General features: G+C 41.6%; 11 protein-coding genes across 13 annotated transcripts; 10 read left to right on the top strand and 1 right to left on the bottom strand.

Moving 5' to 3' along the window:
* Window positions 1-3,916: 3,916 nt before the first annotated feature.
* mylk5 (myosin, light chain kinase 5) lies at window positions 3,917-18,854 on the top strand. The gene is made up of 15 exons (XM_062984864.1): window positions 3,917-4,181; window positions 5,541-5,717; window positions 6,168-6,203; window positions 6,874-7,001; window positions 7,363-7,516; window positions 7,847-8,158; window positions 8,569-8,668; window positions 10,064-10,267; window positions 11,244-11,461; window positions 16,396-16,519; window positions 17,157-17,309; window positions 17,560-17,689; window positions 17,774-17,861; window positions 17,969-18,091; window positions 18,390-18,854. Exons 1-15 carry the CDS (start codon window positions 4,028-4,030, stop codon window positions 18,641-18,643), a joined length of 2,355 nt encoding a protein of 784 aa, XP_062840934.1. The 5' UTR covers window positions 3,917-4,027; the 3' UTR covers window positions 18,644-18,854.
* Window positions 18,855-19,757: 903 nt separating this feature from the next.
* strada (STE20 related adaptor alpha) lies at window positions 19,758-33,017 on the top strand. Of its 3 annotated transcripts, XM_063018516.1 has the most exons (13): window positions 19,758-19,828; window positions 21,258-21,319; window positions 22,029-22,086; window positions 24,666-24,694; window positions 27,577-27,679; window positions 27,867-27,988; window positions 28,357-28,465; window positions 28,549-28,672; window positions 30,103-30,274; window positions 30,425-30,529; window positions 30,632-30,867; window positions 31,819-31,861; window positions 31,994-33,017. In XM_063018516.1, the coding sequence occupies exons 2-13, from the start codon at window positions 21,266-21,268 to the stop codon at window positions 32,147-32,149; spliced, it is 1,311 nt and encodes a 436-aa protein (XP_062874586.1). In that variant the 5' UTR covers window positions 19,758-19,828; window positions 21,258-21,265; the 3' UTR covers window positions 32,150-33,017. The 3 variants fall into 3 exon arrangements, with proteins under 3 accessions (XP_062874586.1, XP_062874584.1, XP_062874585.1); XM_063018514.1 differs by lacking the exon at window positions 24,666-24,694; XM_063018515.1 differs by lacking the exons at window positions 19,758-19,828; window positions 24,666-24,694 and adding an exon at window positions 20,062-20,151.
* Window positions 33,018-33,276: 259 nt separating this feature from the next.
* On the bottom strand, window positions 33,277-38,009 carry rnf113a (ring finger protein 113A). The gene is made up of 10 exons (XM_063018831.1): window positions 37,899-38,009; window positions 37,209-37,288; window positions 35,878-35,976; window positions 35,627-35,734; window positions 35,245-35,354; window positions 35,026-35,132; window positions 34,848-34,937; window positions 34,321-34,414; window positions 34,003-34,109; window positions 33,277-33,439 (listed from the first exon to the last, which is right to left on the bottom strand). Exons 1-10 carry the CDS (start codon window positions 38,002-38,004, stop codon window positions 33,372-33,374), a joined length of 969 nt encoding a protein of 322 aa, XP_062874901.1. The 5' UTR covers window positions 38,005-38,009; the 3' UTR covers window positions 33,277-33,371.
* Window positions 38,010-39,454: 1,445 nt separating this feature from the next.
* snrnp70 (small nuclear ribonucleoprotein 70 (U1)) lies at window positions 39,455-49,438 on the top strand. The gene is made up of 10 exons (XM_063018501.1): window positions 39,455-39,599; window positions 40,628-40,781; window positions 41,011-41,073; window positions 41,177-41,231; window positions 41,327-41,391; window positions 41,487-41,549; window positions 42,665-42,746; window positions 46,494-46,595; window positions 46,699-46,804; window positions 47,931-49,438. Exons 2-10 carry the CDS (start codon window positions 40,635-40,637, stop codon window positions 48,763-48,765), a joined length of 1,518 nt encoding a protein of 505 aa, XP_062874571.1. The 5' UTR covers window positions 39,455-39,599; window positions 40,628-40,634; the 3' UTR covers window positions 48,766-49,438.
* Window positions 49,439-51,319: 1,881 nt separating this feature from the next.
* Window positions 51,320-54,822, top strand: lin7b (lin-7 homolog B (C. elegans)). Its single transcript, XM_062984734.1, has 6 exons — window positions 51,320-51,615; window positions 52,386-52,504; window positions 52,583-52,654; window positions 52,813-53,022; window positions 53,126-53,289; window positions 54,318-54,822. Exons 1-6 carry the CDS (start codon window positions 51,549-51,551, stop codon window positions 54,337-54,339), a joined length of 654 nt encoding a protein of 217 aa, XP_062840804.1. The 5' UTR covers window positions 51,320-51,548; the 3' UTR covers window positions 54,340-54,822.
* A 2,276-nt stretch (window positions 54,823-57,098) lies between these two features.
* On the top strand, window positions 57,099-67,808 carry ddx42 (DEAD (Asp-Glu-Ala-Asp) box helicase 42). The gene is made up of 18 exons (XM_063018918.1): window positions 57,099-57,158; window positions 58,342-58,584; window positions 58,797-58,962; window positions 59,675-59,730; window positions 59,980-60,016; window positions 60,686-60,838; window positions 61,583-61,687; window positions 61,798-61,917; window positions 62,056-62,232; window positions 62,365-62,493; window positions 62,580-62,679; window positions 62,782-62,829; window positions 62,928-63,025; window positions 63,899-64,175; window positions 64,634-64,860; window positions 64,987-65,097; window positions 65,793-65,882; window positions 66,609-67,808. The coding sequence occupies exons 2-18, from the start codon at window positions 58,370-58,372 to the stop codon at window positions 67,260-67,262; spliced, it is 2,763 nt and encodes a 920-aa protein (XP_062874988.1). The 5' UTR covers window positions 57,099-57,158; window positions 58,342-58,369; the 3' UTR covers window positions 67,263-67,808.
* A 2,098-nt stretch (window positions 67,809-69,906) lies between these two features.
* On the top strand, window positions 69,907-71,804 carry LOC134300292 (zona pellucida sperm-binding protein 3-like). The gene is made up of 8 exons (XM_062985012.1): window positions 69,907-70,515; window positions 70,601-70,725; window positions 70,802-70,905; window positions 70,977-71,154; window positions 71,222-71,339; window positions 71,408-71,493; window positions 71,561-71,649; window positions 71,749-71,804. Exons 1-8 carry the CDS (start codon window positions 69,907-69,909, stop codon window positions 71,802-71,804), a joined length of 1,365 nt encoding a protein of 454 aa, XP_062841082.1.
* Window positions 71,805-76,086: 4,282 nt separating this feature from the next.
* LOC134300291 (zona pellucida sperm-binding protein 3-like) lies at window positions 76,087-77,955 on the top strand. Its single transcript, XM_062985011.1, has 8 exons — window positions 76,087-76,650; window positions 76,741-76,865; window positions 76,942-77,045; window positions 77,117-77,294; window positions 77,362-77,479; window positions 77,550-77,635; window positions 77,703-77,791; window positions 77,891-77,955. Exons 1-8 carry the CDS (start codon window positions 76,087-76,089, stop codon window positions 77,944-77,946), a joined length of 1,320 nt encoding a protein of 439 aa, XP_062841081.1. The 3' UTR covers window positions 77,947-77,955.
* A 2,210-nt stretch (window positions 77,956-80,165) lies between these two features.
* On the top strand, window positions 80,166-81,802 carry LOC134300290 (zona pellucida sperm-binding protein 3-like). Its single transcript, XM_062985010.1, has 8 exons — window positions 80,166-80,501; window positions 80,595-80,719; window positions 80,798-80,901; window positions 80,973-81,150; window positions 81,218-81,335; window positions 81,406-81,491; window positions 81,559-81,647; window positions 81,747-81,802. Exons 1-8 carry the CDS (start codon window positions 80,166-80,168, stop codon window positions 81,800-81,802), a joined length of 1,092 nt encoding a protein of 363 aa, XP_062841080.1.
* A 3,001-nt stretch (window positions 81,803-84,803) lies between these two features.
* On the top strand, window positions 84,804-103,967 carry limd2 (LIM domain containing 2). Its single transcript, XM_062984815.1, has 4 exons — window positions 84,804-84,963; window positions 100,951-100,995; window positions 101,302-101,438; window positions 103,199-103,967. Exons 1-4 carry the CDS (start codon window positions 84,961-84,963, stop codon window positions 103,356-103,358), a joined length of 345 nt encoding a protein of 114 aa, XP_062840885.1. The 5' UTR covers window positions 84,804-84,960; the 3' UTR covers window positions 103,359-103,967.
* A 6,304-nt stretch (window positions 103,968-110,271) lies between these two features.
* map3k3 (mitogen-activated protein kinase kinase kinase 3) lies at window positions 110,272-138,991 on the top strand. The gene is made up of 17 exons (XM_063018675.1): window positions 110,272-111,314; window positions 114,928-115,016; window positions 118,537-118,661; window positions 118,818-118,858; window positions 119,846-119,945; window positions 122,977-123,090; window positions 123,181-123,301; window positions 125,741-125,874; window positions 126,098-126,171; window positions 127,234-127,301; window positions 128,107-128,202; window positions 128,368-128,529; window positions 129,686-129,834; window positions 131,731-131,862; window positions 132,003-132,132; window positions 132,859-133,036; window positions 134,409-138,991. Exons 2-17 carry the CDS (start codon window positions 115,013-115,015, stop codon window positions 134,635-134,637), a joined length of 1,857 nt encoding a protein of 618 aa, XP_062874745.1. The 5' UTR covers window positions 110,272-111,314; window positions 114,928-115,012; the 3' UTR covers window positions 134,638-138,991.
* Window positions 138,992-141,147: the final 2,156 nt, after the last annotated feature.

Raw genomic sequence — 141,147 nt, 5'->3', positions numbered from 1 at the left:
CCTCCGGGAGCTCCGGTTTCCTCCCACAGTCCAAAAACTTGCAGGCAGGTTAATTGGAGACACTGAATTGCCCTATAAGTGAATGTGTGTGTGTGTCTGCCCTGCAATGGACTGGCGCCCCGTCCAGGGTGTTACTGTGTGCCTTGCGCCCATTGAAAAGCTGGGATAGGCTCCAGCCAAACCCCCCCCCCCCCCCCCCCCCCCCCGCGACCCTAATTGGATAAGCGGTTAAGAAAGTGAGTGTAGAGTACCGTCCAATGGAAAACAAGGAATTAGAATCATTCCAAACTATTTACTGTAGTCCTGTTCTGTCATAATTGTAACTAAGTGTGTAAAACATGACGTTAAAATCCAAACAAATAAATAAATAAATAAATAGAATAGTTATGAAATGAAAAGATTGACACCACTAGGGGGAGCAAGACTACCACACACTTAGTTTTAGGTACTGAATGAAACGACACTACTACTAATAGTCATTTTAATACCAATGATAAAATTATTATTAGTTATAGTGTTCTTTTTATTTTAACTATTACTCTAAAGCAGCTTTAACACTCAGTGCTTAAGGCATCAGTGTAAGTGATACAGAAGTATAAGCAGAAAAAAAGCTAAGTGCGTTCTACATAACTAAAGAAGCAGAAAACGGTTAAATATTTAATCACTTGTGACTATGTTTTTGGGATCATAGCAAACCCCAAACTACGTAATGACAACTGCTGATATGAGGTCACAGGCTACACAATATATCAGCCACCTACAAAGAGCATCAACTCACGCATACTGAAATCAAAACATGAAAACTCCATATGTCACTGCCAAATTATATAAGTCGAAACATAAGCTCAGATGTGCATAACGATGTCTATTTCATGTCAGGTTATGTTAAATGTTGGGCTGATGGTTGTTACACATGTTAAATGCAGGTAGTATAAAGACCAGAATGACTTGGAGAAGGGCCTGATTGTTATGGCCAGATGACTGGGTTAAAATATTTCTAAAATAATAAGGGGCGCTTACAGGCAGCGGTCTGAGGAGGTGTCAGAAAATGAATGGTCAAGAATCATGAACGCCAGAAGACACAAAGGCTATGGCATCTAGTACAGACCAACAGAAGTGGGACCCAAATTGCAGATTATTGTAATACAGAACACAGTGCATCAAACCCTTTTGTGTTTGGGGCTTTGTACTTACAGGCCAGTCAACGTGCCCATGATATCTCGTGTCCATCATCGAAATCACCTACAATAGGCACGCAGGCGTCTGAACTGGATACTGGAGTTAAACCTCTTTTAAATCATTACTGTTGTGCTCTTCAATATCAATAAAAATGAACTTGTTTTCTTTGCATTAGCTCAGGGGTGTCAAACCCTGCATTATGGTGGTCCTCAACGTATCCTGCTGTGATTGCAGACTTCCTTTTAAGTCGTGGACCATTTGTTGTTTTTCTAGGAGGCTAAATTCTGTGTTTGGTGTCAAAATGCCAAATTTATACTGTTTATTTATAATGTATATCTACATTTATATTGTACTCATTTACCACAGACACGGCCTCATAACACAAGAAACGAACCGGTTTTTCTTCTTAAAGCACAAACTTGTTTTCACTTTCACATCGTTCATTACATTTCCTCCTTGTGCATTTTGGGATGTTTTGTAAATACTTGTTGGAAAACCGCCTCAGTTAAACGCTGATGTGGAAACACTGCCATCTATATACATATATATAAACTTTCTGTCTTTTTTTTCTGTCAGGCTTTCTATTTTTGCTAGATCTGACCTTTGTTTTGTGTATCTCTGAGCTATTCTTTAGGGGTTGTAGTAAGAACAGAGATTACTGTGGTGCAGTTCATTGGTTAATGTTTTCGGTGTTTCTGTTTTAGGTTTTTTTGCAACTAATTTTGAGGAATGCTGTTGTGAAATCCTGTGTGGGACATTTTTCCAGGAACATTTTTCAAACCAGTTGCACAGATACACGTTTAAGGTGTTTGTTAAAGCTTTGTGGCTTTTTTATTCAGGTAACGTTTGTCCCTAAAACATTATTAAGTCCATTTACTTTCCCATGATTGTGAAATGTTTTTAAATACATATTTTAAGTAACACTGTCCTAGTTTACTCTCATGAACACATGAACCTTGTATTTATAGGTACAAATGTGAAGTGAAACTGTTTACTGGAAGCGTATTATATACTAAACACAGAGGGTTGAACACTTGCTTTCCCCTGACTATATTCATAATCATTTAATATCTGTATAGTCATCAGGTTAACATTTACCTGATCTTGATTTCTCTTCTTCTTTGTTTTGTCACAAGCATTTCTGACCAGTAAATTCTTTCAGTTTTGTAATAAGCAGTTCAGGTTTAACAGCAGATATGCTACAGAGTGAGTAAAGAGCTGTCATCACTCTGTGTTGATAATAATGCATCTGAACTTTGCTCTGTTTTGTTTCTTTTCAAGTGCAAACCCGTTGTGTTTGGAAGATTATTTGGAAGCCCAAGTTTACATATCTGGGGACACTTATTTATTTCAGATTTTAAAAAAAGATGACTCAAGTAAACACAAGATTTATTAGGACTTATTTAATCGCTTGCACCACACAGACACCGGAATTTCCCAATATAGCCTCTCACGGCCAGTTGTGTCTGATGACAGTTTTGGAATCGGGTTTGTACAGTTCAGCCAAACAAAATAATGTAGAAATTGTTTGTAATTACCGAGTTAAGCTATTTTTGCCATGCCTTTTCTATACGTATAAGGCTGGTTTTAAAGACAAAACCACTTTGCATTAAATATACACATTATTTCCAAATGTTTTGAACTAGATTTGCACTTTCCGAATGTTGCACAATACAGTTCTGATAAACAATACAGTAAGAAGATTGTCTGTACATGTTTATCTATTGCATTGGAACTTTATCTGAGCGAACGATCAGTAAGTACATGGCTGTGGATGCAGTAACAGATGTGGGACATGGTGTAGACTCTCTGGCCTGTCTGAACCTGCTTTGACTGTCCCGGGGTCTGAGAAGAGGAGGAACACAATCAACAAGGAGGTTTTACATTATAATTCCTGCTCCGCTGTTACATTCGACTTGACACCTCAAAACAACACAGATGAAGATGCAACTTATACGCGTAGGATGGGGCGGGATGGTGGGTAGCACTGTCACAAGGTCCTGGGTTTGATTCCTAGGTGAAGTTTTCTAGGTGTAGGACAGTGGTAGCTTGGTTGTCATTGTTGGGCCCCTGAGCAAGACTCTTAACCCTTAATTGTTTGAATTGCATTTAGTGCTAATTGTAAGTCGCTTTGGATAAAAGTGTAATGTAAATGAAGGGGTCCAGATCCCGTCTGTGTGGGGTTTGCATGTTCTCCCTGTGTCTGTGTGGGGGTTTTTTTTAATCACAGTCCAAAACATGTAAGTGAGGTGAATTGAAAGTACAGAATTGTTTAACATTGAACTGATGAATCTTGCATAACCGGTAACTACCTGTCCTGTCATGAATGTAAACAAAGTGTGTAAACCATGACCTTAAATTACTGATAAATAAATGTGAGACATTTAGTGTATGCTAATCCTGTGTATTGTTTAAATCAGTCTGTATGTTTTTGCTGCCTTTGGAAACCCAGAACATATTTCTGTGTCCATGCTGTTGTGTAAACAAGGTCTCTTGACAACAGATTTAATTATACAGTTAAGAGCTGTTTGGACAGTAAAGTGACGTAACGCAACCAAAGTTCACCTGATAATCTGGTAACCCAGCAAAAGAATGAGGAAAAGTCAATAAATCTGGACGTCAAAGTCCCTGATTGTGAAAGATCCCCCGAGGCTGTGAAGAGAGGGAGGAGAAAGTGCAGCAGGGAGGGAGTTTCAGGGCAAAGCGAGAGCTCAGTAAGTGAAATTGTAAGACTTTATTAGAGAGAGGATCAAGGAGAGGAAAGGAAGAAAGTTTGATAAGCGGTCGGAGGAAATGTGTGCCGTGTTTGTTTAGGTCCAGGCCAGCCAGTATCTTTATATTTAAGGCTATGAGTGTAAGAGAGGCACAGAAGCGCTATGTGTCCACCCTCAGGATCCAGCTGTCAGCACCCACATCTGGAGAAGGCAAAGGACAGAGGTGCGAGAACTCGAACCGTATCATCGTTACCTCAAAGAAGAGCCAAGAGAGAGAATTCAGCTCGGGTAAGGGTGTAACCATGCACCACTTTTATATCTATTCCACACAGGACCAGTACCATCAGATCTGTGTGTGGTACATCAGATCAAATGTAGCTTCAGCTGTCACTGTTAAAGAAGGAATCATGTTTAGGCATAATAGATGTAATAGTATGTGTTTTGTCTTGTTAACAAAGCAGTATGTCTTATGTGCATGAACAAATATCATGGTTTTTATTATTACATCTGGGTTTGGACTACTACTGAGCTTTGGGGATACAGGGTTCGAATCTCAGCCGTGCTATTGGCCTGTTGGTCATCTGCATGGACATGATTGCCTGAGGAGGGTTGCGGCAGGAACGGCATCCGGCGTATAAACTGGTATGCGGACAGATCCTCTGTGGCGACCCCTACATACGGGATTGGCTGAATTTAGAAAAATACATTTGGATTAGATGAAAGTACTCAAACACCACTAATTAAAACTGTTTCCAGTTTAAAATAGTAAACTTTTTGTTTTAGCAAAGATTTTTAACCACACCAGGAACCCTGGGTACCTCTGATGGACTATTCTTATCAATAGGATTCAAGTCTATTGTTTTGTTTAGAAGGAGAAGCCATTGTACAACAGTGCTCAATATTTGAACCCACAACCTTGGGTTCTTGTTGGTAACCCATAGCTCTATCAACTGAGCTACCACCATCCCGTCTTGTATTTTTCTAATATGTTTATATACATGTAATGACTCAGTATAGTGTGCAGAGAAGCAGCTCCATTTTGTGATGCTCCCACCTCCATAGTTCACTCTGGTTATGGTGTTTTTGCGATCATATGCACAGCTTTTCTTTCTCCAGATGAAACATTAAATTATCTTTAGAAAGCGTTTTGTTTTGTAAATGTTAGATGCTATTGTGTGCTTTTCTGGCAGATTAGTTTTGTGTGGGATGTAGAAATGCTTCTTGTTCTCGGTGGGCCTGTTTTTTCCAGCTGTGTTTAGTTGACTTTTTAAGTTCTTTATTATATCTTATCTTCCTCAACTTTCTTAGCATCACTATGATATCTTGTGGGACTACTTACAATGTCAGTGATTGTTCTACTCACATTTAACCAGCTGTACTGAGGGGTGAAGTTAAGTATGATGTGATGTTTAAATGTGTTCGATTCACCACTTAACTCAGACCTGTACTTGCCCTTCAGCTCAGACTCTGTACTGAATATTTAGTAAACGTCTTTTTTTTTTACCCTCAGCCAGGCCAGTGCCCTCATGTAGTTATCTTTATACAACAGATGGAAGCACAGCCATTGTTGTCAATAAATAAATTCCTCACACTCATGACCCCTTTCTGTCTGTCCTATCTCTTCTTTTGCGTATTTCCTGCTTTCAGACTCAAGCAGGAACACACAGAACCACAGAACACACTCGTCCTACTCATCTCAGCCTCGTTCCCCTTTGCTGAAAGACGGGTGCCTGAAGTCGCCTCTGGGAGACGACAGTGTGTTCAGAGGATTGCAGTCACCACAGACAGGAAGTCCTCAGACACAGAGTCCAAAATACACGACAGGTAAATGTGGGGTAACCATATTCTCTTAAAAAAAAACATACAGAATAGCGTGCAGACCAGAAAGGCCGAATCCTGGACACCCTAGTGAACGTGAAGTCACTACAGCCTTTCATAAAAAAATATATGATATACTCATGTATAGGTAATCAGTCTAAACATGTTAGGTGACCTTTCTAACCTGGTCATGCTGGATTCCTACTAGCCGAGCATGATTAGTTAGTTGTGTGCTGAAGTCCTTCATTCCACAGCACCCACACAACCTGTTGTTTGTTATGCATTCCTCTACCTGGGCTTTTCATGTAAGGGAAATGTGTGTCTCTAGTAAAGGCTTATCACTCCAACACACACACACACACACACACACACAAACACACACAGAAAGAGCGAGTGTAGCCACTCCTTGTTCATGTATGTGTTTCAACATCTGTGTTTCTTCCCCACTGATCCCAGAATTACCAGTGAAAAGGAGAAGTAGTTCAAGTACAGGTAAGCTCATTTATATACCTGTTTTTATTCTCTCTAATCATAATTCTTTTATTTTTTCTTATTTATACACTTAAAACTACAGTTCAAAGCTTTACACATGCACTCAAGAATCTTGCTACTGTGTTTTGTCTGTGACTGAATGATTGACATGAAAATATTTGACCTTCTTTATACGATTACACACAGTTAAAGGCAGGTTAAACTTTTACCCGGTTTTATTCACTGCACAGTTAAACACGTTATGACTTATTTTCTCTTCTCTAATCGCACTTTTTCATCTTTCTTGTTCATAAAACATTATGTGCGAACACATAAAGGGCTTTTTGATCCCCCCCAGGTAATTGTAATTGTTTCAAACTCTAAAAATATGTTCTAGACGAAGGGATCCATAATCATTTAGTATTGTGAAATTCTGTTATAAAACCTTGCTTATCAAATCTTTAATAAGCCTCTGGTATAATAAGTCTCCTGCCCTCTTCCATCTGACATGAACATTCATTTACTTTTTATTAACACACAATTCATTTTGACTTTGCATCTAAACAAACACTCTTATGGTCAAAAAATTCATGAGCCTTTGAACAGCTAATTACAAAACCATGTTCATTCATACAGAGTTCGAATCCTCCTGCTGCTTGAGGTTGAGGTCTATGTTGTTTCGTTTCTGCAGGTCCGTCTCTACAGATTGTCCCCTCCTGTGATCAGGTGGAAGTGTCTGTGGGTGAGACAGCACGTTTAAGCTGTGTGTTTAAAGGCAGTCCGCCCATCGTTTCTTGTTGGACCCGCAACAAAAGAGAGGTACGGACACACACTCCTACAGAAAAAATGTCATCCTTTCAATTTAAGACACTTAAAACACTGACTTTTAATGACATTGACATGTTGGACTGAGCACCCACATTTTAGTAGTATTTATTTACAAACCCTATTTCTGGAAATTAACTTTTATCAAACTGACAAATGAAAAGTAAAGATTTTCATTTTGGTTTATCTGAAAGCTCGGGCCGAGAGATGTGGACTGTGTTAGGAGGCATCGGTTTTCCGAAGTGCTCCCAGGCCTATATTTGTGGCTATATTTATCACAGTAGCTTGCAGGTTTTGTAAAAAGGTCATGCACATTCAACAGTGGTTCATTCGACAACTATGACTCTCTCTGTAGGTGGTTGAAGACGGCAGGCACAGTGTAGAGAGCGACAGTGAAAGCAGCTCGCTGGTCATCTCTGAGACTCAACCTGAAGATGCTGGACGATACACACTAGTCGTACGAGATCGAAAAAGCTCTGCCCAGTATACCCTCGCACTGTCGATCATCGGTAAGCTCCGTCCCTACACCCCTTCACCCCTGTATAGTGACACAGACACAGAAATACATACAATATTTGCCTCATCAATAATTCAAGGTCTCAAAAGTTGACATACATTTAAATTACATGCTTTTAAATTGTTCTTTTGCTTTGATTGAACAATGAGAACACATACCTTAATTTTACAAAAAGCCTTTTATTTATTAGATGTCAATTATGTGTTTTCTAAAAATCTTCTTAGATTAACTCCTAATTCGTTGTGTCTATTGCTTTTGGAATTGGTTGTCCAACAAGCTTCTGGTCAGGCGTAATGACATTTATGATTTGTTTGTGTTACAGAGAGACCCCAGCCTCCTGCCTTGTGTCCAACAGCGGTCGTGCTTTCATCACAGTCCCTGATCCTCTCCTGGTCAGGACCATGTTATGACGGGGGCTCGGTGGTCACCGGGTACGTGGTGGAGTTTCAGCCTGTGTGTCCGGCGGAATCCGGAGACTGGGGTGAACTAGCCGGCAGTGAGAGCACATCACTCACGGTGAGCTCTGGACTCCAGACCGACGGACAGTACCGCTTCAGAGTCAGAGCCGTTAACGCTGTGGGACTCAGTGACCCCAGTCCAGAAACTTCCGTGATCAGCATGGACCACGGTCCAGGTGAGGAACACGGCAAACTGATTTACACCTTAGTGCGTATCATTAAACAAAACATATTACACAGAGGAGAACTGAGTGTGAATGTCGACATATTTTGTGAAACATAATATTTATTTAAGGAACAAGGAAATTCAATTACTGTATAGTTCTTTTTTTAAAGTAATTCCCCTCTTTGTTAAGTTCTAGGTCAGAGCAACAGGCCAACTTTTCATGATCTATTAAAAGAAGGTTACATTACCTCAAAGCGGTCTTCATATTTATGCAAACTAAGTAACTTCAGTAGTCAACAGTCCTCCAGTTATAGCCTTTATTTCATGCAAATGCTTCTCAAAAGTGGAACAAAATAATCGTTCGCTAATACTCTGTAATAGTTCTGTATTCTGCGCTGATGTGTTTATTCTGTTTTACAGAAATGCAGCACGAAGAGAAGTTAAATCAATACGTGACCATTACTATAGACGATGTACACAAAGTCACTGACCACTACAATGTACTGGAGAAACTGGGAGTGTAAGTGAACTTCATCACTCATAAATCAAGCTCTAATGTGTGAGACTCTGTGCTCCTGCTGGGTCTTGCTCTTAAAGCACATCAGACATAGAAACATGATCTTAAACTGACTGGAGCGTGTGTGTGCAGGACGGTACACGCTCGGTTTTCCCTACAACCCTAAAAAGATATTCTGAGGAAAGGAGCCCTGCAGGAACTGCTGATAGAACAGGCTGCACATTTTTAAAAGCACGTTAAGTCAGTCTTTAAGATGAGGAGGTTTGTTATCGGCTTCAGTGAGCCATGAACACTGAGGGAAACAAACAAATCTACTTTGTAGGGGTGGGTGACGGGGGGGGGGGGTTCCTGCCATTCTAAAACATTCCTGCCATTTAAATAACTCACAGATCCTAACATTACACAAAGCTAGTGAGTGGAATATGTTATTTATAATTTAAATAATTCCCCAAGTATATACGAGGGATCTTCAAAAAGTTTCTGCACTTTTATATTTTGGTTATAAACAGTGAGGGGTGGGAGGAGTAATCGGTCGTGTCTGAGAGACTGAGACGCTTATAGTCTGGATTTAGCTCCATCTGATTTCCACCTTTTTGGAAACTCAAAGAAGCTTTAAGGGGAAGAAGAATTTCATGTGGTGATGATGTGAAAGCAGCGCTGCACCAGTGGCTACAAGCTCAACCAAAAACATTTTGACTGTAGAAAAGTGATGTAAAAGTGTTTTTAAAATTCTTAATAAATAGAGTTTAAGAAGTGAGAAACTTTTTGAAGAACCCTCTTATTTTTATATATATTGGTTCACTGCATGTAACCAGATTTGTTTTCATTATTTAATATACATACAGTGCATGTATCCACTTTGAATTTATGAAAATTATGTCTTTTAAATTTGTACTTCTTAATACAATAAAAGTATGGATTTACAAGCACACACAAAGATGTTTAGAATTTGACCAACACAGATTTAATCATTCGATTTTTGCAGCATTGAGCTTCAGTCTGGACCCATTTTCTCAGCAAACTGTCTTATTACTAGCACTCCTGTCGACCACATGTTTAGTGTTTCTACAGAATACCCTGTCTTCTGTGTGTCCTTTATTTTAAATGATGATGGTCAATTTGTTTAGTTTTATCTGACCACTAGTTTCATTTCTGTATAGGCTTGTATGTACAGTAAACGTTAGCAGTAAAGTTTTGTGTGTGCTGCAGTTCAGTGTTTATCTGTGTACCTGTTGTTTCTGCTGTTTTTAGGTTGCCTTGTAACCCTTTCTTACAAAAAAAAGCTCATGTTTAGGTTCAGGTGTGCACATATTCTTGGCTTCACCTGTAGGCTTTTAATCAGCAGATTTAAATTTAAAGTAATAAACTAATCATTATAATCCTTTTTTTTACTCTCAGAGGGAAGTTTGGTCAGGTGTTTCGGCTGACCCATAAGGAAACGGGCCACGTGTGCGCCGGAAAGTTTTACAAGGGGCGACGGGCGAGAGAGAGAGAGGCGGCCAAGAAAGAGATCGAGCTGATGAACTCTCTCCATCATCCCAAACTGGTGCAGTGCCTGGCAGCGTACGATAACAAGCCTGAGATTGTGATGGTCATGGAGTTGTGAGTATCTGAGTTCTGTAATGTTGTTGTTTTATGTTTGGTGTTGTTACAGTTTTTCATTTTGAAATTATTACTGTATTTTTTTTTGGTTTGGATGCTGTGCTCTAGTTTATAATTCACTTATTGATTGGGCTTTCAGAGGGTTTGATGCTGTCACAGAAAAACACATCGTTTATCTTCAGTAGGCATTACATCTACCTAGTATATATGTATATACTGTATATCCACCCTCCTTTTCTCCTAATCTAGTCATTTCCAATTCCCTGTTGTAGTTCTTCTTGAAGCTTGTACCACCGTTTTTGCTGCAGAGAGCTGCAGACATTTCCCTGTTGACACGTGTAGTCACCAGTTGCTTCTTTTCACCAACCAGCAGTGGGTTTCCACACAGAGCCGCATTGTGTCACGCTATACTGTGAATCCCTCACTACTGGTTTTGGCACCTCAGTCCCGGAGATCATACATCACAGCGACAGTAAACACACCCTGTTCAATGTTCAATTCATCAGCGACAAACGTCTGCAGTTTTAAGCATGTGTATTTGACCGCTGCACCTGGGCTCCTCCACATTTTATCTTTTAAGGTGCGAGATTAGCGTTTGCTTAAGTGTTCATTTGAGGGAAGCAAAAAAATTGTTGGAGAGGTTTATCACACTTGCTGCTTTGCTGGCTGGAAGAAGGTACCTGCACAGAGACGGGGAATAATGGAGATCAGTGTGTGTATGCGATACGGATCTCTGTGTGAACCCTCCTGGTTGGCTGCTACATACAATGGTTGGCTACTACACATGTCAGAGGGGCTGTGTTTTAGGTAGAGCCCTCTTTGGTCAGGGTAGAGTTCTGCAGCAGTGAAGGAGATACAATTCAATTGATGCATCAAAGTTTGTAGTTTTCTAGTACTGTATCAAAGTAAAAAAGACAACAACATTATCAGATTGTGCAGCTGAACAAACTGTGTATTCCTATCTGTGCATGTGTAGCATTGCAGGTGGGGAGCTTTTCGAGCGCATCGTGGATGATAATTTTGTGCACACGGAGCTGGCGTGTGTTGATTACATGCGTCAGATCCTGCAGGGTGTTCAGTACATGCACCAGCAGAACATCGTCCATCTGGATCTGAAACCTGAGAACATCGTGTGTGAGAACAGAACCGGCTTCAGGATTAAAATCATCGACTTTGGGCTCGCCAGGAAACTGGGTGAGTGTGGACATGGGTCAGTAAATCAGATTTAATGTGGTTTTTGTAGATGAAGCATATACTTGATCTACAGCTGGGTGCAAAAACGTTTATATTCTAACAGTAAAATAAAAAAGACCACTCTACTCTATCTGCATTCTTCCGTTGCCATGCGTGTTCCGTTGCTTGTGACAACATTAAAACCCGTTTAGAAAGCTAGAGAGACGACACGGCACACGCATGACCACTTTGGAACTCCCTCCGTTTATTATATAACTCCCCCCCAGTCAACATAACATTACAAAGGTTCCTACCCCATAACTAAGCTGATACTACATCCCCCTTTCTAGGTAACTTGTCTGGGGGTACTGTACCAAGTTAACAATTTAACAACATTGAACAATAGTGCAAACCATTTTCTGTTTCTACTATTTCCATGTTTTATTTATTTATTTTTTTAAGAAGGGTGGGGTGGACTACCCATCCCTTCTGCCGAGTGAGGGGATTATTCTGCCCCATTGCCCACTCAGCTCTCAGTCCTTCAACTATGTACTGACAAAGTCCTTAAAGTGACCTGGGGCCCTTCTATTTCTAATGGGGTATCGGCGCTCAGGTGTCTTGCTCCTCTGCTGATGTTGAACTTGAGCCTCTGGTGAAAGAAAGGTTCTGTCTGTGTCAGACACAGTGTTTTCTTCTGTCGGTGTATCAGGTAAGTTGGTTGCATTTTCAGGAGCCACCGGGGTTGGCGAGAGATGGAACCTGTTTCTCCGGAAGGTACCCCGTGGTGTCTCCACCATGTAAGACCTGGGTGTATCTGCAGCAGACACCACTGTGCCTCGTTCATCAGTGTCCTTTACCCACACATGTTTTCCCGGGTGCAGGTGTGTCATGTCATGTGTTTTGTGTCTACGGTCGTAGTTTTGTTTTTGCTTTTGCCTGTATATGTTCTCTGTCTCTTTTAGCTTACCCCAGTCCACACATCTTGGCTTGAGTTGTGATGGGGCAACAGGAACAGACGTTCTTATCCTTCTTCCCATGAGAAGCTCAGTGGGGCTGTATCCATTGGCCAGTGGAGAAGCACGGTAGGCCATAAGGGCAAGGTAGGGGTCGGTTGACTTTTTTAGAAGATTCTTGACTGTCCTCACCGCCCTCTCTGCCTCCCCATTGCTCTGTGGAAAATGAGGACTGGACGTCACATGGTCGAAGCCCCAATTCTGTGCAAAGCGTCTGAAGCTATCAGATGAAAACTGTGGTCCATTGTCCGATCTCACCACATCTGGAATTCCATGACGAGCAAAGATTGATTTAAAATGCTGGATCGTTGCTTCTGAAGTAGTGGATGACAACTTAGCGACTTCAAAGAACCTGGAAAAATAGTCAACAATGATAAGGTAGCGTTGGTTACCATACTGGAAGAGATCAGCTCCGACGGTGGACCATGGTCTAGCTGGAAACAATGTTGGCATCATTGGTTCTTTTAAGTTTATTCTTTCACGTGCACATGTGTCACAGTTCTGAATCATCTGTTGTAATTCTTTGCTAAGGCCTAGCCACCACACCGACTGTTTAGCCCTCTCTCGGCATTTTGTGATGCCCAGATGTCCCTCGTGCAACTTGTTTAACACATCCGCTTGGAGTGATGCTGGAATGACAATTCTTTCTCCTTTAAGCAGTACTCCGTTTTGCACAGTGATTTCACCTGAGAATGGCAGATAGGGATGAATCACCTCTTCAACAGAGAATTTATCTGGCCAACCGTCTACACAGTGTTTCTTGAGCTGGCGAAGTATAAAGTCTCTGTCTTGGTGTGTTTGGATTTCTTTGAGTCTGGGCTCCGTAACTGGCAGACTTGCCATGACAGTATCGACGTAAAGGTTTATTTCTTCCTCTTGTAGTCCGTCCACTGTGTTACTTACAGGAGCCCTAGAAAGCACGTCTGCTGTTGCAATATTCTTACCGGGCACATGGGAAATTGAATATGAAAACCTCATCAGTCTCATTTTAAGACGTTGTATTCGCGGTGGGAGCATGTCTAGCGTTTTTGAACCCAGCAGGGGGACCAGGGGTTTATGGTCTGTCTCTATGTGGAAGTTTTTCCCAATGAGAAACTCTGCAAACTTTTCGCAGGCCCATGTGGAAGCCAGTGCCTCCTTTTCAATTTGAGCGTACCTCTGCTCAGTGCTGGTGAGGGATCGGGAAGCATATGCTACTGGTTTCCACTGTTGATCTGATTGCTTTTGGAGGAGGACGGCGCCTAACCCATATGATGAAGCGTCGGCGGAAACCAGCGTCTCAGCATTTGGATCATATAGTGCCAGTCCCGGTGGTGTTGTAAGCTCTCTTTTAATTTTCTCAAAGGCCTCATGCTGTTGGGACCCCCACGCCCACATGTTTGACTTCTTCAACAGATCTCTAAGTGGACGTGTTTTCTCAGCTAAATGGGGTATAAATTTCCCCAGATGATTTATCATCCCCAGGACTCCTCTCACCTCGCTAATGTTGTGGGGTTCTCTCATGGCCTTCACAGCTTTCACCTTTTCCGGGTCTGCACTCACTCCTGATGCTTCAATAATCTGTCCCAAAAATTTGATTTTGCTCTTAGAAAACTCACATTTCTCGTTGAGTGTAACCCCGGCCTCCTGGAGTCGTGACAGTGCTGCACGTAGCCTCTCATCATGCTGCTGTTGGGTAGCTCCCCAGATGAGTACGTCATCCATCTGACACAAAACGCCCTCCAGACCCTCAAGGATTTGTGACATGCGCTTTTGGAAGTGCTCTGGAGCAGAAGAAATTCCAAAGCATAAGCGGTTATAACAATACCTCCCAAACGGCGTTATGAAGGTCGTGAGAAGTGAGGATTCTTTAGATAGAGGAATCTGCCAAAACCCAGAATTCGCATCTAACTTTGAAAACACTCTGGCACCTGCCAGTTGTCCCAGTGTGTGCTCTACAGACGGAAGTTGATGTCTTTCCCTCATGACTGATTTGTTCAGTTCCGTGAGGTCAGTGCATATTCTCACCTTTCCTGTTTGTTTAGGCACTACTACCATGGGTGCACACCACTCCGTTGGCTGTTCCACTTTTGAGATGACTCCTTGCTGCTCCATTCGGTTTAATTCTTCTTTAACCTTTGGTAGGAGAGGGAGAGAAATGCGTCTGGGAGTGGAGAGAGAGAAGGGTTCAGCGTCTGTTTTTAGAACAATGTTATATTCGCCCTGCATTCTCCCTAGACCATTGAATAACTTAGGGAATTCAGCCCTTACTGCTTCGTCTGTATCTAGGCTGACAGCATCCAGCCTGGCTACCAACTGCAGTGCTACAGCAGCTGAACGGCCTAACAATGGTGTGGCCAGCTCCTTCACAACATAAACTTCCTGTGAGGTGCTCTTTTGTCCTTTCTTTAGTGTGGCTGTGAATATACCTTTTACCGTTAGTTGCCTTCCTCTCGGACCCTTTAAAACCTTCGAAGCTCTTTTCAGTTTACTGAGCTGGTCCTGACTGCACATCCTCTCCGGAACTGCGGTTACGTCTGCACCTGTGTCTATTTTACACACAACATTACTATGATCCATTTTTATTTCTGTCATCCAAGGGCCTTCATCTGCCTTTGCAGTAAGTGAGCCAAGGAATACCTCTTCATCTTCTACGCCTTCAGTCAGTATTGCAACATTCCCGTCATTAAGCCTTTTAGTTCGGCATACTCTGGCATAATGTCCCTTTTTTCTGCAATGGTTACACACTACGTCCTTAGCTGGGCATTGCTGCAGACTGTGACCTCTCAAATCTCCACACCTTTTGCACTGTGTGTGTTTGATGGTCTTTGTTCGTGCTGTATTGCTAACTGATAGGGATGACTGTGGCTTAGCTCGTGTGCTTTTGTGGTTCCATCGCTGCTGCGAATGCACGCTGTCAAGCTGTGTGTTTGATGCATCAGCCTTAAAATGGCTTTTTAGCATTTCTTGTTGTTTCTTTATTTGCTCGCTCTGTCGTGCTCTGGTGACTGCTTTGACAAGTGTTAATTCGGGATCCATTTGTAATTGTTCTGACAGTTTAGTGTCTCTTAGTCCAACTACTAATCTGTCTCTCACCATTTCATCATGCAGTGCTCCATATCCACAATACTCGGCAAGACAATGAAGTGCGGTAATAAAACAGTCAACTGACTCACCCAACTCTTGCTGCCTCTGATTGAATTTTGCTCTCTCAAAGATGACATTTCTCCGTGTTATAAAATGTGCATCAAACTTGGTTGTGACTGTGCTGAATTCACTCGCTTCAGCAGGACTCAAATGCAGAGAAATCAAAATGTCCTCCGCTTCTTCCCCCATCGCGTAGATCAGCGCATTCACTTGGTTTTCATCAGCTTGTGTTTCCAAGCCTGACGCTATCCGAAACCTCTCAAAGCGCTTTATCCACTTCGGCCAGTCTTCAGCCTTGAAAGTGAATTTCTCCGGCGGTGGGACCTGAAACAGGCTCATATTTCACTGCTGCGGCGTTAGCTTGCTTTAGCGGTTTATGCTGCCCTCCGGCACTTTTTTTTTTTCTTAGACAAAAAAGATCAGGTTCGTATTCCTAATCCCACTTCTGACACCATGTTCCGTTGCTTGTGACAACATTAAAACCCGTTTAGAAAGCTAGAGAGACGACACGGCACACGCATGACCACTTTGGAACTCCCTCCGTTTATTATATAACTCCCCCCCAGTCAACATAACATTACAAAGGTTCCTACCCCATAACTAAGCTGATACTACAATGCGGGCGACTTGACCGTACAGTAGGAGTCACTGTTGCATCAGCCGATTGTGACTGCTGAGTTTTTGTGTGGCTAACCAAGACTTAAACTTGATCCTGGTGTCTCTACAGTGCACCTCCCAGTGGCTAGACCTGAGCCTGAGACTGATGAGCAGAGACTGATGTGTGTGTGTGTGTGTGTGTGTGTGTGTGTTCCTCAGACCCCTCCACTTCTTTGAAGGTGATGCAGGGCACCCCTGAGTTTGTAGCTCCGGAGGTCATCAACTTTGAACCCGTGTGTCTGGCCGCAGATATGTGGAGCATCGGAGTCATCTGCTATATACTGTGAGTCACAGCGTTCAGACTGACATCAGACGTTCTTGTCCAGCATCGGTTTCTGGGGTGGGAGGTTACCTCTGTAGTGAAGCCCTTGGTTTTGGAATAGGATTTCCAACAAGCTAACAGTCAGGTGTGCACATACTTTTGGCCATATTAGGTACAATCATCTTAAAAACAAAATTATATTTGGAAAATTATATTATTAAAGTATATTGACCTTATATTAAACATATAGCATATATAATTATATCTTTATAATATACATTATAGTTTATCAATTATATTTATAAATGTTTGAATTGAACGATTAACCTTGCTGTGTAATCGTGGCTGTGGCTGCCATCTAGTGGTCACTGATGTAGTTGTATTTTTATAAGAACGGTTTTCGTACGCATGTATGATGAGGCGCTTGGGTGCAGTGGTCCATTGATTCGGGTTCGAATCTCAGTGGTGCTACACAGACTGGCTAGGTCTGAGGGGGTAAAACCTTACCATCTAGACCTAACCCTTGTTCTTGACAGATGACTGAAATCTGTCGCTTTGCAACAAATTTACATTGATTAAGTATTTTCCCAAATCAGTTTGTTTTGTGTGTGTGTGTGTGTGTGTGTGTGTGTGTGTGTGTGTGTGTGTGTGTGTGCAGGTTGAGTGGTGAATCTCCGTTTCAGGGGGACAGTGACCCAGAGACTTTGGCTCTTGTAACAGCAGCTCAGTGGGAGTTTGATGAGGAGAGTTTTGATGACATTACAGACCAGGCCAAAGACTTCATCACCTCTCTACTACAGAAAAATGTCAGGTTAGACTGAACTAGAGAAGCGTTCACACACACTCCAAACTTGCTTTCAAACTGTTAGAGAGGTCATGTGATGAACTAGCTGAAAGTTGTTTGCTTTCTGTAATGTACAATGAAATAAAAAGCACCTGCACCAGTAGTGGATGATTTACGGAGGGCATTAAGTGTGTAATACCATCCGTTGGACTGGCAGCTTCAAAATGATGTTGCATTCAGACGGCCGTATGTATCCACGTTTCCTTTCTGTGTGCAGGCACCGGATGTCCTGTGAAGAAGCTCTGGCTCATTCCTGGATGGTACCGTTTGAATGTACAGATTCTTGTAATACCAAGAATCTCTCTAAAGACAAGATGAAGAAGTTTCTTGCCAAGCAGAAGTGGAAGGTACGTATATGGGTATTGATCCATTTTCCAAAAAGATTCAATCAAAAAGATTTAATTAACTGAATGTGCTGTGTTTGTGTGCAGAAAACAGGTAAAGCCGTGCTGGCGTTGAAAAGGATGGCTATGCTGTCGAAATCAGATGGATCTTCATCTCTGACCAGTCCTGTAGATGGTAAAATAGACCCACACACACTCATACCTTAAAAGTATTCCTCTGTAGTGTTTCTCTGAGTATATTTGTCTGTATGATGCAGTATTTTGTCCTGTCCTTGTTTGCAGACACACCGGATGTTCTAAACATTCTGGAGAAGAAGATGCAATCCAAGCCTGAATTAATTATTGCTCCGTCCAGCCTGTCTGTATATGAGGATGCAACAGCACAGCTCTGCTGCCAAGTCACCGGTTAGACATTCATGGTTACCATCATTACATGTGCAGATGAGCCAACATTCCATCAGACAGTCAGTTGTGTCTGTTGAGCCCCTGAGCAGTTTAGTAGCACCTCAGCATAATAGACTAATTCTCCCAAAATTGTGTTTTTATTGATTACAGGGGCCAAGCTATGTTAATATACAGTATATCAACAAATATGTGTGGGACGTGTGGTCCTTAAAATAAATGCCAATGGCATTTAATGGCATACCAAATGGCATACCATTCCTGACTGAAATCTGTGTGTGTGTGTGTGTGTGTGTGTCAGGTTACCCAGACCCTGACGTGATGTGGCTGAGGGATGGAGAGGTGCTGCATGAAAATGAGGGCAGTGTACAGGTGGATTATGAGGACGATGGGACGTGCATCCTCACACTGGGCAGCGTTTCTCTTCAGGACAGTGGCACGTACACCTGCAGGGCCACCAACGCCCATGGGGAAGCGAACTGCTCCGCCAGACTTACTGTAGTGAGACGGGACAAAGACTATACGTACAAAAGAAATACGTACAAACACAAATAAAGCAAAAATGTTTAATTATTAATATTAAGAAAAAACACTGGTCCGCTTTATCACATGAAAGTTAGACTGTGAACATTAACAATGCGCTAGATATAATATGACTAGAATTGATACTGTGATTAATCATGATGCAATTTGTTTTTCTGTACATATCACTTCTATTCAGCTGATTAAAAGTAAATGTTTTTTTAATAAATTGAAATAGTTTGTCTTGGTTTGTCTTGAGTATCATCAATTGAAGGGTTGAGAGTTCAAATTCCAGCTCTGCCATGCAGCAACTGTTGGGCTCTTGAGCAAGGCCCTTAACCCTGTCTGATCCATGTGCGTTGTACAATGGCTGACCCTGCGCTCTGACCCCAGTATATATGACAAATAAAGGCATTCTATTCTATAATTAGTCAACGGTCACCCAAAGTTAAATGGAGTTTCTTGTGAGTATTCTAAAAATGTACTGGGTCAAAAATGTACATACTGCAACTTTCTCTGTGCCCATATAAAACGGATAGTGTGACTGACTTATTAAAAATGACACTATACAATAGTTTCTAAATAGTTTCTAGACAATAATGGGGGGGGGGGGGGGGGGGGGGGGGGGGGGGGATGTCTGCAATGAATTAGAAGCCGTTTGGGACGGGATTAATACTATCCACAGTTTGGAACCTCAAGGTTGGACACAGCATCCACTTTCAGATTTATTCCAGTCATAAGGTAAGTAAAAATGCAGACTTAAAGGGAACAGTTGTTGTGCACTTTAGGGTTAAAACTCCGGAGATTTACTCTTAACATTAAACTTATAAAATTACAACTTTAAAACGTTTTAAATAATGTCACTTCAGAGGTTTGGGTGTAGTAAGGGGCAGGTGTAGCCTAGTGGTTAAGGTACTGGAATTCAAAACCAACGACTGCCAAGTCGCCACTGTTTGGCCCTTGAGCAAGGCCCTTAACGCTCAGTTGCTTAGACAATATACTGACACAGTTCTGTAAGTCGCTTTGGATAAAAAAAAAAGCATCTGCTAAATGCTGACAATGTAAACGTAATAACTAGCTTTGTAGAAAAGTATTTACTTTGCGCATGCGTGTCAGTGTAAGCATGGATTTGTTGCGCATGCGTAGTCAACCGGACCACGCCGCGCTGTAACTGACAGGAGTTAAGCCATTTCAATCACACACTTTCAGGAACTACAGGTAAATAAACCTGATCTTTTTTAATCTTCTTTACATTTTAGTCGTTTAATTTAGATAATAGTAATCTTACGTTATTAATACTGGCCGGTGGCTTTTAGCTTTTATTGTTTTGGTAGAGGCTTCTCATCATTGCTAATGCTAATGCTCGTGCAGCGAACAATTAACGGCTTTTAAATAATAATAACAACAACAATAATAATAATAACGTACAGAACGTACAGGAATAATTCATGTTCATTGTTTAATTTGATACATTTAGCTCGGTAGGAAATTGGGAAATGACAGCCAACAATTTAGCTCGTCTCCAAATCTAAACTGAGCTGGTAAACCGCTTAGACCTCAAATTTTCAGGACTATTTATTTATTTATATGATATATTTTTATTATTATCATTGCCATTTATTACAAATATCACAAGGTCAAATTAAAAGCAGATAACTTCTGAAACAATATGCGTCAATCTGAAACAAATGACAGTCTTAATCTAGACCTAAACATTATAGCTATAGCAAAATACTACTATTAATTATTTGCTGTTTTGTTCTGTTCTACAAAAACAAACTTCTTATAAACTTCAGACATGAAATTTAGTGATGAAGCAAGTGTACAGTCATTAAAAAAAAAGTAGTGGAGCTGACAACACAACAGAAACTCTGTTAATTTCTTTACTTATGACTTGTTATGCATTTTGATGCTTTTAGATCTTTGGCATTTAGAATATGCTGTTTATCTGAAATTCTTGATCGGCACGGTGGCTCAGTGGGTAGCACTGTCGCCTCACAGCAATAAGGTCCTGTGTGGAGTTTGCATGTTCTCCCCGTGTCTGCCTGGGTTTCCTCCGGGAGCTCCGGTTTCCTCCCACAGTCCAAAAACATGCAGTCAGGTTAATTGGAGACACTGAATTGCCCTATAGGTGAATGTGTGTGTGTGTGTCTGCCCTGCGATGGACTGGCGCCCCATCTAGTGTGTTACTGTGTGCCTTGCACTGCGCCCATTGAAAAGCTGGGATAGGCTCCAGCACCCCCATCCCCTTCCCGGGGCCCTAATTGGATAAGTGGTTAAGACAGTGAGTGAGTGAGAGTGAGCTTTGCTGAGGGGCCCAACAGTGGTAACCTGGTGGTGGTGGAGGGTCTTAAACCAACAACCTTCCGATAAGGTACTAGTGACTGAATACAATTGAGGGGTAAAAGCTTTGCTAAAGGGCCCAGCAGTGGTAACTTGGTGGTGGGGAGACTCAAACCAACAACCTTCCGATTACCAGTTCAGTACCTTAACCTTTGTTCTATCACTGCCTCTCTTGTAGTTCTAAATAAGTACACCACCACCAATACTTTCATCTCCAGAGTCACTCTGTGTTAAGACTAATCTAACAGGCTTGTACTCTGTGATAAGCAAATTACTATTTCTACCTTTGACTTTTGTCCTGCAGGGATTTGGATGTGTTTCGGATGGTGTAGACGCTCCTCATCTTCAGGTTCCATGTCTTTTTTGGTAAGTTTTCTGAACGTTGCTAAGCTCTGTAGTTAGAACGGAGGGGCTTGTTGATATTAATATCATGATATAGTTATGATATTGAAACTCTGATTCTCTGGGTGGCTATTTTTATTATCACTGTCATAGATAACTACTTAACAAACGTTTGAACAAGCCTAGAGTAAGTCTCAGATCAAATGCTTCCTTAAAAAAGACAAACTGTCTTGACACCTTCAACCAGTACATTAGAGGGATAGAGTAACCGTTGAGCTATTAAAGACAATTTGCCATAAGGAATGAGTCAAAATTAAACTACAATGCTTACAAAAAGTGAATACTTTCTTACTAGAATTATACTACATGTCCAAAGGTATGTGGACACCTAACCATGAGCTTGTTGGACATTCCAGTCCAAAACTATGGGAGAGAGTTTAGAGTGGCTCCTTATATAAGCGTTGATGTTGGAGGTTCTACGCATGCATAACGTTAGCGAACAGCAACTAATAAGGATTTTCAGCTGTATTACAACCATTCTTATAATGTTATGGGATGGTGGTAGCCTAGTGGTTAGGGCTTTGGGCTGACCTCAGCTTCCAAACAAGCTGGCATATGTGAGATAAGAATTTCATTGTACTGTATAGGTGTCTATGTGTACATATGACAAATAAACACATTTAGCCTTGTAATAATACTGTTTATTAACTGTACTTGTGTCTCTCTGTTACAGCGCTGGGTGTCGGAGAAGCTGAGTGTGGAGAGCCTGAGGGATTTGGACTTATTTGGAGGTGAGTACAGTAGTCGTATTGTGTGCTGCTGCTGTGCTTGCGTCATGGTCGCATAATCGATCCTCAGCCAGCTTTTAGCCTCTCTGAATGTGAAGGAGAGTTTGCTATAGTGAGCATTTTAATGTAGATCTGTGTGTACAACTACATAATATTTAATCATATAGAAGGAACAAACACTGTAGCGTAACGGCTAAAATGAAATGTTTAGTTTTCATGCATTTGCAGTGCGCTGCTGCTGAGCAAAAGTGGAGTCTAATAAGTGGAGACTATTTGACGCTCCTGTGTGGCATGTTTGTACCGTAGCCAGCTGTCGTGTCTGTTGCATTGCTTTTCTTTATAGGAAACGGCTGCTCAGATAGGCAAAGAACACGAGCATTTGTTAAGGACAGAGCTTAGCCAGTGAATGTTGAGATGATGGCATTTTTCCATACCAAGATCATACGTATGAAGTTTCTCGTCCTTCAGATGTTTGTCATAAAAACAAAGACTATAATGGCAGAGCCGCTTTTACAAATTTGTGCCTCTGTTACTTCTATAATATCATACTATTCCCGTACACACTGTTTTAATGATTTATATGTTGGAACAGTAAGCTTTGGTTAGTTTGCAAATACAGTGTTAATAGCAACTGTGAATAGATTATAATAATAATATTTATTTACATTTTTGGCATTTAGCAGATACTTTTATCCAAAACGCCTTACAGTACATATTGGTATATATTGAGAGTTAAGGGCCTTGCTCAAGGGCCCAACAGTGGCAACCTGGCAGTGGTGTGGCTTGATCCAGCAACCTTTCGATTACTAGTCCAGTACCTTAACCACTAGGCTACAACTGCCCTGTGAATAAATTTCGATCTTCTATTTTATGCCCACTTTGACTGGATGGCCAAATTTTTGTGTTGCATCTTTGCCCTGATCTTTGCCCTGCTACAGTTTGATCATGCAGATTAGTAGACAGTTCCGTGAACTCCATGGTTTGGTGTTTTGAAGACAGACTTGTATAGTTTGACCTCCAGTGAAGCCCTTTTACAAGATAGGCAGTTCATTTATTTGTAATTTATTTTGTTAGTTTACATTAGGAGTGTCACACTTATATTGGTGAGCCACACACATACAGAGACGATTCTTACATCTTTTAACCAAAAATCAACTTCTTGAAGGGCTGTAAATAGCAGATGAGGTAAATTAGGGGTTTTAAGTAGGTAAAATGTTCAACTCTACAGTCCTGTGGTACTTTAGGACAGGAAAGTGTGGTTCGTTAATCTCATCAGCACTAAGGCGCTTTAAGATTTCATTTTGTTGTGGCGTTTATTATTTCTGGCTTGTTGCATGTTGCTTTATGTGTCTGATTTGTTTGCGCTTGGCTGCTGCCTGTTTTTATCATCATGTGCTGTTGCTTAAACGCGGTTCAGTGTTAAATCCCTTCCAAAATGTTTAGCTGCATCTGTAGCATGGATACTCAGTGCTATCAGACGGCCGGGCATCTACACAGACATGATCGGCTATGTCTAAGGGGTGGGCCAAAGCCAGAGTTGGATTGGCACCCTCATAATTTCCTCTTTAGTATATGGGGACTGCATGACGATGAACCTTATTTTAAGCTTATTGATTAAGCCCATTAATTGTAATCTTGTCTTCATACTCTTGGTTGTGTAATTAACTCCATAACAAACCGATTTGTAAGGTAGGTAGGTTTATGTTCTTGTAACAACAGTATCAAACAATCTATATTGAGGATGTCATACTCTGTTCCTGAGGGCCCATATGGATCAAAAAATTCTACATACAATAAAAAACAGACAAAAGTATTGGGACACCCTTTCTAATGACTTATTTCAAGTGTTTCAGGCACAACAATTGCCAACAGGTGTAATGAATCAATTAAATAAAGGAGATTATATACTTCCAACTTCGCAGCATTAGTTTAGGGAAGACCCTTCTCTGTTCCAGCATGAGCAAAGTCTATGAAGACATGGAAAAGCTTGATTTAAAGAAACTCCAGTGGCTTGCACAGAGCCCTGGACTCAACTCAACAACATTCCTACAGACAGGGCTGTTTTGATCACACAGAGGTCACTCTGCTTTAATACAGTCTGTTTTTGAAATGAGATGTTCAACAAGCTCATGATCAGGTGTCCAAATACTTTTGGCCACATAGTGTATGAGGGATTGCGGATTGAGTAGCTGAATCAGGTTGAATGCTAATCTAATGTGATACTTTGGCTTCCCAGGACTGGAGTCTGACACCCTCGATTTATATTATGCCTCAATATTGCTTTCAAATGATGTTCTGATATGCAGACGGTGCGACTCTTATTTAAATGCAGATTTGTTCCTTACATTTTGTTATTGTTTTCAGTTTTTGCAAACAGTATACTTGCTATTAACAGGTTGTTTTTGTCATCAAGGTCAAAATGTAGCCACCTGACCTTTTACTCGCTGATCACTGAGCGCTTGTGTGAATGACGCTCCATCGAGGCATAATATCAGATCACATGACATTCTCAGACCCTCATTAAAACCAAGTTGTTTGTGTATCTGTGTGTTTTGCGTCGTTTGCTTGATCTTTTTATCCAGAGCCAGCTCAGGCAAGCCCACTCAGAAGAGTAAGTGCCACCTCTGTGTTACAGCTCCTGCAGTTAATCCGCTTGTGGATGTGTGTGCGTGTGTGTGCGCGCGCTAACGGTTAAGTCTAAGAGCATTGTGTGTGTGAACGATCAGGTGAATAAGACGTTTTAATGGATGTTGTTGCTTTGGCGAGTTTGTGGACATGTTTCTACCCCCCGGCACTGTGCTTAAGTGCATGCACTCATTGTACTGCTGACCGGCATCGCGTATCATCGCTCATTTCTTATATACATTCACACATGCGCACGGTTTTTGTAATGGGTTCCCAATGGGTCGTACAATGGCTCGCCAGTATGAGGATTTATAATACTAACTTTGGAGAAAATATGTGGTTGTCATTGCTGATTACTGAGGGTGTTTTAGCTACACACACTGCTCGCAGTTGTGGACAATCAAGCATATAAAATAATAATAACAATAATTTTAATTTAATCATACCCAAGAACGCTTGCACAGTAATGTGCAGTAATGAGGAACGTTTTAGTTGACCTGTGAGGAGGAAGATGGATGAGAAGTGATTGTGAAAGGAAGTTCCAACGTTTGGGGGCTGAGGAACTAAAAGACACAATTCTAAAACGGGAAACCGCTCGAAAGCCAGTGCCAGAGGATATTAGGGCACGAGTATTAAATTAAATTAAATGTTTTCAGCTTTGTAGCAGCTGTTTAGATGTCCATCGTGTGTCCATGTATTTTTGGCTGTATGTAACGGTGTGTGTAACATTCTAGTTGTCATGTTAATGCATTCTGACACTGGTGCAGTGTTTTACGTATTATGTATCGTGCTTTCCCCTCTGATCTCTAATTAACAAGGCTTTTCTGCCGGAAGAACTTCTGCTTACTGGATGTTTTTCTTGTAGCTATGCTATTCTGTGGAAACTCTAGATTATAGGTGGTATAAGGCATACACAGCCTAGTTCATAAGGCCCCAACATCCACACCATGGTCAGTCACCTGGAATATGTAGAGGGGTTGTTTTTGTTTTTGTGCTTGATGAGGGGACATTTAGATTGATATTTTCTGCATTTAGCAGACATAATGACTAAATAATTGAGGGTTGAGGGCCAGGCTCAGGGGCCCAAAAGTGGCAAGTTGGCTGCAGTGCAGTGGGGCTTGCACCGGCAACCTTCTGATTACTAGTCAAGTACCTTAACTGCTGAGCTACCACTGCCCACTGAAATACTACTGACATGATGACAGTGTATGTGCAGGGTTGTTGTTAGTTAATGGTGCTTTCTGTTTGTTTATTAGGATTTTAACGTCATGTTCTACACACTTTGGTTACATTCATGACAGGAACGGTAGTTACTCATTACACAAGGTTCATTAGTTCACACAAGGTTATATCGAACACAGTCATGGACAATTTAGTGTCTCCAATTTACCTCACTTGCACGTCTTTTTACTGTGGGAGGAAACCGGACCCCCTGGAGTAAACCAACGCAGACACGGGGAGAACATGCAAAGTCCACACAGAAAGGACCAAGACCGCCCCACCTGGGGATCGAACCCAGGACCTTCTTGCTGTGAGGAGACAGTGCTACCCACTTAGTCACCGTGCCGCCCTGGTGCTTTCTGACACAAGCACATGTGATCTCACATTGTGTGTCAAAAGTCATACAGTGTGGTAAATGATGATCTTATAACATCTAAGAAATCACACCGTGTAAACACACCGTGCGTTGTTTGTGTTGCCTGTGTCGCGGTACAAATCATGAATAAAATGTGGATGGCTTGAAAACAAGTTTGGAACACGCTGGCTTATACGATGCAAACCCGTAAGACCTTGTTCTCTCCATGCTCATGTAGGTAAGTCTGACCTTGCAAGACTAAGTGTGTGATCCCGTATCGCTGCTGGGAGGCTCTTTGCTCTTTGATTGCTCGAGCATGGCTTGCGATGGCTTTAATGTGTTACGGTTCATGGTAACACATTGCAGAATACCGTTCTCGAGCCCGGCCGTCCAGAGCTTCCGTAACCCTGTAAAGCATTAACTGAAGGTATTCTGGACGACTTTTCCGCATTGCTGATTTAAAATGTGCTTGTAGTCGCTGCACTGTGAAAATCTCGTGTTGCAGTTTGTTTAATTTGGGTTTTTATGTTCGTTGGATGGATTTAATGCTTTAAAAGTGACATGTTTTTTTTTACTAGTTTAATATTTAAGGATTTATGCTTTTGTAAAGTTATGTATCACTAGCAGCTAAATATTAAGTATGCATTGATGGGTAATACATCAAAAATGTATGAACTGTTGGCAATTTTGTGGTCAAATAGAGGCCATGAGGGCATTCAGGTGGCACAGCGGTCTTACATGCTAGCCCCCCACCACCAATGAAACACAGCTGACTATATAGAATAGACAATAATCTTTATTGTTGTTATGCTCAGGCACACTGACATTTCGTGTTGCGTATCTTCTATAGAAGTCCTTACCTCTTTTCCACTGCAGCATCTGCTTCTACTATTTGGTCAAGGCTTTGGCACAAGAGGCGGAGGAATACAGAGTGAATAGTGTGGTACCCCATACTGTAGAGGTGTAAACCGGCAAAGGTCGCCAAGAGTGCACAAGGAAATAGCATACAGCCAAATTAAAACAATGTTAGAAATGTTAAATGCAATTTTAAAGGGCTCTTTATAACATGACGTGTTTAGTAGCTTTATTATGCACATAGTGACGTAGAACAGGTGTTTCCATTACAGGTTTCTATTAATGACTGTAGGATTTGAGCATTTATAGTAAAGATGTGCTTTAAGCACTTGATTAAAGTCTGACTTGCTCAGTCTGTTAAAGACACGACTGGAGAGGGAGGGGGAAATGTTTTAGCAATTATTTCTTTAATATAAACGTTATGTCTTTTGTTCCAGGCCCATGAGGACAGTCGTGAGTCTCTGAGCTACCTGCAACCCCAGGGCACCATGGGAACCTTCCTACCAGACAGCAACGCCTACGAGCTCCTCACCATCATCGGTCAGACAGCTACCGTACCTACTAATAATTCATTCAATCAGTTCATGAATTCACTTCTATTCTTTATCTGTCCAGTTTCTGTGAGCGTAGGCTGTTTAAAAACTATCTTTGCTTGTGAAGCAGGAGTGCGTGTTATTTTTCGGCCATTCACAAGCCTTTTAAACTCTGTGTGCGTGGATGGGTGTAGGTCAGGGTCTGGAAAACCTGATGACTGTCAATCTGGGCCGGTACAAACCCACCGGTGAACATGTAGCCATCCGACGGATCGACATGGAAGCCTGCACCAACGACATGGTCAACTACCTTCAGGTCTGTAACAGTTCTGGTCATTTATTGAGCTCTGTGTTTTTGAATCCAACGTAATAAATTTAGATTCACCCTCATATTGACTTTTCCAGTCTGTATATCCTAACTAATTCTGACATTTTGAATCGTTAGTCACAATCATTCAGCTTTCGTTTGGTTTCATTATTATTACTGCTGCTTTTTAACATCAGCTTGTTTAGGCATCAAGTGTGCAGTTTACATTAACATTTGGCCTCTGATATATCTGTCATTGTTCTAAATATATATTTTTGTTGGTGTGTTGGAACTACATAAATACAGAGGTGTATTAGGGGTGAGAGTTTGGGAACGCGCTAGAAAACTTTGTAACGCTTGTGATTTCTCTCTGTCAGGGAGAACTGCATGTGTCTAAACTGTTCCATCACCCCAGCATCCTCCCGTACAGGAGTATTTTCATTTCAAAGAACGAGTTATGGGTGATCACGCCCTTCATGGCCTATGGTAAGCAAACACACACTCGGATTTTAAACTGCTGAATAAGCCGTTATCATTTACGTCTAAGTGTGACTGTTTGTGTTCTTCAGGATCAGCACGGGATTTGATCAGCACGCACTTTGCTGACGGTTTGAGTGAGCTGACTATCGCGTACATCCTGCTTGGAGTTCTGAGGGCACTGGAGTATATTCATCACATGGGTTATGTTCATCGGTGAGGAACACACACACACACAATTGTAAAAAAAACATAATCTGATGTGTAAGAAGTTTCTATTAAATATGTCACTTTGTAGCCCGCCCATTTATTTACTGTTATTGGGTTTTGAATAAATATAGCAGGTCACTTCTTTGTCTCCAAAAATTGAGCCAGTTTGACTTGTACCCCTTGAAAAGTCAATGAACCAGTGATTTCTACAAACCCTCACATATACTGTAGATGAGAGAGAATGTAGAAGTAGTGACACTGAGTGCCCGGCACCAAACAAACAATCCATTTACAATCAATCCACCCACCTGCCCACCCATCCATTTCATCCACCCATTTACTTCATCCACCCACCCATCCATCTACCCATCCAACCATCCATCCACCCATCCAACCATCCATCCACCCATCCATTTCATCCACCCATTTACTTCATCCACCCACCCATCCATCTACCCATCCAACCATCCATCCACCCACCCATCCATCTACCCATCCATCTACCCATCCATCTACCCATCCAACCATCCATCCACCCATCCATTTTATCCACCCATTTACTTCATCCACCCATCCACCCACCCATCCATCTACCCATCCAACCATCCACCCACCCATCCATCTACCCATCCAACCATCCACCCACCCATCCATCTACCCATCCAACCATCCATCCATCCACCCATCCATTTCATCCACCCATTTACTTCATCCACCCACCCATCCATCTACCCATCCATCTACCCATCCAACCATCCACCCACCCATCCATCTACCCATCCAACCATCCATCCACCCATCCATTTCATCCACCCATTTACTTCATCCACCCATCCATCCACCCACCCATCCATCTACCCACCCATCCATCTACCCATCCATCTACCCATCCAACCATCCACCCACCCACCCACCCACCCATCCATCTACCCATCCAACCACCCATCCATCTACCCATCCAACCATCCATCCTCCCATCCATTTCATCCATCCATTTCATCCACCCATTTACTTCATCCACCCATCCACCCACCCATCCATCTACCCATCCAACCATCCACCCACCCATCCATCTACCCATCCATCTACCCATCCATCTACCCATCCAACCATCCACCCACCCACCCACCCATCCATCTACCCATCAAACCACCCATCCATCTACCCATCCAACCATCCATCCTCCCATCCATTTCATCCATCCATTTCATCCACCCATTTACTTCATCCACCCATCCACCCACCCATCCATCTACCCATCCAACCATCCACCCACCCATCCATCTACCCATCCACCCATCCATCCATCCACCCACCCATCCATCCATCCATCCATCCACCCACCCATCCATCTACAAATTGGTCCAGTGCATCTTACAGTCAGATGTATTTACTGATTCATTACGTTTTTTTGTCTCTATGTGCCCGACGTGTAGGAGTGTAAAGGCGAGCCACGTTCTGATCGCGTCGGACGGTCAGGTGTACCTCTCTGGTCTGAGGAGCATCTTCAGTATGATCCGACACGGTCAGAGAGCACGAGTGGTGCACGATTTTCCTCAGTACAGTGTTAAAGTGCTGCCGTGGCTCAGCCCTGAGGTGCTACAACAGGTAAACAAAGCATATACAACACCTAAACTCCATTATTACTTTAATAATCAACACTTACTGAATCAGCATTCATAAGATTGAAGTCAGAGTCTTATCTCTGAGTAATTTCTTTATATGTTATCTGTGTGTGTGTGTGTGTGTGTTTAATAGAATCTTCAGGGCTATGACTTCCGCTCGGACATCTACAGCCTTGGAATTACTGCGTGTGAGCTGGCGAATGGTCACGTCCCATTTAAAGACATGCCCGCCACACAGGTAAGCATGATGCACACTTCTCCAAGAGCTTTGTCTCTTCTTTTTCCACTTCAATAGTGTGCACACAGACTCCCAAACCCGTCTGTCTCATCTTCGTATCAGATGCTGCTGGAGAAGCTCAACGGTACAGTTCCATGTCTGTTGGACAGCACCACCATCCCGGCGGAAGAGCTCACTCTAAAGCCCTCGCGCTCGGGGGCAGACTCCGGGATCTGCGAGGGCCTCGGCGCCGGAGGGGCACGGCACGCCAACGGAGAGCCGAACCCCTACAGCAGGACGTTCAGCCCTCACTTTCACAACTTCGTGGAGCTCTGCCTGCAGAGGGATCCAGAGAAACGGTGAACACCACATTCTGAGTTCTGGTTTGTTCTAGATGATCCTTGGTGCTTTTATAATTTTGCACAGAGGTTGTAGTGGGAGTATTGTAGCAGCTGCTCTGACAGAACCAAAGTCTTTGTAAATGTCTGTTTCTCAAAACTTTCATTGTTTATACATAATTACTGCATCCACAGGATTAGCTAGGAGTCCTGTTTTTAGCTGCTTTAGACTTGGACATCTTGGAAATTTTGACTGACAGACTGCTAACCTAACTGCCGTAGGATTTCTAGAATGCCTCATAGCGCAGATTACCCAGTAAATGTGAGATACAAGGAAAACGGGCTCGTTTCACAGTCCGTGATGCAATTTACACAGCTGTGAAATCCACCGATCTCTTCTTTTCACTATCCAGAGACCGATTTCTACAGCGAGTGTTAAAACGTACATCTAAACACACGGTCTTGTCAGTGTTCCTTACTTATTCTTGTGCCTTAACCAGACAGAAGTTGGATTTGCACAGACACAGCAAATCATGCATGCTGAGACTTAAACCCATCTCTCTATCAGTTGTGGGATATGATATTAGCCAGCTGTGCCATCCGAATGCCCAGAAATCAAATTATTGATAGACTTTTATTAACTATGAGCAGTCTAAAGGAGGGTTTTCAAACCCTGAGCCAAAAAAATGGGTCGCAGAGAAAATAATAATAATGAAATAAACTTTGAGAACACTTGTGGAGGCTTTATGTTACATGCTGTAAACTACAGTGGGACCAGATTGTATAGAGCATAGAGAGTAAGACGCATTGTTTGAAAAACGCTGATCTAAAAAGCTCAGCCGATAAACCTGTGTGAGAGGGAATGCTTAAGGAAACGAGCCTGGAGGAAATTCAGGTCAGAAGTTGTTTCAGGTTCTGTTTTCTTACAGGAAATGACTTGATTATAAAATTAAAACTTTGTCCCCCCTACAGACCTTCAGCCAGCGCTCTGATTGGTCACTCCTTCTTCAAGCAGGTGAGTTAATCTGGTTATTGCTATCATAATGCATAAAAAGCTGGAGGCATAGTTTATATTATTGTTTGTTTATACATCATACCTGATCCTTTTATCTAAAATACATGTGACGTTTTACTCTTATCTGTTCAGATAAAGCGGCGTCCATGCGAGGCTCTGCCCGACCTGCTCCGTCCCGTCTCGCCACTCAGCAGCTTCGAGTGCGTCCAGCCTCACGATTCGCCCTCGGCCCTGGCCAGTCTGGAGTCCGGCCTCAGCCACCTCGACGTGGACGACTGGGATTTCTGACCCAGGATAAAGGACTGCTGAGAGCTGGTGTGTTTTATGGAAGTGAAATCAGGGTGACTTGTTCATGATGAGGTTTGCTTTGAAGGGTTAGACGTGTATAGAGTGCATGCGTTTGCCAGTAAGTAGGATTACAAAGAAAACGGGGTGCAGGGTTTGAGAGGAATCGTTGGGTCAAAAATAAAGCGTACACGACTTGGGCCGGTCAAAGCATGTTTAGTAAGGTTCGGCTCTGTTTTTCCACCTGATCTACAAGGCTTGTGTTAAAACGAGCGTTTAAATTCTCATTTCTGTCGTGGTGTTTGTATTTTTACAGAACTGTGTGTATATAGCAGGTATGTATGTAAAAGAAACTGGTTCAGGGCTGGACTGCGGCCTCCACGGCCCTGCCCGACAGAGGAAGTGTAGGAATCAGAAAGCACACTAGCCTTCAGGATGTCAGGTGCTTACTTCTGTGCACGGTTACTGAGTTGTTACGTGGTTTGTAAACTATAAACTTGAACGATACACTTTAACATGAATGTCTGTTAGCATCGTACTGCACGCTTCACTCCTGAGTTCTTGTTTACGCGGAATCGGGCCGTCAAGCTCAGGAACAGTTACTGTTTAACTGTTCAGGAACTGTTACTGTTGCATCAAACTAGTCATTAAAGTTACTGGTACATCCGGTTTCCATCCACAAGAGCTGCTAGCTGAGATACATGACAACATCCGGGCTATATATCTCAGTTACAGTGATTATTTGCATCATGAATGTTATTGCAGTGTTTCTCAGTTTGCTTCTGTTTGGTGGAGATGAAGCCGTGATGTATTTCAGTGTGGAGTTTTTCAGATGTTACACAATAAGAATAAACGTTTTTTAAATTAATAACCTTTTCCTGCTTGTTTTTTTTATATATTATTTCTGTTTTACCTCTTTATTTAAATCCAAGTTTGGCAACCTGGTGATTTTTACCAGTAAAGACAAATAAATATAAACATTTGCAGCTCTTTCAAAAAGGAAATCTGCAAATATGTACCAGAGGAACCTTGATTTAACGGACCAAAGGGGGGAGCACTGGTCTGTAAAATGCGATTGTCCGAACTAGCGAGGTGTTTTTCCAGAGGAAGAGCAAGCACACCTACCGAAGTTTTTAAAAAATGACATTTATTGGCAGTTTATTTATTTTACAATAGTGGGAAAAAATGATCAGAATGATAAGAAACAAAAACGGGGGGAAAGAATTTAGTCATCCTCCTCTGAAGGTGGTTGGTCTTCAGCAGCCTGGCGTTTCTGAATCTTCACCATGAGCTCTGGAGAAAGGAAAAGAAAGTCAAAGTTATTCTACTATTAATATAGGTTACCTTGTATGTAGATTCTAAGGGTATGCAATAGATGGGGCCCTTAACACTTTAACACATAAATCATTGTTATAAATAGAATCTTAATATTTAAGACAAAAAGCAAACACCTAGAGAGCTTCTGTATTCATGTTCTCATGTTCCTTTTTACATGAGATGGTTTGGTATGCACCTCAAACCAGGCACGAACTGTATTCAGAGGCAATGAACTGCGAGTGAGGAGTGGAGCGTCTCGTTTCAAAGTAAAGAGAAATGAAAAATCCGGTTAGCAAAACTAGAGAAAAGTGAAACTACGGAGGGAAAAACCTTTTGCACTTATCACAGAAAATGAGTCTTGTTTTATGCATGTCTGTTTTGCGCTATATTTCCAGGATTGACTCGCCCTGTGGTGGTGGGGCTCAATATTTCTTTACCTTAATGGAACCCAAAAACAACTTATGCCCGAATAAAGCCAGACTTCGATTTGTCAGGAGACCATTTCTTTATTGAAATGCCATGAAGCACAGTGCTGATACCTTTAGCCGGGTTGAAGACTCCGTTGGTTTGCTGATTGCACACATAGCAGCGCTTGGACTTGCGGTAGTGCTGCAAAGCACAGGACTCACAGAAATAATGTCTGCACCTAAAACACAGAGCAGAGGTCATCAAAACAGCCATAAAAGTGAGTACGCCAGGTTAAAATTTGCTATTATTAACATGAGCTGCAAGTTACTACCATCAACCCAACAGTTAATATCTCCCTGACCATCACATGCACAATTTGGAGGAGGAGGGGGGTTGTGGTGTCCCACCGTATTGATTCATTAGCATATAATAATAGGATTAACTCTTACTTTGTAATAATTGGGTTCTTGAATGAATCCCTGCAGATGAAGCATTTGAAAGGCAGATCTTCATCATCGCTGCTCACCTCGTAGTTTTCCTCGTCTGTGTAGCACAAAAAAAGGGTTGAAACTGTGACCTGATAATCTTTAAAACAGCTAATGGTGTGTTTTACAGTTAAAAATGTAAGAACCAGTAAAATACCAGTAAAAAATAAACAGGTTTCAGTTTCATGACTCAGTTTCATGGCCTTTTGACACTAACATTAACAATTTTGGCATTTAGCAGACACCTTTACATTACAGTTACAATTGAGCAGCAACCTGGCAGAGGTGGGGCTTGAATCAGTGACCTTCTGATTACTAGTCCAGTACCACAACCATTAGGCTATGACTTTTAAAATAATCTGCTAGACACAAGCATGATTTTTTTCATAATATAATTTCGAAGTCTCTTGGACATCTTCTACAATAAAGAGTTTGGAACCCATTAAGAAAAGTCTTTACACCACAAGGGGAGAAAAAACCAAGCCGCTCACCGTTGGCACCGTATCGTCCCTCCTCCAGCTCCCTCTCGATCTGCCAGCCGTGCTTATAGTCCGAGCGGTCGTGTAAAAACTTGCAGCTGTCTGAGGGAAAACAAAGCGAGATTTCAGTGATCGTTCACTTAATCACAGTGATCAGAGAACGGGCGTCTATCAGCGTCCTCCCACTCACCTCCAAATCCACAGAAGCCGGTCTCTTTGTAATCTTTGCAGATGTCAGGCTGATAGTCCCAGCGCACTGTAGCTCTGAGGTGCTCAGGCGCTCTGATCGGCCCTTTCCTAACAAGCACCACATGAGAAACAACTCAACAACGGAAGAAAGAGGAGGAGATAAACAGTAAAACAAATAATTACAATGCTACAACAATAGACCACTAACAAATCCACCTACCTGACCATGCCTGATGATGCGTTACCCATGGTGGTATCCTTGGGCTTGATGAACTTTTGGTAATTGTTGATGCCTCTGTAGATTTTATCATCTTCTTTACCTGTTAGTTCCTAGAAATGGGTAAGAAGAGTAAAGCAGAGTAAATGTACAGCCCATATCATCTGTAACATGAACCACACTGATTTTAGAGCATGATTTACTTAGTAATTACTCATTACTTTTAAACTTACGGTACTAATTACTATTAAACTTTTATACAGTTGTAGTTTGGCACCCCTGGCCCAATGACATTTTAAAGAAGCCGGCTTTACTGTGGTCACCACAACTCTTAACCACCAGAGTAGGATAATTCTGCAGAGCCTTCAGTGCCCTCCTCACTCACCTCCTGAATTTTTTGGCTGCGCTCGAAGATGGCCTGAGCATCTTTGTCTTTTTCAGTATCCAAGCAGTACACCGAAGTGGCCCCCATGTCATCCGGTCCCTCTGGTTTCTGTCACACACACACACACACAGCAGAAAGTCCAAAACAATGCCTATGCTTAATCACAGACCAGACATCCAGCAGATATGGAGAGAACTACAACTGGAACACATCTAGTATTTACTAATAAGCCATTTTTAATCACTTCTCACCGCTGAGCGTTTAGACTTATAAGCCACCGTAATCTTCTTCGCCTCGTCATCTCCCTCGCTTTCACTTGATGAAACCACTTCCCTCTCCACCTTCTTCGTCTAAAATTGAGATCAAAATGTTGAATAAACATAATAACATGATATGACATGTAAACAGTACATTTGTCTACATTTTAAATCACTGGTTGCAATGCAGTAACACACTCTGGAATCCAGACACAGCCAATCATGTCTGTATGCAGACGCACGACCGGCCGACAACACCGTTGGAAAATTAAACCCTGGATCCCAGTAGTGGGCTACCGTAATTTACTGCTGCGCAACCCAAGCCCCTTACAGTGCACATATCTACTTTCAATTTACACACACTCTTTGATATGTGTTTATAAGCATAAACAAAGATAGGAAACATCAAATGTAGACATATATATACAGTACAGGCCAAAAGTTTGGACACACCTTCTCATTCCTGTGGTTTTTCTTATTTTTTTTAAATGTTCTACATTGTAGATTAATACTAAAGACATCCAAACTATGAAGGAACACATATGGAATTATGTAGTAAACAAAAAAGTGTTAAACAAACCAGAATATGTTTTATATTTTAGATTATTCAAAGTAGCCATCTTTTGCTTTAATGACAGATTTGCACACTCTTTGAAATTTTCTCAACCAGCTTTATTAGGTATCCACCTGGAATGGTTTTCAATGAATGTTTGCGCCTTGTCTAGAGTGAATTTTTGGAATTTGTTGCTTTTTTAATGTGTTTGAGACCATCAGTTGGGTTGTGCAGAGATAGAGTTGGTAAAATATAAAACATATTCTGGTTTGTTTAACACTTTTTGGTTCACTACATAATTCTTCATAGTTTGGATGTCTTCAGTATTAATCTACAATGTAGAAAATAAAAATAATCAAGAAAAAACATTGAAGAGAAGGTGTGTCCAAACTTTTGACTGGTGTGTCCAAACTTTTGGCCTGTACTGTATATGTACCAATTACATGCAATACATACACTAATAGTTTACTTTTTGGAGCGTTGTGGTTCAATTTTGATCCACATAAACAATCAGTCGATGTCTGGAGATTAGGCTTTGCTCCATTTACATTTATAATTTCTTGATGATGTAAAATGTCCCAGTACTGTCTGTAGAAAAGCAGTGTCACATGATGCCCTCACCACCACACTTCACTGTGGGTGTGACATTTCTGGATTTTTCTACTGTTTGCCTGATCAAAGTACAGAAATCTTATTACAGTGAGATCTAACGTGAGATACTGTGTACACTTTATTTCCGGCAAAGCGATTTCTGTGGTAGTAAAGCACTGACCCTCTGGATCATGGGATTGGGAGCGCTTGGTTTCTTCTCTCTTTTGACCACCGCATGTTTCTCCTCATCACTGCTTCTGTCTAAATAAATTCAACACGTTACTCAGACAGAATCTTCTTCTATACTTGAATATAGATTAATATCAAATTCATTATATTTAGTTCAATTATTCACAGCTTTATTGTCATACTGGCTGCAGTGGGTCTGGGACCAAACAGAAAAGCTGGACACAGGGCACAAACACATCCTGAACAGACAGACTGAACAGTACCCTATCCGTTTCACATAGCATTATACACACACTTATACTGTTTACATGTTTGTTTTTGTGGTTGGGGAGGTTTTTCTTTCTTAAATGTTCATTCAGTTACAATTGGTGGCGGTTGTACGGATTCCTGTTAACATTATAATACAGTGTTCCATACATGGTATATATTAGGCTATTGTATATTAGGTTATCTTTTTATAATATGCAAATAACCTAGTTAAGACCATACTTAGCAGATAAATGTTATCAATTTAGATGCTGTATGTGTTAGATTGAAGTGTACATGCAAAAAAGGTGTGATAAATTAGTAAAGGAAACAGTAATACTGTGCGGAACACTGTTACACCCATATTTTAGTGATTGTAATGAACTTAACACATTCCAGATTTAGTGCTAGTAAGGAACTGATTGTATAAATGTACCTTTATCGCTGTCACTGCATTTTCTTTTCCGAGCAGAGAATTTTTTATTAGATTTCTTAAAGAGAAATGTGCAGTTCGCTGCTTTGCTGTCTTCAGACTCCGCCATGATCACTGCTGGGAAAACAAAGCAGATGCGTGGAAGCACCGCCGGTATTTATCTCCCCCTGGTGTCCTGGAGCAGACTGACCACCTAATAGTGCACACACACACCTTGTTTCTACACTCACTGTCCATTTGATCAGCTCCACTTACCATATAGAAGCACTTTGTAGTTCTACAATTACTGACTGTAGTCCATCTGTTTCTCTGCATGCTTTGTTAGCCCCCTTTCACCCTGTTCTTTAATGGTCAGGACCCCCACAGGACCACCACAGAGCAGGTATTATTTAGGTGGTGGATCATTCTCAGCACTGCAGTGACACTGACATGGTGGTGGTGTGTTAGTGTGTGTTGTGCTGGTATGAGTGGATCAGACACAGCAGCGCTGCTGGAGTTTTTAAATATCGTGTCCACTCACTGTCCACTCTATTAGACACGCCTACCTAGTTGGTCCATTTACATTTACATTTACATTTTCAGCATTTAGCAGACGCTCTTATCCAGAGCGACTTACAGAAGTGCTTCTATAGTGAACATTTCATTTCTCAAGTTTAGGAAAACAACAGTCAAAGAACACAAATCTGCTAAAACCTGTTAGAACCAAAGTGCTTTTTTTTTTTTTTTTTTTTTTTTTTTTTTTTTTTTTTTGGAAATGAATAAGAATGGAACAAAATGTTAGTAAATAAGTACAAGTCAGCCTAAGTGTTTAGTAAAAAGGTGAGTTTTTAATCGTTTTTTAAAGACAGCAAGAGACTCAGATGTTCGGACAGACAGAGGAAGTTCATTCCACCACTTCGGCGCTAGAACAGAGAACAGCCTTGATGCTTGTCTTCCTTGTAGATGTAAAGTCAGAGACGATTGCTCATCTATTGCTGCTGTTTGAGACGGTCATCTTCTAGACCTTCATCAGTGGTCACAGGACGCTGCCCACGGGGCCTGTTGGCTGTATATTTTTGGTTGGTGGACTATTCTCAGTCCAGCAGTGACAGTGAGGTGTTTAAAAACTCCAGCAGCGCTGCTGTGTCTGATCCACTCATACCAGCACAACACACACTAACACACCACCACCATGTCAGTGTTACTGCAGTGCTGAGAATGATCGAACACCTAAATAATACCTGCTCTGTGGGGGTCCTGTGGGGGTCCTGACCATGAACAAGAACTGCATGAAAGGGGGCAAACAAAGCATGTAGAGAAACAGATGAACTACAGTCAGTAATTGTAGAACTACAAAGTGCTTCTATATGGTAAGTGGAGCTGATAAAATGGACAGTGAGTGTAGAAACAAGGAGGTGGTTTTAATGTTATGGCTGATCATTACAGCGCTAGTTCTACAGTCGCCATGATAATCACACCCCTGCCGCAAACTGTAACGTACTGTTGAAACAGTGTCGTAAAGGGACACAACCGCCAGTTGTGCAGTTGACGGCCTGGCGCCATTTTAAGACGCTCGGCTGGAGGTTCGGATCAGAGACGCTGCGGAGCTCCGCGTTTATACTTCTCTTATTCTGCGCTTTGAATGTGTTTTATTACTGCTGGAGGCTCTTTGAGAGAACGTTTACTGAATTTGGAGATTTCGTTTGGATTTAATGCGAAGCTGAGGTAAATTGAACTTACCAGAGAAAGCTCAGGAGATTGTGTTAGCATTAGCTTAGCATAAGCGGCCAGCGGAGTGCTAGTGTGTTGCCAGTTCGCCGTTTCGTCGAGAGTTGACTTTCTAGTTGTTTACATTCACTATATTAAATACTTTTATTTAACAGCACAAATACTGTAAAGTGTTTATGTGAAATAAGTCTAAATGTTTTGGTTTATTCGGGATCGGTTTACTGCCAGTAAACACATGCTAACGAGATAGCACATTGTCACGGTGTTCCGCACACCGATCTCCACTGCAGGCGGTTTTAATGATCGAATTTTTTTATTTGTTTGTTTTTTAAGGCAAGTTTTTTTTTACTATAATGATTTAAATGCCCCTAATACGCCTGTACGGAAACATGTGATGTGATTTTTTACTTTGTTTACCAGCATTTTGTTCTATAATGTAAAATAACGTCTATTTCTGGCTGTTTGGGGGAAAACATAAAGTTCTCGATGTTTTTAGATTAGATTAGATAGACAGATAAATATATAGATACTTTATTGAGCCCAAAGGAAATTAAAGTAATGATTAGATTAGATTCAACTTAATGTTCATTGTGCAGAGTACAGGTACAGGTCAATGAAATGCAGCAGCATCTAACCAGAAGTGCAAAATAGAGATTATTTACATATAATACAGTTAAAGTGCAGAAGCGACCAGATAAGTGAAATGAGGAGACACAAGTTAAAGAATATTAAACAGATATCACTGATTGTACAGTGTATAGACTAGTATATAATTACAGTAAGTAAGTAAATGTTATTTATAAAGCACTCTTAAAACAACTTGCGTTGAACAAAGTGCTGTGAATAAAAGTGGCTAAACGAGTGAGTAATGAATTAGAATGGAATATATGAGTATAGTAGATATATTCAATATATTATAGTTTGTGCTGGTGTAAATAGTAGCTTATAGGTGTATAATGCACGTTGTTAAAGAACAGGTTAAAATGTAATTGTTTATTAATAAGATGCTTTCTGTTTTTCTTTAGGTGAGAGATGACTCAGTTCCTGCCCCCCAACCTGCTGGCATTGTTTGCCCCGCGGGACCCGATTCTTTTTTTGCCACAGCTTGAGAAACTTCCCCATGAAAAGCATCACAACCAGCCGTACTCCGGCATCGCTCCTTTTATAAAGCACTTTGAGGTACGGCATCCGATCTCAGTATTTCAGTCACTGGATTTACATTGTTCTGTTTCTGTTGTGCTGCTTCTGGTTCTAAGCTTGAATACATTGCCCTTGCTTGTTGAAATAATTATTTACATTGTTTGGTTTTATTATTATTATAATTATTTAGTAGAATGTTGTGGTCATCTTACTAATTATAACAATTAATTTCATGACTTTTTTTACCTTCTCCTCTACAACTGTGCAGGATCCTCGAGATGCTCCACCACCTACGAGAGCTGAAACCAGGGATGAGCGGCTGGAAAGAAAGGTAACACATACCGGGAGTTTTTGGCTGGAGAAGTTAGTCGATTTGACTAACTGAACTCAGTAATTAGGTCTGTGTGATTAACAACCGTATTGTAATTTGTTAGAGGCGAGAGAAGATGGAAAGAAGGCAGACTCTGATGGAAACTGAACTCAAATTATGTACGTATGCAGGTCATTTCAATCGAAACAGTTGTAACTCGATACATTTGTCATGTTTTGCCGTTCTGACTCGATTTCTTTCTTTCATTTTGCAGGGGATCCTCACAACGACCCCAACGCTCAAGGAGACGCCTTTAAGACCCTGTTTGTGGCTCGTGTTGTAAGTGTCCTCTTTAGTCACGCTCATCTGTATTTTCTAGATCATGTCCTGACAGTATGGTGTTTATGCGTTTGCTTTGTTTTTATATTGTGCAGAATTATGATACAACAGAGTCCAAGCTGCGCAGAGAATTTGAGGTTTACGGCCCCATCAAACGAGTAAGTTATCCACGTGTGATCTTGTACATGTTAAAGGTTTAAATGTAGATAAAACAGCTGACATCTGGATTTTACTGAGTGTTCATCTGTGATGCCACAACTCCTGGCGTTTGGCAGGATAACGGTGCCTTAGCTGACAACAGGAACCAAAGGGTTAATCAGTCAAAGCGATACTTTTGGCACAAACTTTTTAGCCTTCAGTCGTTCATAGTTTAGTTAACAAAGAGGAGAAACTCATGGCAGCTCTTAGCTGGGTTTGGCCAATATGACTATAATGTTGGAGCAACTTATTGTTTCCATCAGTGTTGAATTCCTTAATGATTGTTAATAGTTTCTTTACCCAAAGAAGTGATTTAAATGTATTAGAATTAAACGACTCTGAACTTTTCGGTACTTTTTCTCCATCTCGAAAGACCAATGGTGATGGTCAGAGGTGTATTAAAAACGTTTCTCAGCCGCTCAGGTGGCGCAGCGGTAAAAACACACGCTGGAACCAGAGCTGGGATCTCGAACACATCGTATCGAATCTCGGCTCTGCCTGCCGGCTGGGCTGAGCGGCCACATGAACAACGATTGGCCTGTTGTTCAGATATGGGCGTGATATTAAGCCGGATAGGGACTCTCTCATAACTAATGCTGATTGATGGCGCCTGCACAGAGACGGGAAAAGAGGGCTGTCGGGGTGTGTCTCTCCGTACACAGTGCTAAGCTGCACTTCACTCGTCAAAGTGTAGGTGTGATGATGCATACGGCTGCTGCCCACGTGTCGGAGGGGGCGTGGGTTAGCTTCGTTCTCCTCAATCGGAGCAGGGATCGGCATTGGTGGAGAGGAAGCGTGACGCGATCGGGCAATTGGACGCCCTAAAAAGGGAGAAAATGTTACAATAAAACCTGCATAACTACGTCTCTAGGCTTTGTTGTAAGCTTGGAGTGTACCGATACCGGTGTTAAAAGGGGGTTTAAGGGGGATGTACCATGTTCATGTAAAATAAATAGCTTTCATAAATGATGGTCAACAATATTAATTGCAAATGTTAACTGAAGTGCTTGGGAGTGCATTTGGTTTGAGTGTTTATGACCATAAGATCTCATTTATATAAATTTTTTCTTCTTAGATCTATATCGTGTACAACAAGAGGACTGCAAAGCCACGTGGATACGCATTCATCGAGTACGAACATGAGCGAGACATGCACTGTAAGTAAATGTGGTGATATATATATTTTCCAAAGCCTAAACAGTCTGATTTTTTTGGCAAACTTTAACTGTGTGGCCATTAAAGGCTTGTGTGTGTGTCTGTGACTGTCAGTGCGTCCTCATGTCCTCCTGTGTAGAGTTTCGTTTCCTACCATTGTTGTCGCATCAGGTGTGAGTGTGTATCTGTATTATCTGTAGGAAGGGGTGGGATTTGGGCGGAGGGTCTATGACTGCACCACACAAACGTTCTTCTGACTCGCCGCCGTACGGCATCTTTAATGTTTAGGCAGTGAGACACACAGGAGTGAGTGTGTGTGTGTGTTCCAGCTGGAGCCGCGATGGTAAGCTAAAGGCCGAGCCTTCCGTAACACCAAGGTGACTCCAAACCTGTACACATGTCTGTCAAAGTGACGGTTTAACGTGTCGAGGCTTTTCTGCCCTAGCTCAGGCTCAGTGAAGTGTTGCACCGCAGGTCCATGCAGTGTATTAATTGTGTGTTGTTCTCGTTGCTACTGCAGCCGACTATCTGTGATGGCTATTGGCCAGAGCTGGCTTGCAGATCTTGATGATGGGTTTTGATACATCTACACCCTACTACCACAGCTCAGTATATGGTTGGTATGATGGGTTTGTATGATGGGTAAGATTTCTTTACACCCTCATCTAACCTCCGGGCCTGAAACGAGGCACGGGTTCAGTGGACCAAACTGTCCGGTAGATGTTTTTTAGGCCCCGTTTGAGGGCGTGGCTGCAGCATAGCTGCTGTTGGTCACTGGACGTTCCTCGTGTCAGGCTTTGGGAGCGGGTGCCTGAGGTCAACCTGTTCTGTTAAATCCCCCGTTTGTTAGAGTTAAAGCCGAGGTTGTACTCTGCAAAATTTAGATAAGGGGCGTACATGGACCGTCTAGTGTTGAGAGAGCTGAGAAATTCATAGGACATTTTGTTAGGGTAGATTTCAATAACGACATACCCAACTAAAGCTAAATATTACAGAGTATAGCCGTTTGACCGTCATAGATGACTTTAATGGCACAGGTTAATCACAGGCAATCCATTAGCAGCAATCCATCTTAGATCTAGGGAGAAAGAACCAAGTTCTATACATCTAAAAATAATCTATGAGTAAATATAACTACACTTGATAGACATTAGCGCATGTGAAAGGCCAGTTTATGCCCCCTAATTTGGACTTTAGAGGCATTGCAACACATTCCGTTACTTTAACTGAATGCCCCAGTTTAGTGTCCTCGTTTTGCACCTTATTTCCAAGTCTTCAGCATGTATTATGACAGGATTGGGGGGGAGGGGACCTTAGATTAACCTAAAATTTGGTAGAACGATCGACTTGATTAATTTCTAATAAATATATGGGGTTTCTGGTAAGGCCCCCCTTTTTTCCTAAAGAGGATCTGTTCTAGTATTTGGTCAGGCAGAAGAGGGTTGCTGGTAAGGCCCTCTAGGCTAAGTGAGTAAAGAGGGTTGCTGGTAAGGCCCTCCAAGAAAGATGGGTAAGGCTGTGGAGTTTGAGGCTCATGTTTAGGCCCTTGGCACACCAGATTTTTATCATCCCCTGTAAAATAGTTGCTGTTTATTTTAATGGACCCTGCAGTAGTACATATTTTTGTATTGCCCACTTAATGTGGGGGAAAATTACCTAGACCTTAATTCAGATTAGTTATTTATTCACTTTGGTGACCAAAGTTGGCTGAGTTTGTTGTATATGGAATGGATTAATGTGATTTCATCCATCCAGGCTAGCAAAATGATTGTCAATAGGCTTTGTTAAATGGATTGGACGCTGTAAATATTATATAATCGTATATCTGCTTATCTTTAGTTGGTCCAGGTTAGCTTTGCTTACCGATACTGACTTGAAACTAACGGCCAACAAGCCCCTCTGTTAAACTGTACACACAGAATAAAATTCATTTTAATTCATTAAATTGTTTAGACTCTGGTAACTAGAATCATTTAAGTCCTAAACCACAATGCTGGATTTCCACCTACGTTTTCGGCCTCTGCGTATCCTGGCCTGCTTTACAAAACACGAATGGCAAATGTCTGGTGTGACCGGGGCAAGCTCTGGTTGACTGTGCTGAGGGATGTTGGTAAGGCCCTCAGGTTGAGAAGGTTTTGGTAAGGGTAGAGGGATGCTGGTAAGGCCCTCTCTTTGAGAAGTTGTTCAGTTTTGAGAGAATTCGAGGGTTGCTGGTAAGGCCCTCTTTGATAAGAGTCTCTGGCTCAGTGTTGAGGGTTGCTGGTAAGGCCCTCTGAATAGATTGGGTAGGACGTTGTATCCGAATCGTCTCGGACGCCGTCTTCGTCAGTGCGTACCAAATGTATCGAATCGGGAGCACTTGGAATCACCAGGCCACACCACTGAAGGGTTCCAGCCTTGGTCAGGTATTCTGGTAAGGTAGCAGTTACAGGTAAAGTAAGATGAAGATAATTATCTAATGGCTCAGAAAATTGTGAATTGAACTGGGGAGGGAACATCTGGCAGACTTGCTGTTCTGTCTTGCCCAAGTACTCGCTAAGTACTAACAAATTGGCATGTAAACGGAGCAATCAGTGTCTGAGGGTGGTGGTATTGGGGCGGTTGGGTGAGAGTCATCCCTGTGAATAGGTATTTTATTGTCTTTGTGAGAGTGTGAATGGTTGTCAGTAGCTTACCTGATAAAGCATTTTAGTGTGTTGGTGTGAATGTGAAGATTAAATTAACCAAAGGTCAGTCACAAATACAATATAACATTATATACACAACTCTAACTTTGCTGGGTTCACTGGAAAATGGGAATTTGCTTGTGAGTAACAAGTGCCACAATTTCATCGATACTGGCTCAGGTTAATTCATTGAACCAGTCCCTGTGGTGTGTGTAAGTGTGTGTGTGTGGTCTGATTCCTGAAGTTTGTAATCTTTCAGGGGTCACCTGATAGAATTATTCGCAAGCCCTTGGTCTCGTGTGCCTGCCCAGACCAAGGGTTTGTTTTCTAGGGCACATGATTTAAACAACTAGATGGTGACAGAATTGTACTAGACAGTGATGGCGTTCGTTGGACGCTTTGTGCCGTCCTTAAGGTTGTCCAAGTGTAAAAGCATTTGGAACAATACGTCAATATAAACCCAGTTATTTTAGTATTAAGTGTTTTACCTTTAAAATAGTGGCAGGATATACAAAGCCAGGCGATGATAGTAGGGCAATAACTACTTGCTACTTAAAGTCGCTTGGGCTAAGATCAAATAAACATTGGTATCCCAGACACAAACTGCTTGCCAAATGGCTTCAGTCAGCAACAGCAGTGGTTCATCCTGCTACACATTGTCTCTTGTCGGTGTGTAGCAATGGAGAGGCCTGCAAATGGTTCATACGTTAATGGTTATCGTATCCGTAGCGTGTTTTTGTATATGAGCATCCCGGTACAAGCCTGTGGATGAAGGTCATCAGTCAAATTTACACTAGTGCAATAAAGTAGTCTCTCCACTTCCTAAAGCACAATCGAATCGGCATTTGTGGCACTACCAAACCTGAAAGTTTGACCCCTTCATCCCAAAAAAATCTGTTTAACACTGGCATCAATGCTGATTTTTGCATAATGAGGTAAGACTGTGCCTCCAGGTAAGAGCTCACCAAATCAATACCACAGTGCCTATTCCATATTCTCATGGTCTTGTCTTTTTTACTTCCTCCCTTCATCCTCTCTCTCTACCTGCTGCCCTTTTCTCTCTGACGCATGTTCCTCCTGCAGCCGCCTACAAGCACGCGGACGGTAAGAAAATCGACGGGCGGAGAGTTCTTGTGGACGTCGAAAGAGGTCGTACCGTGAAAGGATGGCACCCCCGTCGACTCGGTAAGAAAAAAACAAATTATGATCTGTATTGATGTATTTTCTCAGTGGTTGTTTACACAGTGTTACCTTTGTTCTGAAACTGATCTGTGGTTTTGGTTTCTAGGTGGAGGTTTGGGTGGTACTAGGAGAGGAGGTGCAGACGTTAACATTAAGCATTCCGGTAGAGATGATGCCTCCCGCTACGATGAGCGTCCTATTGGAGGAGGAGGGTAAGTGCCTAGTTGCTTTTTCACCCTGTTAAAATAGGTTCTGATTAGGAGCGTGTCTTCTCTGGCTCATTTTACAAAGACTGGATACGAGGTGACTGGCACTAAATCACCGGTTCTTTGTGTAAATGATGTAAGATGGCCTTCGTGTGATGAGCGTTTTGCACTCTGTTGACGTTTACTGCAGAAACAGCAAAACCACTTTCTGCTGTTTGTGCCTTTGAGTGCCAAGCTTGAAATTATTAATTAAACATTATTAACAGTTTATTCAAATGCAGTTTTGTATAAAAACTATTTTAGTTTAAACAAGAAAGTAAGAATCATTATCTGTCCACGTCATATTAACAATCCATCTCATTGACCCAGAAGATTACCGCTGACTTTTTTGAAAGCGAGATTGAACTTTAAGCTCATTTATATGGTAAAAACTGATGGCAGTGGTAGTTCAGCGGTTAAGGTACTGGACTAGCGATTAGAAGGATGCCAGTTTACGCCCTACCACAGTTGAGTTACCACTATTGGGCCCCTGAGCAAGGCTCTTAAACCTCAATTGCTCTAATAGAATTCAGTATAATATAAATAAGTGTCTGTCACACATGTAAATTCAAACCTTTGTTCTAAGTCTAAGGTAAACAGAATTTGGTTGAAATTATGCATTATGTTTTAAGGCGGTGCTGCAATTTGATACCAAACTACTACCAAAAATTAAGTCATTAAGGATTATGCAAACAACTCAATCTTTAAATGAAGATTAAGGTACTGGACTAGTAGTCAAAAGGTCGCTGGTTCAAGCCCCGCCACTGTTGAGCCTTTGAGCAAGGCCCTTGACCCTCAATTGCTTAGACAATATACTGTCACAGTACTGTAAGTCGCTTTGAATAGAAGTGTCTGCTAAATGCTAAAAGTGTAAGATTAAAGGTGCGTGTTGGTTGCTTATGTGCGTAGAACTACTTTCTTTGATCTTATATTATTAAAACTGTGGTAACAATGCTAATAAACACGTCCTCTTTAAAATAATAAGGTATCTTGGTAGAGCCTCTTTTGCCTGATGTAAAATTCATTCAGTTGAATAAATCTCTACATGTATGATGTGCATCGTTTTGATCGCCTGTCTTTCCTCGTATTGCAGAGAGCGCGAACGAGAGCGGCGGAGCCGTGAGCGTGAGAAGGAGCGCGGCGAGCGCGGCGAGCGTGTCGAGCGCGTCGAGCGTGTCGAGCGCGTCGAGCGCAGGCGTTCCCGCTCACGCGAAAGACGCAGACGCTCCCGTTCCCGCGAGCGCGAAAGACCCGCCGTGGCCGCAGACGAAACCGTCGGCCGGCGCAGGGAACGAGAGCGAGACGGCGAGGTCAAGCCCCGCGAAAGGAGCCGAGAACGGGACCGGGACCGTGAGCGCAAACGGAGAAGCAGGAGCAGGGACCGGAGGAGGGACAGGGAGCGAGGAAAGGGCGCAGAGGGAGGCGACGAGGGTGCAGGCGGCATGACCGACGGCATTATGGGAGAGGGGGGAGAGAGGGGAGAGAGGGGGTTGGACGAATCGATCGGAGGCGAGCCGGCTCGTGGCGAGGAGGGAGCACCCGAGGGAGAAGAGCGATCGAGGGATAGAGATAGAGAAAGAGACCGAGAGAGGGACCGAGACCGGGACAGGAAGCGCAGTCACAGGGATAAAGATAGAGACCGCGATAGAGATAGGAGGAGGGACCGGGATAGAGACCGCGAGCACAAGCGGGACCGGGGTGACAGGGAGCGCAGGGAAGACCGACACGCTCCTATCCTGCCTCCTATGGGTGAGAATGAGAGCATGGGCAACGGAGAAGAGGGGGATGCAGCTTTCCCCCCACCACTGGAGGAGGGATCTCAGGACAGCATGGGTGCCATGATGGACCAGGACTCTATGCAGTCTGGAGAAGGCTATGCTTCCAATGAGAATGGCTACAAGATGGAGCCACAGGGTGAAGAATATTAGTCTAGAGATCATCCACAGTGGTTTTTACAGTAGTTCCCTGTCATATCTTCATGTTTTCAAAGTGGTCCACACAAAAGACCACAGCGGTTGTATTAGTAGCTGCTTCGTCAAGTGTCCAGTCCATCTTCTGGTCCGAATATAACTATTTAAACTGTAGATTTCAACAGCGTCAAGTAATATTGGGAAAGCTTGCGTAAAAAGGTGTGTTCAATGACCTTAATCATTATCGAACACTACTTGCAGAGCTGTAAAGTCTCTCCACTGCTTTACCCAATCAGCTATTATTACAGGAACTAATGTTTTCCAGATTTGTGAGTATAATTCTGGGTGAAAAATCAATTAAAGCATTTTTATTTCCAAAATAATGCTTTTGATTTAGAGCTTTAGCTGTCGGGGTGTCCATACCGAGCCGAAGTGCTACGTATGCAGTACTTCATTCGTGTTCGTTTTTTTTTGTTTTTTTTTGTGAACCGGCTGCTCGTCAAGGACGAATCAAATGTGTGCTTTCAATGGAAAATGTTGCCATAGGTTTATGACGTCGCTCTTATTCTTTGTAATTAACCTTATATGTAAGAAGAATTAATATGGCTGGTTTGTGGACGTCCCCGTCATTTGTTTTCAGGTTCAGTTTTGCGTATTGCTTCTCTTTAATAAATACGCTTTTTTAATGAAAGTGTGTCTGTTTATTTCTGTGTGATTGTGATTTTATTTGTCTTCTGAATATTCTAGCTGTAACCATAAGGACATTTAGATGCACAGAATAATCTGATGACTCCATTAAGTTTCTGACACATCTGCCGTGATTACATCTGATGAGAACCAGTGTACCATAAAGGAACCATGTCCAGTTACTACTAGGAAATGATCAGCTGCATTAGTGGATAGACGGGAGCATTTTTACATTTCGAATGAAGTCTCTTGATTATCACGGTTAACTTTCTTATTTAAAGGTATCAGCCCACTGATTGTCTGTCTGCCCAGTTGCATGTTTTATTGCCCAGAAACCTAATTAGCTTGGCTTTTAGAGGTACTTACTGTAATTAAACCCAATGAACAGTTTTAGAGTTAAGAATGTTATAAAATTCAACATTTAATCCACTTTAACTTTAAACACAAAGAGAAAATGAAGTGTGATGCTAGCAGTGTTGCTTATATAAGTCATGATGTTTAGGTTATGAAGATGCTTTGTCCATATTGCACCAGAAACCCTGCAGTCCCACTCCAACGTGTGCAATTTTGTGACTTTGTAAAGGTCTGCAGGTGTGAAAAGCATGAGACGTTTCCCAAGTTGTCATGACCCTAACAAAAATGATAGGTGTTTACATTTATTTGTTGTTAAATAGGAGAAAAATGGCACTGAAATTCTGCTGGACATGCAGGACATTGCCACTGGGGACCTAATCAACCTAATAAATATAAAACTTTAGCCACAGTCATCAAAATATAGTTTGGAGAAAGAAAACTGTATAGCATAGTGTGGCTCTGTTATGCTTAGTGCCAATATTATGTTGTGTGATAATCTGGCCCAATTTTGCTGAAAAAGACAAAAAAGATTTTCTTTAGCTGTGAGAAATACACTCTGAACAGGGTCCCAGTCTCTGAGGTACCTGATAAGTAGACCATGCCGAAATCCCTGCACAGTGACGAGCTATGATCAAATATAGGTTCACAGGATGCTGGTGCTGTGACGTTTTTGGGATTTCTCCATAATCTTGTCAAGCTCAGTGGTTAAGGTGCTGGACTAGTAATCAGAGTAGTTGCTGGTTTAAGCCCCACCACTGCCAGTTTGCCACTTGCCCCTAAACAAGGCCCCTATCCCTCACTTGCTCGCTTTGGATAAAAGCAGCTGGTCTGCTAAATACTGCAAATATAACTACACAATTTATCTTGGCTTGTCATTCCAGGCCTGTTTATAAGGGCTGTTGCACGGTTTGAGTAATCCATTTTTTGATTTCATAACATCAAAGTGTGCAAGGGTGGTGTGCAGTAAATTTACTTTGGGGACCCTAGTTTGATTTTCTGTAAGAAGTCTATTAATGCCTATTGGATCTCTGATTTTCTTTCTGATGTTCTTTCAACCTTTTAAGGCTTGCAGAAGGACGGTTGGCTACTTTAAATAGAATAGAATGTCTTTTTATCATATGAACATATACAGGTGTACAGTATAATTATATTTTTTGCATATCCCAGCTTGTTTGAAAGCCAAGAGGGTTAAGGGCCTTGCTCAAGGACCCAACAGTGGCTGCATGGCAGAGCAAAGTTCTACCCACTAGGCTACCACTCTCCCATCTACCCATAGGTAGTATTTCAGTAAATGATTAGGCGTTTGATGCCCTGTGATGGACTGTCGTTCTGTCCAGGGTGCAGGCTTTGCGCACAGTGTTCACGGCTGGCACCGAACCCATCGTGACCTTGACCAGTATGAAGCGTTCATTGTAGGAAAACAAGAGGACTAAAAAACTACAAATACCGTGATGTCTTGCTTTGAGGCCAGTACCGGCTCAGCCAATCACGTTGCGGCAGTAAATATTGCGTCATGAGCGTTACTCTTTGATGCGAGCCGCTTGACCCAAACGACCGTTTTTTTAACCGTCCACACAGATACCTGCGCCACAGAAACGCAGATTTAACCCACAAGCTGGTTTTTATTCGATGTTTATTAAGCTGCGCGGTTAAAGGAAGCAGAAAAGGTGGGTAAAACGGTGTCCGGGACTCCGAGTGGAGCTTAGCGGGGGAGAATAACGCGTTCACCGCATCACTAGGACCGGAGAGCCGCTGTACAAATGATGTCATCATATTATCATCCGGGGAAGGAGGCGGACATGGCGGAGCCGCTGTGTCTGGAGAGAGGTAACATCAACACTCACCATGAGGTCAATCTCTGTAACAGTTCTGGTGTGTTTACAACATTACAAGCATGCTGTGATGCTCCCTGTCTGTCCATAAGCCATGTCTGTTCAGTGATGCATCAGACTCAGTGGCCACTTTATTAGGAACACCATAATTACTGATCTCTCAGTTTCTGCAGGCATGGATTACTCTGGGTCAGAGCTGGACGGTATGACGGTACTTCGATATACCGTCCTTAGTTCCTAATACCGTATGGATTTTTTCAAATACCGCCATACCGTAGCAGTTAAGTTAATACAACAGCTGTAGGCTTCAGTAGGCTGCAAATGATATAATATTCCTCTATAGACAGCTGAGAAAGAAGCTTTCAGAGCAATAATTAAAACGGAAGATTCCAGGTATGTCTGACGGGGCGGAAATCAACGTTATTCCCAATGTTAGTCAAAGCTGCCCACTTTTCTACAACAGATCTGTGGTCAAGTTGTACAGTGAAGTTCACAAACATTTTACTTGTTAAAGGGAGAGCTAACGGTAATTGTATAATACTTAAATATTAAATAAACAATAAAAATTGTATTTATTGCACCTGTTTCACCACACGTACTGATTCCATTATATACTGTGTTGTTTTGTGGAGCCAAGCAAACCTTATAGTACTCAAAACCTTCATTATATACATGGTAGTTTTATTTTATGTTATATACAGTAGAATAAGTCACAGACATATAAAAAGTCCCAGTAATACTTTTGTCCCTCCCGTCTGGGAGCAGATGTGTGCAGGGTGATTGAGTTGCTGGACCGGCTGCAGAGGAGCGGTGAGCTGCCTCCTCCCAAACTGCAGGCACTTCAGAGGGTGCTTCAGAGCAAATTCTGTGCTGCCATTAGAGAGGTGAGCTCCTGCACATCCACAATTGTGCAAGTTTTCATTTGTATGTAATAAATACAGTCCTTTACTTTCGTCTGATAGGTGTATGAACAACTGTACGACACTCTGGACATCGTCGGTGGACCTGAGGTTCGCGCTCAGGCTACTGCTAAGGTGAGGTTTAGAGGAAAGCATTACTGTAATGACTTCTAATTTTCTTAGATGTGACCAACGAATGCACCCGGATATAATTTGTGTTGTGAACATCAGTGATTGCCCTTGTTTCGCTCATTTTTTACTATTAGCTCTTTGGCTGTCTCCGTTATCTCTAGGCCACAGTAGCGGCTTTCGCGGCGAGCGAAGGCCACGCTCATCCTCGGGTGGTGGAGCTGCCCAAGACGGATGAGGGTCTGGGCTTTAACATCATGGGTGGAAAGGAGCAGAACTCGCCTATCTACATCTCCAGGGTGATCCCAGGGGGCGTGGCCGATCGGCAGGGCGGGCTTAAGAGAGGCGACCAGCTGCTGTCTGTCAACGGAGTGGTGAGGACTAGTGTTACCCCGAGAAGATCATGGACGAAATAGAAAAGAAAAGCTCCAGTGCTGATGTGTCCTCACTGTTTACAGTGTTCTTCTGTGTGTTCAGAGCGTGGAGGGTGAGCACCACGAGAAGGCTGTGGAGCTGCTTAAGGCAGCACAGGGTTCAGTAAAGCTGGTGGTGCGCTACACCCCGAAGGTCCTTGAAGAAATGGAGGCTCGGTTCGAGAAGCTACGCAGCGCCCGGCGTCGCCAGCAGCACGCCAGCCACTCGTAAGCATTCTGAATACTTTGGCTAAAACAGTGCACTTTGACTTCTGGTTTTATTAGTCATTTCAAAGACTTGCCAGCATCCCAGTATAACCCAGTTCAAAAACTCCTGCTTTTTCATGCATATTCAGGCAGCTTTTAATCCATCACTCAGACCCTGAATTCTGAGGTGGTTCTTAGTTTATATCTGACCATAGCACAGTTTTGCTTAGCATGAGTTTTCTTTTCACACTTGCCAAACAACCTCTGTTTTATGCACAATAAATGGACAAAAGTATTGGGACACCTTTTCTTATGATTGAATTCATTTGTTTCAGTCAGAACAGTTGCTAACAGGTGCAATAAATCAATTATATAAAGGACTTTATATGCTTCCAACTTTGCAGCAATGATTTAAGGAAGGCCCTTTCCTGTTTAAGGATAGCTCTATGAAGGGCAGCTCAGAGCCGACAAATTTTGGAATGAACTAAAATATCAGTTGAGGCTTTCCCAGCTATACAAATGCTCTTTTGGCTAAATGGGCACAAATTTCCACAGAAATACTTGTGAGATGCCTTCTCAGAAAAGTGGCTGTTGAAAAGAGCTAAAAGATCACATACAGGTGAATCTAATTGCATTTTTTATGAAATTGGATCTCTAACAAGCTCATAATCAGGTGTCTAAATACTTTTGGCCGTATTGTTTACTTTTAAATGGGTGCATTCAATTTAGCTCTTTATATAGGAACAGGGAGATCTTCAGATGTCAATACCATGGAATTAGGAGGCCAAGTTAAATTAAATCATAGACCCCTCTATATCACCAACATCATGATTTAAGTCATTTTGACCCAGCAGATTTTTAGAAAACTACGATGAACTAATGAAAGAACTCTAATTTTGTGACCAAGATGTGTTTTAGTCATTTATTCATATGTTTTAGATGTGCTTTATTGAACCTGCCATTACCTTGCAATTACCTTGGTCCCCTCAAGTGTAAGTGAACTTTAATTGTAGCTAATTTGTTGCCTCTTTTTTCTGTTCTGTTTACAGATCTTTAGAGTCTCGGGGTTAAACAACACCATCGTCTGGTTAGTCGTTTGCCCACCCTGCCCTTTGATTTTCCAAAAGGAAGTCGGAAGACTGGACCCCAGAGGAGATAAACAAAGACTTAATGTGCACGTTATTTATATGTTAGTGGTACGTCCCAAATAACTGTAGACCTCAAATATCATTTATCCCGCACATCTGTAGGGAGAAACTGTGTTCAGTATCTAGTGATTTGTCTGTGAAAATGCTGTAATACAGTGGGGGCTAGAAAGGTATAATCAACCACTGGTTTTTATTATCTCATATACTTTTAGTGCAAATACAGCAAATTCACATTTACCCAGTCGCTTTTGTCTTTGTACTACTAGATGTGACCAAAACAATGTATTTCTAAGCATAAACGATGACTGGAAGTATATAAAATAATAAACTAAAAGTGGTTGAATGTTTATTTCCTCTTACTGGATGTATAGTAATGTGTTTCTTTTAATAAACTAACTACAGCAAAGAGCTAATTTTATTAGAACATATTCACAGATCAGAGGCATGTGCCTTCAAGGGCTGTGTGTGTTTGTGTGTGATAGTGTGTATCTTTGTGCGTGTGTGCATGTGTGAATTTGTGTTAACACTATATGGCCAGAAGTATGTGGACACTCCTTATTATTTAGTTCAGGTGTTTTAGATAGTCTTATTCTTGAGAGGTATAAAAAAATAACGATATAGTTTGGGGAAGGCCTTTTGGTGTGGAGAAACTTTGGTAACCTTTACAGAGCCCAGACTCGAACCCCATAATACACCTTTAAAATGAATTGGGGGAAAAATCAGTGCCTGAGCTTACAAATGGGAACAGTTTCAATTGTGGTTGGACAAATTATTCACTTAGATTGTTTGTTTGGAATTGGGATGCCTAACAAGCTCCTGGTCAGGTCACATGTTTTTAGCAATATAGTTTGTGTGTTTGAGCATATATCGGGTTGAAACAAATTACAGACCAGCCTGGAATATTCCTTACTGCTAAACTCACACTGCTCTTGTTTATTATTTAGTAATAGTTTATTTTATCAGAACTGTAACTGATGTAATTCTGCTTTATAACAGATCGTAACAGACTTAGATGACCATCACTGAGAAAAAATTCTCTTCTTGACCTTAAACTGGTTAAACATTTAGATGTCCTTTGCCACTACATGCTCAAGGACTGTGCATGATCAGTCCTGTCATGAAGGAATAAAAAAATCGTGTGGTGGTGTGTGAGAGAAATCGTTTGTGGATACTGTTAATGTTTACCTCCTGAATTATGAGTGTCTTTTTGTCGGCAGGTTCTGAGATGCATCATGCATCTGTTACATGTGGATTTGAGCTGCTATTCATGCCTGTTTACATATGTGTGATCTTCATTTATTCATACATTCCTACAATAAAATCTACAATGTTGTCTAACTGCCATTCTATTTTTTAATCGGTTGGTACTTGGCACCATGCCCATTTAACATAATGGATTTTTATATATATCTTATAACATTTATATATATGTATATACAGTATATATACAGTATATATATATATATATCTTTTAATTTGTTAATAATTCTTAACACTAACTCACTATGCATGGTAGAATAATCTACATATAATAGATATGATCCAAAGGTTATATACTGGGAAACAACAGTGAGAGATTTTTACTTTGTGACATTTTAAAAACTGGGCTTATGCTCATCTGAGACGGACTAACACAAAATTGTTGTGCTCTCTGGGCCAAAGAGGTAAAGGACCATTTCAATTGTTACCAAGGCAAAGTTCAAAAGCCAGCATTTATTATAGTAGTGTAAGTACCAAAGGGATGGGTAACGTCTGTAAAAGATAGCATTAATGCTGAGGGGTACATATGCATCTTGGAGCCACACATGGTTCCATCTAAACCATTTTTCAGGGATGTATCTGCTTGTTTTAAATGCCAATCCTCATTGTGCATATGTTGAAAAAGCGTGCCTTCATAGAAAGTTTGTTTGTTTGTTTATTAGGATTTTAAAGTCATGTTTTACACTGTTTGGTTACACTGATGACAGAAAACGGTAGTTACTCATTACACAAGGTTATATCGGACACAGTCATGGACAATTTAGTATCTCTGATTCACCTCACTTGCACGTCTTTGGACTGTGGGAGTAAACCGGAGCAACCGGAGTAAACCCATGCAGACACTGGGAGAACATGCAAACTCCACACAGAAAGGACCTGGAATCGAACCCAGGACCTTCTTGCTGTGAGGCGACAGTGCTACCCACCGAGCCACCATGCCGTTTGTAGAAAGAGGTGTAGGTGCTAGACTGGCTTGTCTGTAGTCCAGGCCTGCCTCCTATGAAAAAAGCAATATACAACAGACATCCCAGACTGTAAACACAAATACAGACATTGGTGAGAGAGTTTTGGTTATATGGAAATTGAAGATTCTGTCTTTGTACTAATGAAATCATTTACTTTTTCCTATTGAACTGGGGTTATAGAAGTGTTATAATCCCTCACAAGCACCAATAAATAGTCAATTCATGCACTGTTGGTTTTTATTGTTTTAAACCAATTAAACACTTAATACTAAATCGCAGGGATGTGGATTCATACATTAGAAGTATTATATCAAACATGTATAAATAATTAGTTGATTTTTAGTCCTTTATTATCACACATTGAATGATTTTCTGGAATCAGAAGTGAGAGTAAATAATCACACAGTCGGTCGCAGAATTTTTACACTCGCATCACAGTCGACGTGTAATGACGCAGAGCTGAACACAGAGGAGCGCATTATAAACCACCGCATTCTCTTCTCTCATTACACTGCAGGTATAAACACACACATTCCTCTCATTATATACAACCCATCTCACATTATCACTCACTGACTAATAATATCTCACATTACATTACATACTGCAGGAATGAAGTTAGATTCTGTTTGCTGCGCACACCCACTTACTCCACTAGCTTAGCACGCTAACTAGTTATCATGCTAGCTAAACAACAAGCCGCTCTGGAACACATAACGGCTCTAAACTGCTATAATTATTATCATAAAAAGCCAGAATGCTGGTTAATACTTGCTTAATTATTGTCACGTTCAAATAAATATCCCGAAATTACACTATTTCTTACGCATAGTTAGAGTTAACAAATTAACACTTAGCTTCATCGTTAAAGGTAAGGTCACGGTGTTCCGCACACTAGTAAAATATAAAGCTACTTATCATTCTTAACGACAAAGCATCTAAAGAACAGTTTCAATCACCAAGAGAGGGGATTATCTGGTCATCAGACCTGTATTTGCTCATTTTTAGCCAGTCTGTTCACACTGGGGGACAAATAATTGATTTTACGTTGTTAAATAATGAACATTGTGTTCATGTTTATTTGTAAATAGACCTAAAAATCCTAACACTTTTTAAGTAAGATAAAGCAGGAGTGTTTAAAGACCAATAACCTTGGGAATTGTTACAAATAAAACCCTAAGATCTGATTCGAAAGAGGTGAGTTGTAGCCTAGTGGTTGAGGTACTGGACTAGGAATCAAAAGGTCACTGGTTCAAGCCCCACCACTGCCTGGTTGTTACTGTTGGGCCCTTGAGCAAGGCTCTTAACCCTCAATGTCTTAGACAGAATACTGTCCAAGTCGCTTTGGATAAGAGCGTCTCCTAAATGCCGTAAGTGTAAATGATGCTTTAATGAGCATTAGCAAAATGAGAGCATGGATGGATTGAGTTTCTTCACACACAGTTACGGGGAATTTACGGCGAGTTTACCTGCAGTCCAAAACATTATTAAAAGATTTGGAGACTTTGGATAAGAAGTGTAAGAAGCAAGGTAAAAAAAAACAAAAAAACATCAAACCTCCAAACCTTCAGCCCTGCTTCAAAAACCATATGCTTTTGTAATAGATATAACCACAACACTGGTTATTTTTACTGGGTTGTCAATCTACAAATGACTGGTTGATACAGACTGACTATAAATAGTGTCTTCTTTTTATACAGGTGTTGGTGAGTGTGTGAATATTCAGCCATGAACTGGAATAAAGGCAGTCAGGCTGGTAAACGAGGTTTCGGTTTTGGCGGTTTTTCTCTCGCCGGAGGGAAGAAAGAAGAGCCCCGACTGCCTCAGCAATCCCACAGCGCGTTTGGTGCGTCTGGATCAGCCGGAGGTTATGGCAAAAACCAGCAGCTTCCTTCATTCTACAAGATTGGAACCAAACGGGCCAACATTGATGAAGAGAATGCGTGAGTGTGCAGGTTAAATCTTTCTGGTTTAAACTTCTTTTGCAGCATCTGGTTTTGCATGGCAGAATGATCGCTGGTTATAAATGTACATAGTAACCAAACCATTCAGCAAGCAATGGATTCAGTATCCATTGGATTGAAAGTCTACATTGCATGTAAATTTATGTGTAATTACTTATTTAAATGAAGTGTAATGACTGATCCTTCTTCAGCTATTTTGAGGATGATGAGGAGGAATCCAGCGCTAGCGACCTGCCCTACATCCCAGCCGAGAACTCTCCGACCAGGCAGCAGATGCAGTCTAAAGGAGGACAAGGAGGGGGAGGTGGGTCAGACAGTGACGACGACCCCCTCGATGCTTTCATGGCCGAGGTTGAGGTAAGGTCATACTCCTTAGCCTGTGTTCTGCCATCCTCCTTCAAATAGTTTCTATTTAGACCTCAGTCTGAGGCTTCGTCCCAATCCCATCCTGCCACTGTAAACAGTATGAAACTGATAAAATGATACTATTGGTGATTTACAAATTAGATACACTATTTAATGGGTGGCACAGGGATTAAATACATTAGCGTACCACCACCGAGATCCAGGGTTCGAATCTCCAGCTGTCCAGCTGAAACTGCTTCAGGACCTGGTATTTGAGTCCTTGTGCGTTGTCTTTGTACAAAAGTTATTATAAATTAGAAAGCACTGACCAGGAAATGGTAAAAATTAAAGGGACCAACTATAGATGACTGGATAGAACTAACTAAAGAAATGTATTTAATGGAGAGGATAACTTTCTCGGTAAATATTAGAATGGATGTATTCAAAAAGCATTGGAGTAAATGGATAAAGTATCTAGCAGAAATGAGACCAGATGTGATAACAACAATATGTGTAGGGGTTTATTATTTTGATCACAATGGAATTCAAATGTATGACTGTTTTTGTTAGATTGTATTTAATTATTCATTTATTTATGTTGTATATAAAAAGCTTATGTGTTTTGCTTGTAATGCCTTTATAAAAAAAGTTATTATAAATTAGATATCATTCTTTATAAAAACACACAATAATATATCTCCTTTTTTATAAACTCCTTTAACAGAACCAAGCTGCCAAAGATATGAAGAAACTGGAAGAGAAGGAGAAAATTCTGGCCAAGTAAGATTCAGCTCAAGTTAAAGCCGTTAAAATATAGGGGTCTCTTACATGATGCCAGTTAAACAGCAGTAGTGGGAGACAGATATCAGTTAGCTTGTATCTTTATGTAATAGACATTGTACTGTATGTGTGGGTGATGGTAGGATGAATGGGAGGGGAGAAGGGGACGGGATTGATAGTATGATTGTTTCTACGGGTGATTGAGCGAGTCGCAGGGAAGTTTTTTTTTTCTCCGCTTCTTTCTTCCAGGGGTATACGAGACGACATCGAAGAGGAAGACGATCACGTGAGTCACCCTGCTGAAGTTACCTCAGCCTACCTCTATTACTAGAACTGCTTTGAATCGATCCGTATCTCATATTCAGTTTCTTTTTTCCTTTCCCACTGTGTAGGTGGGTTGGTTAAATGCCTAGAGAATGAATATAGCTACGATCTACTATTGTCTGATAAGATTTGGAGCACTTGCAGATTAAATAATGATCACACGTTGTCTTTAAAAGGAGTCATCTGCCTTCCTGGTTTCTAAATTTATGATCTAATAAGTCTTAAGTGGCCCTTATTCATCGAAGCTGAGTAGAAATCAGAAGTGAGCAGATCTGAGCACCCCTTATTACAAACAGACTACTCACAAGAGCGGATTTAAGTGCAGTCGATAAACAACTTGTGCTGCATGTGACACTTCAGCCTGATTTACAGCCTTAATTCATCCTGACAAGAGTCACAGCCTCATTTCTGCTGGCATAGTGATATATGCTTACCAGGTTATGCTCACCAAAGATGGCAGGATTAAGTTAAATCTCAGCTGTCTTTGAACAGCAATCTGTCGTCCTTGATAGTTATGTGGCAGCTCTTCCACAAAAAATGACCATTTAAACCCTAATTGGGTTGTATTTGACTTTTTTGATGTGTTGCGCTGCTCAGTCCTCTGTGACGGGAGGTTTTGTCTTGCCTGCAGGAAGCTTACTTCCGTTACATGGCGGAGAACCCCACAGCGGGACTGGTCCAGGAGGAAGAGGAGGAGAATGTGGATTATGACAGCGATGGGAACCCCATTCCATCTACCACCAAGAAGATCATCCTGCCACTGCCTCCTATTGATCACTCTGAGGTAGGGTTGCTTTAAAATCAGCCTTTATTTATTAGATTTAAGAATTGTTCAACCAAATCAAATGATCAAGTACAAAAAGATCATGTATGTATTCTTTTTTTACTTTCCTTGTTTTCAGTCTGAGGGCACAGTGTACAGAATATTACACACACAAGCACACAATGACCATTTTTATTTAACCTTAAACATCCCTATTAGTACAAGTGGTTTAATAATCTGCACGTTTAAATACTTCTGTCAAGCTGATAATATGGAATGGAGAAAAGCCATAAATCACTTCAGAAGAGTTGCAGGATAACCAGAAAACAGCAGGAACAACAGTTACACAAATACCAAAATAGCAATAAAGTGCACCATAATTATGTCCAGGCCTATAAAACCCCTCTGCTAAAGAAAAAGGAACACACACACAATAGCATAAACTTTTCCACACACATATTCCGCACACCTGAATCGGGCTACAATAATTCAGCTCATCATTTTACGACAAAGTCAATAAGAAAAGGAAAGATTAATCTTAGCTTTCTAGCAAAGTGCGACTGTTACTATTTTGTAGTGGTGGTTTTTAAGGTTTTTAATATTTAAGTGTTTCATCGTGCTAATAAATACCTCATTTTTTGCTCATATAAAGATACCAGAATAGCGTTTTAGCTACACAAAATGACTTTGTTTTATGATGAGATCTTTCCCGTAACGATGCCCAACAACACAGAGAGACTTACGAGTCTTGTGCCCTTCCCGTAGATTGACTACCCACCTTTCGAGAAGAACTTCTACACAGAACACGAAGAGCTCAACAGTCTGACTGGAGTACAAGTGGTGGAACTGAGACAGAAACTCAACCTCAGGGTTAGTGCTTGTTCACAGTACACACTAGCATATAAAATGCTACTTTCTCAAGGGTTCTTGTTACTTTCTCTGCATTAAGTGATGTTTTTGTATGTGCGTTTGATGGGAAGGTGTCCGGTGCAGCTCCTCCTAAGCCCTGTACCAGTTTTGCCCACTTTAACTTCGATGAGCAGCTCATGAATCAGATCCGCAAGTCCGAGTACACCCAGCCTACGCCCATCCAGTGCCAGGTAAACCCTAAAGTTTTGTTTTTCTTGGATCAATGTAATTACTTTTATCTAATAACGACGTTTTTAATGTTGTTATTAGGCTTGCGTAACGTGTGGATTAGTTAACATCGTGACTGTCTTCCTCTTCGTTTCCGTTAGGGTGTCCCTATAGCCCTGAGTGGTAGGGACATTATCGGCATTGCCAAAACGGGCAGCGGAAAGACGGCTGCGTTTATCTGGCCCATGCTGGTGCACATCATGGACCAGAAAGAGCTGGAGAAGGGAGAGGGACCTATTGCTGTGATTGTCTGCCCTACCAGAGAGCTCTGCCAGCAGGTCAGTTTGCTGTATCTGTAGCTTGTATGTCCAGGTACAGTACAGGAAAGATAATAGTAACTACATGAGGAGTGAAGTACTATGTATGTGTGTTATGACTAGCTTTATGTTCGTGTATGTGTGTTTCTGTAGATCCACTCGGAGTGTAAGCGCTTCGGGAAGGCCTATGGTCTGCGCTCAGTGGCTGTGTACGGAGGGGGCAGCATGTGGGAACAAGCCAAAACTCTACAGGACGGGGCTGAAATTGTTGTTTGCACCCCGGTAAGTGCCCAAACTGGTGCTTTCAATAATTCATTTAGAAGGGGTGTCCCAGTACTTTTGTTCTCATAGTGTATTTGTTCCCACAGGGTCGTCTGATTGATCACATAAAGAAGAAGGCTACCTCGCTGCAGAGAGTGACCTACCTGGTGTTTGATGAAGCTGACCGCATGTTTGATATGGGATTCGGTAAGTACACACGCCTGTCCGGATTTGCTTTAGTATAAAAGCTAAATATACACTCCAGTTATAATGTTCCTGTTGTGATTTCTGACCCGCGTTTACTTTTAGAGTACCAGGTGAGATCCATCGCCAGCCATGTCAGACCTGACAGGCAGAGTAAGTCGCTGTTAAATTCATTCGGTTGCCAGATTTCATCCAGAAATGCAGCTTTGCTCCATTTCTCATCATTCTTATCTGTATTTTCTCTCTCTCAGCTCTGCTGTTTAGTGCCACGTTCAGAAAGAAGATCGAGAGGTTGGCGCGGGACATTCTCATCGACCCCATCCGCGTAGTGCAGGGAGACATCGGAGAGGTACAGCATTTCATTGCAACGTGGTTGTTCTAACCACTAGATACAAACATTTCCTGATTTCAAAATACAGTCCTTACATAAAGATACACAAGATGGGTAGTATTAAGACTGTGAATCCAGTGTGTGCTTTTAGGTAGATAACAGCTTTAAAGTAAATAACAGCTAGGAAACAGGTCAAAAGCATAGTGCCAACTGTGAGGTTTCAGGCCTGTTAAACACCAGTAGGACAACTTAGAATGCCAACTGTAAGTCTGACTAATCTGCACAAAATGTAGATGATAGAATTTGCCCTTTCACAGTTCTAAAAGACTCGCGCTTGTATTATACACAGGTTTCACAGTTAAACTCTCAAATCAACACTTTGTTCATCAGCTTTTATTCAACATTGTGTTAGGGTCACTGAAAATGTTTTAAAGTTGTAATTTTGAGTATAATGTTGAAATATTATGGGCCTCCTGGTGTTACAATGAGAAATGTTAAGAATTGTGTTAAGTTATACTTTTGTATGGGTTTTAAAAATAAAGAATTACTCAATTTCCTGCTGCATCAGCATCAGTTTATGGTCATAAGGGCCCTGAAGCGGCTTTGCAGGAAATTGTTCTTATGTTGAAGCAGAAGTTACTAGTGACTATACTACATGCATCTGTGCACAATACTTAAATTTTTCCATCTTTATCTTTAATATCTGCTGCTATATAAACCCTACACTGCTAACTGTATATCGTATGCTTTTGAAAAAAAAAAAAGAATAAATGGCTACCATACCATCAGGAGTAAGAACAGAGTGACAAAGCAGATAGAATCTGTAATGAACACATTACTATTACCATGCAAACGTCCAGTCTCTCATCTCTAAACCTCTCTTTCTCTTAGGCCAACGAGGACGTGACCCAGTTGGTGGAGGTGTTACCGAGCGGCTCGGATAAGTGGATGTGGCTGACGCGCAGACTGGTGGGGTTTACCTCGGCGGGTTCCGTGCTCATCTTCGTCACTAAGAAGACCAACTCTGAGGAGCTGGCCACCAACCTGCAGCAGGAGGGCCACAGCCTGGGCCTGCTACACGGAGACATGGACCAGAGCGAGAGGAACAAGGTCATCAGCGACTTCAAGAAGAAGAGCCTGCCCATCCTGGTGGCCACTGACGTCGCAGGTGAGCTGGTCAGGGGATTCGTGTGTAGAGTTTTGGTTGGTGGTTGGTAGTCACTGTTAAAAACACATAGATATGCATACATTTGCATTCACTTTTTAAAGGAAATTGCATTCGTTAACCTTTCTTAATCTGATGTTTCAAGGATTGGACAGATTTTAACACTATGCTAATCAATTTTCTGCAATTTTATCCATAATTACTAGTCTTTTTTTTATTAGGAAACTATACACATGCTCTAGTTCTACCATGTACTCATCTGCTAAAGGGGAATGCAGTCATTTTTATTGCATCTCTTTCTTTTTAGTCGACTTCTGCTGTAGACCTTTTTTATTTGGGGTCTCTTAGTCTAATGCTTTTCATAATTGACACAGTTATTATTTTTCCCAGTTGTTATTGCATGCTGGTTGTTGTTTTTCTTGTTTACACACCACTCTTCTGTATGTTCTGTTCTATTACAGCCCGTGGTTTGGATATTCCCTCGATCCGTACGGTCGTGAATTACGACGTCGCCCGGGACATCGACACGCACACTCACCGAGTCGGCCGAACGGGTCGCGCCGGAGAGAAGGGTGTGGCCTATACTCTGCTCACGAACAAAGACACCTCATTCGCCGGAGACCTCGTTCGTAACTTAGAGGGAGCCAATCAGAGTGTTCCGAAGGAGCTGATGGATTTAGCCATGCAGGTACACCACTAGTCCTGTTTGTTAAGTCTTACCTTTTATTCCACTGATCTCTTGAATGGACCATAAAATGTCTTAGTATTAATATTAATAATTTAATAAAAGCCTGTGCTTTACTTTTGTATTCAGAATCCCTGGTTTAAGAAGTCCCGATTTAAGAGTGGAAAAGGAAAGAAGCTGAATATTGGAGGTGGCGGTCTGGGCTACAGGGAGAGACCCGGGCTTGGATCTGAAACCTCAGTAAGTCTCTCTCAGTCCAAATAGCATCTTTAATAGCATTAATGTCTTGGTTTTATTGATCAAACAAAATAAACATTTATTTCCTACAGAACACAAATGAGCATGTGGCATTTTATGAGATTTTAGTGCACATAATATAGACGTTATACATGATATGCTTCAAAACTGCGTATTCTGGCGCTGCAGATTTACATCTTTGACGCTTTGATTTCACCCCTTGAAGTTCCACTAAAGTTCAGTCAGATTGAACCCTCTGCTGTTTGCTGCTGACCTCTTCAAAGCGCCACCAGTGAGACAAACTGATTATTTGACCCTGCCGCGGATTGGCGGCCTGACCAGGGTGTTCCTGCTGCGCGCCCAGCGAGTCAGTTGATGAAAGATAAAAGTGAATAAAATAATGCCAGACCTAGCGGGTCGGACAAAATTAACAAAATAATGCCAATCAACTTTATTGACAAATGATGATAGAAATACTAAATTCTACAGTATATGTTTATATTATCTGCATGTACATTTGGATCTTCAAAGCATCTGACATGATATTAATCTGCACAGAACAATGTAATAATGTTATATTACATTAATATTTCATCCTTTTAAAGTTATCTAATGGACTTATTGTTGTGTTTGTATTGATTTTTTTATCTCTGTATGATGTTAATGCATCTTTCTGATCATTTCTGTTGTGAATGCAGGGTAGTTCTGTACTTGGCAACTATGAGTCCTACAAACCTTCCACTGGAGCTATGGGAGACCGCATGTCTGCCATGAAGCAAGCCTTTAATGTGAGTGGAACACACACTTACCAGCTCAACACACTAAATACCTTTCCAAGTTCAGGGGTTTTGTCATACACGTTGTTAAAAGGTGTGTTAAATCATTTGTGGCAACAGTTTAGGGAAGATCCCTGTGCACAAAGCTAGGTCCAAATAGTCTTAGTCAGCAGTGGCCTGCACAGAGCTGAACACCTTTGGGATAAACAGGAGTGTTTTTAGCCTGTCCACCAACCTGACAAATGCACCTTTTGACCAAATGGGGACAAATTCCCACAGATACACTCTATTTAGTCTTTTGAAAGCTTTCTCAGAAGAGTGGAATGCTGTTGTAGCCACCAAAAGAGTGCCGACTTTATATTAATGCCAATAGTCAAGTCAAATGTAATTATATAGTGCTTTTTGGACATTGTCTCAGAGCAACTTTACAGAATCCAGGACCGACAGACCAAAAATCCCTGTTGAGCAAGCAGAGGGCGACAGTGGCAGGAACAAAAAAGTCCCTTAAAAGTACAGGAAGAAACCTTGAGAGGAACAAGACTCAGCAGGGACCTCCATCCTCCTTGGGTGCAGTTATAGTATAGTTATAGTGTAGTATGGGTATAGTTTGGGAATAAGATGTCCAACAAGCTATTGGTCAGGTGTCCACATACTTTTGGCATTAAGTGTACTTTGTTATTTACTGCTTCTGCTCAGATGAAAGTCCAGTGAACCTTTTTTGAATTTCTCTTCCTTTAGGCTCAGTATAAAAACCACTTTGTGGCAGCGACCAGCATCTCTCCCAAGCTCAGCACACAGTCGAGCAGCAACGCAGGCTGGACGAGTGCAGGCAGTCTGAATTCCATTCCGTCAGCGGCTCCTGAAGCAGCCCATGCACCTCCCTCCTCAGCCTCCATGCTCCCTCCTCCTCCTCCTCCTCCTCCTCCTCCTCCTCCTCCTCCAGCCCTCAGCCCAGGCACCCAGCTGTCCGGCTTCAGCAGCTCCGGCTCTCTGAGCACCGCGTCGGACTCGTACCCCTCGTCCACCTCATCCAGAGAGGAAACGCGTCACGACAGGGGTCACCAAGGAGACGGGCACCATCGGTACGGCGACCGGGACCGCCACGGCGACCGGGACCGGGATCGACACAGCGACAGGGATCGCCACGGAGACAGGGACCGCCACGGCGACCGGGACCGGGACCGCCACGGCGACCGGGACCGGGATCGTTACGGCGACCGGGACAGGGATCGTCACCGTGACGGTCGCAACGGCGAGGGCAGCCGGCGGGACAGAGACGATCACAGGGGGGACAGGGAGAGCGGGGACAGGGGCGGGTCACACAGAGGGAGCGGGGACAGCTTTGCCGTTCCAGATCCGCCGAAGCGAAAGAAGAGCAGGTGGGACAGTTAGAGCCGTACACACAGGCCTGAGATCAGTCAGTCCGGCTGAAAACTACAAAACAGGAAGGACATTTAGGGGTGGGAAATCCACGTGTTATTGTTAGTGTGGTCCTGGCCAGTCTGTCTGTCGGGGAGGTTCTTCATGTTGTGAACGAGAGAGAAGAGGAACCTGTAGGAAGATCTTCTCTCTGACCATACGTGTGTAAATGCATCTTTTTGGTGGGTGATACTAAATCATGGTTTTGTGTCAGATATTTATAGAGGAGTGTTTTTAGGGAATCGTTTTCTTTTTATTTACTTTTATGATTTCATCAAAATGTTTGCTTTGCGTTGTCAGTTCGGCTGAGAACAGTTTCTCTTATTAAAAAAAACAGTAGATGTGATTGGTCGTTGAGGCAGATTGTTTGTCAGTGATGTAAAGGTTTAGGATTTTGCTCTCGATTGTAGTACTCGCTGTTACGATCTCGGACTCGGTTATGCAGTTTTTATCCTTTCCTCATGTCACTGTGTGTTTTTTGCTTTTTTTTAAACAAAAGAAAATCGGTTAATACAACTACAGCTCGTGTGTTTTTTATTTTATTCTTACATCAGAAATAAACAGCAACTCGGATGAAACACACACACAAGCAATAAACTATATGAGATACATTCCAACATCAGAAATAAACCAAACATGCACTACAAAAACTCATAGATCAAGTAACATACTACACTACACTAGACATTCTAGACTGATGCACTAACATCTGATAAGAGGGGAAGACCTCACACTATGTGAAAACTTCAGTCCTGGCTGAATGACCTAAATACAACACAAAAAGACAAAATAGTGTGATAAAGTATGATAAATTTATATTAAATAAAAATCTGCTCGTAAACATTACATGTGGCCAAAATATTGCCCATGTGTTTTAGCCATACACAATGCTAACAGGTGTATAAAACCAATTATATAAAATAAATTATATCCTTATTGCTGTGTGGTAACAGTAGTTTAGAGAAGGCCCGTTCCTGTTTCAGGATGACCATGTCCCTGTCCATAAAGACTAGATTTGACAAGGAACTCCAGTGACCTGCACAGAGCCCTGACCTCAACTCAATTAAACAACTTTGGAATGAATTAAAACATCATTTGCTTTTTTTTTTTTTTTTACACCAAATGGGCACAACTTCCCACAGACACACTCATAATCTGTGAAGGCTGAGTTTGTTATTGTTGAGTTAATGTACATGGATTTGAAAGGGATTTCCAACCAGCTTTGGTTGCCAAGATTTCAACAATAGTGAAGGTTTAGTCACAAATTGATAGACTCAGTAGAAAAAGCTACAGAGCCTTAAACACCATAAACACCCGTCACTACAAGGTTCGATTAGCCACAATTCGTCCATGAAAAGGTGAGTTACGCAACGTTTCGCTGCCTGCATTCAGATTACTGATGAACAAGTTAGATATAGATACCAGAAAAAAAAACAATAAACTACACCAAAATCATCTCTGTTCCTGCACCCCACACATTCAGGCTGGCTGATAACTCCACTGAGACTAGAACCTGGATTTTAGTGGTGGTGGACAAGCACAAACATATATATTAGTCTAAATTCAATTCTGTCCCGACTTGAATCCATATTAGATGAGTGATGCACATAGTCATAATCATAATTTCAGTGTTGATGCATCTACAAACCTGGGTGTAGTCTTTGAATCAGATTTACTGTCTTTAAAATTCCCACCTACACACACACACACACAATATTCCAGTTAAACTGGCTGGTGATTTAGATGAATTGGAAAAGCTTGTCCTGAATATCAACCAACAACTAAAAAACCCCAGAACCCATTACCAGATTCTTGTTTGTGACAGCATTAATGGTTCTACTTTAATAAAGACATTTGTGTTTATTTATATACATTTATATCTTGATCTTTCTAATATTGGCTGACCTAAAACCTGGCTGCACATTTCAAATGATGCTGTTGTGCTGCAGGTCAGTGGAATTAAAAAAATAACAAAAAGGCAAAAAAACAAGTCGAGCCAAACTTTAAAAAAAGAAACGTTTCTAGTTATTTTTTTTAGAGATAGGCACCACAATAAACCTTTTCATCATTGGAAGTACTCTTGTACCTTTAGTGTCCGTCTGTTTACTGAGAAAGAGAATGCTTTATAATTCATTATATTAAATAATTAGACTGTTGACTCACAACCTGCAGCACACAGCAGTGTGTTTGCATTTCCGTTCTTTACAGTCTATTATTACTATAAACTATTGCGATAGTGTGGCCTCCAGAGCTGACATTGCTAGTGTTGAGGCGCACTGGCCCACTTTACATAAATATATGAGAATATATATATGAGAAGGGGTCAAAATGTATAAACACTTTGACAGATGAGTTGTGTGTTGGAACTGTCAAACATGCGGTGTCGCCTATACTCACTGCTCCACCCATCTGATCAGCAGGTCATGTGACAAACCAATTAAGTGCCATGTAGACTAATTACTAATTGCTGCCACCTGTTAGGCTTCACAGGTAATTCAACAGGTTCAGAAAGATATTAAGATAATTAGAAGGGGTGGGACTACCTGCCTCAAACATGGTATAAAAGTGGGACCCTTACAGAAGAAGAGTATGCTTGGGATCTTCAGGATCAGCAACTATGGGTCTGAATCAGTTTTTGTTTGTTGCCTTGCTTCTTGGTGCTGGATCATCTCAGATGCAGTGGTCAGGACTACAATCCTTGTTTCAGCCTGGAGTGTCTCAGCCTGGAGTGTCTCAGCCTGGAGTGTCTCAGCCTGGAGTGTCTCACCCTGGAGTGTCTCACCCTGGAGTGTCTCACCCTAACCAGCCTATGCAAGTAAACTCTGCTGGCATGCCTACTCAGGTGACCCAAACTGGAAGCTCTGTACAAGCCCCAGCTAGATTGCCATTGATGGCCCCTGTGCAGGGTTCTCTGAATGTCCGATCCAGCCAAGTATTTCAGGGACCAGTGAAGCCAATGAATTGGCGTTTTCCAGTAATGCCAACAATTACAAGACCAGCACCGGTGCAGTTTGATAGACCTATTCTTGCTGCTCCACAAAGTGTAGCTGCATTGTGTACTGAGAAGGTGGTTTATGTGGAAGTGAAGAAAGACCTGTTTGGAACTGGTGAACCTGTTGATGTGGCTGCTCTCTCACTGGGAGGTTGTGGTGCTGTTGGGGAGGATCCTGCTCTTCAAATTCTCATCTTTCAATCGGAACTGCAGGGCTGTGGCAGCAACGTGATTGTAAGTAACTTGACATTAGAGCAGCAGATTTGCTTTTTATCTTGTGCTCACTTTTTTTTTTTTTTTTTTTTCTCCTCCCCCTTAGGTGACCGAGGATGAGCTGGTTTACGTCTTTACTCTCATCTATGGTAGCACGCTGAGTGGTTCTCCAATTGTTAGAACTCTAGCTGGTGCAGGTTCCACAGTTTTGATTGAATGTCACTACCCAAGGTATAATTAAAGTGGGTGGAACAGTAATTTGGTACTTTGCCTGCTGTTCAGTTAGTGACTATCGAGTGTTTTGTAGGTTCCACAATGTGAGCAGTAATCCTCTGATCCCACTCTGGATTCCACATGCTTCTGCCCATGTTGCTGAGGAACAGCTTGTCTTCTCCTTGAGGCTCATGATGGGTTTGTACCTCTTAATAAACACCAATAAAGTACCTTTATGTATGTGGTGAGCTAATGAGCACTCTTTATAGATGACTGGGTGTCTGAAAGGGCCTCCAACCAGTACTTCCTGGGTGAGTTTATTAACATGGAAGCGTCTGTGGTGCAGTTCAACCATGTTCCTCTTCGTGTGTATGTGGACAGCTGTGTGGCCACTATAGTTCCTGATGTAAATGCTGTGCCCAGATATTTCTTCATTGACAACCATGGGTAAGCGTTTGTTCTTGTAAGCCTTTAAATGTTGACCAAGCAAACTCTAACCTATACATCATTTTAGGTGTTTTGTTGATGCCAAGCTTACTGGAGGCAAGTCTCACTTTATTTTCCAATCTGTTGGAGAAAAACTGGGATTTCAGCTTGAGGCATTCCGGTTCCAGCAAACAAACGGCAGCTTGGTATGTAGTGGCTTCATGAGTTTGTGTACTGACTCAGAATTGGTTTCTAAACTGGTTTCTCTCTGTAGATCTACTTTACATGCTTGTTGAAAGCAACTGCAGCATCGTTCAGTCCTTCAGCTGACACCAAGGCTTGTTCCTTCACTGGCAATGGGTATGTGTTGGCCTTTAAACTACTTTGTGGTACTGGAGTGAAAATATTAACATGTTGTTCTTGGTAGGTGGGTTGCTGCTTATGGTGATAGCCGAGTGTGTAGCTGTTGTGATGGCAATTGCAGTGCTAGAAAAAGGAGAGACCTTTCAGACCAAGGTGGATGTTCAATTCAGTAATTCTAGACTCTTAACTGTTCTTACTTGTTAAACTAAACATCCTGACTAATCCATCTTCATGTTACTCTTGTGTTTGCAGGCCTGCAGATAGAAAGAAGAGTGAGATTGGGGCCGATTGTGGTTGAGAATTACTAGTTTGATTACTTGGCTTGAATAAAACTTTAGTAACTCTAACATGTTTCTGTGAGTTTATCTTGGTACCTGGGTGACTTCCAATTGTTTCAATTAGCTAAGCTCTAAACATGTTCGGTTAAACTAAGTAGCAAAACTCCTTATTGTGTCTAATGTGGCAACTAATGCCCAACTCTTGTGATGGCCTTCACACAAGGTTTTAAGTGGGGTTGACTCCCATGGCACTGAGTAATGTTGGCTTGCAATTGTGATGTGACCAAGCCAGTCTAATGGACTGAACAAGGTTGTTCCAAAGCATTGACTAACCTGTTAACTTTAAATGAGACTTCACTGCTGGCAGCAACTTTCTTGAGTGTGCTAGTCAGGGTTTTTGTGATCTGGATGCTAGCTCTAATTTTATTACCTTTTTTATTATTCGGTGGTAACATTGGTTGAAGTACTAAAAGGTTCTTTGTTCAAGGCCTGCCAATGTTGGCATCTTGGGCAAGGTCCTTAACTCTTAACTGCTTTTCACTTTCACCAAGACTGCTATGTAGATATACACTTGCATGGTTTAACTTTATTTATTTTTTGTGACTGCTGCCCTCTTCAAGAAATTTATTTTAATCATTCTGTGATGCTTTTAAAATGTAATGCTAAGCTGCAAGGGTTTTTTTTTTTTATTTATTTTTTTTATTTTTTTTAGTTAGAGCCGTACACACAGGCCTGAGATCAGTCAGTCCGGCTGAAAACTACAAAACGGGAAGGACATTTAGGGGTGGGAAATCCACGTGTTATTGTTAGTGTGGTCCTGGCCAGTCTGTCTGTCGGGGAGGTTCTTCATGTTGTGAACGAGAGAGAAGAGGAACCTGTAGGAAGATCTTCTCTCTGACCATACGTGTGTAAATGCATCTTTTTGGTGGGTGATACTAAATCATGGTTTTGTGTCAGATATTTATAGAGGAGTGTTTTTAGGGAATCGTTTTCTTTTTATTTACTTTTATGATTTCATCAAAATGTTTGCTTTGAGTTGTCAGTTCGGCTGAGAACAGTTTCTCTTATTAAAAAAAACAGTAGATGTGATTGGTCGTTGAGGCAGATTGTTTGTCAGTGATGTAAAGGTTTAGGATTTAAACTGGCTGGTGATTTAGATGAATTGGAAAAGCTTGTCCTGAATATCAACCAACAACTAAAAAACCCAGAACCCATTACCAGATTCTTGTTTGTGACAGCATTAATGGTTCTACTTTAATAAAGACATTTGTGTTTATTTATATACATTTATATCTTGATCTTTCTAATATTGGCTGACCTAAAACCTGGCTGCACATTTCAAATGATGCTGTTGTGCTGCAGGTCAGTGGAATTAAAAAAATAACAAAAAGGCAAAAAAACAAGTCGAGCCAAACTTTAAAAAAAAGAAACGTTTCTAGTTATTTTTTTTAGAGATAGGCACCACAATAAACCTTTTCATCATTGGAAGTACTCTTGTACCTTTAGTGTCCGTCTGTTTACTGAGAAAGAGAATGCTTTATAATTCATTATATTAAATAATTAGACTGTTGACTCACAACCTGCAGCACACAGCAGTGTGTTTGCATTTCCGTTCTTTACAGTCTATTATTACTATAAACTATTGCGATAGTGTGGCCTCCAGAGCTGACATTGCTAGTGTTGAGGCGCACTGGCCCACTTTACATAAATATATGAGAATATATATATATGAGAAGGGGTCAAAATGTATAAACACTTTGACATGAGTTGTGTGTTGGAACTGTCAAACATGCGGTGTCGCCTATACTCACTGCTCCACCCATCTGATCAGCAGGTCATGTGACAAAACAATTAAGTGCCATGTAGACTAATTACTAATTGCTGCCACCTGTTAGGCTTCACAGGTAATTCAACAGGTTCAGAAAGATATTAAGATAATTAGAAGGGGTGGGACTACCTGCCTCAAACATGGTATAAAAGTGGGACCCTTACAGAAGAAGAGTATGCTTGGGATCTTCAGGATCAGCAACTATGGGTCTGAATCAGTTTTTGCTTGTTGCCTTGCTTCTTGGTGCTGGATCATCTCAGATGCAGTGGTCAGGACTACAATCCTTGTTTCAGCCTGGAGTGTCTCAACCTGGAGTGTCTCACCCTGGAGTGTCTCACCCTAACCAGCCTATGCAAGTAAACTCTGCTGGCATGCCTACTCAGGTGACCCAAACTGGAAGCTCTGTACAAGCCCCAGCTAGATTGCCATTGATGGCCCCTGTGCAGGGTTCTCTGAATGTCCGATCCAGCCAAGTATTTCAGGGACCAGTGAAGCCAATGAATTGGCGTTTTCCAGTAATGCCAACAATTACAAGACCAGCACCGGTGCAGTTTGATAGACCTATTCCTGCTGCTCCACAAAGTGTAGCTGCATTGTGTACTGAGAAGGTGGTTTATGTGGAAGTGAAGAAAGACCTGTTTGGAACTGGTGAACCTGTTGATGTGGCTGCTCTCTCACTGGGAGGTTGTGGTGCTGTTGGGGAGGATCCTGCTCTTGCAATTGTGATGTGACCAAGCCAGTCTAATGGACTGAACAAGGTTGTTCCAAAGCATTGACTAACCTGTTAACTTTAAATGAGACTTCACTGCTGGCAGCAACTTTCTTGAGTGTGCTAGTCAGGGTTTTTGTGATCTGGATGCTAGCTCTAATTTTATTACCTTTTTTATTATTCGGTGGTAACATTGGTTGAAGTACTAAAAGGTTCTTTGTTCAAGGCCTGCCAATGTTGGCATCTTGGGCAAGGTCCTTAACTCTTAACTGCTTTTCACTTTCACCAAGACTGCTATGTAGATATACACTTGCATGGTTTAACTTTATTTATTTTTTGTGACTGCTGCCCTCTTCAAGAAATTTATTTTAATCATTCTGTGATGCTTTTAAAATGTAATGCTAAGCTGCAAGGGTTTTTTTTTATTTATTTTTTTTATTTTTTTTAGTTAGAGCCGTACACACAGGCCTGAGATCAGTCAGTCCGGCTGAAAACTACAAAACGGGAAGGACATTTAGGGGTGGGAAATCCACGTGTTATTGTTAGTGTGGTCCTGGCCAGTCTGTCTGTCGGGGAGGTTCTTCATGTTGTGAACGAGAGAGAAGAGGAACCTGTAGGAAGATCTTCTCTCTGACCATACGTGTGTAAATGCATCTTTTTGGTGGGTGATACTAAATCATGGTTTTGTGTCAGATATTTATAGAGGAGTGTTTTTAGGGAATCGTTTTCTTTTTATTTACTTTTATGATTTCATCAAAATGTTTGCTTTGCGTTGTCAGTTCGGCTGAGAACAGTTTCTCTTATTAAAAAAAACAGTAGATGTGATTGGTCGTTGAGGCAGATTGTTTGTCAGTGATGTAAAGGTTTAGGATTTAAACTGGCTGGTGATTTAGATGAATTGGAAAAGCTTGTCCTGAATATCAACCAACAACTAAAAAAACCCCAGAACCCATTACCAGATTCTTGTTTGTGACAGCATTAATGGTTCTACTTTAATAAAGACATTTGTGTTTATTTATATACATTTATATCTTGATCTTTCTAATATTGGCTGACCTAAAACCTGGCTGCACATTTCAAATGATGCTGTTGTGCTGCAGGTCAGTGGAATTAAAAAAATAACAAAAAGGCAAAAAAACAAGTCGAGCCAAACTTTAAAAAAAAGAAACGTTTCTAGTTATTTTTTTTAGAGATAGGCACCACAATAAACCTTTTCATCATTGGAAGTACTCTTGTACCTTTAGTGTCCGTCTGTTTACTGAGAAAGAGAATGCTTTATAATTCATTATATTAAATAATTAGACTGTTGACTCACAACCTGCAGCACACAGCAGTGTGTTTGCATTTCCGTTCTTTACAGTCTATTATTACTATAAACTATTGCGATAGTGTGGCCTCCAGAGCTGACATTGCTAGTGTTGAGGCGCACTGGCCCACTTTACATAAATATATGAGAATATATATATATATATGAGAAGGGGTCAAAATGTATAAACACTTTGACAGATGAGTTGTGTGTTGGAACTGTCAAACATGCGGTGTCGCCTATACTCACTGCTCCACCCATCTGATCAGCAGGTCATGTGACAAACCAATTAAGTGCCATGTAGACTAATTACTAATTGCTGCCACCTGTTAGGCTTCACAGGTAATTCAACAGGTTCAGAAAGATATTAAGATAATTAGAAGGGGTGGGACTACCTGCCTCAAACATGGTATAAAAGTGGGACCCTTACAGAAGAAGAGTATGCTTGGGATCTTCAGGATCAGCAACTATGGGTCTGAATCAGTTTTTGCTTGTTGCCTTGCTTATTGGTGCTGGATCATCTCAGATGCAGTGGTCAGGACTACAATCCTTGTTTCAGCCTGGAGTGTCTCACCCTGGAGTGTCTCATCCTGGAGTGTCTCACCCTAACCAGCCTATGCAAGTAAACTCTGCTGGCATGCCTACTCAGGTGACCCAAACTGGAAGCTCTGTACAAGCCCCAGCTAGATTGCCATTGATGGCCCCTGTGCAGGGTTCTCTGAATGTCCGATCCAGCCAAGTATTTCAGGGACCAGTGAAGCCAATGAATTGGCGTTTTCCAGTAATGCCAACAATTACAAGACCAGCACCGGTGCAGTTTGATAGACCTATTCCTGCTGCTCCACAAAGTGTAGCTGCATTGTGTACTGAGAAGGTGGTTTATGTGGAAGTGAAGAAAGACCTGTTTGGAACTGGTGAACCTGTTGATGTGGCTGCTCTCTCACTGGGAGGTTGTGGTGCTGTTGGGGAGGATCCTGCTCTTCAAATTCTCATCTTTCAATCGGAACTGCAGGGCTGTGGCAGCAACGTGATTGTAAGTAACTTGACATTAGAGCAGCAGATTTGCTTTTTATCTTGTGCTCACTTTTTTATTTATTTTTTATTTTTTTATTTTTTTCCTTAGGTGACCGAGGATGAGCTGGTTTACGTCTTTACTCTCATCTATGGTAGCACGCTAAGTGGTTCTCCAATTGTTAGAACTCTAGCTGGTGCAGGTTCCACAGTTTTGATTGAATGTCACTACCCAAGGTATAATTAAAGTGGGTGGAACAGTAATTTGGTACTTTGCCTGCTGTTCAGTTAGTGACTATCGAGTGTTTTGTAGGTTCCACAATGTGAGCAGTAATCCTCTGATCCCACTCTGGATTCCACATGCTTCTGCCCATGTTGCTGAGGAACAGCTTGTCTTCTCCTTGAGGCTCATGATGGGTTTGTATATCTTAATAAACACCAATAAAGTACCATTATGTATGTGGTGAGCTAATGAGCATTCTTTGTAGATGACTGGGTGTCTGAAAGGGCCTCCAACCAGTACTTCCTGGGTGAGTTTATTAACATGGAAGCGTCTGTGGTGCAGTTCAACCATGTTCCTCTTCGTGTGTATGTGGACGGCTGTGTGGCCACTATAGTTCCTGATGTAAATGCTGTGCCCAGATATTTCTTCATTGACAACCATGGGTAAGCTTTTGTTCTTGTAAGCCTTTAAATGTTGACTAAGCAAACTCTAACCTATACATCATTTTAGGTGTTTTGTTGATGCCAAGCTTACTGGAGGCAAGTCTCACTTTATTTTCCAATCTGTTGGAGAAAAACTGGGATTTCAGCTTGAGGCATTCCGGTTCCAGCAAACAAACAGCAGCTTGGTATGTAGTGGCTTCATGAGTTTGTGTACTGACTCAAAGAATTGGTTTCTAAACTGGTTTCTCTCTGTAGATCTACTTTACATGCTTGTTGAAGGCAACTGCAGCATCGTTCAGTCCTTCAGCTGACACCAAGGCTTGTTCCTTCACTGGCAATGGGTATGTGTTGGCCTTTAAACTACTTTGTGGTACTGGAGTGAAAATATTAACATGTTGTTCTTGGTAGGTGGGTTGCTGCTTATGGTGATAGCGGAGTGTGCAGCTGTTGTGATGGCAATTGCAGTGCTAGAAAAAGGAGAGACCTTTCAGACCAAGGTGGATGTTCAATTCAGTAATTCTAGACTCTTAACTGTTCTTACTTGTTAAACTAAACATCCTGACTAATCCATCTTCATGTTACTCTTGTGTTTGCAGGCCTGCAGATAGAAAGAAGAGTGAGATTGGGGCCGATTGTGGTTGAGAATTACTAGTTTGATTACTTGGCTTGAATAAAATTAGTAACTCTAACATGTTTCTGTGAGTTTATCTTGGTACCTGGGTGACTTCCAATTGTTTCAATTAGCTAAACTCTAAACATGTTCGGTTAAACTGAGTAGCAAAACTCCTTATTGTGTCTAATGTGGCAACTAATGCCCAACTCTTGTGATGGCCTTCACACAAAAAAAGGTTTTAAGTGGGGTTGACTCCCATGGCACTGAGTAATGTTGGCTTGCAATTGTGATGTGACAAAGCCAGTCTAATGGACTGAACAAGGTTGTTCCAAAGCATTGACTAACCTGTTAACTTTAAATGAGACTTCACTGCTGGCAGCAACTTTCTTGAGTGTGCTAGTCAGGGTTTTTGTGATCTGGATGCTAGCTCTAATTTTATTACCTTTTTTATTATTCGGTGGTAACATTGGTTGAAGTACTAAAAGGTTCTTTGTTCAAGGCCTGCCAATGTTGGCATCTTGGGCAAGGTCCTTAACTCTTAACTGCTTTTCACTTTCACCAAGACTGCTATGTAGATATACACTTGCATGGTTTAACTTTATTTATTTTTTGTGACTGCTGCCCTCTTCAAGAAATTTATTTTAATCATTCTGTGATGCTTTTAAAATGTAATGCTAAGCTGCAAGGTTTTTTTTATTTATTTATTTTTTTTATTTTTTTTAGTTAGAGCCGTACACACAGGCCTGAGGTCAGTCAGTCCGGCTGAAAACTACAAAACGGGAAGGACATTTAGGGGTGGGAAATCCACGTGTTATTGTTAGTGTGGTCCTGGCCAGTCTGTCTGTCGGGGAGGTTCTTCATGTTGTGAACGAGAGAGAAGAGGAACCTGTAGGAAGATCTTCTCTCTGACCATACGTGTGTAAATGCATCTTTTTGGTGGGTGATACTAAATCATGGTTTTGTGTCAGATATTTATAGAGGAGTGTTTTTAGGGAATCGTTTTCTTTTTATTTACTTTTATGATTTCATCAAAATGTTTGCTTTGCGTTGTCAGTTCGGCTGAGAACAGTTTCTCTTATTAAAAAAAACAGTAGATGTGATTGGTCGTTGAGGCAGATTGTTTGTCAGTGATGTAAAGGTTTAGGATTTAAACTGGCTGGTGATTTAGATGAATTGGAAAAGCTTGTCCTGAATATCAACCAACAACTAAAAAAAACCCAGAACCCATTACCAGATTCTTGTTTGTGACAGCATTAATGGTTCTACTTTAATAAAGACATTTGTGTTTATTTATATACATTTATATCTTGATCTTTCTAATATTGGCTGACCTAAAACCTGGCTGCACATTTCAAATGATGCTGTTGTGCTGCAGGTCAGTGGAATTAAAAAAATAACAAAAAGGCAAAAAATCAAGTCGAGCCAAACTTTAAAAAAAAGAAACGTTTCTAGTTATTTTTTTTTAGAGATAGGCACCACAATAAACCTTTTCATCATTGGAAGTACTCTTGTACCTTTAGTGTCCGTCTGTTTACTGAGAAAGAGAATGCTTTATAATTCATTATATTAAATAATTAGACTGTTGGCTCTCAACCTGCAGCACACAGCAGTGTGTTTGCATTTCCGTTCTTTACAGTCTATTATTACTATAAACTATTGCGATAGTGTGGCCTCCAGAGCTGACATTGCTAGTGTTGAGGCGCACTGGCCCACTTTACATAAATATATGAGAATATATATATGAGAAGGGGTCAAAATGTATAAACACTTTGACAGATGAGTTGTGTGTTGGAACTGTCAAACATGCGGTGTCGCCTATACTCACTGCTCCACCCATCTGATCAGCAGGTCATGTGACAAACCAATTAAGTGCCATGTAGACTAATTACTAATTGCTGCCACCTGTTAGGCTTCACAGGTAATTCAACAGGTTCAGAAAGATATTAAGATAATTAGAAGGGGTGGGACTACCTGCCTCAAACATGGTATAAAAGTTGGACCCTTACAGAAGAAGAGTATGCTTGGGATCTTCAGGATCAGCAACTATGGGTCTGAATCAGTTTTTGCTTGTTGCCTTGCTTCTTGGTGCTGGATCATCTCAGATGCAGTGGTCAGGACTACAATCCTTGTTTCAACCTGGAGTGTCTCAACCTGGAGTGTCTCACCCTAACCAGCCTATGCAAGTAAACTCTGCTGGCATGCCTACTCAGGTGACCCAAACTGGAAGCTCTGTACAAGCCCCAGCTAGATTGCCATTGATGGCCCCTGTGCAGGGTTCTCTGAATGTCCGATCCAGCCAAGTATTTCAGGGACCAGTGAAGCCAATGAATTGGCGTTTTCCAGTAATGCCAACAATTACAAGACCAGCACCGGTGCAGTTTGATAGACCTATTCCTGCTGCTCCACAAAGTGTAGCTGCATTGTGTACTGAGAAGGTGGTTTATGTGGAAGTGAAGAAAGACCTGTTTGGAACTGGTGAACCTGTTGATGTGGCTGCTCTCTCACTGGGAGGTTGTGGTGCTGTTGGGGAGGATCCTGCTCTTCAAATTCTCATCTTTCAATCGGAACTGCAGGGCTGTGGCAGCAACGTGATTGTAAGTAACTTGACATTAGAGCAGCAGATTTGCTTTTTATCTTGTGCTCACTTTTTTTTTTTTTTTTTTCTTTTTTTTTCTTCTTCCCCTTAGGTGACCGAGGATGAGCTGGTTTACGTCTTTACTCTCATCTATGGTAGCACGCTGAGTGGTTCTCCAATTGTTAGAACTCTAGCTGGTGCAGGTTCCACAGTTTTGATTGAATGTCACTACCCAAGGTATAATTAAAGTGGGTGGAACAGTAATTTGGTACTTTGCCTGCTGTTCAGTTAGTGACTCTATCGAGTGTTTTGTAGGTTCCACAATGTGAGCAGTAATCCTCTGATCCCACTCTGGATTCCACATGCTTCTGCCCATGTTGCTGAGGAACAGCTTGTCTTCTCCTTGAGGCTCATGATGGGTTTGTATATCTTAATAAACACCAATAAAGTACCTTTATGTATGTGGTGAGCTAATGAGCACTCTTTATAGATGACTGGGTGTCTGAAAGGGCCTCCAACCAGTACTTCCTGGGTGAGTTTATTAACATGGAAGCGTCTGTGGTGCAGTTCAACCATGTTCCTCTTCGTGTGTATGTGGACGGCTGTGTGGCCACTATAGTTCCTGATGTAAATGCTGTGCCCAGATATTTCTTCATTGACAACCATGGGTAAGCTTTTGTTCTTGTAAGCCTTTAAATGTTGACTAAGCAAACTCTAACCTATACATCATTTTAGGTGTTTTGTTGATGCCAAGCTTACTGGAGGCAAGTCTCACTTTATTTTCCAATCTGTTGGAGAAAAACTGGGATTTCAGCTTGAGGCATTCCGGTTCCAGCAAACAAACGGCAGCTTGGTATGTAGTGGCTTCATGAGTTTGTGTACTGACTCAAAGAATTGGTTTCTAAACTGGTTTCTCTCTGTAGATCTACTTTACATGCTTGTTGAAAGCAACTGCAGCATCGTTCAGTCCTTCAGCTGACACCAAGGCTTGTTCCTTCACTGGCAATGGGTATGTGTTGGCCTTTAAACTACTTTGTGGTACTGGAGTGAAAATATTAACATGTTGTTCTTGGTAGGTGGGTTGCTGCTTATGGTGATAGCCGAGTGTGCAGCTGTTGTGATGGCAATTGCAGTGCTAGAAAAAGGAGAGACCTTTCAGACCAAGGTGGATGTTCAATTCAGTAATTCTAGACTCTTAACTGTTCTTACTTGTTAAATTAAACATCCTGACTAATCCATCTTCATGTTACTCTTGTGTTTGCAGGCCTGCAGATAGAAAGAAGAGTGAGATTGGGGCCGATTGTGGTTGAGAATTACTAGTTTGATTACTTGGCTTGAATAAAACTCTAGTAACTCTAACATGTTTCTGTGAGTTTATCTTGGTACCTGGGTGACTTCCAATTGTTTCAATTAGCTAAACTCTAAACATGTTCGGTTAAACTAAGTAGCAAAACTCCTTATTGTGTCTAATGTGGCAACTAATGCCCAACTCTTGTGATGGCCTTCACACAAAAAAAGGTTTTAAGTGGGGTTGACTCCCATGGCACTGAGTAATGTTGGCTTGCAATTGTGATGTGACAAAGCCAGTCTAATGGACTGAACAAGGTTGTTCCAAAGCATTGACTAACCTGTTAACTTTAAATGAGACTTCACTGCTGGCAGCAACTTTCTTGAGTGTGCTAGTCAGGGTTTTTGTGATCTGGATGCTAGCTCTAATTTTATTACCTTTTTTATTATTCGGTGGTAACATTGGTTGAAGTACTAAAAGGTTCTTTGTTCAAGGCCTGCCAATGTTGGCATCTAGGGCAAGGTCCTTAACTCTTAACTGCTTTTCACTTTCACCAAGACTGCTATGTAGATATACACTTGCATGGTTTAACTTTATTTATTTTTTGTGACTGCTGCCCTCTTCAAGAAATTTATTTTAATCATTCTGTGATGCTTTTAAAATGTAATGCTAAGCTGCAAGGGTTTTTTATTTTTATTTTTATTTTTTTATTTTTTTTATTTTTTTTATTTAATATACCAACATGGCTCAGTTGCAGTGTAAAAGCTGTAGTTTGCTATATTCAGTGTACTTTTTAACATTCTCCAAGCAACTTTACAAAACTTCAGGTCATCACCCTATGACCTAGCATGTCTTGCCTCTTCTGCTAATAGCACATACTTAAAGCTGATAAGTCAGTTTTTGTATTAAATCTAGTCTGAACTGAAACATTTTAGCACTTTAAAATAATCCTACTTGTGTGCAAAGCATGTGGCATCTTCAGGGACTCATACCATCCCAGCCACACAGTTTAACCTGCTGCCTTCTGGGAAAAGATATATGATGTGGTTTATTAAATGACCAAGTTTTTGTTTCTTGCATGCATTAAATTTACTAGATTTCATTTTTATAATAAATTCTGACAAGTCTGTAGGTGTGATTAGGGTTTGGGGGTGTAATGCTGGACTTTCCAAAAGTACTACTTCCTGGCACCAGCCATGTGCTTTTTAGCTAGTCAAAATATGGGTGATCGGACATAGAAACAGGTTTGATGGGCAATAATAGTAAAGAGGATAGTACAGGAACAATGTAGAATTAAAAACATTTTAAGTTTGCTGCATACTGGGTGACCTGTCTGGCAATTGTGGGTTGCAGTTATGTGAGAAGATTGTGGCTTTTTCCTCTAAATATTTAAATGTGGGTGGTTTGGTATAAAGTTACAAACTAGTGAGACCAGTGTTTTAATAGTTTATATAGCTGTTTGTTACTTCTAATCACTACAGGTAAACATGTTTGTGAGGCGAGTCATGGCAGCTAATTTTATTCTCATATGCAAGTTCAAAATGTACATACTGGAACTTCACACCACTAGATGTCAATGTTGTGGCAGGTTCTTCTAATTCCTTCAGTATCTGACTTCTGGTTATAAATAGAGCTGGGCTGGAAGCTTTACAATAAATCGAATCTGAATTAATTTTCTAAAGCAACTGCAGATCCCCAAATCGTTTTACAACTGAGTACTAAGTAAATAAAACGTACTTTTTAAGTCTGGCTTGGAATTGACAATCCACCCCATCCCAAAGGTATCTGACAGGGTTGTTTGTCAGGACTCAGTGAAGCTCCCTGACTTTCCTTCACATCAGATTTGTCAAACTATGTCTACAGAACTGGCTGTGTGTCCAGTTAAGTTGTAGTCCAGTTGACCTCAAAGGCCAAAGCAGAAAACATCCCTTACTGGTATAAAAAACACCCTTTTCCACAGACCGTTTTTAAACCAGACAACATTTTCATGTCTGTGGTTGGTTGTATCTGGTAGAAAAGGAGAACATTAAGCATGATGTGGATGGGCTCTTTGTGCCGTGGGCTTGGGTTCTAAAAATTTTATAGGGCAGCAAAAAATGCAACTTAAAAAGAAGCCACATTTTTACAATGCAGAAAGTTTATTTCTTTATTTTTTGGGGGGTTTCTTTTGGGTAATCAAATTAGATTCTGAAAAAAAAAAAAAAAACATGCAAAGGTACTGCGCTAGTAATCGAAAGGTCACTGGTTCAAGCCCCACCACTGCCAGGTTGCCACTGTTGGGCTCTTGAGCAAGGCCCTTAACCATCAATTGCTTAGACTGTATACTCTCACACTACTGTAAGTCACTTTGAATAAAAGCGTCTGCTAAATGCTGAAAATGTAAATGTATTATTTAGTTGTATGCTTTGTCATTTCTTATTTATGATTGTAGACCACAAAATTGCATGTGGGTGGCACAGTGGCTCAGTGGGTAACACTGTCGCCTCACGACAAGAAGGTCCTGGGTTCGATCCTTAGGTAGGGCGGTCCGGGTCCTTATTGTGTGGAGTTTACATGTTCTCCCCGTGTTCTCTGGGAGCTCCGGTTTTCCAGGGCAGTGATAGCTCAGTGGTTAAGGTACTGGACTAGTAACCAAAAGGTTGCCGGTTCAAGCCCCACCACTGCCAAGTTGCCACTGTTGGGCCCCTGAGCAAGGCCCTTAACCCTCAATTGTAAGCTTTGGATAAAAGCGTGTGCTAAATGCCGAAAATGTAAATGTTTCCTCCCACAGTCCAAAGACGTGCGAGTGAGGTGAATTAGAGATACAAAATTGTCCATGACTGTGTTTGACGTTAAACTTGTGACGTTACGATTCTAATAAATAAATAAATAAATAAATAAATAAAGGTCAGGGCCGCCAAAAAGCGCCTTTTGAGAGAGGGTGTGGCAAGTGGGCGTGGCTTAATGCCTCTACCAATCACGTTGAACATCCTGCTGAATAACGAAAAGCTGAAATAGGGCCAGAGTAGAAAAGCTCCAGGAGGAGGCAGAGAGTGAAATCTGAGTACCTAGCAGCTACAACATCACAACAGGCTTCGTTATTTCAACCTAAAGTGTGTCTCACAGGCACCAGTAAGCGAAAATAAACTAACCACAAGCTTGACTGACTGCTGTTCCCGTTTTATTCCTGCACCGACGAGGATACATACAGATGGTGAGTGTCTAACGAACCGTTTCCCGTTTGATTAAGCGGCAGGCAACGGATCTGGGCTGTATTCCAAACCGCTATATGCTTCCTATAAGTGTGCACTCATCGCTGGCGATGTGAGTTGCCTTAGTAGTGCACTCGGTTACTGTGTAAGCTCGGTTTGACATTCGGCCGACGTGAATCTTTTTCCTATTGTGATGAGATGCTGTCTGCAGGCGTTCGGCTAACCGCAGCTACAGTGCTAAATTATTCTTGTCTTATTTTTTAATATACTGTATATTTTATTGGTATTGTGTCTGAATGGAGACATTTAAAGACCCATGTTGCTTCAATTTTAAGTTAAGACATTTTGTGTTGAATTTATTGTCATATCCAAAGCATTGTTTACAAATAATAGTCATGAAAAGCAAATTTGGTGTCATAACAAATGAGTCGTGTTGTAGTTTGGATTAAGGACAATGTTTATTTTTAAGCTTTTTATTAAAACACTACTGTCTTTTTTATATATATTTAAAAAAAGCTATTCTATTGTAAGCAGTGATCAATTTTTAACTTGACAAACATCAGGCACTGCATCTGCTCATTAATATAAATAATAATTTATAGCTACAGTTTTATACAAAATTAAACTACATCTGACCAAATACATTAAAAAGTAAACAAAACCTGTGCAGCAATTTTAAACCAAGGTAGGGAAAAATCCAGAGGACTTGCTGATATTCATTTAAATCCATGTTTCCAGTGCCACTGGCTGCCACACAAACATGAAGCACCAAAGCAAAACAAAGCCAATCTACATGCTTAACAGTTAGTAAAGGATCCCCCACAACCAACAATCTTTTTGAGAATTGTAAACATAATTTTCCATTAATCAACAAGCCCTGGGGTGGCTCGGTGGGTAGCACTGTCGCCTCACAGCAAAAAGGTCCTGGGTTTGATCCCCAGGTGGAGCGGTCCGGGTCCTTTCTGTGCAAACGGGGAGTTTGCATGTTCTCTCCGTGTCTGTGTGGGTTTCCTCTGACAGCTGCGGTTTCCTCCCACAGTCCAAAGACATGCAAGTGAGGTGAATTGGAGGCACTCAATTGTTCATGACTGTGTTTGACATTAACCTTGTGAACTGATGAATCTTGTGTAAGCAGTAACTACCGTTTCTGTCATGAATGTAACCAGCCATTAAAATCTTAATGAATACGTTTTCCAAATACTGTAGGCTTATCAATATTTCCCCACATTTTAGACATTGGCTATAGTTGCTCATACAGGTAACGTTTTATTCTAATGATTTCTATACAGATCATGTTTGTGTCAGCACCACTGCTCAGTAAAATCTGTGCTTTTCTGCTTGCATGTTGGCTAAACCTCGCTGGGGGTTTTGCTTAGCCTTTCTGACAAGCAGTTGCGGTAGATTTCTTGGTCTTTCAGATCTTGGTGTGACTTCTACAGTTCCTCTAAACTGTTTCTTAACAGTTTACTTAGCACTTTCATGTACATTTTTGGAAATCTTTTCCATTTTGGTAAGCTGAAGCTTTATTTTTGGAGAAGCCCAGGGTTTAATTGTTAATACAAGCTGTCAAAAGTCAGTGAATCTTTTGTACATTTTGGAAATTGAGATCCGCATTTAATAGTTCTTATAATAAAGATGTTTGATTCCTACTTATCAGTGATGGCTACAGTTAAAGTAAAAGGTTAAATACACCTGTTAGGGGCACGTACATGTATGTATTGATCAGAACAATGTTTTCCCCAAATTTTATATGAGTACTACTGGTATTGTGACTGATCTGATGGGTTAGAAATAGGTAAACAACACATTTTAACATCTAATATTTCCATGCCTTGTTTCAGTTTGATCAAGCTGCTTTTGCTCAGACTGGCACAACTATGGTTGGCTGTTTGACTTTGACTTTGGTGAGACTTGGTCCATGTTTGTCAAGATAACCATAGAACCTAAAGTTGCTTAGAAATGGCTTCAAGTGCTTTTGTTTGGACTACAGAAATAGCATATCTAAGATCTGATCAGAGCTTTCTGTGTTTTTCTGTTCTAACGCTTTGGTTTCGTCAAACTAGCTTTATTTATTTTGGCTTAGAGGAGTCACCAGCTGTAGTCAATCATAATGTTTGTAATCATAAGTAAGGAGGTCATGGCACAAGGTTTGATTTTTATAGCGCTGTGTGTATGTTTACAGAAAGCTTAATTTTGGGGTGGTTTTGGTAGACACGGAAGTATTCCTTATATTCATTCGGTCACAAAATCAGAATGAAGAATCTTTAAAAGACAGCCGTGATCTTTATGCCCCGCACAAGTGTACGTACATCTTTTTGCGCTTTGTTTGAAGACGTAGATACTTAAGCAGCCACGTCCAGCGTCTTCTCATGTGTTGTGTTATGTGAAAGGCAGTAGATCACTGAGGATATTCATTGTTTGGCGTTTGAGAGAGCTGGGTGTCTGTTATGCCTGTAGAGGTTTTTTAGTCATCCAGGTCAATCACTCGTGCATATTGAACTGTTTCACTTCTCATCCTGACATTCACGGCTGTATTGAGTCTCCTGAATGTGCTACCAGTAGATGATTCCGCTGTCTAGTAAAATCAGTGCATATATCCTTTTGATTTTAATTTTCCAGACTTTGGATTGACAAAATTGTCTATATTTTGATTGTATTTTTATCACAGCTTTGCCCACCATCCTTAGACATAACCAATCATGTCTGTGCAGATGCCCGGCCAGCTGGTAGCACCTGAGATTCGAACCTGGGTCTCCGAGGTGGTGGGCTAGCGTAATAGACCCACCTCTAGACTTTAATTTCAGTTTAAATACAGGGTGAAGGCGTAGAGCCATTTTTCATAATACAGTATGAACAGAATGCTGTGTAATTCGTCCATAATCATTTACCCTGTCCGTGATTTTACAGAACAATAGCCGGTAGCATGTGCACAGCGCGGTATACCCGTGTCAATATTAGCTAAACGTAATTGCTTATGTAACCGAGCCTCTGTCTGTGGCCGTCTCTCGTCGGAGCGCTGTACTAATGGAATGATGCTCGCTAGGACTCTGGGGCAGCCAGTGCAGCTCGATAACAGCATCATTTTTATTCCTGCTACAAATCCCCTTATATGGAGGGAGAGTGCAGGAAGACTCGTGCTCCTTACTTAAATAGAAAGTCCCACTGACGCACCAGGCAGGTCTTTAGCTCAGCGCAGCTCAGGATTGCTTTTCTCCATCTGGATTCTTCAGCGTGATGTGATTTCTGAGGCATCTGGGTGCATTTCTGTACGGGGTTCTGTTTTTGGTACAGTGAGTCATGATGGCTGCTCGAAAATCACGAATTCTTTGAGTTGCTTTGATATGTTAAGTGAGTCTTATTTATAAGTAGATTAAGTACTTTAACCTCTCTCATGGTTTGGGGAAAAGCAAGTCAACATTTTGATAACCTGCCGAGTACCTGTCTCCATCAGGCGTATTCTGGTTGACTGTCCCAGGTATCTACAGGAGCGACAAGGACTTGCTTTTCCCCAAACCATGAGAGAGGTTAAAGCTTGAACATTACTCAAACTCTGTACAAATATAAAAATTAGGACACAGATACGAAGATGGACAAAACAGAAACAACAAGAGAGACTGACTTAATAAGAAATAATATTCAGTGATCCTGCCATGAATGGAACCAATGTGTTAACATGGTGTCAAACCAATAAATAAACAAACAAAATAAACAAACAAAATAAACAAAACAACATTTTGATTAGGCAGTTGTAGCCTAGTGGTTAAGGTACTGGACTAGTAATCAAAAGGTCACTGGTTCAAGCCCCACCACTGCCAGGTTGCCACTGTTGGGCCCTTGAGCAAGATCCTTAACCCTCAATAAATACTGTAAGTCGCTTTGGACAAAATGCGTCTGCTAAATGCTGAACATGTAAATGATTAGATTTCCATCTACAGTCGATATTCGCTGGGGTTCAGGGTGCAAGGTGCCTGTGAATGAACAAACCCTAATTACCTTTATTACCTTATAACCCCTTAACTCTTGATTATTAATACTTCTGGTCATATTTAACACACACAAACAGGTAACAGTACAGTCAAACAATCCACCTCTGTGACTGTGCATTTCACTGTGAGCTTATCACTGTGAGTTTTCTGATGTTTGCTGGGGACAGGCTTATGTCTTGGGCTTATCTCCCCGTGGGACGTACGCCCTTCTTTCCTGGTGTGTTGAGTTTGATTAACACTGCAGATTTTGTTTCAGTTTCCTTTTGTTTCTCTCTTCTGTTATTTTGGCCACTGGTTCTGAAGAGCCGCGACCCGCCCTGTTACAGGTACAACGTAGGCTTACACAGTGCGCTCTGAAAGCAAATTTAGGTGTTTATGATGAATCTGTTAAATGTGTATGGTAGTAAATGATTGCATTTATTAATAATACTTAGTTATGTTTTGCTAATGTTCTTTACATTGCATACGAACCCCCCCAACATGTGAAAGATGCCAAACACGCTTCACAATAAAGCAAATTCCGATCGAATGCCCCAAATACACCAAAGAGAGACAACAGCTACACATACCTAGAACTGTTAAAGAAACCCTCAACCAAGAAAACACAACACAATCATGTGTATAAAGTGGCATGAAACTCGAATAACATAAATAAATAAATACATTGCACACGTACGTAATATATTTATGGCAAACCCACATGGAACCCGCATCTGTCAGATGTTCTTTTTACTTCTTGTGCAGACACCTTGACCACCCAGCTTTCACTTCCTCGGGACTGACCGTCATGTACATTCACAGTCATCAAAAATGATCCGTACCCAAGACAGAGCTGAAACCATACTTAAAATCCTCATAATTACTAAATTGAAAACACATACACCGATCAGCCATAACATTAAAACCCCCTGTCCATGTTATCAGCTCCACTTACCATATAGAAGCACTTTGTAGTACTACAATTACTGACTGTAGTCCATCTGTTTCTCTGCATGCTTTGTTACTAGTCAGTAATTGTAGAAATACAAAGAGCTTATATATGGTAAGTGGAGCTGATAAAATAGACAGTGAGTGTAGAAACAAGGAGGTGGTTTTAATGTTATGGCTGATCAGTGTATGTGAGGACCAATGTAAAATAACATGTCTTGATAAACTACACCAACTCATTTGCTAGGAGCCAAAACTTAACTTGCCCAGCCATGAATGTGACCTCTCATGTAAACATGTAGTTTAGAATGTAGTTAAATAAATGAATAAATTTCCCTTTCTCATATAATATATATATATGTATGTTTTGACTGTGTGGCGTGTTGTCGTCATTTCTCGGCTCTGTGGTGCATTTTCTAGTGAAAAAGGTTTTACATGATTCCAGTAAGTGAACTCGTGTGTGTAAAAGCGAATGAAAATAAACTTGAACTTGTAACTTTTGCACATTTGGCTAAACATTTAACTATCAAGAACGACGTGCGTTTTGTCCACGTTCAGTCGGTTCTGCGTATTCACAAATTACCGCTCGTTCAGAAAGGTCAAAACGTCGTGCGGCTTCTGGAGCGTAGTACACCGAGTGTGAATATCTGGCGTTGCAGTATTTAAAAGCCAGGATTAGAGATCGGGGGCAGAAGCTTTCTGGTTCAAACCCCACCACTGCCAGGTTGTCGCTGTTGGGCTCTTAAACAAGGCCCTTAACTCTCAATTGCTTAGATTGTATACTGTACACGTCTGCTAAATGCCAAATCAAATCAAATCAAAGCCTGCTATCGTAGCACCACCGTGCACTGTAAAAAATATCCAGTAAATGTTAAATTCCACGAACGCCAAACCAGATGAAACATGCTGCCTTCTCTCTCAGTTCTGCGTGTAAACCTTGATTGTGTAACACGGCTCTTCCTCTGAGATAGCATCACGAGCGTTCAGGTTGCTTCGAGCAGTGCTTCTGCCTGCTGATTGCTGAATACCTAACATACCTGACTCTGGTTTCATCACCGCGTTTCAACATGTCCGAATTTCACTCTCTGATCAGCTGTATCTTCTCTAAATCTCGTTCATGTTGTACCAGAAAGATTCTGTATCCACAACATATGGTTTAATGTACGGATAATAATTGGGTTCAGATATGTGGGTCGATAGGTGTGCTTCCAGCTTTCTGGCAACAGTTTGGGGAGAGCCTGCTGCCTCGGTTTGATTCCCAGGTGGGGCGGTCTGGGTCCTTTCTGTGTGGAGTTGGGCGGCACGGTGGCTCGGTGGGTAGCACTGTCGCCTCACAGCAAGAAGGTCCTGGGTTCGATCCCCAGACGGGGCAGTCCGGGTCCTTTCTGTGTGGAGTTTGCATGTTCTTCTGCGTCTGCGTGGGTTTCCTCCGGGTGCTCGGGTTTCCTCCCACAGTCCAAAGACGTGCTAGTGAGGTGAATTGGAGACACTAAAATGTCCAAGACTGTGTTCGATATAATCTTGTGAACTGATGAATCTTGTATAATGAGTAACTACCGTTCCTGTCATGAATGTAACCAAAGTGTAAAACATGACGTTAAAATCATAATAAATAAACAAACAAACTGTGTGGAGTTTGCATGTTCTCCCTGTACCTGTAAGGGTTTCCTCCGGGAGCTCCAGTTTCCTCCCACAGTCCAAAGACAAGCAGTCAGGATAGTTGGAGATACAAAATTGTCCATGACTGTGTTTGTGTTTGACATTAAAGACTTGTGTACTGAGTAACTACCGTTCCTGTCATGAATGGAACCAAAGTGTGTAAAACATGACGTTAAAATCCTAATAAATAAATGAATACAGATCAACAAACCGGATTAAACCTGCTGAAAGTCTTGGGCACAAATATGCCTGGAAAATTTCAGTCTCTGGGTGTGTTTTTTTTGGCTTGACCAGTACACACGAGCTAAAGCTACATTTACACAGCTGAGAGTCAAAATGCAAATCTTTAGACCCGTCCATTTGCATAAAGAGACCGAGTTTGTACTGAACTCATTCCTGGTTTTAAGCTCTGGCTTTCCAGTTTCGGTAGCCTCCGTAGCACTGGGCATGTTTGACACGTTCCATACTTTTCTCTAGTGGGTAAAATGAATATCTCCGGAGTTACACCGTCGCATTGTTTAGGTTTGCGCGTGGAACGCCTGGCTTGACTCCCCAGAGCTCAGATTACAGAGCCTCATTGGGTTTCCAGACTCTAGTGAACAGAAAGGTTTTAGAGAACTGCGGGTGTAAAGCGCTGGACATTAGTGGTGTCTGCACTCAGAAACCTGCTGACGTTACTGTCTGCTGGTCCTCATCAGTGCAAACACATCTGGCCTGGGTTAAGTTCATGTCTCCCTTCTGCTTAATGGCGTTGTCTATAAGGCTAGCCTAATATTCCTTTATTGTACTTGGTTTGCTGGGTTTGGTTTAATAAATCATGCAACAAGACCTACAAGTGCTGACCCTATTGACATTGAGTCCTGCACTTTCCCGCTTACCCATAGAACTCTGTGGATCAGCTATTAAGATTCTCACTTGTTTTTAGTTCCAGATCGAAGTCCATTAAACTCAGAGTTTGGTACGTTTGAAGACGTGTGAAAGCACTCTCAGGGCTTGGGTGTGCTCCCATGTACAGATCTTTGGTCCGGATGATAACGGGGGCCTCGGATTCCCTCAGAGGATGTTTGTGACTTACTTTCAAGGCCAGAAACAAAGTGCAAAACTACATGAGATTCACCCCAACATCAGGATTAGACCAAAACGTACAGATCAGATTAGATCTAGACTAGATGTAGACTAGGCTGTTCCAGATTGACACCCAAACATTTAATACTGAAAATAATCATCAGTGTCTTTAATAATACAAGACTGAAAACACATATACACTGATCAGCCATAACATTAAAACCACTTCCTTGTTTCTACACTCACTGTCCATTTTATCAGCTCCACTTACCATATAGAAGCACTTTGTAGTTCTACAATTACTGACTGTAGTCCATCTGTTTCTCTACATAAATTTTTTGGTCAGGACCACCACAGGACCACCACAGAGCAGGTATTATTTAGGTGGTGGATCATTCTCAGCACTGCAGTGACACTGACATGGTGGTGGTGTGTTAGTGTGTGTTGTTCTGGTATGAGTGGATCAGACACAGCAGCGCTGCTGGAGTATTTAAATACCGTGTCCACTCACTGTCCACTCTATTAGACACTCCTACCTAGTCGGTTCACCTTGTAGATGTAAAGTCAGAGACGATCGCTCATCTATTGCTACTGTTTGAGTCGGTCATCTTCTAGACCAGGGGTTTTCAACCTTTTTAGGCATGCGCCCCCCTTCGTGTGCCGAGCACGACTTGCGCCCCCCCCTCACACCACGCCCCCCTCCCCTTGGTGGAACAGCACTCGGTCGCGTGTACCACCACACCCCCCTCCCCTGGATGGGGCACGGCTTTCGTCACGCGCCCCTCCCCTTTGTGGACCACGGCTCAATCGCGGATGCCTGCCGCATGCCCCGCCGGTCTCGTGTGCCACCGGTTCATAATAATAATCTCGTAGTGCCACGCCCCCCCGGACAGCCGCTCGCGCCCCCTCGGGCAAGTACTCACAGGTTGAAGACCCCTGTTCTAGACCTTCATCAGTGGTCACAGGGCTCTGCCCACGGGCTGCTGTTGGCTGGATATATTTGGTTGGTGGACTATTCTCAGTCCAGCAGTGACGGTGAGATGTTTAAAAAGTCCAGCAGTGCTGCTGTGTCTGATCCACTCATACCAGCACAACACACACTAACACACCACCACCTAAATAATACCTGCTCTGTGGGGGTCCTGACCATTGAAGAACAGCATGAAAGGGGGCTAACAAAGCATGCAGAGAAACAGATGGACTACAGTCAGTAATTGTAGAACTACAAAGTGCTTCTATATAGAAACCAGTCATAATGTTATGCCTGATCGGTGTATATAGTACAAGACTAATAAAACTAGCATAAAACCCCAAATCCTGTTATGAATATTATAAATATGACAACATGGCATTATATAAACAAACAAAAAGGAACAGAGTGCCAAAACTGTTGGGTACCAGGGGAACCTGGACTGGAAATCAGAAATATAAAGATATACTGTGATTGGAGAATAGAAGACAGAAGAGGTGGAAAATGTGAGAGAGAAAAGAAAACATGACACTTATTTAAGTGTTTACTTTAAAAAGGGTCACAAAGCCATTTCTAAAGGCTCCAGTGAACCACAGTAAGAGCAATCGTCTTAATAAACGGGCATAAAAATGCCATATAAGCAGGCTAACACAGATCCGAGTCCTCAGTCTCACAGCAACGCTTTTTACTACCCAGTTTACTACATGATTTGACCTTTTCATTTACACGTTCAGTAACTGAGTCGGAAAAGCAAGAGGGCATCATGTACCGGCTCTGAGGTCGAATGGCAGAGATGATCTCACCGCCCAGTGGTATTGAGTCGAGGTTTTAAATGTCACAGCTGGAAAGCGAGTCGATCAGAACAAGCACAACCCGGCATTGTTCTGAAGGTAGCACTGCTACACGATTTACCCCCTTTACCTAATGTCGTCATTCAGCCAAGACCTGGTTGCTGTCTGTTTGGGGTTTTCTTTGCACTGAACCCATGAGACTAATGTAGCGAAAGGTACCGGAAGCGAATGGTCTCCAGTTTTGCATCATGCAAACATCTCTTGATGAGTCGACTCGGTTTGACGTGAGCGTGTCGTGACTTAGGAGTGACGTCAGGTAGATGTGATGCGAGTTCTGAACCTAAAACACCTTTTACAGTGGATGTAAAAACGTATAACATCAGCCATAACATTAAAATCACCACCTTGTTTCTACCACTCACTGTCCATTTTATCAGCTCCACTTTGTAGTTCTACAATTACTGACTGTAGTCCATCTGTCCTGACCACCACAGAGCAGGTATTATTTAGGTGGTGGATGATTCTCAGCACTGTAGTGACACTGACATGGTGGTGGTGTGTTAGTGTGTGTTGTGCTGGTACGAGTGGATCAGACACAGCAGCGCTTCTGGAGTTTTTAAACACCTCACTGTCACTGCTGGACTGAGAATAGTCCACCAACTAAAAATATCCAGCCAACAGCGCCCCGTGGGCAGCGTCCTGTGAGCACTGATGAAGGTCTAGAAGATGACCGACTCAAACAGCAGCAATAGATGAGCGATCGTCTCTGACTTTACATCTACAAGGTGGACCCACTAGGTAGGAGTGTCTAATAGAGTGGACAGTGAGTGGACACGGTGTTTAAAAACTCCAGCAGCGCTAAATAATACCTGCTCTGTGGTGGTCCTGTGGGGGTCCTGACCATTGAAGAACAGCATGAAAGGGGGCTAACAAAGCATGCAGAGAAACAGATGGACTACAGTCAGTAATTGTAGAACTACAAAGTGCTCCTATATGGGAAGTGGAGCTGATAAAATGGAAACAAGAGGTGGTTTTAATGTTATGGCTGATCGGTGTATAATGTCAGCTTTATTTCCACATTTAATCTGTGCAATTCGATTGAAAAACAAACTGAAATCTCGACCTGGCCCAGTTTTGACCCCGGATGCACTTCCTGAGTCAACCCTCCTATTTCTGTCTGGGCTTTGAACTGGCACTGGGAGCGCACTGATGAGTGTGCCACCTCTTGGCTAGACTAGGCTGTTTTCGGCCTCTTGGACATTTTGTCTAGCCAATTGCTAGTGTAACTGAGCCTCTTTAGAATTTGCTGAGTTTATAAAGGAAGAAATAAACTGTACATAGACAATCGGGAGCAAAATACTACAATACTGGTTTGTTCCCTTGAGGTGCAGCATAGTGATGATCACGTGTGTAGAGAAGCACACTTTCCCACTGATTATGGATTCAAGCTCATGTTTAACTGAACAAATTCAAAAGTTAAAGTGCCTTTGAAACAGTGGTAAATCAACCCAGCATTGGTCATCCTGTCCAAGGTTTCAAGACCTCGACGACAATGAAACGGGGTTTGAGCATGCACTGATGGATGTTCGTGTCCTCAAAAAACGTAGACACGATGTCGGACTCGACTGGATTTCAGCCTGTGCGTTCTGCTAAACGTTTCAACACTGTGGTTTTGCACTTCTCACCCGTTTCAGTTTTTTGAACAATGCTGTTGTGAAATTTCTGACTTGCAGGAAGTGCTTCTCTGATCTGAAGATTGGTAAAGTGCATCTTGCCGGTCCGGCGGTGTACCGACCGGCTCGTTGTTATTTGATCTGTGTTGGTCAAACTGCTCATTTCTGGGTCTCGGGGGATGACAGATGGGACTGTGCTATCATGAAGCGCCCCGCAGGAAGATGATACGTCATTGTGACTTCCTGAATCAGACTTTGCTGGTTTAGTAGCAGTAGCACTGTGTGTGTGTGTGTGTGTGTGTGTGTGTGTGTGTGTGTGTGTGTGTGTGTGTGTGTGTGTGTGTGTGTGTGTGTGTGTGTGCGTGCGCGCGCATGCGTGTGAGTGATTGGCCACATTATATACAAATAAGGTGAAAAGAGGCAGATGGCACCAGCCTTCTCATTGGTGCCCTTGTTAACCGCTGAGCGTTCTTCTATCTGAGCTATCTAATCTCTCTTCCACCCTCCAATCCTGTTTCGACTTTGTTCTAATGCTTCTGGACTCTTTGGCTCTTCTGATTTTACTGTCTGCTTTTATTGCAGCAGACCGAGAAGAGACAACAAGTACACATGCCTGGAACCATAAAAAAAATATATGAACTTAACTTGCAGCCATAAAAATAAATATGAAACTATAAAATAGCTCAGATTATAAAGACAAGATAAAATAAGCAGACAGAAACATAATACCTATTTTGCCATAAAATTATACATGTTAAATATTATGGAATTTTTCAAATTAATTATGGAACGCACTACCCAACTTTTTAAGATCTGCAGATTCAGTAGATTCTTTTAAACTGAAGACTTATCTTTTCAAGCGGGCATTTGTATGATGTTGAATGTTTGTTTTTTATGTTTTCATTGTTGTGTGTTTTATTATATAGATGTGTGCATATATTTTATGTAATGTTTTGTACAGCACTTTGTGATTCTTATCTGTGAAAAGTGCTATATAAACAAATTTTACTTACTTACTTACTTATGGCATTAAATCCAAATGAATAAATAATCGCAGCAGAACACTCCATATTGCTCTGATCGTCTTGAAGAGGCCTTTTTTGTCGTTCTAAATAGAATCAGCCTCTGACTGAAGGAAACTTGAAACCCAGAATTGGTCATCCTGTCAAAAGTTGTTTTCAAGGCCTCAACGACAACAAAGCATTGAGCATGCACTGATGGCACTGATGGCACTGATGATTGTAGGCGTGATGTCTTGTCGTTCTAAATACAATCAGCACATCGGTGTTAATTTAACACAGGTCGCATGGTGGCTCGGTGGGTAGCACTATCGCCTCACAGCCAGAAGGTTCGATACCGAGGTGGAGCGGTCTGGGTCCTTTCTGTGTGGAGTTTGCATGTTCTCCCCCTTCGGGAGCTCTGGTTTCCTCCCACAGTCCAAAGACGTGCAAGTGAGGTGAATCGGAGATACAAAATTGTCCATGACTGTGTTTGATATTAAATACTTAAACTGATGAATCTTGTGTAATGAGTAACTACCGTTCCTGTCATGAATGTAACCAAAGTGTAAAACATGACGTTAAAATCCTAATAAATAAATAAATAATTCAACACAAGTTAAAAGCAAGAGAGTTCTTTTGTTTTTCTGATGTTTTGGTGTTGATTGGTAAGGCAGGTTTGTTGTGAGTATCTAAACCCCACCAGTAAATAATCCTCTGATGTTTAATGTGCACGAGTGTTTACTTTAGATTCACACCGGCTGTATTTATCTCACGTCACACAAATCACTGTTTGCCGATAGCTTATGGAAATCCCTGAACTAGCTTTATACGATAACAGGATTTCTGGAAGACGTGGGGACGTTTCTGTTCATCGATTCTGGTGTATTAATTAGGGGATAAATATTTGACCCCTAATTTTAAAAAGTGTAATAGCAATCCTGTTGCTGTTGAACATAAACCTGTACATTACTCGTTCAGATATGCTGTGTGATCTGGATCTGATGATAATTATTTATGGTTCCACCTGCTGCAAGTACCAACACAGATACATCCTGTACTGTGCACACACTTCCTGCTGGTTTTGATTTTTAGTTCATCATATCCTGCATAAAATGGGGCAGAGATTTGAAGTAGATCAACACATTAAAGTACAACTAAAAGACTAGTTGGGGACGAGTTGACCCCCCCCCCCCCCCCCCCCCCCACACTACAAACACACTGATCAGGTGAATCATGTTTGGTGTTTGCTGTCCAAACTCATGAAGGAAGTCTTGATTGCTGCCAGCTCTGTCGAATCCATCCATCACAAATACAGAACCTTTTCAGCAAGGTAACGCGTGCTAGAAGGTCTTAACAAAGCTGGGCACTGTGGCACAATTTAAAAGAATGTACAGGCGCACAGGTGGCGCAGCGAGATATTCCGCTAGCACACCAGCGCTGAGATTCTGAACTCCTCGGTGTTGCCACCGGTCGGCTGGGTGCCATCTAGCGGGCATAATTGGCAGTGCCTGCAGCAGACACGTTTCTGCCAGGGCGGGATGACCGGACTATGTGGGTGGGATCTTCAAACGCTGTCCAGGAAAGATGGAAAAGAGGTGGAGAAAAGCGAGACAGATAAGAAGAGATGAGCGAGTTATTTTAATGTTTTCTTTTTAAAAGCTCCACCGAACCACAGTAAGAGGAAGAGAGAGAATCGTCTTTAAATAAAAAAATTAGAACAGGGGTGAATCTTTCCAGATGTGGCCGACTTTCCAAAATTCCTAAAAAGTCTATCAGTGAATTACCCAAGAAGAAAAGCTGAGAATCTGCAGACATTACTCGGCTCAGCTCAGGTCAGAATTCGTACTTTCATCATCAGAAAGCGATGATATTCCACCGCGTCGTCTGGGCACCATCTGGTGGGCATAATTGGCAGTGCCTGGGGCAGATACTAATTGGCCACCGTATCTGTTAGGCGGGACGACCAGACTATGTGTGGGTGGGTCTTCATACACTGTGGAAGGACCCTGATTGGCAGAAGAGGTGCCTGTGCAGAAGGGGCGAGAAGAGGAGGGCTGTACACGTGTCGGAAGAGGCGTGTGCAGCGACGTGCTCTCCTTGGATGCAATCTGGTATCTCTCAGCAGCAGAAGACAAAACTGAGTGCGCTAAATCGGGAGGAAAATGGGGAGAAAATGCATAAAAAACCACTGCTTATTAAAAAGAGGCTTATTATGAAGCCTCGTCTCGTTGATTCAAAATCATCAAATATTGTGAAAATCTTGTGTGCAACAACATTTGGGTTTCGTCTTGTAACCGTTCCTTTAAATCATCATTATTTCAGCCCATAAGTTAAACAGCTGGTTCTTCATGTCTGAAAGGAAGAGGAAGTGGGTTAGTAGCTGTGCAGTTATACATGCAGAACCAGCAGTTGTAGTAAAAATGGTTGAAACTTAAAAAACCTTCATCTATTTTTTTTCGTAGGTCACAGTGTGAAAAACGAGCACATCAGAACTTTCAGCAGGAAGTTCAGTCTGTAATGTAATGAGTGGCAGTTTAACAAGTGACTGGTGGTTAGGATATATGTGAAAGAATAAAATGTGACTTAGAAGGAAGAATTATAAAATATACACTGTATAGAGAAAAGTATGTGGACACCCTTCCTAACTGCTTTCCCATGTTTTTGCTCTACCTGTTACTAACGGGTAAAGTTAAAAATTATTTGGTTCCAAATTCTCTGGAAAAGGCCCTTATCCTGTCCCAGCATGCCTCTGCTCTGTGTCTGCTTCTCAACGCCTTCTTGTTTTTACAATTTAAAATGTTTTATTGGTGTTGCCATTGCATGTTTGAATAATTAAGGACAAATTTAATTCTGTACAGAAAATTAGTAGTCAGTGATTTCCATTGTTTTTTTTGTGCCCGATTGTTTTGTTTTCTTAATAATTCCTTTCTTCATGAGGTCTACTACTATGATTATGACTGTCCACATAACCGATTAAAATTGAGGAGATGCTGGAATGTTTGCTAAAATATTTGCAAGGTGACACTTTAAAGTCATCAACGAAGTGTCAGTAAGTATTGTGGTCTGGTTAAGATTTCTTGCAAAGAAAAGCCAAGGAAAAGACCAGAGTTCACTGCCAAAGCAACTGATTTGCATAATGCCTTCTAAATGACCAAGAATGAATGGGACAGTTAAACCACACAACAAATTGTATAAAATAGAGCTGAAGATAGGAAAATGCTACACTACAATGAACAGTCATCAAAAGTAAACTATTATTACAAGATGCCGGATCTGATACTCCAGACTAACACATAAGCACCTTCATACAGGGGAAACCGCACCAACCTGCCAATCATGCAAAACCACGCTAACAATCAAACACATATTAACTAATTCTAATTCTTTAATGAAAACAATAAGACATCACCAGGGAAAATACTACATTTTTGTCACACTTAAATCTAAAACATTGTTTATAACTTGACTAAAATGACATACACTTAAGATACAACCCATGTTCCTCCGTATAAATAGCCTAAATGTGCTGGTACGGCGTTAAACATAAACAAACAATCTAAATGACCAGGCTTTATTGCTGAATATTTGTCTTATCCAAAAAATACCAGTGACTGCTGTAGCTGTCAAAAGTGTCGTAATTAGGTCTTAAAGAATGTGGATGAATGTTGCAATATTGCTTTATATACGGCGGATATGTGTAACAGGGAGTTGTGGCTGAATGCTAATTTCACAGCACTGCTGGACTCAAACAAAAATAAAAGAAGTAAAATGGACCAGGTTGGTGTAAACAAGGTTTTGTATTAAGATCCTCGAGTAAAGAAATTCGATTATGTGCTTTAATTTTTATGGGTTGTGTCTTAAAGCAAAACTAGATGATGAATGTTTTATAATAGTTTATTCCTTCTGTTTTTTTTCAGGATAACAGAAGCCCTTCAGAAGAGAAGTCTGTCCAGCGCTCCAAGGTGTGTAAGGGTTAAAAACAACATATTTTAATGTATTCAACTCACATTCACACCAGATTCACACCAGATTCACACCGGATTAAGAGCACACTTGTTAAAACCAGTTTGTTTTGTTTTTATGGCTTTGCTTGTAGCAATGAATTTACACCTCTCAGTGCTCCACAGGTCACTTGTACTTGCTGCATAAGTCGATTCTAGAACTAAACCGACCTTTCTTCATACGACCTTAATTGAACCCCATTTTATTGATGATCTGAGAGTTACTAAACTAAACATTTAACAACACTCGACATTTGTGTGTTTCAGTCTTTTAGCTTTAAGCCACAGACTGAGACCTGTGCTTCCTGTGAGAAGAAAGTCTATCCGATGGAGAAACTGGTGGCCAACAATCTGATCTTCCATTCAACGTGCTTCTGCTGCAAGCACTGCAACACCAAGCTCAGGTTAGACACACACACACACACACTTTTGTATTATAAATACACAACATTAGTGTATGGATGGTGTAATCAGACTGTCCTCTCTTTATTTCCTGTTTTGCATATTGTTCGCACTAAATTGTTTCAGATCCTCATACAAGATGCAATATATGCCAAGAAGAACCAAGAACACAAAGGTCAATTCATTTATTACATGAAAGGGCTTATACACCGATAAGGCATAACATTATGACCACCTTCCTCATATTGTGTTGGTCCCCCTTTTGCTGCCAAAACAGCCCTGTAACTGTGATGCTCTGTGTGTTCTGACACCTTTCTATCAGAACCAGCATTAACTTCTTCAGCAATCTGAGCTTCAGTAGCTCGTCTGTTGGACGAGCCACACGGGCCAGCCTTCGCTCCCCACGTGCATCAATGAGCCTTGGCCGCCCATGACACTGTCGTCGGTTTACCGCTGTTCCTTCCTTGGACCGCTGTTGATAGATACTGACCACTGCAGACCGGGAACACCCCACAAGAGCTGCAGTTTTGGAGATGCTCTGACCCAGTCGCCCTTGTCAAATTTGCTCAGATCCTCACGCTCGCCCATCCTGGTTCTAACATCAACTCTGAGGATAAAATGTTCACTTGCTGCCTAATATATATAATATGCCTTACAGAGATAATCAGTGTAATTCACTTGACTTGTCAGTGGTCATAATGTTATGCCTGGTCAGTGTACAATACCCATACCCCGCCCATGTAACACGTATTTGCTCAACTGAACCTAGTAACTGTTTGGCTGCTGTTCTTGCTGCTGCTAAAAGTGACACAAACACTTTAAATATCTAATGATCAGTATTTTACTTTCTTTGGAAGACTTTTGGCTCACTTGTCTTTGCAGAACTGATTTCATTTAAGCACATTGACAAGGTTTTCATCCTGAGCAGCCTGTTTAAGGTCCTGCTACAGCATCTCAATGGATCTCATTTATGCTGTCCTAATGGCTCTGAGACACTGAGACATGAATTACACAAAGATATCTGTGTTGTCTTGTGGGATCTGGTACCAGGACACTACCAACAGGTTCTTCAAGTGCATCCTGGTTCCATCCGTCCAACAGGATTAGTGGGACCAGTCGATTACATTGCTCAGATGTGAGTTATGATTCCTTATAGGAGCTTGATGGTGGAGAGCAGTTAGCATGGGCACTTAGGTTGGCACTGTGTGCTGTGACACATTCATCTCATACGGTGTCTTAAATTGCACATCATATCATTCACGTTCTCTGGCGTCAATAAAACTTGTCCACTACGGTTGCTGGTAAACACCCCTTTCTGTTTGGGAGTATTTCAAACCAGTAGTCTGGCCATAATGATTCAAAGTGACTTGGGTATTTAAGCCTGATCATATCTGCTGCATTCAATATGCCAACTATGAGTAACTTCCATCAGCCCACCTGCTAAAGGAAGACTAGGCCCCTGTTCTGTAGAGCAAGAGCCTCTGGTAAACACATGAACTCTATACCCTCACAGTTACTCAATCTGTGTAAAGTCTATTCATGAATGTCTATGAAGAAACGTATGACCCCCCACTTTTACTCTTTAAAGATGAAACCTTTTATTCAGCCATGATAACAGTTATAGCAGCTGACATGGCGTTAAGAATCGAACAAACAAACTACCATCACATGCACTTGTTACATTACCAAGCACCGAATGTTTGGTCTCATCAGTATATTAATTTGACCCGTTGTTTCCCTCTCTTCCGCTCTCTCTGTACAGTCTGGGCTCATACTCGGCGCTGCAGGGAGAGTTTTACTGCAAGGCGCATTTCCAGCAGCTCTTCAAGAGCAAAGGAAACTACGACGAGGGATTCGGCCGCAAGCAGCACAAGGAGCTCTGGGCTTCTAAAGACGCCGAGAGCATCGCCAAGACTCCATGATGACCTCTTCATCCATCCATCGTCATCCTCCATTGATCTCCTGTGCTTACTTGACTGAATCTGGTCCTCTGTGTAAAATCTGCCCGCCCTCAAACATGCACACACACACACACACAGATGCATGATCTGCTTAGTTGCTTTTATTTGATCATTACTTTACTTCAGCAAATAGTTTTATTTTTTTACGCCACTGTTCTTCATCTGTGTGGGTTTTATCCACACTTACTTGCTGATTGTGACCAAATTTTATTTTATTAGATTTTTGTTGCTTTTATTATTATTGTTTTTAGCAGAACTAGTAGTCAGGTACTCACGCTGGTAAACAAAAGGTCCTTCAATGAACCTTTGCATGATTTTTCAGGCCGTTCACTCAGGTAGAGAATCAGGTGTATGAAACTTCGTTTTAGTCTTTTAAAGGGATAGTTTTAGCAAATTCAACAGGCACATTTTCTTATACCCCAAATGTAAAGTTCAGAAATGCATATTAAAGAAGCTTGTTGCTTCAAAAGACCAATACTTTTTTTTCATTCCTTTTCAGCTGCATTACCTTTGTAGTCAATGTTTAGAACCGAAAAGCAAATGTTGGACACCAAGTGGATTTTGGCTAATCATTTAGGTAAGGTGAAAATCCCTGAACTATTGTTTTAACAACAGTAATTATGGATTCCTGGCTCTGATTTAAAACAGAACCGTGTCCACATTGTAGGGTTTTACATTTATAGTATAAAAGTATGAAATTTCCTTTCCCTTAAGATTTGGACATGTACTTTGCATTATGCCCTTGTAGCCGTGAGTTTAACATGCTTGTAGTAGCTTCATTACGAAGCTTAATGAGCAAACTCTGTTCTAATCTTAAGTAACATAAGTAGGTTTCACTAGCTTCCATTAGATTGGAAAAGCTCTTGGTGCTGCCAGTTCCCTCAGAGGCTGTTTGAGATATTAACACACACAAAAACTAATGAAAAACTAATGAAAAACTAATAAAGAGCTAATAAAGAGCAGAACTAATAAAGAGCAGAACTAATAAAGAGCAGAACAATGTCATTGTCTGTACCTTATCATTGTCTGTATCTGATATAGTACAGGCTTCACAGTACTGTAAGTATCTGCTGAACACACTTTCTGGTATGATAATGTCCACTTCCAGTAAAGCTATACTCTGAATTTTAATTTTAATAATGCAGACACATTTCTTGCTGTCAGCAACTTTGCTGTAGCAGGCCTTGCTAGCTTTTGGCAGACTAAAGACTTTTTAGGTAATTTTTGGCTACAGTAAACCTAAACAAACTTCTGACACCGAATATTCTAGCTATAAGTTTTTGGGAAGGGAAGATCAATTAGTTTAACCAACACTTTTCTTTATTTTTCTTGGCTGTGAATCGCAAAGCCTGTTTTTAAACATAATTGGTTTTGTTTTAATGTTGATAGAGTTTTATATCTGTGATAATACAGGGTACGCACTACTGTATATATCGACCTCTTTATTCATCACGAGTGCTGAAGGAATCTTTTATTATTAAAGGTGCAGTCAGAGATTGGAATATTTGGTGATTTATTTTTGCCTTTTAACTCTCATTAATAGAATATTCGTCCTTTATAGCTGGACCAGTCTCTGTTTCATTACTTGCCTATCAGTTTAGTGTGAGACTTCGGTTGTTTGTGTTTTTATTACAGCAAACCTGAATTTAAAACATTACAAAAGCAGTTTCATTGGTTACGTGGTGGCATGATCCAGTTAGCATTTCTGGTGTGGTTCATTGTCTCATATCTAGTTGGGCAGGAAGAATGTCTCCGATCCAGGATGTTCATCATCCATACTTGTGCGTTATCTTCCCAAAGCAAACCCCACTAAAATAAATAAAAGCTAAAAACTGTTTACCTCAATTCTCACAATCCCTCCATGTTACTGCCGTTTTTGTGACGTGGCTTTGGGAGGAATACTCATTCATGTGACTATTACTATCTATGACTGCACCTTTAAAACAGAAGTCTTAAGTGAATACGATTGCATTTCTTTAAACCTTTTGAGCACTTGATCTTTTCTGAGAAGTTTTGCTGCACAACTTAAGCATCATGTTCCATGTTCCAGTTGATTACAGTCTATAGCATGTACATAATTATTTATTCCACAGTGCGTTCCATAGGTTGTGACTAAAAGCCCAATGTAAACTAATCAACCAGCCTGTAACATTTTACTTCCCTCATGGGTTTCGGTTTTAAATGTCTTATGTTTTGTAGTCTTTAAAGACCATCTGACTGAATGCTGGGCAACTTAAATGCATTTCTCCTCATTTTATGCAGGGCATTGGTACACGACTAGTTCTTACACATTGAATGTACTGTACTGTAATCCCCTGATGTCTGTAATCTCGTAGGACCAAACTCACTGACCAGGGAGGGCTAGTTCCGATAGTCGGACTGAATTTGTTCTCGCAGGAACCGTCCTTGCAGCAGCACGTTGCTTCATGTCGTTGTCTTTCTTCCACCACCACTTCCTGTGAGCTGCTCTATGGCTTGTGACAGGGTTTAAGCCCTTGTTAGCTCCCCTCCATTGCTCAGGATTATGCATGGGTTGTTGCTCTTAGACGGTTTTGTGTCTCATCCTCATTTCCATCTTACATAGTTCAACTTTTGGTGTGCACTAAGGACTGAAGTAAATCAGGATCAGTCATTTAATTTAGTCAAAGATTGTCAAAGCAGATCTTTCAATTCATCGTGATTGGCAGTAATCAGGTTAAAGAGGAACCACCCAGTCTGGTACACTGTGTTCTTTTCCTTTCAGCAGACGTTTGGAGATGGCATAAAGCTCCATCTGGTGGTAGGAGAAGACATGCCAAGCTTTTACATCAGAGGTGCACCATTATACTGTGTGTACCAACATTTCATCTTAGATTAGAGATATTATTCAACCTTCTTCTAAAAGTAGGAGGCATGTCAAGGCAGTCAGTCATTTCTGTAAATGTACTTTTGTTACTGAAAGATTGAAAAACATGCTTCTTTGTCTGAGACCACTAAAAGAAGCTGCTGGAACTTGGAGGGTACTGTCCACAGTCGAGCAAGCTCGTGTTCAGGCTGAGCAGACTGGGTGCTTTATTTTGTTTACATTCCTACTGGCGGTCGCAATGTGTACATTTATGTACAGTAGTAAAGTACTAGAAGATGATGTGTGGGAGGTAGTTCAGCACAAAAGCTTAAATCTGTGAAGGCACTAAAACATCTAGCAAACTTCAGGTAATTCTGTCTGCATTGAAATTTGTTGGATGGAAAAAGGCTTTTTGGTCTTTGTTGGCATCTAATAGTATTTTGGGGTCATCAAGTTACTGAAGCTACAATCTTTTTCAGCCTTGAGGAATTGTTTGCCTCTCTAACCATTCTCCTCACTGTGTGTAAAGGCAAAATCCACTTTTATTTATTTATTTTTTGACCAGCAGTTGGAAGTAACACAGAGTTCAGCATCGTTTGTTCATTTTCCAGCTCCAACATGGCCAGTAAGACTGGAGGCTAAAAACAAAAACATCGGTCGACTCGGGCCGTCCATGACCCTAATTGTGCACTCCTGTTTGAGTTCTTACACTTTAAATCCATGAAGGCATCTTTCTCGCTTGGTTTGATCATTGTTCCTACAGTAGTACTGTAAGTCATGAGTGAGAGAAACGTCTCATATCACTTGAAACCCCCTTTTCCTGTCACATGTTTAGAATTACTGTGAAACTGAAGGCGCTGTGAGTTTTAAATGTATTAAAAGCTCTTGCAATGAGCCAGAACAATATTTTCTTAAAGCTTAAAAAGAAATAAAACATGTATCTGTTTCAAATCAGCTGAGCTGGCTGTTTACCCAAAGCTACGTGACTTTTTCTCATCAGATTTCTATCTGCATTTCTGTCTTCTTTATTTTCCATCGAGTTCATATGTGGTTTGTATTTACACAGGGCTAAGGTTCAAAACCACTCCATGTTAACGTCTGCTGTTTGTGCCGTCACCTCTGTTTTAGTGATTATGAGAAGGTACAAGTGTCTGCGTTTGCCTGAACAGATTTTTTGATTGTGAATGTTTCTTTAGATCTGCGCCTTATTTAAAGTAGGACTGAACGTTTGTTTTAACTGTAGATATGATCAGCATGGCTTGGATGAGCAGTGAGACGTGTCTGTATACAAAGTAAATTATTCAGATCAGTGGAGTCAACATAGTGGCCTTGAAATGGCAAGTCGTTTTTAGGTTTTTTTAATGTGGCTTTTTGTTTCTCATCTGATTTTTTAACAGCATTCAATTGAACTATTAAATCATTTTCAAAAGCATTTAAAACGTTATTGTGAACTGTGATGTCTTAACATGTCATTTTGTTCCTCTCTCGTTCTCACTTTATTTCCTGTTTTTATTTGTCGTTTTTGTACTCACTTTTAAAGAAAATAAATAAAGAAATTGCTGGTGTTTTCAGTGTGTGTGTCTTAATTATGAATATAATGCACATCTGTCTAAATCAGACACATTACAGTACGGTTTGATGCCAGCTGGCCAGCTCTGTGTTAACAATCTAAAAAAAAAAATGTTGATTCTTGCTTTGCTTGGTCTGGTTTAAGAGATAAAAAATGCTGAGTGCCGGAGTAGACTTAGGGGTGTCGACGTGGAACTAGAAGTAATCTTTGCTTATATCTGTGGCTAGGAGAAAACATAATTGGAATTAAGTTCTATGGTCTGAATAGTTGGCATAAACTGGTACTGGAATATTTGCCAATAAAGAAAACAAGAACATGGGTGCTCAGGTGGTGCAGCGGCCTATCTCGAGTTTAACTCTGAGCTGAGCTATTGACCGTCTAAGTTCCCATACAAACATGATTGGCTGTGTTAGAGAGGGGATGTGATTAAATGGGAGATGGTTTAGTCATATATAGTAGTGTGTAACTCTTTGTATGTGATACTGTTCTTTTAGAGACCCTCTCTGGTGAAAAGAAGCGGTTGGCAATTGGTTGTGTGTTCAACTTGTGGCTTTCCTCGGGTGGGGATCTGTTGTGGTGGAGGAAGTTACAGTTGGGAATTTGGGTATGACTAAATAACAGTAACCAGTAACACTCCACAAGCAAAAACACTCTAAAGATTATCCTTATTATTTATCAGGTTTTTATTATTTATTATCTTACAAAGGCTGCTAATAATTCTAGGGCTGATTGAAGTCTGTGCTATAAACTATCCCATTTTTGTGGTTGGTATTTACATTTAACAAAGTATTTTTGCCTAACCAAAGTTACATAGAGACATTGTTTAGCCAGTATTAGGCCCAACAGTTAGGATCTTGCAATAGTGGTCCAACAGCTGTGTGGATCATTGCACTAATTTTGCTTAACCACTTAGTGGCGCCATAATATCAACCAAAATAAGGACTTGTTTGCACAATTACTGTAAACTTTATTTAACCAATTTATTTTGGTTGCTACCATATTAGGGGTCACTACAGTGGATTACTCTGGTCTGCATACTTATTGGTACCCTCCTTACCCTCCTGATTTTTAAGGGCTGTTTGCTGAAAGGGTTCAGTTGTATACCTGCCAAGTTTAGATTGCTGCCACTGACACCTTCACAATATGCAAAACGTCACTGCAACACACTGAAATGTATATTTACATTTTCTGCATTTAGCAGACTTTATCCAGTACGGTGACAGTATACAGTCTGAGCAATTAAGGGTTAAGGGCCTTGCTCAAGGGCCCAACAGCAGTAACATGGCAATGGTGGGGATTGAACCAGTAACCTTCTGACCATGGCTGGATTACTGACCGGGCCAGTGGGGCCAGCGCCCAGGGGCCCTTGAGGTCAGGGGGCCCCGGGGGGGCCCTGACCCAAAACATTTTGCGATGCCTATCAACATTTATGATACAATATATTTTTATGTCCGAGGGCCCTCCATTTTAAGGATCCTCTGACTATTAGGGACTTTGACCCCAGGGCCTCTTGGGGGCCCTAGCCATGCTTTTGGGCCCCTTATGAAAATGGATGAGGCGTTGTGGCACTGCTCTGACTTCGACTTCTGGCTATTAGGGGTCCTAGGAAAGAGGGGGGCATATTTTTAGAGGGCCCTGGTTATGAGAGCCCCTACCAGGGGGCCCTAGAGAAGAGCAGGGCATACCATTAGAGGGCCCTTGATCACGAGGGCCCCTGCTATGGGGCCCTTGACTTCCATAGAAGTCGTTTACCATGGCTCCTTGACTTTCTAGGGACCTACAAATTGCCAGGCAAGCTACCATATTTCATAACAGACAGCGATTCAGGCCCTTACTTAATGTTTCTGAATTTGTATTGTTTCAAAATTATTATGTTCAATTTCTCTTAAGCGCAGAGACACAAATTAATTTTGCAATTTTGCAATTATTTAAATTTAAGACAAGCAATTTCAAGCAGTTTGAATGCATACACACACTTAACTGAGCTATTTGATGTTCTTTTCATGCCTGACAATATGTCCAACAGTGAGCTCAGTTTAAAGGTTAACTCACTCGCTGCAGCATATCCTTCAGATCTGAACATGAGCCTGGCAGATGAATTGATACAATACAAATCATTCATAACAGAAAAAGAAAAATGTCCTAGTAAAATGCCCAGGGGCCCAGACTATCCTTAATCCGTCCTTGCTTCTGACTAGTCCAGTAAGCTACAACTGCCCAGATGTATACATAGACTGAATGTTTTGGACCCAGTGGTGTGAGCACTGTGCTGCTATGAGGAAGCGTTGATGTTGATGTAGAGAGGGAGGCCTCTACACAGAAGGAAGGAGGTTCTCTGTGCAAGTTCTCCATGGTCCGATCTCGAGTCCTGTTCATGTACTTCCACTTCTGCATTACTTGTGTTAAACAGCTGTGCGGTTAAACAAATTCGTGCGTTTTACCTGTTAAAGTGGAGATTTTAATACTCAGAAGAGCTCACTTTGTATCAGAATTTGGGATTTAAAACTTTTGGACCGTGCTGAAGGAAGAGAAAACGGGTTCCGGTGACGAACTGAGGTTTTCTTCACAAGTACAGGATTTATTCTTCACTTCAGGAGTTCCTTCTATCTTACAAAAGCATCGATATTTGGGTTTATCTTGCAGTAATCTGAGGAGCATGTTTTCAGCTTCATGTGCTGGAACAGACTGGGATGTTTTTAGAGCCTCGAAGAGCCGTTAGACGGCACGCGCACGGTTTGCTGTTTGTTTTAAAAAATGTTCGAACGTTTGAAAATTAACCGTTTTAACCGTTTTAACGGAACTAACGGACATCTGACCACATCACGATCCCGTTCATGAGCATCTATTTTCCAGTGTGTTATGGAAATCTGCAGACTTTCGAGGCGTGAGACGTTATTTTCTTCCACGTCGCGTATTTAAACAGTATTTTATATATAAATACTACAAACGGACCGTTTATAAACAAGAAGAAAAACTAACATCTCTGTGTAAACACATCGGTAAAGTAAAACAGGAACCTGTAAACTTTAGCAAGAACAGACGCCATCAGAAATCACGGAAATCGCTTCACCCTCCCTCTGCGGTTTCTAATGGATTTCATAAAGGCAACACGATTACTTCTGCACCTTTCTAACTCATACAGTCGCAGCTGAATGCAGGATTAACGCCTCCATTCGTTCTTCTCTACAGTAAGTGATGATGAAAAGGCGCCGGACGCTTCCAGTTTTTATTATAAAAGCATCAGAAGTGCACAGCGTCTGTGTCTTCATCACATCATGACAGCTCGGTTAAAACTTCATAACTGTAACGGACACCACGCAGAGATTCAGCACTGACAACATGGCTTGGTCTGCTGTGCTCCGGTAACGGACAGACTGGACTTTTGGTGTCCGGTTATTAACCGACAGCTGTGATTCTTCCCACTATATAAACTAAAGTCTTTCTTCTCGAGTACGAGGCGAGATACGTTGGTCTGCGCATGCGCACAGCAAGATCAAATGCCCTGCTTCACAGATCAGTTCAGGTGAGCAACGTAAAGGTGAACAACATTTCTACCTGACGGTAGTTGTGAATGTCCATTTTATCAGCTCCACTTACCATATAAGAACACTTTGTAGCTCTACAATTACTTGGGTGGTGTATCATTCTCAGCGCTGCAGGAGTTTTTAAACACCGTGTCCACTCACTGTCCACTCTATTAGACACTCCTACCTAGTTGGTCCACCTTGTAGATGTAAAGTCAGAGACGATCGCTCATCTATTGCTGCTGTTTGAGTCGGTCGTCTTCTAGACCTTCATCAGTGGTCACAGGACGCTGCCCACGGGGCGCTGTTGGCTGGATATTTTTAGTTGGTGGACTGTTCTCAGTCCAGCAGTGACAGTGAGGTGTTTAAAAACTCCAGCAGCGCTGCTGTGTCTGATCCACTCGTACCAGCACAACACACACTAACACACCACCACCATGTCAGTGTCACTACAGTGCTGAGAATCATCCACCACCTAAATAATAACTGCTCTGTGGTGGTCCTGTGGGGGTCCTGACCATTGAAGAACAGCATGAAAGGAGGGTAACAAAGCATGCAGAGAAACAGATGGACTACAGTCAGTAATTGTAGAACTACAAAGTGCTCCTATATGGGAAGTGGAGCTGATAAAATGGACAGTGAGTGTAGAAACAAGGAGGTGGTTTTAACGTTATGGTTGATCAGTGTATATACATGTACAGGTGTGAAGTAGAACGAAATTCTTTCTTCACGTATCCCAGCTTGTTTGGAAGCCGGGGTCAGAGCGCAGGGTCAGCCATCGTACGGCACCCCTGGAGCAGAGAGGGTTAAGGGCTTTGCTCAACGGCCCAACGCTGGCTGCATGGCAGTCAACTTGGCAACTTTTGGTCCAGAGCGACTTACAGACGTGCTTCCAAGTACAAGCGAACAAACATCTAAGAACACAAATGTACTGAAACCAGGTATTTAGGAAAGAGGTGGGCTTTTAGTCATGTTTTATAGCATGAATGCTCTTTTACATTCCAGTACACAGCACTGCTGGATAAAAGGCCCAAACGGTTCCTCTCAAGTGCTGGCTTAGGGGATTGAATGGACGTGCTGTTTGTTTGTGGTCTGTGGTCAGAAAGAAAGAATGTGAAAAAACCAGAACTCGTAGTGAAGTACGATGTACGACCTGTTTTAAAGTGCACGGGGTAGAATGGCCTAGTGATTACAGAGAGGTAATCTACGGAGTGATTTTAATGTTACCAGATCAGCTTTGAGTGGGCAGTTTCTCTTATTCTGAAAAATAATTGTACTTTTTCACTTGTAAAGTTACTGAGTTTGGTAACTCACTTCATATAGACTTTGCTGTTGCTATTACAAAGCAAGTGGTTTAAATGAGTGGCTCGGTGGGTAGCACTGCCGCTTCACAGCAAGAAGGTCCTGGGTTCGATCCCCAGATGGGGCGGTCCGGGTTTGCACGTTCTCCCCGTGTCCGCGTGGGTTTCGGTTAGGTGCTCCGGTTTCCTCCCACAGTCCAAAAACATGCCACCAGGATAATTGGAGACACTGAATTGTCCTATAGGTACCCGGCCGCTAGATGCACAAACCAGTGCATTGTAGTGCCGGTCCCAAACCCGGATAAAATAGGGAGGGTCGTGTCAGGAAGGGCATCCGGCGTTAAAATTGTGCCAAATCGATGCGGATCATGATCCGCCGAGAGCCGACCCCGCAACCGAACGGGACAAAGGCCAAGGAATAATAATAATAATAATAATGAGATAAAACTTACTGCCTGGACTTTTATAGCCATGAGTGAGACCTTTTGTGTGTACATTGTTTTAATTTGACAAAACAATAGAGAATTGAGAAGTCTCGGTCCTGTCGACTGGACCGCACAGTTTAAGCATGTGATATGAAGGTTTTGGATGTGCCAAATGGGCAAATTTAAACATTCAGTGTGAGTAATTTGCACTGCACATGACATAGCTGATCTCGTCTGTGTGGACGCCTGGCTGGCCGATAGCACCACTGAGATTTGTACCTGGCACTCACCGGTAGGTGCTAGCATAACAGACCGCTGCGCCAAACAAGCACTATCATTATGCCATTGTTGTCAGAATGTCTTACTTCTAAGCAGCTGATAATAAATAGCTGACTGAAATAATCCTCTCGGATCGTGCAACGTCTCTCTGGAAGAGCGATGTAATTTCATCTATACCGCTTATTATAATAATGTCGGATCTTTTTCTTACTTGAAGACTGATGGAGAAGGTTTTATGGCTGCAGAGGGCTTAAGAAAATAACATCCTTTGTAAATGCAAAATTTTTCCCAAATATTTCTTTCCAGCTGCACGCACACACACACACACACACACACACACACACACTTGTTCCAGGTTTGTCGATGCCAGCACAACTCGCATTTCAGCTCTTTTTCCAACCTAGACGCTAAACCGTCACACGCACACACTCATTTACGCCAGCACGCTACACGTTCTCACCGTTCCGTTACGCACATGTACAGCCACAGGAAAACTTACCACTTACACCAGAAAGTTCAAGGAGTTTTTTTTTTCAGTTTGGAACAGTTTACACGCTGCCTGCGTTCGCTGGGCTAATATTTGGACTTTCCCTGGATTTCAGCCTCACAAGTCTGAAGTTCTTCTCACAACACAACACGACTCCAGGTGGAAGTGATTAGTATGCACTGAGTTCACTGGCTTGACGTACCAGCTTGCGTATGTCGTGCGGTCACAGAACGGCGGATCTGAGGGACTAGACAGCGAGAGGAAACAAGGATTCAGCCACTTCTGTTTCTGTTTAATATACTTCCAGTGTTCATATTCACTTCAGTTTCACACAGTGTACATATAAACGTGACCAGAATAAAATAATGAGCTGTAAGAAGTAAAGATGTATTAACAATGATTAGCAGGGAGTATATAACTGCGAATCCCCAGCAGTGCTATCATCCAGTCCGGTACTTTCCTTATCATTAGTCTGAGACCGTGTTGTGAAATCTTGGGCGCACGTCTAGCAACGATTACCGATTGTTTTATGATCGCTACCCATGCAGATTATCAAACAAATGACCTGACAAGTACGTGGAAGGTGTTTAGTGCTCTGCAGCTGTTCCTTTTTAAGTATTTAACAGCATTTTCTTCCACCTATTAACTGTACTGGACTAGTAATCAGAAGGTTGGTGGTTGAAGCCGCACCAAGTTGGCACTGTTGAGCCCCTGTGCAAGGCCCATAACCTTCGATAGCACTGCCGGGGTTTTGAAGCGTGGATCCCTTTGGTAGTGGGTTAGCGTAGTTTAAAATGCTTGACTGTAATTACCACAAACTAAAAGTTCATTTTTTGCTCTTTATTTTTCTACATGTAAACGTGTTATACATAATTTAGCTTCTCTTTTATTAATTTGAATAATTTTTGGGTGTAAAATGTCATGAGAAAATAACCTGATTGATAGAGCATTAAATAAAAGCGACGTTTCAAAACGTTTCATCATCAGCCAGATTGGTAAAATGTTTAGGTATGGTGTGGATCAGCTGGTGTTCACGTTGCAGTCTGAGTATTGGATGTTAAAGACGGTCTGTTTTTTGTGTAATTTTATATCAACAATAAGATTTTCCGCCTTTTCTCAGGCTGTTTGCGGGTGCTGCTTGAAGGCCGAGTGTGTGAAGACTCCGAATCTGAACGCAGAAGAGGACATCGAGGCACACCGCCAAAATGAGTAAGTTCCCAAGATCTCAGTCTCTCAGATATGTAGTGAGTTTACAGGAGTTAGTTAATGTTCAGCAGGGATTGCTGATGGACTCTGGGCACAGGTATGTGACCTTGCCTCTCCCAGCATTCTTCTGCATGAGGAATTCTGGGAAAGAAAGAGGAACGGAGCGAAACCGTGGAATGCCCAACGTTGCAGCACGGACAGATAACTGACACACACACACACACACACACACACAGGTCTGGTCTGCACAGAACAATTCACCAACACAGTTCACACTGGAAAAAATACTGGAATGATTGGGCGAATGTAAAAAGACGTTTTTGTGTTTCACTGTGAAGGAGAAACAGTCGTGATTTTGCTTCTGATTCAATAACAATGCTCTCACCAAGAAAATAATGTTTAAAAATGGTTTCTTTGCATTTCTTAGGGACTAAACCAACAACAAACAATTTAGTATTTTCTTACTAGTGCACACAGTATTTTTAATGAGCTTCTACCAAACATTTAAAATAATTACAAAATTGATGCAACTTTCATGGACGATTTTTCAGCTGCAGCTTCAAGTTGACGTAAAGGTGAGAAAGGCTGTTTTCTTAAAACCATCTACCAATATTTTTGAGTTTAACACATCAACCAAGGAGTAGATACTGCCCAATCAAGATTATTTAAATACAGCTTATTGTTACCCATGTATTTAGACCAAATGGTCGAGCAGATCATTAAAGGGTTCAAATAAATTTTGCAAAATTAGCTTTGGATAAAAGCATCTGCGAAATGCCTTAGTTAGATTAGATTAGATTAGATTCAACTTTATTGTCATTGTGCAGAGTAAGCAAGTACAAAGCCAACAAAATGCAGTAGCATCTAACCAGAAGTGCAAGATAATAATAATAAATAATAATACATTTTATTTGTAATGCACTTTACATTTGGACACAAATCTCAAAGTGCTACATAGTAAAAGGCATAGTAAAAAAAACTTTAAAACCATCAATTAATTAGGAATGGTAGGTTCTTCTAAAAAGAAAAGTTTTAAGTCCCTTTTTAAAGCTTTCTATTCTCTGAGGAGCTCTCAACTGGTCAGGTAGAGCATTCCACAAGCGAGGTGCGGCAGAAGAAAAGGCCCTATCACCCATGATGCTGAGCTTAGTTCTGGGGAGGAGTAAGCGGTTTGAATGTACAGAGCGAAGAGATCGTGATGAGGTTTGCGGAGTGAGAAGTTCTTTCAGGTATGGAGGAGCATTGCCATGTATGCACTGGTAGGCAAGGAGGGAGACCTTATATTCAATTCTGACAGATACAGGAAGCCAGTGAAGTGATTGAAGAACAGGTGTAATGTGTTCATGTTTCCGTACTCTCATCAGGATTCGAGCAGCACTGTTCTGAATGTACTGTAGTCTCTGTACTATAGAGATTATATACATATAATACAGTTAAAGTGCAGAAGTGACCAGATAAGAGCCTCCGCTCTCGTACCAGCAGGCTCAGGAAGAGCTTTTTTCCTGAGGCTGTAACCCTGCTGAACTCCAGCACACCATTGTAAAAATATCACTGCACTTTGTACCACATTTAACTCTGTACTTTTTACAAATGTTTCATCTTGACTGTATATACAATCAGTATTTTGCAAATTTGCACATGGCACTATTGCACTGTTTACACCAGCACAACAATAATGTATATACTGTATATATCTGCTGTACTTATATACTTCACTTTATTTATTTACATTCATTAGCCATTCATGTAGCCACTTTAGTCACCTTCATTACTCTGTAAATACATATTAGTCTATTCACTGTACAATCATCATTATCTGTTTAATATTCTTAATATTCTGTTTAATAGTCTCATTATTCTTATATGTCTCCTCATTTCACTTATCTGGTCACTTTTGCACTTTACTTGTGTATTATATGTATATATTCTCTATCTTGCACTTCTGGTTAGATGCTACTGCATTTCGTTGGCTCTGTATTTGTATACTCTGCACAATGACAATAAAGTTGAATCTAATCTCATCTAATCTAATAAGTGAAATGAGGAGACATATAAGAATGTTAAGAATATTAAACAGATAATGATGATTGTACAGTGTATAAACTAATATGTATTTACAGAGTAATGAAGGTGACTAAAGTGGCTACATGAATGGCTAATGAATGTAAATAAATAAAGTGAAGTATATAAGTACAGCAGATATATACAGTATATACTGTACATTATTGTTGTGCTGGTGTAAACAGTGCAATAGTGCCATGTGCAAATTTGCAAATGTTAAATGTAAAATGTTGGTAGTACTAGTACTAGTGCTAATATGCACAAAATTGACATGAGCAAGTTCATAATGTTCATAAACTATGAAGGAAAAACTCAGAAACTCAGCCGACAGGACAAATTCTACATGACTGCTCATAGGCTACATAGTGCATTAATACTAGTACATGGTACACAGATAGGAAAACATTTGGGATTCAGCTTCACTTCACCCGCCAGCTGTATTAAATTAAACAAACATTGCAAAAATTAGCTAATGCCATTTTTAACATTTCTCTGTAGAAACAAAACGCGACCAAAAGCTCAGGCCTGATCAAAACAGTAAAACAGGGTGTTTGAAATGTAGCCACGATAGCGCGTACCAGAACCCTCAAGCCTTTGTTGTGCACACTGGGCCAAACCACAGGTTTGCACATGGTAGGCAAGACACCACCAGCCCAACACACTGAGGGTGTGTGATGTCTGTCCAAGCTACACATTGAGACTATTTTCCTTTTCTGACTGAGCAACGTCAAATCAGTTCACTTTCACACTTCAAACACGAGAACCAAGGACTTAGAACCATGGATCAAACACTTTTCCAGCTCTCACAGGCTTGGTTACACCAGCACACACTTCACTCTGTGTGTGTGTGTGTGTGTGTGGGTGCTTGCTTTAATTTTCCTTAAGGCTCAGTCACACCAGAAACATGCAGTTTGTGTTCCTTTGCGAAGTGGTACAAGATCAGATCACAGAAATGGTCCACAGTTGTGGTTCAGTTAGAATATTAGCTATAATGTGTAATTCTAGTTTTATAGGTTTCATAAATACAGGACGTTTAGTGTCCTAAATTAGCCTAAACCATGTGACATTGGGACTGTATTGGCAATCTGCCTTGCTTTTAATATACTATAAATAAAAATAAATGCGTAATTTAGCATGGTTACAATTTTTTATTTGCGTAGCGTGGGAGTCCTATTATAAATAATTCCACATGCACAGAATTTTACTGAGAATTTCACAGTTGAGATCCGAGCTGAGCCTCCCACACAGACATAATTGCCAGTGTCTGAGATTTGAGATGGTCGAGGCCTGACTAAACAAACTTAGTACTGTGTTAGGGTGACGTACACTCGTGTTGGATTGTGTGTCAGTATCAGTGTTAGTATCTGACCAGTATCTTACCATGACAGTAACAGGTAAAAGCTAATCAACACCGTTCATATTATTATGAGGCTTATTGTGGGATTACCACTTTTCCTCCTAGATGAAAGACAGGCTCTCCACTCCATAATGAAGGACCTGGTGGCTCTGCAGATGACCAGACGGCAACCCTCATACGACATGCCGAAAGCCAAACCTGCTAACACCAACAGCACGGCCAACAGACAGGTAACACACACACACACACACACAAGTACACACACACTTCTACACAGACATGATTGGCTGTGCCTGAAAGGGGGACGGCTAGAACCCTGCGATGGATTGGCACCAGTGTCCTCTGTGTGAGCTTATAGCAACGCGTCTCTGTTTGTTCTCTTCCAGGATGACGTCAGAATAAAGTTCGAGTTCTGCGGAGAGAGAAGGTGAGTGTGAGCCGCCGTATTTGTGTGTGTGGTGTCAGTACGAGATGAAAGTAGTGAATAAATGAATACAAATGATCATAAATCACCATATGGCCAAAAGTATGTGGACTTCCATTGGTAATGTGTGTAAAATAAATTATATAAAATATATGCTTTTAATTTAGGCTGTTTTTGTATCATTGTTCCCCCTGTACACAAAGTGGGGTCCATAATGATTGGATTGGTTGACAAGGTTGGTATGGTTGAACTCCGGTGGCCTGTAGAGCCTTGACCACATCCTTACCAAACATCTTTAAGAAGAATTGGAACATTGACTGTGAGTCAGGTTTACAAATAGGCAAAATCGCGTCGAAAGCCTTTCTGGAATGCTGAAGTCCGGGGGCTATTCCATCAATGCCAGTGGTTTTGGAGTGGAACGTCCACACAGATAACTGTCACATGCTCGAGTACTTTTGACCGTATAAGGTTCAACATGCGTTTTAAGAAACACACACTGTACTGATTATCTCAGGTCATTTCCAGTCGTCTAGCAAACAGGAAACGTACATTCACGCGTATAAACCGTGCAGATGAAGTCGTGCTGCACACAGACGATTAAGCTGAGGTCTCAGACTGGTGCTCGAGTGGAAATGGAAAAGCCTGTGGCTACTGTGAAGCTGCCAGGAGAAACCACAGCTATGTTAGGTGTGCTGTCAGGAATCTGTGTGTCCTGCAACTCTACTGCAGCTCCTCCATGTGTACGGACTGGGTCAGAGGTTTACGAGGTTACTTTTATTTCTTGTGATTGAACAGATTTTACCCATTTACACATCTGATTTTACCCTGTTTGGTGGTTTGGGCACAAAACCTTTCTCTAGACGGCTTCTCTGACGCTGCGCTCTGACCCCAGCTTCCAAACAAGCTGAGATATGCAGAAAAAGAATTTCATTGTACTGTACACATGTATGTGTATAAATGACAAATGAAGGCGTTCTTCTAACCCTTTAGGATCTTGATGTTTGGTCGACCTGTGCAGTTTGAGGAAATCCAGCAAAAAGTCAAGACTGTGTTTGGGCAGCAGCTAGACCTGCACTATATGAACAATGAGGTACTGATGCACACACACACACACACCATTTTAATGCATACACACATAAACATGCAGGGAATGATCTAAAGCCTGCAGCAAATCTGTGTTTTTACTAGTTGCATATTTCTCAGATAGAGACTAACCTATCTAACCTAGAGACTAACCTATATAACCTGGGGACTAACCTATATAACCTAGGGACTAACCTATATAACCTAGAGAATAACCTATATAACCTGGGGACTAACCTATATAACCTAGGGACTAACCTATATAACCTAGAGACTAACCTATATAACCTAGGGACTAACCTATATAACCTGGGGACTAACCTATATAACCTAGGGACTAACCTATATAACCTAGGGACTAACCTATATAACCTAGAGAATAACCTATATAATCTGGGGACTAACCTAACTAACCTAGGGACTAACCTATATAACCTAGGGACTAATCTATATAACCTAGGGACTAATCTATCTAACCTAGGGACTAACCTATATAACCTAGGGACTAATCTATATAACCTAGGGACTAATCTATCTAACCTAGGGACTAATTTATATAACCTAGAGAATAACCTATATAACCTGGGGACTAACCTATATAACCTAGGGACTAACCTATATAACCTAGAGAATAACCTATATAACCTAGGGACTAACCTATCTAACCTAGGGACTAACCTATATAACCTAGGGACTAATCTATCTAACCTAGGGACTAACCTATATAACCTAGGGACTAATCTATATAACCTAGGGACTAATCTATCTAACCTAGGGACTAATTTATATAACCTAGAGAATAACCTATATAACCTGGGGACTAACCTATATAACCTAGAGAATAACCTATATAACCTAGGGACTAACCTATATAACCTAGAGAATAACCTATATAACCTAGGGACTAACCTATCTAACCTAGGGACTAACCTATATAACCTAGGGACTAATCTATCTAACCTAGGGACTAACCTATATAACCTAGGGACTAACCTATCTAACATAGGGACTAACCTGTATAACCTAGGGACTAACCTATCTAACTTAGGGACTAACCTGTATAATCTAGAGCCTAACCTATATAACCTAGGGACTAACCTATATAACCTAGGGACTAACCTATCTAACTTAGGGACTAACCTATATAACCTAGAGACTAACCTATATAACCTAGGGACTAACCTATATAACCTAGGGACTAATCTATATAACCTAGAGACTAACCTATATAACTTAGGGACTAACCTATATAACCTAGAGACTAACCTATATAACCTAGAGACTAACCTATATAACCTAGGGACTAACCTATCTAACTTAGGGACTAACCTATATAATCTAGAGACTAACCTATCTAACTTAGGGACTAACCTATATAACCTAGAGACTAACCTATCTAACTTAGGGACTAACCTATATAATCTAGAGACTAACCTATCTAACTTAGGGACTAACCTATATAATCTAGAGACTAACCTATCTAACTTAGGGACTAACCTATATAATCTAGAGACTAACCTATATAACCTAGGGACTAACCTATCTAACTTAGGGACTAACCTATATAACCTAGAGACTAACCTATATAACCTAGAGACTAACCTATATAACCTAGGGACTAACCTATCTAACTTAGGGACTAACCTATATAACCTAGAGACTAACCTATATAACCTAGAGACTAACCTATATAACCTAGGGACTAACCTATCTAACTTAGGGACTAACCTATATAATCTAGAGACTAACCTATCTAACTTAGGGACTAACCTATATAATCTAGAGACTAACCTATATAACCTAGGGACTAACCTATCTAACTTAGGGACTAACCTATATAACCTAGAGACTAACCTATATAACCTAGAGACTAACCTATATAACCTAGGGACTAACCTATCTAACTTAGGGACTAACCTATATAACCTAGAGACTAACCTATATAACCTAGAGACTAACCTATATAACCTAGGGACTAACCTATCTAACTTAGGGACTAACCTATATAATCTAGAGACTAACCTATCTAACTTAGGGACTAACCTATATAATCTAGAGACTAACCTATATAACCTAGAGACTAACCTATATAACCTAGAGACTAACCTATATAACCTAGGGACTAACCTATCTAACTTAGGGACTAACCTATATAACCTAGAGACTAACCTATATAACCTAGAGACTAACCTATATAACCTAGGGACTAACCTATCTAACTTAGGGACTAACCTATATAATCTAGAGACTAACCTATCTAACTTAGGGACTAACCTATATAATCTAGAGACTAACCTATATAACCTAGGGACTAACCTATATAATCTAGAGACTAACCTATATAATCTAGAGACTAACCTATCTAACTTAGGGACTAACCTATATAACCTAGAGACTAACCTATATAACCTAGGGACTAACCTATCTAACTTAGGGACTAACCTATATAATCTAGAGACTAACCTATCTAACTTAGGGACTAACCTATATAATCTAGAGACTAACCTATATAACCTAGGGACTAACCTATATAATCTAGAGACTAACCTATATAACCTAGGGACTAACCTATCTAACTTAGGGACTAACCCTATATAACCTAGAGACTAACCTATATAACCTAGGGACTAACCTATCTAACTTAGGGACTAACCTATATAATCTAGAGACTAACCTATATAACCTAGGGACTAACCTATATAATCTAGAGACTAACCTATATAATCTAGAGACTAACCTATCTAACTTAGGGACTAACCATAGTAAGGATTTGATATTTGGGGTTTGAATCTCAGCACTGCTGTCGACCGATCAGGCGTCTATACAAACATGATCGTCTATTCTGCATGTATTACAGTAGGCTACATAACCAGAGAGCTGTGGGTGCTCCCCTTGAGCCCTCTACTGTACCTCTACTGTACACTGTAGATCACATCTGTATGAGTTCCACATCAGGATTACTGGATCAGCAGTGGAAGTTTAGGGGGGTCGTATTTGACTTATCGTTAAGCTTAATTATTGTGTGTGTGTGAGCGTAGATGTCGATCCCGCTGCGTAGTCAGGACGACCTGGACAAAGCCATTGACCTGCTGGACCGCAGCTCCAACATGAAGAGCATAAAGATTCTGCTGCTCATGGAGGAGCACAGTAACGTGAGTAACACACACACACGCACACACACACACATGAACCCACCACACTGTTCGTGTGTAATAAGATGTAGGTGCTGTTCTGCTCTGCAGGTCTCCTCCCCGTCTCATCACTCTGGGTGTAAACAGGTTCGGATCAAATCCTCCCAGTCCACAGGGGACGTGAGCACAGGCTATCAGTCGTCTGAGCCCAGAGGACGCCACTCATCCACCAGTAGGCGCACACACACACACACACACACACACACACACACACACAGAATCCGAAATGCCTAGTCTTAGTTGGAAATTAAATTGTATTCTGGTCCACATACCTAGTTTGGCATGTTTTTAATGTCGAATGCCCTTTTGAACACAACCCTCCTATTTTTATCCAGGCTTGAGACCAGCACTGAGAGCGTACTGACCTAACTGACACAACCCCAAACCATACTGACATAAAAACATAGCCAACTATGTCTGCGTGGACGACTGACAGTCCAATAGACTGCTAAAATTTAAACCCTGGATAACAGTGGTAGCGATCTAGTGTATTTTACTGCTGCACCACCCAAGCGCCCTGCAAATTGTTAAATGGATTCTTATAACTGTGCTTATTATTACTGTGTATTACTATACTGTATATTGTTGTAGGTTGATCATGTGTTGTTATGAGCATGTTTATAAACCCTAATAACCCTAATAAAGCTTTAGTAATGTATTGTACAACACCAATTCCAGTTCAATTCAAGTTGAGATAGTAAGTAAAGTGCAAATAAACAAATTCCCTCCCTTTGGCACAGCCAGTCGTGCCCGTGTGGACTCCTAGCCGAGTCGATAGCACGGCTGCACCACCCAAGTGGTTGTAAACTTTTTTTTACAGGTATTTAATGAACATAGCACAAAGAAGAGATATTCAGTGTTATTCAATGTATTTATTTTTGAGGGACAGTCTGGATTAATAAGCAGACGCTGTTTGTTAGTGACCGCTAAATTTAATAGTTTAAGATCCCTGACCGTAGTGAACACTGCCTTGTAATCCCAAGATGTCAATAACGACTGAGTGAAATGAATAATGTGTGCTGTTTTTCAAACTAACACACACTGAGCCTTCAGATAAAGCCTGCAGCGCTCCTGATTACAGCAGGGTTTATGTACATAAGCACCTAATTGTAAAGAGGAAAGACTCGTGAGGAATTAGGGGAACAGGAAGATGCTCTGAGCGCTTTGTGTTTCAGCCTTCGTGTCATGACTCTCTCTTTCTAATGTTCGGCTCTTACTCATTTCCATTCTGTGTTTTAATTTCCTCCAGAAGAAACTCGAGTTCTTCCTTTTGTGTCTTTGGTTTTCTCTCAGTCTTTCTGATTTTTCTTTCCCTTGATCTTGCTTTCTTTTTCTCGCTCTTTCTCTTTTTTTCGTCTGTTGTTCCTCTGACTTCCTCCGTGAGCACTGGGTCCTCTTCCTTTTCCTGTCCACCATCACTAGCCGCTGCACAATGGTCCGCTGGCGTCTTTCCAATCTGATCGCGAGGAACTATTAGCGAACTCGGCCGGCGTGTTTGGAGAAGGGGGGGAGGCACTCTCAGCTCAGAGGAGCAGGACTTTTGAGAAGTTGCGCGTCTGGAGAAGAGACGTTGTTTACACACGAGTCTAATAACTCCGAGACTTTGGCACAGTCGAAAGCCGATCCTATCCCAGCAGGTCTGTCTTACATCGAGTATTTTCACGCTGATGTAGTCGCTGGGAGTTTTAGCTCTTGCAGTAAATGCTGGATTGTTACATCATGCTTCATCTGGCCCACGGTTACATTCTGCAAACATGGCCTTTAAGGTTAAGTACACCAAGGATGAAATTATTTTTTGATTCTGCATTATAGTATGATAGGGCAGCACAGTTTACACCCGAATAACCGGTGTCAAATCAGTGTATTTGAATTCTGGGGTGTCTTATAGCGGTGCTGAATGATTAAAGTTACTTTTAAGTTGTTGTGCACTGCATTACTGTAGTAAACATTTATGATGAAGAGGGCAAAACAGTTTGTTGGTTGTGATACTTTCAAATTGTCTTGTCTGGCTGCTGTTCCAAAAAGCTTATCCCCTTAAAATTCATTTAATAAAATGTGTATAAATAACTATAGTTCAGCCAGTCTATGCCCCAAAAACTGAAGAAATTGAAACTAGGCCTCTCTGTGACCCCGTCCCTGACAGGTGAAAAGAAGCAATCGGCAACTGTGCAGATGTCGAAGGGTTATAAGCTCCAGCTGGACCTGACTGGGTTGGGTGAAAAAGGGGAGAAACGGGGCGCTTAGGTGGCGCAGCGGTCAAACTCCGGGTGCCGGAGGGGATTCCTCATAACTGATGCAATTATGACCTCTGCTGGCTGATTGATGGCGCCTGCACAGAGACGTGGGATAATGAGGATCAGGGTGTGACTCTCCATACACAAAGCTGATCCACGTATGAACTCGCCTTGTGCAGGTGAAAAGAAGCAGTCGGCTACTGCACATATGTCAGAGGGGACGTGTGTAAGTCACAACTCTCCATGGTCAAGGATGAAAGTGTAAAAAAGCCTAGTATAATGTACCAGTGTCCATCTTAACCGAATACACACTGATACCAGGCTTGTAATTGGGCTGACTTTAATTAATGTCCTGCATTTTCTCCACCCACTCGCAGGTTCTCAGAACACTGGGCGGAGCTCTCCACCCCCCGGCTACGTACCGGAGCGACAGCAGCGAATCGCCCGCCAGGGATCCTACACCAGCATCAACAGTGAGGGCGAGTTCATACCCGAGACCAGTGACCAGTGTGTAAGTGGGATTTACACAACATGAGACAGTGATAAGTCATTACCAGCAGGACCTTCTGTACCTCCTGAGTTCGAGTCGACTGTATGTCCTGTGAGGACCCACAGCATTTATAATCTGACCAACACATGCAGCACTGTTATGGAACTGGCATGACCCTAACGTTTTGCCTCATGAGCGTATTCATACAGAATTATAATGGACTGTGTTTTAATTCTGGTTTCAGGTGATGGATCCATGGAGCAGTGCAGAAAACTCAGTATCAGGAAGCTGCCAGTCACTCGACAGTAACTCGGACAGGTCTGACTAGCTGCTATAGTCTCAAACACTGCTAGCATTGTTATTTTGTTGGGCTTTCATTTTTCCTTTAAGGGTTTATATTAATGCCCTCTTCATAACCTCATATACAGTGTAAGCTGTTCAGCAATGGAATTTTTCCGGCTGACTAAGTCCTTAATCATTTCCAGCATGTTAAAATGACCAATAGTTGATTATTATGAAAGTAAAAGCCATGTGAAGATTGTTAAACCTTTTATGCCTCAGGAATATAGATTGTAACAGTTATAACATCATCACCTTAGCCACAACTGTTTGCTTAAACAACTGGCCAATCACAGAAAGACAAACAATCTGATAAAATGCTGAGAAATCATTTTTACATTTACATAAAAATAATTAAGACTGTGCTTGGGTGCCCCAGCGAACAGTTACACTAGCTCTTAAACTCTAAGATCCAGTTTAGAATCTCATTGGTGTTATCGGCCAACCAGACATGGATTGCTGCCCTGTGTTTTCCTCTGGAACCGGACCCTGACCAGGATAAAGCAGTTGATGAAAATAAAATGAAGTTGTTTATTAGAACATTGACCCAAGCTGAGACTTTTTATTTATTTAGATTTTAGAGAAATTTTAGCAGGTTTGCTTCCTACGGGTAGATTCAGATCTCTTCACTATCTTCTCTATTAGAAGATGGCAGCTGTCGTTGTGGTTTGGTGGAGTCCTAGTATCTTAGAAATGGCTTTATAACCCTGTCCTGTCTAAAATATGATAATAGATTTCCTTAGATTGGGGTGAAGTGTCCTTGATAAAAAACTTGAAGATAAGTGAGACTTAATTCTGCAGGGCTGAAATCAAGCCTGGCTGTGTTTCATTCACTAAAGTGGAGAATGTGGTGATTGAGAAACCGCAGAATTGTGTTTGAATTTGAATGTATTCATGGTGACAAACAGGGAAAAGCAGAAAAATAAAGCGATTAATTTTACAAAACACTGTAAATGTCTTTTATTTGTAATACTTTTGTTGAATATTTTGTAAAAACAGACTACGCAAAAGCTACATTGACCTGTCGTCTTTCTTTTACAGCCCCATGCTTAGGAAGTCCCGCATGCACAGAGCCAAGAGTTACCCTGATAACAGACAGGACTGTTCAGGTTTGTGTAATAAAATGAAGATGATTTTTAATCATTTAATCATCACTATATGGAGTACACCTACCGGACTGACACTTGTGTGCTTTTGGGACTCAACCTGATTGTTCTCGAGAGTAGTAGAGTTTTGGCTCCGTTCTGCCCCCTAGTGGAAACATGTGCCATTGCTTCTCTGTTTAAATCTGCATGTGCTCAGAGAGGGAAAGTCATGCAACAAGTATAATCTCTTGCTTAAGGCTGAATTTATAATACACATTGTTGCTAGTTCTCAAAAAATTGCATGGATTTAACAAGAATAAATTTTACCAGGCTTGAACTTTGGATAAAACGCTGTTGATGAGCCAGCTAATCAGTTTTAAAGAGTCGGAGCGCTATTCATCCCTGTCAGTGATGGACGAAAGCAAAGCCCAGCTTTTAGCTCAACTCCAGTAATTTCCAAAATAACCCTCAAATCTGTTTTTCCTGACATCACACCGGTCTGAATCTAAAAGAAAATAATAGATGAATGTAAATATTTATTTTTATTTAGTACATTTTTTTTAAATTGGTACCTAACTGTTAGTGTTGTTACTTGCTTTCCTCAAACACTCCAGCATTGCATGGCAGAACATTTTCTGATTTTCAGATGCCAAAAATGCCAGTTTGAACACAGACTAATAAAGTTCAGCCCAATTTAAACCATTCAGTAGAAACTGTATACTAGTAAGTGTTGTGTTTACTGCTATTTGTGGTTAACTGGTTATTTGTATGGTGTGGAAATGGTTTTCAGCCGTTATTTTCCGTGTGTTTCCTCTGTTTAACGTTTCAGACCGGGAGAACCACGTGCATGATAAGATTGTGGGGAAAGGAGGGACGTACCCACGAAGGTACCACGTCTCTCTGCATCACAAAGACCTCAGTGAAGGTGAGATACACAAACACAAACTGCTGCACACTGCAGGGTTTCTAATTCTTCCCAACTACTGAAAAGTATGTAAGACTAGAACCTAGTTTGAGAATAAATAAAGTTTATACTGTATAGTTCAGTTCAGTAACTTGCACTAAGCTCTGTGGTTGTGTCACTACCTAGGTCGACGCACGTTTCCACGGATACGGCGCCCCCAGGGTAACCTGTTCACGCTGGTGCCGTCTCGACGCTCTCTGAACGGCAGCGAGGAGAGTCTGGGCAGCCGGCAGCTGCTCGACGCCCACTCCAGGCTCCGTCCCAAAGAGCGGCCGATGCCTCACAAGTGTAAGATTCACATTTACTTTGTACATTTTCAGCATTTATCCAAAGCGACTTACAATTGAGACCGTATACACTGCAAGCAATTGAGGGTTGAGGGCCGTGCTCAAGGGGCCAACAGTGGCAAGCTAGCAGATGTGGGGCTTGAACCAGCAACCTTCTGATTACTGGTCCTGTACCTTAACCGCCGAGCTACCCCTGCCCTACCACTGTAAGAGAGTCGATACTAAACGTGCCTCACCATGTTTACTCAGATCTATAACTGTTCATCTGTGCATTTTAATAAGAAATAAACAAGCTTGGGAATTTAGCATTGTGATAAATTACCTCAACCTTACAGAAAGTAAAAGAAAAAAGCTAATCTTTATATCTTTATATTATATTTTCCTGAAAAGAAAGATCAGCATGCCTAGAAAATCATATTTATGTTTATTTAAGTTTTTTACTGTCAGCCGTTACTTCATGTTTCACTTTTATATAAATATAACTGAGGGGAAGGGGACTGAGGACCAATTTGCTTAGTTATTTAACATAGGGAAAGATTATAAAATAGAAAAATGGCTAAAAATCCCCCCCCTCCTTAAATTTCTCCTGTATTTAGGGGTCGTCACAGCAGATCATTCTGGTCTACATTCCTGAATTGGCACAGTATTAACCCCGAATGCCCCTCCTGGTGCAACCCTGGCTTAGGACCAGCACTGAGAGCAAACCGACAAGTGCACCTCCCAATGACTTGGCTGTTCATCCACCCTCAGACAGAGCCAATCGCATGTTGTAGATGCTTGGCCGGCTGATAGTACTGCTGAGATTCAAACCTGGTATCTTAGAAGTACTGGACTAGCATGTGCCACCTGAGCACCCAGAATTCTAAGTCATTATGTCTTAAATTTAGAATTAGATACCACCTCCATGCAAGGCATCCAACCTTATCGCCCCCAAAAATCCAAATACCCCAGAAAATACCCTTTCTTTCATTTTACCGTCCAGTACAATGATTGGAAGTGAGTTGGTGGGTTACAATATAAAGAGAAGAATCTACAAAATATATCTTTTAAATATGCAGGAGAATCTGTGATTAAATACGGCATAGATTAAATAAGACATTTAGTTGCTGCGAGGTGTCTGGGATTAACGCTTCTCTAAAACTGCTGTATGTTTCCAGCGCCCACAGCTCCGGTGACGTGGCGGAGAGGTAAGCTGCTCGGCCAGGGAGCCTTCGGACGGGTTTATCTCTGCTACGACGTGGACACAGGACGGGAACTGGCAGCTAAACAGGTCCAGTTCGACCCGGCAAGCCCTGAGACCAGCAAGGTGCGACATCTGTGCAAACTCCACACCCTGCTGGTCACACGCCTACAAGGCATTGTTTTTAAAAACGTCTCCATGAGCTCAACGTTTAGCCATTTTATTATTCACGTGAGGTATTAATAGAACTCATTAGGATTCTTACACCTCTTTCCAGTAACTGCTGGTGGCTGTTCAGACGGATGTCATGCAGCAGTTATGCAGCAGTTGTTTGTTTTCTTTGTGCTGTCTGGTTCTCTCTCTCCTCCTGCCACTCTGCGACTCTTTAACCCCCCACGGTCTTGAATCTTTTCCTGTCTGCCACTGCAAAAACATGCACTGTCACTTCCTGTATCTGTGTAAGAGTGCACATGCTTGTGAGAGGGGGGGGTCGTTACCTGGAATCAGAAGAAGTCGAGGTGTTCTAACACCTAACTAAAGTGGGTGCACGCAGAAATATTTCTTTATGCGGACCCCATTAATATATACAAACTGGCTCCGCTTTAAACGGTGCGTTCCAGAGTCTGACGCCTTTTGTTTTGTGTTTTTTCCCTCTTTATTTTTGCATTTTCTCCCCATTTTTAGCGTAGCCAGTAAGTCTTACGCCGCTGGTGATCCTGATTGCATTCGAGGAGGGTATATTTGCCCGCTCCACGCCCCCCTCCAGCGCATAAGCAGTCCTAGCACACCTCTCTTTTTCGCCCTTGCTTTATTGGATTCGCACATGAGGCTCATCCACTTCTGCACAGGAGCCTCTCTATCTGCTAACCAGGGTCCTTGCACAGCGTTTGAAGAGCCACCCTCTCAGTCCGGTCATTTTCCCACCCAGCAGACACGGTGGCCAATTTTGTCTGCTGCAGGCACTGCCAATTGTGCCCGCTAGATGGCGCCCAGCCGAACTGTTCGGAATCTCGGCACTGGTGTGCTAGCGGAATATCCCGCTGCGCCACCTGAGCAGCCCAGCTCGGAACATTTTTGATATATTTTAGATAGCCTGGTTTCATCTATTTTCATCATGGAAAATAGAAAGCATTTCTATTGCGAAAGAGCTTATTCCTAGATTCTTGGCTGGCAAATTGGCAAAATGCTGCTCTTATGAACCAAAAACAGTGACACCAGGAGGAAATTTGTTAACAGTTTACTGGATATGGGTTCAGTGTGAATGCATCCCCCATCCCGTATAAAAATACTGGGTAAACTGTCATTGAACTAGACAGTTGTAGCCTAGAAATTAAGCTACTGGGCTAATAATCTAGTAAAGATCGCTGGTTCAAGCCCCACCACTGCCAGGTTGTCACTGTTGGGCCCTTGAGCCAGGCCCTTAACCCTCAATTGCTTAGACAGTATGCTGTCACAGTACTGTAGGTCGCTTTGGATAAAACAGTCTGATAATTGCCATAAATGTAATGTAAATTGCACTTCATCAGGACTAGATTAAATATAATTCGCTTATTTGTAAACAAAATCCGAAATAGGTTTGGACGAGGTTTCTCTACACTGACGCTGCGATGTATACAAAATTTCAGGACTCATCTGGGCATGAACTCTTTGTGGAAACCCACGACTGGCAGCTGAATGAGAAGCAGCCGCCAACTGAAGGCTTTTTGGAGTGATAGTTTGGCAGCTTCTAAGCCTGTGGCAACGTAAAGGACTTATTTTCACTTAGCCAAATGTGAAAATTTGGGAGTCCTGGGAGTTCCATGTGGTCTCCTGTTAGTATTTTAAACTTATTTGCCCAGACAATAATAATAGTTGCTGATGTTATTTAAATTCTGTGACCTACACGTCTCTTACAAGTGTATGTTAACATAGACAGCAGCATTTCAGTTATTATCTCCTCTAATTTTGTGCTGTGATTACATCTGATTACACGATGGTTTTTACCCTTTATGCACTATGGAACGTTCTTCTGTCCTCGTGTAGGAGGTGAGCACTCTGGAGTGTGAGATTCAGCTGCTGAAGAACCTGCATCACGAGCGCATTGTGCAGTACTACGGCTGCCTGCGAGACCTCAACGAGAAGACGCTCACCATCTTCATGGAGTTCATGCCCGGGGTAGGTCCCGTTAGATCCGCCGCCTCTGAGATCTCCAGTTCTGTGTGGCTGAGTCTGAGGGAGGGAAGGTTGAAATGCTCCTGCGATCACCGGGTTGACCTAAACCCTTGATTCAACCACCTCATGTCTACATTCTGCAGGGTTCAGTGAAGGACCAGTTGAAAGCCTACGGTGCTCTGACGGAGAACGTGACCCGGAAGTATACCAGGCAGATCCTGGAGGGCATGTCCTACCTGCACAGCAACATGATCGTCCACAGAGACATTAAAGGTAGAGTGTAGCCCATCATGCTATTAGGTTTACAAATTAAGTGAATCATCTTAGAAAATCACTTTTTATTGGTTCTTTTGGAACTAGGGAGTCCCGCCCTGTGCACAAAGTTATCTTCCCTTGTGTGTGTGTGTGTGTGTGTGTGTGTGTGTGTGTGTTTATCGTCACCTGGTTTTATCTTCACTGCTTTGCCTGTTTGACTTTAGAGCACAAGTCCTCAACAGTCTGAGACTTTGCTGGATTAATACCACCAGAAAATGAAGCTCCTAAAGTTTATGGACAGTTTGTTTTTTGATTAACAGCCAAACACTTATTCTTTTGTTGGTTTTGGCTAGAAGAAAAGGCCAAGAACCTCCACAGTGTTGAGTGTCGAGTACCCATAACCTGACTGAATGAGAGACAACAACTATCAATATCTTAAACCACAACGAAGTGGCAACAGTAATTGAATCCTCAGACGTGTAAAATTAAAGGCTCATATTTAAAGGGCAAAGACCTCATGTCGGAGGGGGGCGTTTGATAGTCTGTGTCTCTCCTCTGTCAGGGTGGGGGTGTGCGGCAATGGAGAAAGTCACGATCGACATCCCCTGGGTGTCAAATTCACATTGTGTGTAATTGAATCCATCAGTGTTGAAACAGATATGAATTGTGATCGGTTGTAAACATAAAGCAGGAACATTTACGCTCGTAATAATTTATTCCTTTATTGTGTTGTGGTGTTTTCAGGCGCCAATATTCTTCGAGATTCCGTTGGGAACGTGAAACTCGGAGACTTCGGGGCCAGCAAGCGTCTGCAGACCATCTGCATGTCCAGTACGGGCGTGCGCTCCGTTACTGGGACGCCGTACTGGATGAGTCCAGAGGTCATCAGCGGAGACGGCTACGGTCGCAAAGCTGACGTCTGGTAAGAACAGGACTCGTTTCTAGTGTCTGTAGCTTTATATGAAAGTCTTACCAAGAACCAAAAAATAGGCCTTGCATAAATTAGAAGCTGCTGAAATATGGGTGTCACTGTCCACTGTCGAGCAAGCTTTATCTCTTAGCTTATAGTTCACTGTTGAAGAAAGAAACAAACTTGCAGGATGGATCCACAGCAACGTGGGGATAAGAATTCAATCCAGATTTAAGCTTTTTTCATCATAATTACTTCCTTCATGTAGGAGGCGCTTACCCACTGTCAAGAGACTTCCCTGCACAATCTGATTGGAGGATCCTCCATCAGGCGAGTGTTGTGATTGGCCGATAGTCAGCAATTCGCTTTGTGTTGGTGGTGTGGAATATTTCAAGTCATCCGTGGGGAAAGACGGCATGAATCAATCTAAATAGTGTGTGTCTGTTCTCCACTACATTCACACACACACACACACACACACACACTCACTCGTGCTATCAGTGTTCAGGGTTCCAGCCAGCAAAAACACGCCTTAAATGTCAACAGATCTGCCAGGGCAAGTTTCCACCGAAACATTCCTGTGCAGCCTCTGTACAGAGAAAAATCGACAGCCGCTGTGTGCCAAGTTCTACACAACGGGGGGGGGGTGAATACTTATGGATTGTTGACCATTGTGTTTTCAAGTGCATACGTTACTGGTTATGGAACACGGTAAAGAATGAATCATTCTTTACTACACCGGTGAGGTAAAGTTGAGAGTAAATGCGCAGAATAAATATAATCTAAGTGTGTGTCGAGTTTGGCATGTTCCTCTTGTGTCCTGACAACTGTGACTAATCTAAACTGGCCCTGAGTGTCAGTAAATGAAGAGTGAGGACGTCTCCTAGCTGTATTCCTGCCTGGTGGTCAGCGTTTCTGGGCGACACCAGACCCCGGTCAGGGCAACACACGAGGGATCTTCAAAAAGTTTCAGCACTTTTATAATTTGGTTATAAGCAGTGAGGGTGCAGTAGGAGGAGTAATCAGTCGTGTCTGAGAGACCGAGAGAGCTTATAGTCCGGATCTAGCTCCGTCTGATTTCCACCTTTTTGGACGCTCAAAGAAGCTTTAAGGGGAAGAAGATTTTTATGTGATGATGATGTGAACGCAGCGCTGCATCAGTGGCTACACGCTCAATCGAAAGCACTTTTTGCTGATGGCATTAAAATGTTGTTAGGACGCTGGAAAAATGCATCGGAAGGTGACTGTGTAGAGAAGTCATGTAGTTTGTTTTTGAAATTCTTAATAAAGGGTTAAAAAAGTGCTGAAACTTTTTGAAGAACCCTTGTAGTTATTAAAAAGAACTGCTAAAATGATTTAGTATTTTTTTTGTTGATGTCTTTAGGAGCCTCGGCTGCACCGTGGTGGAGATGCTGACTGAGAAACCACCCTGGGCCGAATACGAGGCCATGGCCGCCATCTTCAAAATCGCCACCCAGCCCACCAACCCGGTGCTGCCCTCCCACACCTCAGAGCAGACGAGAGACTTCATCCACCGCATCTTCGTGGAGGCCAAACACAGGCCGAGCGCAGAGGAGCTGCTCAGGCACCCGTTCTCTCAGATCCTCTGCTGAACCGGCCGCAGTCGTTCGGCGTATCCGTCCACCATCGACATATCCGGTCAGGGATTGGTCAGGGATCATGAACCAGGACTCCTACAGTCCGTCTTTGCATGAGCGCTGAGATTTTGAGCTCCTGTCTCTCAAGCTTCTTGCAGATCTCACTTCACACGGGTGTGTAAACAGGCGGGGCTCGAGGAGAAAGCTGACGGGGTGCACGTGAAAGCTCTGCTTTACCACTCGTGCCTTCTGAACCTGAGCTGCTACACTATCACAGGTTAGTGAGGTTTGCTGACCCACTGGTCGCCTGTATAGCAAACAAATGCAGTCCTAGACATCGTAGATATCTCAACTACATGTTTTTATCAGCTGAAACACAGCAGGGATAAAAATCAAGGCTTATGGGCTGCAGGTCGAGAAGCACCGACTTTTCTTTATACAAGTGAAACGTCTGGATTTTCATGTATGTTTCATGTATAGATTCTGGTTCTGTCACACTTAGTGGCTTCAACACAACCGATCTTATTCAGTATTCACTTTCAAATCGACTTTAAGTTGACAGGTGCTAGCAGCGTTATCTCAAAACGTAGTATTTCACAGCCTTTACTCACTAGTATTGCGACGATGGGTAACGGTAAGCTCATATAAAAGTGCCCTTGGATCAGTAACACTGAATAATACAGATCAAGCCAAAAAACACATAATAATTATAATAAAATTAGCCATCATTAAATAGTAAATGGGGCCCGACAATTATGAACTGTTTACCACTGATACCAAAGAGCTAAAAAGACAGAAAACTGATATTAATTTAATATTTTAAATGAATAAAACTTTAGGATAGTGTTGGGTAAAGAGAGCTATCTGTATTATTAGCAGTATTAATGCTAAATTATCAGACCAGCTCCTGTATTTAGGGGTCATTACAGCGGATCTGGTCCACATACCTGAATTGGCACGTTTTTAACACCAGATGCCCTTCCTGACCAGTACACCTCCCGATGCCTAGGTTGTTTCAACCAATCCATCCTCCCAGACATAACCAATCATGTCTGTATAGCACCACTGAGATTCAAACCCTGGACCCTGAGCTAAAGTATTTTACTGCCGTGCCATATATAATAATAATAATAGTGCAAAGAAATGCTATCAAATAGATTACATACATTTTATCATCTTAATCTTGACTATTCCGAATAATCAATAATTTTATGGTGTACAGTGCATAGTTAACGTTCCAATTCATCCCAAAAGACAGACCCTGGAGAGAGCCTTGTAGTTCCTCTACACCAAACTTGTCAAACCATGTCTTGATGGACCTGCTTTTGTGCACCGGATCACAGACATGCTTAAACAGGAAAGGTCCTTCCCCACAGAAACACTAATTAGTATCAATAATTAGTATTATCATACTTCGGGCCGTGTAATGTATAATGATCAAATCCAGACAAAGTCAAGGCATGATTGGAGGTCTGGGCGGGTGGCGGAAGGCCTGCGATGGATTGGTGCCCTGTCCAGGGAATTCCTTATATGCCTCATGCACAGCGTTTCCTCAGTGGACCCGTCGCGACCCCGACCAGGACAAAAAAAATGAAAACAAATGTACAGCATTAAGTTCGAACATTTCCGTTTCTGTCCACAAGGTGGCGCCATTCGCAGTAATACTTAAGAGCCAAACCAACCCACCTTCTGTCCTACAGTGTTGGAAAGCAAATGATGAACCGTTTAGGTTTATTTGCTAGATATTTATATTGCTTCTTAATTTGTTTAAAATTTTAAACACACCAGAATACGAATTACAACATAAACCTTTCTCAAAGAATTTAGCATCAAATCAATCAATTAATAATTGTTCAGAGGTTTATCAGCGGCTCAGGTGCAGAAACGGTGTCATTTGTGGACACCAGTTCATAAACTATATAAAATTACATGGGTTAACAGCAGTAGTGTCCTTATTTAACATGGCAGGCCTGTAAACACAATCATACAGTTCTACAAATCATACAGGGTGTCGGACACCCTGCTCTTACTCCCCAATTCCACAGTGACCGTGACAGAGGCGCTCGCCTGAAGTAGTTCTGTCCTGTATAATAAAATCGTTTGATTTAAAAAGGGAAACGTGTTTCCTGTACACTCACTGTTACAGTGGTCACTGTGTGGGACGGTGTAAAGCCGTAAAACCCAAACGGCCACTTCATTCTTAACCTGGAGGTAAATTAAGAAGTGATGAGCGGCTTCTGATCACCTTCTGACTTTTTAAAAGGTTAAAATTGTATCTGAGAACCCTTGATGAGCCCATATTATCAGTGAACCAACGTACAGGTTGTGTCTTTATTTAAGGTGTTAAAAGCAGATCAGGATCAGAGGAGCTGGTCTGGTGATAAAAGCCGCTGTGCCTTCAGCTCGGTCAGATCAGATCAGATGCACTTTTGCTAAATGAATGTTGTCGTATTTACCAAATAGTTTGGTTTTACCAAATCTTTCATTTTTTGAAATGTTTTTTATTTATATCCCAGTGCTCAGCTGTTTTTTTTTTTTCTATATACAAATATTCATGTATAAATATATATTTTTATATCTGGACTACTTTGAAATAGATCCATCTGTTTCGGAAAACAGAGAATGAGATGAAACGGTGTGAGAAGCCATAAACAAACCAAAACGAAGGAATGACTAATGTTAGCAGCTGGTTTTGCGGAGACATTTTGTGCATTTTTTTGGGTGGAAAATGCGCTCTGGCGATTCAACCCGTCCCTCGTCTGAACGAGTAGAAGGCTTAGTGTAGAATGCTTGATTCTGACAGGCTGATGTGCGTATGTGAAGATGGATTTGGCATGTTGGCTGGTTTGCTAGTAGGGTTAGGTGTAGGGAAATTTTAGGGTTTTGAGAAATGCAAATTTTGCCGATTTCGTTTAACCGATGATCGACTGTCATTATTTTATAATTTTTTAAGATAAACGTAAAAACTCTGAGCAGCACTATACAGTAGATTGATTATAAATCTCGGTTGGTAACGAACAGTTCATTACAAGTGCTAACTAAACATGTTCATCAAACAATAGAGATGCAGTCGGTATCCTGAGAACGTTAGTGTGGTTATTGTAAGATGACAATCTGAGCTTTACCTTTATACCGGGTCAGGATGCAAAATATCCACATCATTTTTGTGAACAAAGTTACACACAGATCAGATGTGAAGAGTTTAGCATGCAGCGCAGTCAGTCATGATTTAAATAATGTAAAAATAATATAGGTGGCACAGCGGGATATTCCGCTTCTGAGCTCCTCGGTTCGAAGCACGGCGTTGCCACCGATCTAGCGGGCATAATTGGCAGTGCCGGTAGGGAGGGATGACTGGAATATGTGGGCGGACCCTGATTGGCGGATAGAGGCGCCTGTGCAGAGTGCACGGGTGGAAAAGTGTTCCGTTAAGGGCTGCGTGCGGGTCGGAGGAGGCGTGAGCAGCAATATACCCACCTCGACTGCAAAAAATCAGGGATCCTCCAGCAGCGGAAGACTGATTGAGTACGATAAATTGGAGAAAATACATAATTAAAATAGAAAAAAATTATATATAAATGATAAAAGTTTTCTTGTGCCAGTTTGAACTGTGGCGCTCTTCTCGTCTGTACCCAGAAGTGGCGTAAGAGCCCTGAAGGTATCTCCATGCGAGTCTCAATTCGGTGAGAAAAAGGAGGAGATATCTTTCTAGCTACGCTCTCAATTCCAGTGAAGTCCAGCAGTGTTTGAACTACGACTTCTTTGTCGGTTATCGATTATCGGTTAATCGTTGTCATCCTTTATTTGCTAGTGAAAACAGCCTGTAACCTGTTGTTGGATTCAGTAAGTCGATAGGAAGAGAAGAAAGTGAAAGATTTAAGTGTATTAGAAAGTGATGCACCTCTCGTTCTCTTATATTGACCATCTGAGCAGCGTAGCGTTGATATCGAGGGACGCCGGTGGACGCCGAGGGGGCAAGTTCCACTCAGCTCGACGACTTTGATTAACTCAGGGTTTAAGTGACGAACGCCCATCATGAGGGCAAACAAATTCTCTGATCAGTGTCAGTCTTTGTCTTCACCCCCAACCCCCTTATTTTGGCTTCTCTTTGAGGCTTGATGATGGACAGTATGGCTGCTAGGTGTGTTTTGGCAGCTAGGTATCAGTATTGAACCAATTAAACACTCAGTCACTCCTCGAGTGATTTTATTTGTTATTATGTTTGTGGATTGTAAAAAACCCTGAGATAAGCAAAGGAAAATGAACCAGTTCATTAAGTTAAATATATATGATTATGTATCTTGACGTGACTTGCAGTGCAGAGTCCAATGTATCAAAGTCATTTACAATAAAGAATTATATTCTCAAATACTGTCCTCTCTTCATTTCATCTACAAACCTCATTACCAGAAGAGTTGGGACAGTGTGCAACATGCTAAACAGCCAGTTGTGATTCCTTCTGGACCTGTATTAAAACACACACACACACACACACTATTCACTGTGTTACCCTGTATCACTGTCGCCTCACAGCAAGAAGGTCCTGGGTTCGATTCCCAGGTGGAGGTGTGGAGTTTGCATGTTTACCTCGTGTCTGTGTGGGTTTCCTCCGGAAACTCCGGTTTCCTCTTACAGTCCAAAGACGTGCAAGTGAGATGAAATAGAGATGCAAAATTGTCCATGATTGTGTTTGACATTAAACTTGTTAACTGATGAATCTTGTGTAATGAGTAACTACCGTTTCTGTCATGAATGTAACCAAAGAGTGTAAAACATGACGTTAAAATCCTTATAAATAAATAAATTCATGCCTTTAACACATTTCTAAAAAGGTTAGGACAGGAGCGTGTTTGTCTTTGCCTTTTTGTTAAACAACCCCTAACCATTAATCGAGAACTAAAAACACAAATTGATTCATTTCTATAGTTTCTATTTTATACACCTGTGATTAACAGCACTCAGTAGAAGGGGGTGTCCACATACTTCTGGCCAGTGTGCTTGTGTGTGTTTGAGTGCAGTAAATGAACCGCCGGCACGTTGCCGAGCTGCTCTGGCACGGCGTCTCTGCCTCTGTTCAGTCTGAGACACTAAATAACTCACTGACTTGATGAATAGATTCGATTGTCTGGTCTGTACTGAAGCGGCTCGATTGATGCTCTTTTCTGTCTGAAATAAAAGAGGAGATGGAGAGCGACACACAATAGTGTGAGATAGAATGAACCTCCACAAAGGTTCCTGTGCTGTGTTTGTTGCCCGGTGAGGACGTGTGTGTATATGGAGGAGAAGGTTCCTGCTGTGCACTGTGATGTAATGAACGTAACTCATGAGACGTTCTATATCATGAGCAAACTGGACTAACGTTTGTGTAATTAACATTTAAAGAGTCGTACTGGACAATATAATTTACAGAACTTAAAAAGGTAAAGGCTTAAGTGGTGCCACAGTCTAATGCACCAGCCCTTCATCTGTGGAGTCCTGGGTTCGAGACTCGGCTATGCCACCAGCCTGGCCGATCGCTCAACATACAGTTTCCTCTGAGAGATTGGTTTTTAGTTTGTTGGTGCTGTTTACTGTCTGGTTAAGATGTATAACTAGAGGAAATGAGCTTCTGTGAGCTGATTTTGTGCCCCAGTAACTCTCAGGAACTTACTTCACTCAGATTTTGTTTATACGAACGTTTAGGGATGTTAATAATTGTGACAGATTGCTGAGTCTGACCCTTAAACAATCAAAGTAATCACAGAGTCATTTTTTCTTTACTATTTTTACTAATATTGCTATAAATTCCTTACCCGACTGTAGGTCTACAAATTCTGGTGGTCCAGCCGACCATAATAAAATATATAATGTTTATTATACAGCAATTAGGAAATCTAAAATCATTTTACAATAAACCTACCAATCTACCAGTATATCTATATACAGTAAGTAGCACACAAAAAAGTGCAGTAAAAGTGTAGAAATTGTTAACAATTTCCAACAATTTTCAAATGTGTTTGTATAATTTAATGAAACTAAGCTCTGGTTAAAGGTTTAGTGATTTTTTTAGGGGTAATTTTATTGTTTTGCAGATCTGTAGGTCTCTATGATTGGACCCCTTACTTGTTTTCATGTGTTTTGATCTAAAAGTTTTTACCATACTGACAAACCTCCTTAAGAGATTGTTTTTACCATACTGACAGACCTCACAAAGAGATTGGTTGTTTATCCAACTAAATAACAGTTATTTTTTTCCCTCTTTTCCTCCGATTTTCCCCCAATTTTCTCCCCTAATCTGTTCGTATCCAATTCCCCTGATTGCGTTACGCTTGACCTCTACCGATACTACCCTTCACTGCTGACTGAGGAGCTTCGCAACTGACACACGCCCCCTTCCGACACGTGTGCAGTACCGACTGCATCTTTTCACCTGCACGAGGCGAGTTCGTTCCTGATCAGCATTATTCCCCAACTCCAAACAGGCGCCATCAGCCAGCAGAGGTTGTAATTGCACCAGTTATGAGGAACCCTGGTCCAGCTCATCCC

Source organism: Trichomycterus rosablanca, chromosome 22 (assembly GCF_030014385.1).
Source record: "Trichomycterus rosablanca isolate fTriRos1 chromosome 22, fTriRos1.hap1, whole genome shotgun sequence".
NCBI classification, from domain to species: domain Eukaryota; kingdom Metazoa; phylum Chordata; class Actinopteri; order Siluriformes; family Trichomycteridae; genus Trichomycterus; species Trichomycterus rosablanca.
Note: the sequence above shows the minus strand (reverse complement) of the source record. Positions and strands in the feature narration are given on the sequence as shown.

Bases quoted from the DNA above. Each gene is read 5' to 3' on its own strand.
- mylk5 (XM_062984864.1), top strand. From the start codon at position 4,028: ATGAGTGTAAGAGAGGCACAGAAGCGCTATGTGTCCACCCTCAGGATC. The intron at 5,718-6,167 runs GTAAATGTGGGG...CACTGATCCCAG, and splicing joins GAGTCCAAAATACACGACAG to AATTACCAGTGAAAAGGAGA. The intron at 8,669-10,063 runs GTAAGTGAACTT...TTTTACTCTCAG, and splicing joins GTACTGGAGAAACTGGGAGT to AGGGAAGTTTGGTCAGGTGT.
- strada (XM_063018516.1), top strand. From the start codon at position 21,266: ATGTGTTTCGGATGGTGTAGACGCTCCTCATCTTCAGGTTCCATGTCT. The intron at 28,673-30,102 runs GTGAGGAACACA...CCCGACGTGTAG, and splicing joins CACATGGGTTATGTTCATCG to GAGTGTAAAGGCGAGCCACG. The intron at 30,530-30,631 runs GTAAGCATGATG...TCTTCGTATCAG, and splicing joins AAGACATGCCCGCCACACAG to ATGCTGCTGGAGAAGCTCAA.
- rnf113a (XM_063018831.1), bottom strand. From the start codon at position 38,004: ATGGCGGAGTCTGAAGACAGCAAAGCAGCGAACTGCACATTTCTCTTT. The intron at 34,415-34,847 runs GTGAGCGGCTTG...TGTGCTACACAG, and splicing joins GGGACGATACGGTGCCAACG to ACGAGGAAAACTACGAGGTG. The intron at 34,110-34,320 runs GTAAGAGTTAAT...TCTGTGTTTTAG, and splicing joins AAGAACCCAATTATTACAAA to GTGCAGACATTATTTCTGTG.
- snrnp70 (XM_063018501.1), top strand. From the start codon at position 40,635: ATGACTCAGTTCCTGCCCCCCAACCTGCTGGCATTGTTTGCCCCGCGG. The intron at 41,074-41,176 runs GTAACACATACC...GTAATTTGTTAG, and splicing joins ATGAGCGGCTGGAAAGAAAG to AGGCGAGAGAAGATGGAAAG. The intron at 46,596-46,698 runs GTAAGAAAAAAA...TTTGGTTTCTAG, and splicing joins ATGGCACCCCCGTCGACTCG to GTGGAGGTTTGGGTGGTACT.
- lin7b (XM_062984734.1), top strand. From the start codon at position 51,549: ATGATGTCATCATATTATCATCCGGGGAAGGAGGCGGACATGGCGGAG. The intron at 52,655-52,812 runs GTGAGGTTTAGA...CGTTATCTCTAG, and splicing joins GCGCTCAGGCTACTGCTAAG to GCCACAGTAGCGGCTTTCGC. The intron at 53,023-53,125 runs GTGAGGACTAGT...CTGTGTGTTCAG, and splicing joins TGCTGTCTGTCAACGGAGTG to AGCGTGGAGGGTGAGCACCA.
- ddx42 (XM_063018918.1), top strand. From the start codon at position 58,370: ATGAACTGGAATAAAGGCAGTCAGGCTGGTAAACGAGGTTTCGGTTTT. The intron at 60,017-60,685 runs GTGAGTCACCCT...TCTTGCCTGCAG, and splicing joins TCGAAGAGGAAGACGATCAC to GAAGCTTACTTCCGTTACAT. The intron at 64,176-64,633 runs GTGAGCTGGTCA...GTTCTATTACAG, and splicing joins GGTGGCCACTGACGTCGCAG to CCCGTGGTTTGGATATTCCC.
- LOC134300292 (XM_062985012.1), top strand. From the start codon at position 69,907: ATGGGTCTGAATCAGTTTTTGTTTGTTGCCTTGCTTCTTGGTGCTGGA. The intron at 71,155-71,221 runs GTAAGCGTTTGT...ACATCATTTTAG, and splicing joins TTCTTCATTGACAACCATGG to GTGTTTTGTTGATGCCAAGC. The intron at 71,494-71,560 runs GTATGTGTTGGC...TGTTCTTGGTAG, and splicing joins TGTTCCTTCACTGGCAATGG to GTGGGTTGCTGCTTATGGTG.
- LOC134300291 (XM_062985011.1), top strand. From the start codon at position 76,087: ATGGGTCTGAATCAGTTTTTGCTTGTTGCCTTGCTTATTGGTGCTGGA. The intron at 76,866-76,941 runs GTATAATTAAAG...AGTGTTTTGTAG, and splicing joins ATTGAATGTCACTACCCAAG to GTTCCACAATGTGAGCAGTA. The intron at 77,636-77,702 runs GTATGTGTTGGC...TGTTCTTGGTAG, and splicing joins TGTTCCTTCACTGGCAATGG to GTGGGTTGCTGCTTATGGTG.
- LOC134300290 (XM_062985010.1), top strand. From the start codon at position 80,166: ATGGCCCCTGTGCAGGGTTCTCTGAATGTCCGATCCAGCCAAGTATTT. The intron at 80,720-80,797 runs GTATAATTAAAG...AGTGTTTTGTAG, and splicing joins ATTGAATGTCACTACCCAAG to GTTCCACAATGTGAGCAGTA. The intron at 80,902-80,972 runs GTTTGTATATCT...CACTCTTTATAG, and splicing joins CTCCTTGAGGCTCATGATGG to ATGACTGGGTGTCTGAAAGG.
- limd2 (XM_062984815.1), top strand. The intron at 100,996-101,301 runs GTGTGTAAGGGT...TGTGTGTTTCAG, and splicing joins AGTCTGTCCAGCGCTCCAAG to TCTTTTAGCTTTAAGCCACA. The intron at 101,439-103,198 runs GTTAGACACACA...CTCTCTGTACAG, and splicing joins CACTGCAACACCAAGCTCAG to TCTGGGCTCATACTCGGCGC.
- map3k3 (XM_063018675.1), top strand. The intron at 118,662-118,817 runs GTAACACACACA...GTTCTCTTCCAG, and splicing joins ACAGCACGGCCAACAGACAG to GATGACGTCAGAATAAAGTT. The intron at 129,835-131,730 runs GTGCGACATCTG...GTCCTCGTGTAG, and splicing joins CAAGCCCTGAGACCAGCAAG to GAGGTGAGCACTCTGGAGTG.